Here is a 122,952-nt window from a genome sequence, read left to right as displayed (position 1 = left end):
ACAAAAGCGGAAATAAACGAAGATAATGTAAGGTTTATAATCGAATAAGCAATAAGAAAATAAAGTAAGTAAAACAAACTAAAATATCAATGTAAGAGGGCGAGAGAGATTTGAGAGAAGAGTTCGGAGGAACAAGAGTCGGGAACAACAAGTGAGAGAAGTGTCGAGGTCCGGGAATCCGATGTGGTAAACCTACAACTATGTACGGTCTAATCGAATGGATTGATACAAACCTAGTCTCGATTCCTAAGGTGGATGTTCATAAGAACTACGTATGTCCGGAGATAATACTTAGTCAAATAAACTTCCTAAACGAATAAAACCGAATCATCGATCACATTGCCTAATTGATTAACTATGCGAAGTACTTGATAAGACACATGAAAAACGATTGAAACAAGTAATCGAAATAAGAGATCATCAATTTATTATCAAACACATTAAATTATCACAAACATAATCACAAATTCATCAAGATTTCATCCCTAGACCTCAACAAGTTAATTAGCTACTCATGTTCAAGCAAATATCGAGATTCAAAGTCAAGGAATGAACCACACACATGATTTTATACTTTTAGAACACTAAAAATCTCAATTCAATTGATAAGAGTAACTTAACAACAACTAATATGCTCTTGGAGTAATTGAATAAGATGAAGAACAAGTAAAAATGGAGGAACTCAAGAGAAAGTAAGAGACAAATGGGGGTCTCCCAGCTGAAATTCCCTTTTCCTTGTGCAGCCGAACAAGAAGAAATTTCCAGCTAAGACACCAAGCCAAACACACCCTAGTCACCCCCACTAGCTCCCTGGTTTTTCCTCCTTGAAAACCGCCATTTAAATCCACCAAAACCACCTGCTCCTTTCTCACCAAATACTGCCTACAAGTCCCTTAAACCACAAACCACCGTTCCAAGTGCCTCTTTAAACTACTTATTAAAACCCATCCAAACCACCTTTCTCATTAGCACAAACCGCCTATCCCAAAACCACCAAGAACAACCCGTGAAAACCAAGAAACCACTCACCTACCACCTTCTCCCCACTAAACCCATGAAAACTCAGTGCAATCCCGCATACAACCCATCAGTTTTTCTCTCTCTCCCGGCTTACTGATGTAGAAACGCAGCGGAATTAAAAGATATGAATAACTAAATAAGAACAATGAAAATAAAGATCAAATAACTCTAAATACTCAACTTTATTAAAACTTCAATGGGGTTTTTCTATCAATCTGTGAATAATAGACAAACTAGATATCCTTTTATAGGATTCTGGACTTTCCTAGATAGACTTGAATTAGACTTCCTAAATAATTAAAATACTGCAACTGCCTAAATAACTAGGCTCAAATCTGGACCTTTCCAATTATTGGAAATATTAAAATAGCATAATTTCCTAAACCTAATTTATCTAATAATCATACTAAAATAAGGACTTCCTAGATCTACTCTCTCTGGCCGGTTGGTCCATGACCGGGTTCGGTCATGGAAATAGTCTCCACGCCGGGTGCCCCTGCATCAGCATCCCCTTCCCTCAAGAGGTTCGTCCCGAACCGTTTGTGAAGAGAATGTAGTTCCTCCGATCCATCTTCAATTGGCAATAATGTCACGATCTTCTTCTTCCATGGAAATTCATAAACATTCAAACGGCCACGGTAAGTGGCATCAACATCAGATTGCCATGGTCGTCCTAATATGATGTGGCATAAATCCATATTGGTGACATCACAATTAACTGTAGACAAATAAGAAGAACCAATAGAAAGATTAATAGTACACATGTGATCAACCCGTGTAGTAGTACCCGACTGAATCCAAACGGTTTTATACGGGTTTGATTTAATCATTGTAGGAATACCCAAGAAATTGACCAGCTTTGTAGAAATTAAATTCTCTACACAACCATTGTCAATCACAATAGTACACACTTTATTCAGTACTGTTCCCCGTGTAACGAACAAATTCTTTCGTTGAGATAAATTCCTCTTGACAGGTGTGAAAAGAACTCTCCGAGTGAGTAACATAACCCGATCACCGTTGTCTGGAATAGTGTTAATTCGTTCCAATTGATCTTCATCTGAATCTGAATCTGATTTCTTTTCAACAATATTTGCTTTACCGCGAGAGGGGCAAGCATTAGAATAATGGCCGGTTTCAAAACAACGATAACACTTAACTGGTGGAGGTTTTTTATAAGGATTATCTGGTAGTGATTTAGTACCGTCCTCCGCCTGTTTGGATTGATCTAATTCATCCGGTATAGGTCGAACTGCTTGACTTCTCGTACTGTGTCCTCGGAAAATGGAACGTGAATCTGATTCAAAAGATCGAGCTACACTAATACATTCAGAAACCGAATTAAAAGCTCTTAAATTAACCAAATCTTTAATATCATTACGAAGTCCGTCCTTGAATTTTTCTACTTTCATTGACTCTGAATCTGGGAGATTAAGTCTTGTAATTAGTCTTTGGAATTCCGAAGCATATTCCTCAACGGAACGTCTTCCTTGGCGGCAACGTAAATAATCAACACATAATTGGTTCTCATAATCCGGAGGGAGGAAACGGGAGAACATTAATGGTTTCAATTCTAACCAAGAAGAAATAGGAGGTAGGTGTAATAAACGACGATTTTCAGATTCCTGTTTCCACCAAGTAAGAGCAGTTTTAGATAAATAACCAGTTACACAACGTACCTGTTCAGGACCTTCAACTTGCATAACATCAAAAAAAATCTCGAGTCTAGAGACGTAATCCAAGAAATCTTCAATATTTATCGAACCATCATATGATGGTACTTCCATTCGAATACGGTACGAAGAACTAGGGTTTGTACATTCGGTGTCGGTTGGTGGGGTGTGGTGTTCACGTTCGGTTTGAGTGGTTTGGACAACCAAGTGGGGTCGTTGTGGTAGGTTGATTGGACGGTTGATAGGAGTGGTAGGGTCTCGGGTTTGGGAATGGGTGAAGTTGTGTTCTCGGTTTCGATTTAATGGGTGGAGTTGGTCTCGGTGACGTGGGTGTGTGGTGTTGTCGGGTTGTAGAGGGAGGGTGATGGTCGACTCGGTTTCATGTGGACGGCGGTGTTGTGGAGGTGGTGTAACTGGATTATGATCCGTGGGGGTGTATTGTGTTTCGGTTTGGAGGTTGTGGTGGGTGTGATGGTGTTGGTATGGTGAGTGGGTTTCGGTTTGGTTGGTAGGGATTGAAGGATATCGGGTATACGGGTAAAGAAGACGGGGGTCTTGGTAGGTTGTAATGGTTCCTAAAGGGGTGATTGATTGGGCTTGGTTGGTGATGTTTCGGTTGTTGGTTTGGTGGTTGGTGAGGAGGTGGTGGTCGGCCGAAAAGTGGCTTCGTGTGGTGGTCGATGTGGTGTTGTAGTTGGCTCGGGGAAGGAAAACGATGGTGGTGTTGACGTGTGGGTATAGGAGGGGTACGTAGGTGTTTGAAAAGGTGTGTTTTGTGAATAGGAAGTGATGAAGGGTGGTGTGATAACCGGAGGGGGGTTGCTAATGGTGTGACCGAATAGTGGTGTCGTGGGCTCGGGAGGAAAACCGAGAGGTGGAAATCGGGTGGTGTTGGTGGTAGTCGGTAGTTGTGAGGGTTGTTGAGGTGTGATAGTGGTGGGAGGTGGAGTTTGGTTTTTACACATACCTTCGAGTTGTTTGGAGATGATGTTGATGGAGTCGTTGAGTTGATCGAATCGTTGATCGATTTTATCGAATTTTGCTGTTGTTTCCTTCTTGTACTCATTGAAACCTTCTTCCAACTTTTTACCTGCAGATAGCCCTTCTTTAATGTTGTCCCATTCAGAGGAAAAGGTTGGTGTTTTCTCCTTAGTTGGTGTAGTAGAGATAGTAGTATTAACCATGATGATAAAAGTGATGAAGGAAAAAAAAAATTATGGCTCTAGATACCACTTGATGTAGAAACGCAGCGGAATTAAAAGATATGAATAACTAAATAAGAACAATGAAAATAAAGATCAAATAACTCTGAATACTCAACTTTATTAAAACTTCAATGGGGTTTTTCTCTCAATCTGTGAATAATAGACAAACTAGATATCCTTTTATAGGATTCTGGACTTTCCTAGATAGACTTGAATTAGACTTCCTAAATAATTAAAATACTGCAACTGCCTAAATAACTAGACTCAAATCTGGACCTTTCCAATTATTGGAAATATTAAAATAGCATAATTTCCTAAACCTAATTTATCTAATAATCATACTAAAATAAGGACTTCCTAAATCTACTCTCTCTGGCCGGTTGGTCCATAACCGGGTTCGGTCATGGAAATAGTCTCCACGCCGGGTGCCCCTGCATCACTTACTCTTAGAATCGCCTCCCTGGTTCTTCTCTCTCCCTTGATAAACCCTAACTTGCACTTGGAGAAGATAGATCAAACCCAAGTCAGATTTTTTTGCTTTCCTTTTGTTCTTTCACCAAAAACCTAGTCAAATTGACTTGGTCCTCCTTTGACTTGGGCCAAATTCTCAAAGAGTGCTCTTAAAACTTATCTTTTCTCTTCTTTCTTGGGCTCTTGGGTCTTGGATGTTAGGCTTTGCTTCTCATTAGAAACCAAAGTGGGTGATTCATCATTCTCTACATCTTCTAACTTTTAGCAAAGACCGAAATATCCATCGACTTCTTATGATCACCATTTCTTCATCCGAACTCCGATTCGATTCTCGTCTTCACCATTGGGTTCATCATTTACTCTACTTTCCATTGGTCCACTGACTTTTATGCAAAGTTACTGAATCACCCCTGGTCCAAATGACCAATTTGCCCTTCAAGCGCCTTTCTTCCATTTTTATCCGTTTTTCTTGTTCAACTCCATAGATAGCACCTAATCAAAAGAAGTTTATAACTAATCAAAATAAAAGTATAAAATGGACTAACTCATTTAAATTAAGTGACATAAATGTGGTGAATTTACACCACATCACTACTCACTACGGAAGATTCAAAGCCGCAAGCTATCTATCCCGATGCAGCGAAATTCTGCCTCTAACCTCTGTCAGTGTCAGTGTGTCAGTCTAGTAAGTCTGCATGATAAGAAATCTCGAATATTCATTCATGTGGGGGATTGTTAGAATCGGAGCCAATTTTGGATCGGTTCAAGTCGTCAAACTCAGAAACGAAACAGACCATTGCGTTCGTCTCGTCGAGCTCTTAAGTTTAGAGCCAAGAATCACCTCAAATTCGATTCCGGATGAATGAGATATTCAAGTTTGAAGTTTGATCGATTTTTGGTTAATTTAGGGACTAAATCGCAATAAGGAAAAGTTGGTTTGGGGACCATTTACGCAAAGCGAACACGCCTAGATCAGACGGCTGGCGTTCGCTACGCGTAAATGCGCAAGATCCAACGGATCTGGTTAAGCCCGTGTCGGGCACGAAGTGAGACATCTCCCGAACCTCAATCCAACGGTTGTTTTCCTTTAGATGTCGGGCTACCTTCGGTATACGTCTCAAGATCCAATGGATGGCGTTGCTTCAATTTTTGAGAGCGATCTGATGGTCCAAATCTCAACCGACACGAATTGTAGGGAATGAAGTGATGCGTCACTTTTAGTTCTCAACAGATGTGTCCCCTAACCAACAGAAATGTCCCAAAGGCATGTGTCTATTCGAAACCTATTTATAGGACCCAAATGAACTCCAAATTTCAATCCGTTTTTTCCAGAGCATCAAGCATTGTTAGAAGATCATATTAGAGAGTCTAAGATAAATATTTAGCAGAGTTTTCAAGGAGTTTCATAAGCAAGAAGTTTGGTCCATTTGCATAAGTCAGAGGTTAGTATACTTTCAAGTTCGTCTGCTTTCTGATTCGAAGTACCATTGAATCGAAAGGTAATCGTTGTATCCTGGGAGACAAACGCCGGTAACTGTTGGTACTATACAGGGCGTCAATTGTCTTAAGGAAAGAGGAATACCTCGCCTCGATTAAAAATTATTCTTCTTCTTATCCTCCGATTTTTCTTTTTCTTTTTAGTCTATCTGATTTCTTAATCAAAGACATTCTGATTTTCTAAATCAGAAGTGTGTTGATTTTTTAAAGTAATAAATCAGTAAACACAGAAGGATACAATTCCTCTTTCCGATCTTAAATCGATAGTGAGATTCGACTACGAATCATCTGTTCTGGATAACAGACATTATCGGTTAGAAATACGAAAGATATTGAGTTGTTTTATTCCTTAGTTTTTCTCCATTAATTTGGAAAGAAAGTGTTTTTGATTGATTTACAAATAAAATCAAAGTAGTAACCAGTTTCACCAGTGATCCGGTTAGAGAATCGTTGAGTCAACTCGCTGAATCGGTACACCGAAACCAACACAACTTACTTCTCACACAACTTCTAAGTTTTTCAATCTCTCAAAGTTCATATATATATATGGCTGCTTCTTCTCCTTCTCTATGTTTCTTGTTGGTCTCTTTACTAGCTACTACTTTCATAGTTGCCTCTGCTGCTAGTTTAGATCAAGAATTCGACATAACTTGGGGTGATGGTCGTGGTAAGATGCTCAACAACGGACAACTCCTTACTCTCTCCCTTGACAAAGCCTCTGGTTCTGGTTTTCAATCCAAGAAAGATTACCTATTTGGAAAGATTGATATGCAGCTCAAGCTTGTCCCTGGCAACTCCGCCGGCACTGTCACTGCCTTCTATGTAAGCAAGCAAGCCTCCATTAACAACATTTGCCTTCTTTCATCTCTCATGACCCATCACTCAACTGTATTCATAAACTTGAGTAGTTCTAACTTGTTTGTTGTGATTTATTTTTGGTGCAGTTATCATCTCAAGGACCAACCCGCGACGAAATTGACTTCGAATTCTTAGGGAATGTTAGTGGAGATCCTTACATTCTTCATACTAATGTTTTAAGCCAAGGGAAAGGTAACAGAGAGCAACAGTTCTATCTGTGGTTCGACCCAACCGCCGATTTCCACACTTACTCCATCCTCTGGAATCCTCAACACATCATGTAAGTAACCCAAAATCTCAAGTTCATTAATTCATATTGTTGTTTGAGTCTAGTTTGTCCTAAAACTGATCGGTTAATGCTATCATTTCAGCTTTTCCGTTGATGGAACTCCAATCAGAGAGTTTAAGAATTCAGAACACCTTGGAGTTTCTTACCCAAAGAACCAGCCCATGAGAATCTATTCTAGTCTCTGGAACGCCGACGACTGGGCAACAAGGGGAGGCCTAGTTAAGACAGACTGGTCCCATGCTCCATTTACCGCTTCCTACCGGAACTTCAATTCAGACGCTTCCACAAACAATCCATGGTTTTCTCAAGAGTTAGATTCAACTAATCAAGGTAAGATGCAATGGGTGCAGAAGAACTACATGATTTACAACTACTGCTCCGACACGAAACGCTTCCCACAGGGCATGCCTGTAGAATGTGCCACTACCAATTAATCTTCGATTACGACCAACCGAAACTGCCACACAACTACAGTTGATGGATCATACATTATAGATTTTCTGATATGTAATATCTAAATCGTTCATTCATTCTTATTCTTTTACCGTGTTTGGTGTAATAATAGATTTTCTGATATGTAATATCTAAATCGTTCATTCATTCTTATTCTTTTACCGTGTTTGGTGTAATAATAGATTTTCTGATATGTAATATCTAAATCGTTCATTCATTCTTATTCTTTTATCGTTCATTCATTCTAATATGATACAATATATAAAATGGTATAAATATATTTGTCAAATTTCTTCTCTTTAAGTTATTTCTTTCTACACACGAATGGGTATCCAAGTATTTGGCAACTACGAGAAAAGAATATGGCATGACTAAACTATAAAGAAAGACTATCAACCAGATTTAATCTCCTTTCAACAACTAAAAAAAAAAACATATTAAATCTCATAGGAACACCAGTTGATTCAAATCATAATTTGAAGTATATTGAGTTCAAAATGTTATGGACATATTCATCGAATTTCTTCTCTTTAATGTGTTATGCTACTTATAATTTACACATGGATCACCCAGTATATCCAAGAATCAAGTAATCAATTTGACTTAAAAACAAAACATGAATTCCAATAGGCTAGTTACATCAAATTTCCAGTAAATAATTGTAAAATCTAGACCATGACATCAGGGGTTGATTGCTTAGTGGCAGTCGTGGCGTTCTCGTTCTTCCTTTTGATGATCACGGACCAAGAGATAAGTTCTAGAGCAACGGCTATGGCACCCAGGGTAGATATAACTCCGATGTAGATATTCTTCCACTTCTTCTCGGGGTCTAATATGTCAATACCTTTGAAAACGTTCAATACACTCAACACAATCACGACATAACCCGTCAACTGATGATAGACATTCCAGTAGCATCTGTATTTGTGGTCTGGTTTTGGCCTTAGACGCATTGCAAGGACCTGTAGTGTAGCGAGAGCAAAGAGAACAATGCCGATATACCTATGAGCATCGTATTGAATGCCCGAAGATTTCTTACCCAACACTAGACCAGTTGCCCACCCACCAACACCAACTGCATAAGCAGTAGTCTGACATGCTATGTGCAAGTAAAACCATGCCGGCCCTGTGGACTCGACTCTCTTCAAGTTCCTTGCAATTATCGCACCCAACGGCATTAGTGTTCCCCAACTCACGGCATTCAACACCCCATGTACATTCTTGAGTTTAATTCTTGGACTTGCTCCTCCTTTTGTTGGTTTTGATATGTATCCTGAGAGAAGATTAAGAGAACCAAAAGATCGAACATTGGGTCCTGAAATACGGTGCATCCCAGGAGTTATTCCGTCAAGAAGAGGTCCATCTTGCCATAACTGATTTATAGTTGTAATGTTATCGTCAGGAAGTTCGAATGTTGCAAATATAGTGATCTCGTTATTGGCGTAGGTTGAAGATATATCATGAACCGGGAAACTAAGAGGTCCCTCTTGGAGTTGGGTTTTGTAACTATTCAATGGGGAAGAGTAGGCATGCATTGAACCATTGGGACCTTGAAAAGCAACAAAAGCTTGGGCTCCAACCATACCAGTTTTAGTAGGATTGATTGCCCATGCAACCCATGTTGAAGAAGTGATGTTTGCGTGTCGATAAGCGATATCAACAATTCCGGTTGACTGGTTGAAATTCCAAAGAATGAAAGAGTCGAGAACAGGAAGATCATTGCAGAAGTTATAAACACGGAGGGTTTCGTCGGCAAAAGAATAGTTGGAGCAAGTTTGTTGAAGTGGTTGGGCAGAGGATGAAGCTGAAAAGAAGAGAAGAATAATGAAAGTGAGGAGGAAAAGAGGTGATTTTAAAGGAGAAGAAGACATGTTAATATTGATGGATGGTGGTGATGAAGCAATCAAAACTTAAAAGTGGTGGAAGAGTAGAGAGGCAGTAGTCGATCAAGCAGTATTATGGATTCTCTAGTGTAGTGGAGTTGTTCTATTTATATATGTTAGAGATTTGTTCCTAAACCTAGTTGGATTTCTATTTCCCATCTCTAACCGACAAATAAACTTTCTAATTCTTGTTCAAGTAGGATATTCCTGGAAACAACAAATTCAGTTATTAGTTTCTATTTCTAGTTACTCCTAATTCCAGTAAAACACAGTGACCCAATTAAACATTGTGTTATTTTATGCGGTCAACGGAAGTTTAGGTAATGTTTCCGGCACAGTGAATAGTTATAAAGTTTCATATAGTAGGTAATTTACAAATTAAATTTAAGTCTAGTGATGGGGGCACATCAGATATCAACTGCACGTTTCATAAAAAAAAAGATATCAACTGCACCCACGGTGACCCACCACCTTATATGCCCCTTATCCAATAGAATCAGACGATCAGATAGTGCGAACGGACGGACTGACTCGAGATGCAAATCGGCACAACGTTTTGACCAAGTCCTGCCCACCTTCTCAATTGGGTTGGTTGGGCTCTGGCCGTTATTGTTCGCAGGCTCCACAGTTTTGCTCAGTATTGGGCAGATGTGCCGAGTAACGATTCATCAGATATTTTCCCGACTTATAAAATACGAGTAGCGTGTCGTGGAACTCTTTTCCCACTTATAGAATATTCAAGCACCCGTGCTTATCTTTCAACACTTGATATTCAATAATTTTACCAATAATATAGGAAATCTCAACAAAAAATTCAATGATTGCTGTAAAGTAATCCCACATTGGTGGTGAGATGGAGTGTGGTACTCCTCTTAAGAGGTTAAGCACCATTCCTCAGTGAGACATTTTAAAACCGTGAGGCCCAGGTGTGTCAAAGCGGACAGTATCACTAATATGGGCTTGGGAGGGTGTGTTGCAAAGCAATAACACATTGGTGGTGGTGAGATGGAGTGTGGTGCTCCTCTTAAGAAGTTAAGCACCATCCTATAACAATGATTTCAGCATTGGTTTAGTAATAAGAGATAGATAATTCTACCTATCGTACTTGAAAAAGAATTATTTTCACAGATTATGATGTGTTACAAGATTTATTATGTAATACTACATAACAAGTGACAATTTTGTTGAATTAATGACCTAACTAGTTATGTATGGTAATCCAAGTACCAATTAATGATACTTTTCGGATAATTTGTGGATGCTTTAAACTATTGTATACATTAAAATTGTATTTATGTGACCGTCAGGTGATAGACCCAATAAACACCACTGGTCACACAAAGAGTAAAGCCTAGGCGGTGGCTTCACTTTGATATATTTATTTATTATTTGTGAGATGAAAAGTAGGTAGCTGTGTATGGGCTGGCTTTGGGGAACGGATATGGTTTGCTATGTCCCAATGTGCACAAGTTCTAGCCTTCTTCCTTAGACCATCCAAACCGCGTCTATTGGAAAACATCACAATTGATGATGTAATCATGTTCTTTTTCCAACTGTACCCAACTCTTGAGTTTCAAGGGTTTTAGCTACTCTATATAAAACCCACCCTTCCCTTCTCAACTCATCATCTTTCACTTCACAACTTCAAATCACATTTACCAATTCATTAGCATCATCTGTCATCTTCTTTTATCAAACATGGCCACTTCTGTTTCTGTAGGATTCTTTCTAGTCTCTTTACTAGCTACCACTGTCTTAGTTGCCTCTGCTGCTAGTTTAGATCAAGAATTCGATATAACTTGGGGAGATGGTCGTGGTAAGATGCTCAACAATGGACAACTCCTTACTCTCTCCCTTGATAAAACTTCCGGCTCTGGTTTTCAATCCAAGAAAGAGTACCTATTTGGGAAGATTGATATGCAACTCAAGCTTGTCCCTGGCAACTCCGCAGGCACTGTCACTGCCTACTATGTAAGCTTCCATTAACAACTCCCATCACCCAATTATGTTCCTAGCTAGAGTTGATTAGTTTTCATTGGTTTTGACTTGTTTGTTGTGAATCTTGATGTAGTTATCATCTCAAGGACCAACCCACGACGAAATCGACTTCGAATTCTTAGGGAATGTTAGTGGGGATCCTTACATTCTTCATACTAATGTTTTCAGCCAAGGGAAAGGTAACAGAGAGCAACAGTTCTATCTGTGGTTCGACCCAACCGCCGATTTCCACACTTACTCCATCCTCTGGAATCCTCAACACATCATGTAAGTAACCCAAAATCTCAAGTTCATTAATTCATATTGTTGTTTGAGTCTAGTTTGTCCTAAAACTGATCGGTTAATGCTATCATTTCAGCTTTTCCGTTGATGGAACTCCAATCAGAGAGTTTAAGAATCCAGAACACCTTGGAGTTTCTTACCCAAAGAACCAGCCCATGAGAATCTATTCTAGTCTCTGGAACGCCGACGACTGGGCAACAAGGGGAGGCCTAGTTAAGACAGACTGGTCCCATGCTCCATTTACCGCTTCCTACCGGAACTTCAATTCAGACGCTTCCACAAACAATCCATGGTTTTCTCAAGAGTTAGATTCAACTAATCAAGGTAAGATGCAATGGGTGCAGAAGAACTACATGATTTACAACTACTGCTCCGACACGAAACGCTTCCCACAGGGCATGCCTGTAGAATGCGCCACTACCAACCTTTCTTAGAATAAGAAGCTCAAGAGTATGGCAACAACTGATATGCCATGTCAATGCATCTTTTATTTTCCGCTTCTCCGATTACATTCTTTCATTCATTTTTCTTGGTAACACACATATGTAACAATGTAATTTTTTTTTGTCGCAAATATGTAACAATGTAGTAATAAAAACAATTAAAGAATAGAACCATATAAATCTATTATCTAAATTTCTCGAATCTATTCTTCTTCCTAATCCCATAAGTATCGAGCAGTTTTTTCTACCCTTGCCCTTTTACTCTTTCGAGGCTCTTCCGACTTGTCCCAAAGAAACTATATCCCAAAGAATAAAAAGATAGAATCATTTTCTATATAAGCTAATAGGTTTCCGAACACTACTTCATTACATAACCATTTTTTACATTTACTCAGTTAAGAACTACAGTTCAAGACCCTTCAATGGGTTAAAAAGGAACATTGTACACAAAACAAGTATCTTATTGATTGATGATTTTATATTAGAGAGAGTGTGTGTGAGAGAATAAGAGGTATAGAGAGAATACAAGTGCAAGTGTTTTGAAGTTAAGATCATTAACAATGAATAAAAGAACAGACGAAAAAATTAGGAGCAAAGAAGAAAACATAAAGGGAGCAACTACACAATGAAATCTAAATCCCACTTTAATACATTATAAGATGATTAATTCTAATGAAGGGTATTTCAGAATCAACCGAAAAAAGTCGAAATTTTCGTGGGTCTATCTCTGTGACTCTTCAAGTAAGTACAGGTTATTTTATGTACTTGAATCAAATCTTTATTATGACTTCTTTCTTTCTTTGTTTTCCATTTTAGTTCTTTTCCCTTTCTTACCTTCCTTGGAATCCAGCAAGTTGAGAGAACAATGGAGATTCATCATCATGTGTTGCACTAGAGTCATCTGTAAGTACGATAGCAGGAACTTCGTTTTGGGGCGCCTTATCGTTTGCTTGATCCGTTGAGTTGAGTTTTGGAATGTTATCTTCGACTGGATCGGCCTGGGCTGAAGCTTCTTGGAGCTGTAAAGCATACTCTAAATTCCATAAAACATCTCCCATTGAAGGCCTATCCACACCATAATCGGCTAAACACTTCTCTGCTGCCTCAGCGAATTTCTTCAACGAGCCGGAGCTTATAGTTCCTGCAATTACCGGATCAATGATCTTCTCTAGTAGGCCCTTTTTGTGCCACTGCATGGCCCATTCAGCCAAGTTAACTTGCTCTCTTGGTAATGCTGGATTTAGTGCAGGTCTTGCACATAAAACCTCAAAAAGCACGACTCCGAATGAATAAACATCGGATTTCTCTGTTAGTTGTTGTCGTCTAAAGTACTCAGGATCTAGATATCCAAAGCTACCTTTTACTGCAGTACTAACAGCAGTACCCATTTGTGCAGCTTTAGATAACCCGAAATCAGAAACTTTAGCTACTAAATTCTCATCAAGAAGGATATTTGTTGTTTTAACGTCTCGATGAATGATTCCTTGTGCAGTACCCGTATGAAGATAATGTAGCCCACGTGCCGACCCGATACAGATTTCAAGTCGTTGTTTCCACGTTAAATGAGGCAGATTGGACCCGTAAAGGTGATCACGAAGTGGCCCATTAGCCATGTACTCATAAACCAATATCATTTCGGAGTTTTCATCACAGTAACCTATTAGAGAAACGAGATGACGATGTCGTAGCTTAGAGAGCATTTGAATTTCAGTTTGAAATTCATTAATTCCTTGTTCGTTACTTGCATTACCCCGTTTTATAGCAAGTTTAGTACCATCTTCTTGTTCTCCAAGATAGACTTTACCAAATCCACCAACACCCACAACTGCATTCTCGTCGAAATTTTTCGTTGCTTCCTGGAGTTCGGCGAATGTGAACATTCGCCCTAGTCCAAGTGTAGAAGAGAAAAAACTCGAGTAACCACTTTTACTCTTGTGAGAACTAAATTGGTGGGACCCACTTTTGCTCGACATGAAGCTAGAATGGCCGGCATGAAGAGGGAGAAGCCACGACGAGAAACTATTACATTTTTCCCAATCATTTGGCCTCTTATGCCACTTGACAAAGACCGAAGCGAGCAATAACATAGCTGCAATTCCCATGAAAAGACCGACAACAGCAACAATCTTCATCGTTTGCCATTGAGTACTTGGACCTTTATAAGATCCATCAACAGCATATAGCCCATCTAGGCTACCAGCTTGGTTGCTCATTTTCATAACTTCTAGCCCATTAAGAATTGCATTTGGGTTACCCGAGTCGAGATTTCCTGGAGCCACTTGTACTCGAACTGTTCCATTTACGATCGATGATGAATTAAGAAAGAAATCCTTGTAATAAGCGGTACTAAGGCCAGATGTAAGTGTCGACAAATCAAGACCAGAAACACCCGTGAATCCATTGACATAAACATTGAAGTATAAATCATTCAAATTCTTACTTATTATGTCACAAAAGTGCATTCTAATCAAGTAAGAGAAGGTTGAATCAACACCCATCTCCCAAGTAAGATTGAAATTTGCATCTATAACTCCTGAATCAGCCATCGCCTTCGCTGTTGCATAAACCGAATTTGGAGCTGTCAATGGGGTTGCACCATCTTCTGGATATTTAACAACACTTGGAGATACGGAAACGTTAACAGAAGCTTCTGGAAACTTCATAAATGCATTATCAGGTACCCATGTTCTTCTCAACGTATCGTTTGATGGAGTTATCAAAGGACCACCAACATTTAACCTATAAGAAACTTCAAGATCATAATTATTCATACCCTTAAATTCACCGACAGGTGAAACACCAGAAGCAGAATCAGAAATCAAAACGTCAGGAGCAGTAACAAGTTCGATCGCATTAATAAAAGCAAACGAATTCTTCTGAGGAGCGAATTTAAGCGAAAATCTGTCAGAAGAAATGTTAATCAAATATTCTTTTAACACCAAAGAATCACTATTTGGAATAGAGAAATCGCGGAGAAGAACAGTTTTTTCCGTGGATATGGTAAATACAGCTTGGTTTAGATTATAAGAAGGATGGGTAATTGGGTAAAAGTATAATCGAAGCCAATGTCGACCCGGATGAGAAACAAAGAAACTGTATGAAGATTCACCTGAAAAAATTCTTGCTGTAAGATACAGAGGAGAAACAGGGGAAGAAGAATCTTTTAAGGTGATTGAAGGAACAGAAGCTTGAATATCTTCATCTGTAGAGAGAAGCGAAGCGGATTGGGAATCGGATTTGAAGCTTCGCCCGTCATCGATTTTTGTAGGTTGGGAAGACCCACAATCAATGAGATAACTATCAACTGGTGTGAATGATGAAGATGGTGATGATGTAGGTGAAGGTGAAGAAGAAGAATGATGACCTTTAGCAATGGAAGGATTTGTGAAGAAAAGTAATTGAATGAGGAAGAAAATAAGGAGGAGAGAGAGGGAAGAGATGGCGGATTGAGGTGGCGCCACCCCACTTTTCTCTCTCCCCATTATTGAATTTTACTTTGATCAATCAAATTTTAAGTTGAAGCCATTAAAACTTGGTGAGAGCAAAACTTCCTCAACAGAGGAAGAGAGAGAAGAAGATGATGAAGAATGGGGGTTGTGTTGTTTTGGTTTGGGTAAGAGATCAAGGGGAGGAACAAAATGTTTGTTTTTTTAGAATGTGATTTGTGTAGAGGCAGATTTGTCGGATAAGTATAGAGAGAGAATGAAGGAGAAGAGAGAGAGAGAGAGGGGGAAAGGAAAGAAGTTAGTTATTAGTTATATTGATTTGACATAAGCTAGTTGGAAGCAAGTAAGGATAAGAAGATGCAATATTGTAATTGGTGGAGATTGGGACTTTTGCCTAGACAGCAATTTTTATGATTGAAAGTTTGATAGACCAAGTCAACCAATTGAATTCTATTTTATGAATGGCTCTCATAAGGTCAATCCTGCCCTAAATTAGGGGTTGATGATTCTTTTGCTAACTATGCACATTTTGGTTATATTCTCTACATCTTTTCTTCACAAATATATAGTACTTGTTCAAATATGAACTATTAGTGATGGATTGTGAATTTGTGATATAGTAAGACCCCACAACTAGATTCTTAATTAATACTCTAAATAACTTTTTCCTTGTCAAAAAACAAATAAATCATAATTAATAAATTCGTCGAGATGAGGAAAGACCCAATTCCATAAAAAAGAAAAACGGAAATATTTTCAGAAAGCGTATAACCAAATCACGATTGCCTGAGAGGGGTTTCTCTTGTGAGTACAAGAAAGCATTTAGCGTGCGTTCATCTCTCCAACAGGATGAGTTGCTTTGTATTAGTGTTCAACTGAAAGGTACTAATGAGTATTTCATTGATTGGACTGAGGTTGTCCGCAAACAAAAATTATGTAAACCATGCATTCTCTTGTTGTCCGAGTCACGGAAAAGACAAACCCCATGATAGAGAAAGAGTTTTTTTTTTGAATTGTCAGCGTGCCTCAAACCTCTCACTACTCCAACCAAGGGTTGTACTACTCCAACCAAGGGTTGTTGGCGAGAAACCTTCAGAGTGAGAAAGCTAGTCAAAGTTGCAGATCAACAAAGAATGAGGTAGAGTTTCACAACCCTAAACTTGAGAACTAATCTTAACTTGTTCTTCAACTTCTCTATAGAAGCAGAGAAGCATTATACAAATAGGGGAAGATGCACCGATGAATGGTTCACGTAATTGGACACAAAATAAATACAAAGATGTGTATAATATTACTGAAGTTTGGTTCTGAAGTTTGTCACAAGAACAAGAGAAAATAAGTACAAAGATGTGTACAATATTACTGAAGTTTGGTTTTGGAGTTTGTCATAATAACAAGAAGAATAGTTCAATCATATTGACTTTGTGATTGAAAGAATATAAATTGTTTTACATATAGTCTGACTTTTTTCTCATATCTATATAGCAATGAACCATTAGGACCTGGTTCTGAGATTTGTTATTGGACTCGACACCCTTGTTCTTCAGCTCTCAAATGAACTAGTCCACGTTTTATTCTCTGCAGTATATAACCAAATCACAAAATCATCAATTGTGTGTGGCAAGAACAGAAACTGGCCCCATATATAGCTAACTAGGCACATATGAAAACTAGAGAGAGAGAGTTCAAGTACCTCTCTTGTCTCTCTTAAACGTAAAAGTTCCAATCTTTCTGAAGGCCTCAGGTTCAGTAGATTAACAAGCTGCAAACAAATAAAAATGAGCAATAAATTGACTGCAATAACCGAACGACACAAGTTTCTATAGAGAGAACGTAAGTTTAAGTCTGTACCCAGAAACTGAAACGCTCCGGATCTTGAGGTCTGGGCATCAGTTCAGCTTGAAAAACGTCTCTGCTCCTTGCTCTCCTATCTGCATATCAATTAGGTGAGCCCAGGATGAATGATAGACATGTGGGACTTCAATGACAAGATATTTGAAATAACAGTCTAAGACCAGTTCATTCACGCATGAATCCAAGGAAGAAAAAATATTTATTTCCAGATCTACACCAAATCATGCAGACCCTCGTTTAGGATGTCCACGGGGACCCCGCCATGTAGTTGATAGGGACATAAACAGTCTAACAGCCTTGTGTATGAACTAACCTGAAATGACTATTATGCTCTAGAGGCCAGACTAGATCAAGTTAGATACAGAAAAGATGGACTTAGGCGAGTCAGATTCGGACGATCTAGAAAAAAGCATCAGCTTACTGTACCATCATTGTGACTATTAAAGACCACCATACCCCACTAGTCACATGCTAGGGTTCCAGAACCAGGTTCGATGTGGATTAACAATTTTAATTATGCTTTTTATCGTCCTCCTTCCTTAAAATGTTCTTTCTTGCGTACCTGTCCGTGCTGCTTCCTTGGCACACCTTATCCATGAACAAGCTAGGTCAGCTGCATCGTTTGCCATTGTCTGTAACTGCAAGGTTTAAGAATTTTTATGATGTTAGTGCAATCAAAAGGATTCAACGCTTCCATTTTACTTTTCTAATGGAAATGTGGGAGGAAGAAACCCCAAAGATCATAATGTACTTACTTCTTCCCTTTCTATTGTCCCATCTACTGGTAAGATATCCTGAATCCATTCAACCTCTGCAACACGATACCTTTCGACACGAAGAAAAAAACTTATTAGATTAATAAATATTTATAAGAGCCAAATTTTAATGAAGTAGATTATGTTTAATAGGTCAGCATAGATAAATTTACAAATGGAAGTAAAAGAACTAACCCGTCTTGATCCCAAGATCGGAGTATACGGCATCTTCGTCGTCCTTCAACCTGCATTAGGTAAATAGTCAACCTGTTAGAAAGATTATTTTTTCCATGAAAACTGGTTCAACAGGAAAAGTCTGCAAAAAAATATACTACAAGCACAACACATGTTGTCAATCAAAAGACAGAGTCAACATTTTACTAGTATCACAAAACACAAGTTGGGTCTCTGACTCACTCATTTATCCCAAAGGGAAGAAGTAAGAGCTCGATCTTAGGTTGAAATATTTCAACTCATATTCACTGAGATACATTTTACGCGAGGTTAAGTTCCAAACTTAAGCGAAGCAAGGAAATACAAAAGTGAGCAATTATCCAAGAAAATCATTACAAGGTTACCTCAATATAGAAGCGCCCATCCGGAAGTGGCTCACACCTACAGAAGTAAAATGAGACAACGAAGAATTTAAAAAGCAATGAAAGGGTTAGCTAAAAACCAATTCAAACCTATATAACATACTAATTGGACAAGGACAAAGGAGCTGGTTTCCAGCACCAGTACGAAGTACTGGCTACGTTGACCTAACAAAGTAACAAATCACATTTTGGAGATATTGCCTTATACGTATATATTTATTACTGCCTTAATTATTAGGTTATTAATCTCTAGTTGCAAAGTTTAACTTTTGGACACCCATCGTTTAATCATACACAACTAATGTCAAGCTATAAAGTGTTTGTTTCAAAGACCTAAATTTTTTTTTGCAAGTACACACATATGAACACACAACATACCACAATATATACCCATGAAGTGATTCCTATACAACAAGTATCTGAGTACGGAATATAATTATTCGTAATCAACACGGCAGAAAGTGTTTTGAAAAGAAAAAGTATAATGTTACACAGGTAGAAACTTTAAGTCTTTAACCATGAAAATTAGCAAGGGAAGAAAAAAAATCAACACTCACTCGGTTATTTCCACTTCACAAGCATAATCAGCAACTGCACCGGTTGATGAATCGATCACTACCTACAAAAATACAAGTAAAACAATTCAGAAAAGCTCGGATACAGATGGAGAAACAGACATGAAAAATCTGAAAAAGGAGTAAAAGATCAATCAAACAGTCCACCATTCCCATTCGATGATTTCCCTCCATGATCCTCCTCACCTGTTTAAAGAGGAAAATTAGAATAAAACTACTATATGATGTAAATAAATAAAGGTATATAACAAAGAAAATATCAGAATAGGAAGTCCAAATAGTTGAAATATCAATAACAATTTTCCTACAAGGAGAAGGACTATTATGAGATTTTCTCCAGAATACATCATGGAAATTGTTAAAAGGTTGACATGGAAAATGAAAGGCTCCTGGGATTCATCATTATAATCTTATGTTAAACACTCCTCAACACGAGCCCTCACATGCATATTCAATAGCAACTTTTCGCCATCAGCTTACGATTTCTTCATTTTGCTTTTCCTGATTTTATACGCTGTTCTAGATTTCTCTCGCTTAATAAATTTATTATACTATTTACTCAATTATTGTGTTTTACTTTAATCAAGAAAACACATACTAGGAGAATTACGCCACAAACTTTTAACTGATGGGTAATTTCAGCATGATCAAAACATTAACCAACTTACCATAAGTCTGTAACGGGGTTCAAATATATTGAGAGACAACTTCTGCAGTGGGAGCACAACATCCATGACAAACAAAGGAATGAGATCAACACCTAAGTTTGTCAAATTCTCGTGCTCGGACTTCCTTTCAGCGTATTCCTCTGGAAAGTTCTTCTGTATGATGTTATTCAGTGTCACACTGAAAAAAACAAGAGAAGAAAATATATTACGATTTTGATGTAGTGACTCAACATCTAGTAAGAAGTCATTGAAGAAGCTTAAAGTGAAAACAAGAGCAGGATTCGGCTACAAGATACAAAAATAAAACTAATTCTCACGTACACCTACTACAACTTACTTTACCTTACTGAACAAGTTCTTGGAGTAATGAAAAGTACGATTCGGCACATAGGACATTTGTTACCTACAAGTACCAAAAGCCAGATAAATACAAAATCAAGAAGAAATAGATCATTGGTAGTAAAAGGTGTCTAATACTGACCGTGATCCATAGACTGAAATAAACAAGCGCGGCAAAAAGAATGCCCACAAGGAGTTGTTATTGGATCATACAACAACTTCAAACAAAGTGTGCAATCAAATTCGTCGGATCTTTGAGGTTTCCCATGTTTTGTTCTTTTGGTTGAACTGGCAGATAGTGTCTCCAAATTCCGAAGTGCGGTTTGAAAAGCATTACTATGCAATCCAACAAGAAACAATAAAGAATTATCAGGTACACTTCCAAATATCGTAAACAAATAGTAATAATTAGACTGAAAGGCCCATATCTAGTTACAAGAATTTATACAGATATTAGACATTATACCTAAGAGGATCAACTTGAAGACCTGAAATTAGTGCCTCATGTGCCTCCTCATATCGCTCTAGCTGCAATGTAGTTGTACTAGTGAATAAATGGATGCTAAGTACCAAAAAATCATATCAATCATCTACGAGCATATACCAATTAAGAAATGAAATAGAACACTAAATAAATTTCTTAGACTAATATAAAAAGGAATCAAGGTGCCAAAGATAAAACTGCTACTCAAGCTAATCCTTACCAAAATAAGAGCATTGGCCTTCAGATAATATGATTTTGCTGAATCACTTTGAATACTGATTACCTTCTCGGCATCCTTCAATGCGAGCTGATATGACGGTTTAAGAAAAAGATCATTGGCTAGCGGAACAAGTAATGAAGGGGGAAAATAAAACTACAAACAAGATATTACAAGAGTAAAAAAGCGGGGAAAATGCATACTTCAGCATGAGTTGTAGGATCTAGCCCATTCATAGGTCGGTATTCAGAATCTGAAGCTGGCCTAGTTTTCAGAAAGTGGCTAATTCTGTGGGTCAAAGATAATGTTAGTACACAAATAGAGCATATTGCTCCACCTATCTCTTTAAATAATCATTAAAATGAATCCTGTGTATCATGATGTAAACAGAATCGAACTCAAAATTATTAGATACAGAAAAACAGGAGAACATAGAGAAATGCACCTGCTAAAAGCAACACTTCTGTTACGGAGAATAACTGTATCACCTGGCTTCAGATTGTGAGCTTTAGAGTAACAATTGACGGCCTGAATATAAATATTAATCATTAGTGAACAACGTTAAAGAGAAGTTGCTGCTATTGTGCTGATAAGGAGTCAGAAACTTTATTCTAATAGGGTAATGCAATTTATGAACGTTGAGGTGCTTAGATGATTGATGTTTATCATGGTAAATTAAACTCAGGGGAATTAAAGTGGTAGGTCTTCCTAGTGAAAATCCATTATTTTATCTTCCTAATTTCTTAAGGATGTTCATTCCTCGACCAGGCGAAACGTAATATGCAAACAAAAGTTCTGAGTCCCAACAAGGCAAAAACGCAAACTAAACTAAGTTTCAAGAGATACTACGTGTAAATTGATAAACCGAACTTGATCTTGACATGCCATACCAAGCATTAGAAATTTTGATCAGATAAGAACGACCAACAAACTTGAAGACTTCTAACTTCGATATCCGGAGAACGCAAACAGATCAACAGACCTACTTGCTATCCTACCAAAAACTACTATACAACCATGTTAATATTCCAATCAAGGATTCAAGAGTGAAACGATATATGCTTATTAAGTTTTCATTAGTCAACAGTGAACATTCAACAGTCTCTTTACCTATCATGTCATAACATTCTCAACTCGAAATTGAGGAATCCAAAATCTGTTGAATTCAAGCAGATCCACCATAAAAAAAAAAAAAAAAAAAAAAAAAAAAAAAAAAAAAAGGTTAATGTTAGTTCTCACATGATCCGTTATCCCATGTATTTTTTTGAAAAAGGGTTTCTGAAACTTATGATGCCCAATGAAGTAAAGACACCAAAAGCTTCAGAGTACAAGACAAAACTGTGGTCTGCTTAATTCAACTCCATTATACAATTGAAAACCCAAAACATTTTAGAAAATAGCAATCTTGAAAACAATTCAGCTCAAAGGCTTTAGGTACCTTATTCTATTATATTTTGAGTTTGCATAAAGGTATAACCTTCTACAAAAACCCTTGAATTTCAATATAAAACCTTGTCCAATAGAGAAAATCAATTGAATTCTGGGGTGAATGGAAGAGGAAGAACCAACAAAAAGCCTCAACTCTGAATTCAAATTAAAAGACCAAATAAACTAAAAATCTTACATCTTCAAGACGTTTCTCTCGAAAATATCTGGTACCCTTTTGCATGAGATCAATAATCTGACTGAATCGATCCCTTGATATACCATTAACATCTTCATCCGCCTACATTTCAAAACACAAAAATCTCCTTTTTACACAAAATTTCAGAATAACAAGATAAAAGAAATGAATTTAGGGAACAAAAACTAACCAAGACGAATTCTTCAACGTCATCGAATTCATTTGAAGTTTCTCCGGTCACGGAATAAGGTTCATCAGCCATGAGCGTACTCAAAAGAGGAGAAAGAAACAGAAGAAAGTAAGAGAAACCCTAATAAAGAAAGTTAGATTGGGAGGGAGAAGAAGGGGTGTGAGAAGGTAGAGAGAGAGAGAGTAGTAGTAGTAGTAGTGTGGTTGTAGTAACAGAGAGAAGAAATTTTGATGGTCGTGTTTTTGTGTGTATCCTGTATTATTACACGGACGAAATTCAAAGACGTGTAACTTGTCCTCTCCCCCTCTCTCTCTCTTTGTCTTCTAGAAATTGTTCATTTTACCCGTTTTGTAATAAGAGGGAAGATGGGTGGATTTGGAAGAGCTCCACCACCTCTGCATACCAAATTTAACCGGAGAGATTTTTGGGGGTAAAACGATTAAACGAGTCTCCTAGGCACCAAGTGAACCCTCACTTCAGGGTTGGATTAGGGAGGTATGTAGAAACAAGGGTTATATAGACATTGAGTCCAGTTATTTAGCGATATTAAGAGCAACTCCAACCCCAGTCTGTCTTAGGCCGAAAAAACTACTTTTTCATCCAAAATTTTTGATCTTAGTTCGGTCTCTAAAATTCAGCTCCAGTCTCATCTTCTCTTGAGGCTGAAAATGAAATTTCCCAATGTACTTAATAAAATTCAATTTAAAAAACATTGATTACAACTAATAATTGATTAAAAATTTAAAACTACTTAAATACGACTAAACAACAATAGAAAAATTAATTAAAAATAACTAGAAGGGGTTCTCGTGGTAGACCGTTGAACCAAACTTCTCGCGCTGCTATAAGCATGTTCGTCGAGAGACCTAACATCAACCTTCATTAAGTCGATCCCATATTGTCGGTTCTTGTGTTCCTTATCTGCTTGTAGAAAATCTTGTTGCATCCGTAGGGTCTCTTGTTGAACCCGTACAGCTTGCGTCAAAGTTTTTGGTCTCTGTTGGGATTCTTCATCTCTTTTTTTCCAATATCCCTCATTCTGAGTTTTTGAAGCAGTAGAATGTATGGATGGTTCGCCAACTCTTGCATTTGTTTTGGCTTGTTTACGGACAATTGGTCTTTCCTCCGATGGATTTGTATTAGAATCTCTTTTGCCGAATGTTGACTCTCCTGACATGTCTGCCATCCACTTTTTGTGTGTCATCAAAATTTTGTAAACATGTTGGAACCTAAACCCTTTTTCTTGGTGATTTTGTTTTATACATTTGAAGTGCTCTTTGTAACTGAAATAAACAAAATATATATTAAGTATATATTATGAAATGAAAAGATTAAAAAAAAAAATTAAAAAGTTTGAAATAATTACCTGGTCATAATCGTTTTTCCCGCTTTTTGGAACTTTATTTATTATCCTCAAAGTAGATATAAAACTTTGACATTCCGAGCTTATCTTACTGAAACGAGAGTTACAAGAAACTTTGCAATCGCATTATATTCATCCGATATTTTTTGCCAAAATACTTTATATTTTTTACTATTTTCGACAACCGCATCAAATGTGATTTTCAAATAACAATTAGCAAGTAAAATATCTTCATCCGACTTATACGGTTCCGGTCTAGTTATCTTTGCTGAAGTCGCCCCTTCTTGCACGGAAGAATCCTCACATACTTCACAATCATCAACTTCTAATTGAGCCGACGGGTAAGTAGAATTAGGGGACAACATTTCCATATAACTTTGGTTGTCGAATTCGTTGATGTCTAATGGATCCATGGGAGAACAAATGAAAAGATAGAAAAAATTTGAAAGAAAGAAAGAAATTAAAAGAGAGATTGAAATGAAATGGAAAGAAAAGTTTAGAGATGAAGAGAGTGGGAGATGAAAGAATGGGTTCAACCCCTATTTATAGCGGTTGAACCCATTTCCAGCCGTTGGATTTGCTCCAACGGCTAGGAGGGGTCCCCAACATAATCGTTTGGTCCTCAACGGTCATGTTGGAATGTTAGGGGCGACTGAAGCATCGGTTAGGGCCTCAGCCAGGCCCGCGTTGGAGTTGCTCTAAGACTACAATCCCAAAATAAAAATTTGTAAGGCGTTGATTTTCATTCTCGATTTTTTCGTTAAATATCAATTAAGTGGTTCACGTGTCACCATATGTGTGACTTATGACAAAAATACCCTTCATACAATATTTAGGTTATTTATACATTAACCCCCAAATATTTACTGATATTAGGACTACAACCCCAGAACAAAAATATCTTTAGGATTGACTCTCATTTTCGATTTTTTCGTCAAATACCAACTAAGTAGTTCGCATGCGGTTTTGTATTCTTCTTATTTTTATAAGTTTTCAGACATAAGTTTTATGATAGATAGTTCATCCTAATATGATCACATAAGAATCTAAGGAAAAATAGGTTACTCGAAGTCCATAAGGGTTTCGACCCGCCTCACGAGATATAATAGATAAACTACCAATGGGAAACATATAAAAAAGGTTTACCCCAACATCTGATCGTCCAATAAGTCTGGTTGATTAGAGAGGTTAGAGAAGGTCTCAGATAGGGATGGAAATTCTACCTGTGGGTGGTTGTCAAATACCAACCAAGTAGTTCACATGCAGTTTTGTATTCTTCTTATTTTTATAGGTTTTCAGACATAGATTTTATGATGGACAGTCCTAATATCGCTAAAAAGCTGGGGATCAATGTCTAGATAACCCTAGAAATAAACTTAGCACTTTTAAGTTATATTATCTCTAGGAAATAACAGTTAGGCAGAAGGCAAGATAGTGTCAGAATTTCAGATATTAGTCTTGTATATCATAAGATACGATCATGATCAGAAAGATTATGTTAACAGAAATAAAAGTTAGGTAGAAAGAAAGATAGCGTCACTTTTAAGTTCCCCACAATATAATGAAATCTTTACCATTAAGTTGAAATGATATAATTGTTATACACCTATCCAGTTTATTCTACTTATTTAAGAGTAGTGCGTAATATTTAATATATTTAGGTACATATATAATTTTTTGAGATTGAATATTTTCAGATACAAATAGCGCAATATCTATACTTTACTTAATATATGAAAATAGTCAACAAAAATGTTTGTATTTGTTACTGGAATTCTTTGATGTGCATGCAGTCAAAATGCAGATTATATACGAATACTCGAGTATTTACATACAAACCTAAAGGAGATGCATTAGCTGTCCATGAAGAAGTTAAATGGGTAACCAGAAGTGACATCGATAAAGTAGTGATAATTTTCTTACAATACACAATATAATGTAAGAAAAACTCTTACATTATATTGTAAGAAAATAACATTACAGAAAGAAAAGCTCTTACATTATTGTATATATATTGTAAGAAAATTCTTGTGAAAATAACATTAGTAGTAATAGTCTTATAATATACATTACAATCGGCCTTTTTCTTAAGAAACTCAAAATACAAATAAAAAAAATAGCTATTTGAGTTAAAAGTTGCACATAACAACAAATAAGATTTTCTCAACAAAAAAAAAACAAATAAGATTTATAGAAAAAGTTGGGGAGGAGTTAGTGCAAGTTTTGATGACCAAACGATTCAACTTTTAACTCTTAAAGTGTTTAGCTTATGATCATTTAGTACAACAAGTTTTTTGGGGTTAGGACAAATTATTGGGGTAGGTCAAGTTTTTGATGACCAACCGACTTTTAACAACAGTCGCCTGACTGAGAACTCGGAGATCCGGTGCGAAAAAAAATTGGGGTTCTTTCTCTGATAACATTAAAGCGTAATTTTTTATGTCAAAATGTAACGCATTTAGCAAACATCAAACTAAGTTAGAAATATTTTTTGTTCCTAAATCTATTGAAACAAAACAAAACTAATTCCATTAAAGCGTAAATTTCTATTTCAAATGTAACGCATTTAGCAAAAGATCAAAATAGACTAAGTTAGAAATATTGTTCTTTCCATAGATGAATCTAAGTTGTGTATTTTTTTGTTCCAAAACTTTATTTAAGCAAGAACCACACGCATAAAGTAAACAAAAAAGAATGACAGGGAGAGTATTGAACTTGTGACCTCAAGTTTATTTTATAACTTGTTTACCAACTAAGCTACACATCTTTTCTTGAATCATTTTCCATTGTCTAGTTATTAGACTTAGTTCGAAATTTAAAAACCCAAGGAATAATTTTGTAGTTTGAGGGGGACGTGCGACCGCACCGATGGCATCCCCTCAAACACGCCCCTGTTTAACAATTCTATCTAGTTTGCAGTAACCTATATTATTTTGTATTTTTTGAAATAAAAACAGTAGTCAGAATATGCATCAAAACTCAAAAGAAGCTGGATTTTTTTTCCATCGACTACGTAGTGAGCATTTCTTCAAGCCCTAAAAACTTGATATATATATATATATATATATATATATATGTATATATATTATTTTTTGTTGAATAGGCCAACTATTTTTTTTTTTGTTTTTTTTCTTTTTTTGATGAAAAACTTTTTTTTTGTTGAGATATTGAATAGGCTAACTTGATATTAGGTAAGGTATTCTTCCTCTATATAGTTGAAATTTAGCAAGATAGCCTTAGTCAATACTGGACCGAGTCTTTCATCAAAAAAAAAATACTGGACCAAGTTCTAAGGTGATGATTTGTATACCACATATTTTGTTTCCTAACTAGTATAGTTGTTATTTCATAAAAAAAAAACTAGTATAGTTGTTGTTAGATTTTTAAGTCATTTAGAAAAACAAACAAAAGGGGATAAAAATAAGACATCCATGAGGAAAACCATCCATCCCAAATGGGTAGCTGCATTAATTTCGTGTTGAAATAAATCCTCTTCCCTCTCCCTCACCACAATTGACATCTACTTACTTTTGAGGACTTGTCTTTTCATTTCTCCCAAAAGCAACAAAAGAAATAGACTATTACTCCAAATACCTAATGAATTTGTTAACTTCCATTTCCCAAAACCAATATGGAGTTAAGATTTCTTTCTAAACCAATAACCGTCTCCGCAAATAAGTTTATATGGTAACACATAATGATGTAAATTCGTGGATACAAATACTACGAAAATACAGTTTTTAACCTGTGCAGATGCTTATAAATTGTATGAAGAAATCTGATTGAAATGGATTTTCAATAAGTTTAGGGTTAAGTATATAATAGCGCAGACTTGTAGAGATAAGAACAATGGCTGTAATATTTCATTTCAATAGTGAAAACTAGGTAATGATAGAGGAAAGAACAGAGGACAAATATGGAGATGTATTATGTTATAGACATTCTTGACCCATAGAGACGAATAGTACCAAGAACAGATACGACAGGACAATCTTCAAACCTTCACGCAAATAAGCAACCAAGGAATATCAGTTTTCAAACAAAGCAATCCAGTCGATTATATCAGTTAATGGGAAAGCTTGAAGTAAAGGATGATGATGATCGCAAGGATCAAAGCTGCAACTATGGCGCCAATAACCCATTTGTTTCTGCTCATCCTTCTTGACATAGCAGTTAAGATCTTCTTGCTCTTCCCAATGTTGTCATCCACCCCATGAAGCTGCACGAGTAAGAAAAGAACCATTAGCAAGTGTGTATATATACATACATATATGGAGAGAGAGAGAGAGAGAGAGAGAGAGAGAGAGAGAGAGAGAGAGAGAGAGAGAGACGTACTGTATTATGTGCCCCGAGGAGACGCTCACGTTGATTATGCAAATCTTCAAGGATAGAGACACCAAGCTCTTCCGTTTCGAGCATGGTTCTTCTACTCTCCTTAATTCTGTCGCTGGATTGGTTTAATCTCTCCGTAGACATTAGTAACCTCCCCCTTTGATCAGCAGACACCTTGACATCATTAAATAAATTCATAAGATTGTTTTAACTACTGACCCTTTTCTAAGAAATGTTCAAGAGAAGGTACGAATCCATTTAGCACCAGAGGTTTTTTTTGTAAGGTAACAACCAAAAACTATGGTCCATTGTCCGCACTTATTCAAGTAGTGTGTACTTTTTAGTACAAGTGAAGTCGAATCTTGTCGGTTTATAACTTTAGTTCTGGCTAGATGATTTATCTGTTGATCCTAAACATCATGATGTTTGGATCCTTTGTTTCAGAATGTCGAGCGTTTCAAAGACCAACGTACTCAGTCAAATAGTAAACATTTGTTATTAGTCCTAACACTAAAATGTTGATGAATCCGGCTTCAGAAGCTTAAAACAGCATAATAAGTTGTGAAATGCGCTAGAATCAAGATATGTGATGTACGAAATAATGTCAAATTGGTTAATTTATTAAGAAAAAAAATACAAGAAATACATAAACATGATTAAATGCAAGAAATGGATCTACGAATGAAGGAACGGCAACAAATTATCTTTATGAAAGGTTATGAATATATCGTTAGTTCACAAGATAACGATGACAGTTAACTAGAATAGTAGATAGGTAGCTCGTTTCCAAAACTAAAGAACGCACCAAATCAACCAGAGAGATAACTAAGTAGATAGCAATATTGAGTGAATAGTATCCTCCATATTTAACTAGTAAGGGGTCAACTAATAAGCATGGAAAATAAAGCATACCATCTTTGTGTCTGCCATTCCTGATTCCAACAAATCATCTCTTGCAGCTGCATTAACATTAGCTGATGTAATCCTCTTGACTTCACTTTTCAAATTGTTCAGATCGGACTTGTACTCCCTTAACTTTGCGAGAAGCATAGCTTTTACACTTGGCTGCAAACTTCTTGCCTCAAGGTCCATTTTCCGTATCTGAAATATTCATGCAACAGTTATTGGAATTACACATGCAAAGAAAATTTTCAACACTCAACAATACACAAGTAGGTTAATACACTACCAAATTCTCAGCATCTTCCAATCCAGATTTTACTTCCGAAATCTTTTGTTTCTTCTGTTCTGAAAAATCAAATTCAGGTGAATATTTAGTATTCACATCCAATAGCTACATTATAAGTTGGTTAAAAGTAAAATGGTCGGTCAATAATCCTCTTGACAAACCTTATATACATAGTCAAACTTGTCACCCGAGTTACAGAGTTGCTTGTACGGTGTCCAAAATAACTTTAATTGAAAAATCATCTCTTTCGGAGTACGAATTTGAGATCCTCATATTTTTCAATTTAGATGAAGAAAAATTAGGGTACTCAATCTGCCAGATACATATGCCCAATACAACAACTCAGCCGGTTCTCATTTGTCGCTCTTATGCAAATGTGAACACAAGTAGAAATTTCACTGCTCTGACTTCCCAAGAACCAATTGCAAACCAACGATTATCTCTGATAATGGCACTCAACCCTAACAAACATACCAAACTCTTGTGCCAAAGATGTGAATGAAATCTTGAAGTGGAAAATTTAAGTCTTTGTATTGAATGTGATGGTTTAGACACTAGTCACAAAATTCGGAGCATATAACGTTAATTTTTGCAATCCCCTTTCTCTTAGAATGGTCATTCAAATCATTTACGGAAATAAGAAAATCAATCTCTACCAATCATATTCCTGACCAAACGAATAGTAAGGTATTGCAGTTACTAAGTTACTAATAATCACATTAGAGGATTGCTATACATCGTAATCCTATTCCGTTCTCGCGTGCCAAACATGGCTTAAGTAATCAAGGTGTGGGAAATTCAATAAGATAAACCCTAAAGTATATGATATCAGTATATAAAAAAATGAAACTAAGAACATAAGGATGATCAAATATCTCTTACCCCCATCTAGAAGACCAGCTGATGTACACTTTTTAGCTAAATTTGCAGAAAGCTCGCAATATTGGCGCTCGTACCCTTCATATACTTCACTCATCTTTCCAAACCCTAATCAATTCATCAAACAAGGAAGATCCTTTTAGCTTTCTCAAAGAAAAAAGATAATCAATCAAAACCCCCAAAATGGAAAGAAGAAAAGCGAAATTCCAAGTTTTTTCTTCAAATCCTACTTAATTCAATCATAAAAATGATCAAAAACACCTAAATTAGTACGATTTTACCTTCAATTCAAATCGATTAACAGAAAATTGCAAAACCTAGTTCAATTAAGTAGAAGAATTTGAAAGGGATAATTATGCTATAAATCAAATACTATAGTTAGGGTAACGAATGGAAAGCAAAGGGAGATCGAATTATACTTTAGAAAAAAGTCAGAGTTGAAAGCTTGTTGGCTTCGTCGTCGATCGAATGGGATTAAATTTAGGTATTAAAGTCTTGTTCTTGGCGAGGATCGAATTTGGAATTCTATTTAGCAGATCTGACCTGGCTGTTTTAATATGTTGGAGAAGATTTGCACAATAGCCCTAAACTTTTGAATAAATTACTCCTGCCACCACACAGTATTTATGCACGTGACTTATAAAGGCACTAAGGGCAACTCCAATGTGGGGCTCGGGCTCCCAATTTTGGGAGCCCTTGAACTTTGGGAGCCCCGGGGCTTTTCTCGATTCCAACGTCGGGCTCCCAACCGGGGCTCCCAAATCAAAATAATATACGTGTGCGAAGCACGTGTGCGAAATTTTGATTTTAAATTTCGACTATAAATTATTAGATTTCGACTATGAATTAAAATGTGATATTATTCAAGAAAGATAATTTCAAAAAGATAAACACAAAAAAACAAAAAAATAAAAAATTAGAGAAAAATACTTAAAAATGAAGTATTTAAAATAATAAGAAGATTAGAAAAAAAATTAGTTTAAAAAAAAAATTAAAAAAAATTAAAATGAAGTGGGGTGGATCCCCTTTTTAGGGGATCCACCCCAAATATGGCCGTTGGAGCTCCCAACGGCCATATTTTGGGGGCTGGGAGCCCGGGAGCATGGGGCTCCCAGCCCCACCGGGAGCCCAGCCCCGGGGCTCCCGGGTTGGAGGCAAGGGGCTGGGGCTCCCAAATTCAAATTGGGAGCCCCAGCCCCCTATACATTGGAGTTGCTCTAAGGGAGGGAAGTTCTCTATAGGGCCCCTATTATTGTTAGGCCGCGGCTTTGCGGAATAAAAGAAAATCTCGGGGGAATAAACATATTTTCGTTTTAGACCAAAATTTGACATTGTTGTTATTAACCTAACCCCTAATCTTCATCTCCTCACATCTTCATATCAAGTCACAAGAAAAACAAAGTAAATCAACTCACCAAATGCTCAGATTCTGACTAACAAAAGATAAATAATATATTCACACCATTGAAGAAAGAATTCTTTTTTTCACAAATCTCTTTTAAAAGATTCAACCAATCCACCTGTTCCTCTAAAATCTAAAATTCTTCTAAACTTTCATATGACTATCACCATCTTTACTTGATCCAAAAAAATCCAGGATTTTGAATTGTTAACCCTCTACCCTTCATTGAGAGTTAATCACCATTCTCCATGTTTTCTTTTACAGAATAAACATCAGAAGAATTTTCTTTTTGTGCCTAAATCTCAATAAGAAACTCAAGTTATTGTTTCTATAGGAAACCCTACATCAGGGAGATAGAGATAGATAATTTAGAAACCCCAGATTAGGGAGAGAGATAGAGAGAAAGAAAACGATAGAGAGAGGGGGGAGAGAGAGAGAACGGCAGAGAGAGAGGGGGGAGAGAGAGGGGGAGAACGACAGAGAGAGAATGGGGGGGAGAGAGAGAGAAAGGGGAAGAGAGAGAGAGTTTGTTAGAGATAGAGTTTGTGAGATTTAGGGGGTTAACAACAATCATGTCAATTTTTGGTCTAAAAAAAAATATGTTTATTCCCCAGAGATTTTTTTTTTATTCCCCAAAGCCGTGGCCTTCTTGTTAAAAGGGTCCTTCATGTAATTCGCTAGGAGTTGATTGAATTCACAATTCGGTACAAGCCCATCGAATTCACTTCTGGAGTGAATTTCGATGGGACTCGTACCGAATTCTCTCTTGTGAATTCGGTAGACTCGTACCCAATTCACCAGGAGGGACCCTTTTAACAAGAATGAGGGTCCCTAAACATCAATCGCTCGATAGAACATGACCTTCATACTTGCAGGTAGCCGACAACTAACGGTTTGACCCATAACCACAATTCAATACCAAAATCAATTCCAACCACACAAGAATAACAAGAAGAAAAAAGAAATTCTAAACTTCAAAAAATCCTTGTGATTTCTTAAAAGCGGAATCAAAAAATTCTAGGATTACCCCTCACTATTCTTCCGATAGAGAAATTATGTCCCACCACAATCTTAGGAGATCGCGATCAAACACGGCGAAGAGGGTTGTTGACTAAGTCTGAATTGAAAGACTCGACAAACCAGTTAGAAAATGTAGAAAAATGTGTGAGGTGAGAGGTGAGGCTGAAAACCAAAGCTATATGGTGGTGAGGACATAGTTGAAACCAAAGTGGCAACGTTATCTGAAGTAGAACGCGTCCAGAGCTTTCTCGTGAAAGTGAAACTTGATTTTCTTTGATCAAGAGGTCTGCTCAAACGAAATAAGAACCAGTCTAGATCACACCAACAATTGAAACCACCGGGATCAAACGACAAGCCAAATGAGATTAAAGTTGGTGTTCGAGACCCTTGTTCAGTTGGCTTAGAGCATCTCTAATGCAACACTCAACAAAAATTCAATTAACCCAATGTGTCAACTGTCAAGTATGAATTTGGTTTCTCTTTCCTAGCTAGCATTATTGAGATACTTAATTCAAAATACTTCTCAAATGCAATACTAAAAAAAACTCAACATTTACTTTAGATTTACTCTTGGTTTTTATTTTAATATATAAAATGATGATGTGGACCCATAAAGATTCTCAAAAGAAAACTTAATTGTTGAGTTTTCTTTTAGGTATCTCAACATTTATTGTTGCCACATCATATTGAGTTTCAAGTTGAGTGTCACATTGGATAGTGTGTTTTGCTAAAAACTCAAATAATTCTAGATATCAATTTGACTTTTTCAAGTTGAGTGTTGCATTGGAGATGCTCTTACACTTGGACTTCATGCAATTCACAACACACAGTCCTAGGGAAGTTTTATACGCATCTCTTCGTGACACTAAATAATTTGGAATAGACTCTTTCTTCAATTAACGAATTACAGATGCTACCTTTCAAAACCACTAAGAAATGTAAGACTTTTAACGAAGATTTGAAAGAAAAATCCAAATGAAAATAGAGGAAGAAAAAAAATTCAAAGAGTGTTGGAGCCTACTACAAACAAACAAAATAGGTGAAAATGTGGTGCGCCTAGAGAATGTCGAGCATAAAGCAAAAAAGAGTGGGGCGCCAGTCACACAGAGATAAACTCCCCCAGTCGAGGAAGGCTCCATCGAGAAGCGGACAGATAGGGTACAATCAATAACCTTCATCACCTGAAAGTCTGAACTAGAGGAATAGACAGCCCAATTGAAAAGGTAAATGCAGATCACCTGTTTGACAAAACTCCTCACTGAATATGTTTTCCATATTGAGAGAGAAACCATTAATCCAGTTGATTAGTCTCAGTAGGTTAGTACATCTTTCTTTCTCTCTTTATTCAACTGTTCTACCTGGAAAATCTGAATCACCTGATTTCAGGAAGCTCTGTCACATTGTTTCAAGTGGTGTTGGTGGTTTAGATGAACTAGAAGCTAGTCTTGATAATTCAAAACCTTTCATAACTTCAAAACTAGTTACCCAGATCTTAGATTCTTGCAGAACTGAAGCACCCACAAGAAGACTTCTCAGATTCTTTTCTTGGTCTAAAAAGAATTCAAATAATGGTTTGGATGATGAAGTTTTTAATTATGCAATTAGAGTTTTTGCTCAAAAGAAAGATGTTACAGCATTAAATATTCTATTATCTGATCTTCGAAAAGAGGAGCGAACAATGGAGATTGAAACATTTAGTCTTGTTACCGAGACTTTAATAAAAATGGGTCGAGAAGATGAAGCAATGGGGATTTTCAAGAACTTGGAGAAATTCAATTGCTCGAAAGATAAGATTATTGTAAGTGCAATTGTCCATAATCTTTGTTCCAAAGGGCATGCTAAGAAAGCAGAAGGAGTCGTTTTCCACCATAAAAATGTAATTTTTGGCGAAGAAACTTACATTTACAAAAATCTTCTTCATGGGTGGTGTGTAAATGGGAATGTGAAGGAAGCTCGAAGGATCCTCGATGAGATGAAATCCGTAAAAGTTCGATTAGACCTATTTTGTTATAACTCATTTCTTAAGTGCTTATGCGAAAGCAACCTTAAATCGAACCCGTCTGCATTGGTTCCTGAAGCTTTTGATTTGATGATAGAGATGAGGTCTTATAAGATCATACCAAATACTGTTAGCTTCAATGTTTTGCTCTCTTGTTTGGGTAAGGCAAGAAGAGTGAGTGAATCTTATCGAATTCTCCATTCTTCTATGAAGAGTTCAGGTTGTTCTCCCGATTGGGTTAGCTATTATCTTGTTGTGAGAGTTTCGTATTTGACAGGGAGATTCGGTAAAGGGAATGGACTCGTCGATGAAATGATTGAAGTTGGGCTAATACCGAAACCAAAATTTTTCCATGACCTGATTGGTGTTCTTTGTGGAGTCGAGAGAGTAGGTCATGCTTTATGGCTATTCGAGAGGATGAAGGGAATATGTGTAGGGGATTATGCGCCGGTTTATGATCTGTTAATACCCAAGCTTTCTAAAGGAGGAAAGTTTGAAAAGGCCAAACAACTTTGGGATGAGGCAATGGAAAAAGGTATTGCACTTAGTTGCTCAAGCGATGTATTAAATCCATCGATTGCAAAGGTCTTCAAGCCAGTAAAGAAGTTGAACGAGTGAGTAAAGACGTGTTAAGTTTGTGGACGTCCAACTCGAAACCAATTGACAATGAGTAGAGAATCCCTCAATGTCATGATACTTCCTATTGCTCATGTGGGACTATTCTCAATAGCCTCTCACGTGTGGTGTTCTCTGTGCCCAATGCGTGTCTTTTTGTTGGATGACGTGGAGCATGTGTTTCCATCAAAACCAATTAGCAATGAGAGACGCAGGCAACATACTTTGTGATACACATTGCAAGTCTTTTTTCCAGTAGTTGAGCTTTATAAGGTGGTGGTTAACGGTTTCCATCATTTCGACAATAAAACCAAGAAAAGAGTGGATCTTCATATCCTGCTGTCCTTTCAAAATAGTCTGCAGATCAAATATCAGGCAACTAGTTATCCCCCTCCAATTCTTACATGCGAAAGAAAAGGAATCCGAATTTTTCTAGCTTTCCTTGCCATTTCAATGTATGAATTATTCATCTGGTAGAAAACCGAAACTACTCTACTGCTGTTATAAATTGTTATATTATTTCTTTCCGCGACTTGATAATTAGTAATCTTCAGAATAAGAACCGTTTCACCTATTCATTTATCGTTTTACTGATTTCATTCTCATATAGCGAGAAACAGTTTTCTCACTCTCTGAGAGATATAACATGAAGAAACCAGCGAGAAGCTAGATTATGCAAGCTTAACTGCAGGAGAGTTTTATCGCTCAGAAAATGAGAAAGCTGTTTGCAGCATAATGACAACCCTCAAAGTAGAACGGCTTTTTTACTGCTTGATGAAATTCATTCTTCTTCTTGTATTGCTCCGTGACGTGAATAACTGAGCCTCTCCACAAGGAGGTCTATCGAGAGAATTTTGTCCATCATGAAACGAAGTAGAGTTAAATTGCCCTCCACCCAGTAAGAAGCTTGGCACGTTTGTTCTTTTATATACAAACTTTATATATTTCACGGTTTTCTTTCTGCAGCTAAGGAAATTTAGAAGATTTATGACAGGTCACAAGTTCATTTTCTTGTTTTCACTTATGGGTGAACTATAATCAGGCCAAGCAACTCCATTCAGTTACAAAATCAATATTTGGTTCTTAAGATGAGCAGACACTTGTGTAATCTATCATTTGTAAATTGTATTAAACGTCGAAGATCAAAAAAGAGAGTAAACAGAACAAAAAGGAATATAAGAATAAAAGGATAGATCTATGAAGTGTTGTGGAAAGTTTACGCGTAATCTCTAAAGAGATTGGTCTGACGACTAACCCGAAGTGGCAAACCAAGATTTTGGTATGTCCTTATTTCACCTCCCAGGCTTGCAGTCACAATCACCATCCCCCAAGCTGTTGCATGAGTACTAGTTCGACTACTACCACCCAGACCGTCAAGCCATCTGAGAGAAAAAGATGACGAAGAGCCGCCTGAGACTGATACTGAAGGTGAATCTCCATACTTTGACATATTATAATTGCTTGACATCGAAGCAAATGAGCCTCTTCTACGGCCACTGACATCAATCCCCGAGTCGGAACGATATGCATTAGCAAGATCTTCCTCTGCTTCTCTCTCTGGTAAGCCATTCCTCCTAGGTAAAGGTGGGAGATTTCTACTACTATTACTACTACTTACAATGGCATCTTCGTAGGTAGAACTCATCCCTGGATATGGCGGTACTTGAGAAACTGAACGTTTTGAATGTCTTTTTGATTGAACCAAAAGGGGTGGTTCATACTTCGTACTACCAGGCCATGGAATTGCAACTGACACATCCCTACATGGGAAATGCTCATGAGATCTTGTCGCATGATACACCTTCCCTTTTCCACCACCTATATTTTGGATTTCATCGCTTTTCCATACATATACTTGAGAATCTTCACTTGCACATATAACATATTTTCTATCTGGTGTAAATGATGCTGATATCTGACTGCTTGTGTTTCTGAACCCTGTAAACCAATTACTCAGAATTAAACTTGTTAGTAGGCTGGAAACTGAATTTAGATTATATATGTCATCTTTTTAAGAGCATTTGAATTAGTTCAGTTAAGATTTGCTTTAAGTAATACCTCTGAATTTGTGAATGACTTCTGTACCACTGAAAATTCGTATGCGAGAATCGGCAGAAGTAATCAGCACCTCAGATGGATTCCCTGGAGAGAACTGTCCAGTACAAATTTATCAGTTTGTGTTCTTCAATGTCAAGTGGAAACTCAAAGCTTTTCTTAGGTTAAAGTAGATGAATTGATGATTATGAACCAAATAGAAATTATTACCTGGAAGCCAGTAATCTTTTTATGGGTTTTTCTTTTGTTCTGAACATCTATTCGAGCTTTTTGCCGTAGCTTACAACCTGAACAGAAATGAAAATGGATGATCAAAATCGTACTAGGGTTGCTTATAATGGTGGATGAATTGTTAGGATTGTCAGAAACACATATAAACACTATCAATTAGAGATTTGGATATCAGAGATGACGTGAGACTGATTTGACAGACTTTTGTTGGATCAGCAGGATGATATTTTGAAATAAATAAATTTTGACATTCATAATCTATTAGTCTCATGGAATAATTCTTACTAATTTTTCAGGAGGGTGGGAAATCTTTCAAGAACTACTGGGAATGGAGATGATGCTACTTTAATGATGAATAAAATCCGAAGATGTAAAAGATAATATTGGAAATAATTGGCAAGATTCAAATGGTTAATGGAAATTTTCATACCAGATGTATTGTATAGACGACAAGTCCCTTTATGTGTCCCGATTAAAGCACCCTTCAATAACCAAAAGAAGAAAAACATCAGGAACAGAAAATCTACATGTTCCTACTTATCGGACTACAGTCATACTAGAAGGAGAGAGAGACTGCACAAAAATGAATAAATGAGCAAAGCGAGACCTGGCCGTCAGGAGTATAGCAAGCAGCTGTAACCATTTCAGGAAGATCAGTCCAGTCCACAACTTGCCTATCTGGTATACTCCAAATTCGAACTTTAGCATCAAGTGAACCACTGATGAAATATCTATCATCATTTGGGTTGAATTGTATACAAGTGACTGCTCAACCAAACCCATCCCAAAACAAAAATGAGAACAACGGAGAAGAAACTAGAAAGTGTATTAAGATCGACAAGATGCAAGAAGAAACACACCATAATCGTTGTGCGCAAATAACTTTAGGCATGTCTTGCTTTCCATATCCCACAATCTAACAGTTTTGTCCATTGAAGAAGAAAGAAGTTGCTGCAAATTTACAGAAACTGTTTCCAGATTGGCCTGCAAATTCTACATATATAGAGAGAATGCAAAAGAAAGAGACTAACCTGAGATTTAGACCAAGAGAGATCCAAGACATCATCCAAATGACCTTGGAAGGAGCAAACTGGTCTCTCAGAAAGGGAAAAAACTGTTTCGGGCATGACGATATGATCGGAAAAAGAACTGCTTTTTCTACTGCTCGACGAAATCTTTCCTCTTCTTTTCCTCTCTGATGGAAATAACTGAGCTTCTCCAAGAGAAGGAGGTCTATCTAGAGAATTACTCATCATGGGATGAACTGGGGTGAAATTAGCTTCTTCGAGGGGATTCAACGACATTGAATCACATTCAACTACCTCCCAAACATGAATTATTCGATCTTCTCCTGCACTTGCTAAAAATCGACCATCGAAATTGAATTTAATAGTCCAAATGGAGCCCTGGTGAGCTTGAATTTCCTGACACATATAAAGACCACTAAGTTCCTTATACGATTTCCCCTGTTGACGAACTTTTGTCCATCCTGTTTGGGAAGAACCTTTCCGAGATCCTTGGTGATACATGAAAGATGGGTTTTCTCTCTCCTTATTGGTAAATCCGTTAAAGGAATTAGCTACACCTTTTATGTTCTTTAAAATTGCAGCTCCCCTTTTCTTGCTTGATCTGAAACTTTTACTAAGAGAATAATTTAAACTTAGTTTTCTATCAATAGTTCGAACTGTCTCATCCGAAACCCTAGCTACATTTTCCCTACGCATTAGCTCCTTAACAATAGGTGAATGCCCAACAGTTTTCTCAAATTCCTCCATTGTTAGTTGCTTCCCTGTTTGAAGATCTTTAAGTTTATTCCACATTCCTTCTTCATTATAATCATTAACGATAAATTCCTTACCCGTATCCAAATTTTTTATCAAGAAAAAGGAACCACCTTTTCTATTCTTAACGAACGATAAAACCCGATTCCCAATTCTACTCATAGACCCAATTCCACTTATTCTACGATTCCCCTTTATACATTTATTATGAACTCTTAAATTTCGATCTCCTAACGAAGACGGAGCAGAAAAAGATCTTAATAGAATATGAGTTGAAATTTGACCTATAAATTTATCTTTTCTTTGCTTAGCAACATTTAAAGAAGATTCAATAAACCCATCCGATCTAGATCTAACAATCAAATTAGGGGAAAAATCATGTCTTTTAGGGTTTTCAATAGGTGCTGCTGCTGCTGCTGATGATGATGGTGATGATGAAGATGAAATTACAACAAGTCTTTTTTTCGAGGTAGTTTTTTTTAATTCAGAAGTAGCAAGTCTGAGAAAATTTTTATCACTTGAAAGACCCATACCTTGAAGAAGACGTTTTCTTCTTTCTTTAATAGATCCAGGTTCAGACATCCAAATACCATAATCATCAGGCATTGAAGTTGATGTTGTTGACATATTATTAGCCCAAGCAGCAGCAACATAACTCCGATGATCATCATGAGGACCAGAAATGGCGGATGCGAAAGAAATTCGACTATCGTCGAAGTTTTCATCGTCATTAGATCCAGATGAATTAGGAGCGAGATTGATTGAAACAGAAGAAGAGATACGATCAAATGATTCAAAGAATTCGTCTTCTTCATTACCTAATCCATCCCACTGCATCATCATCAGTTTTCTGTCTTCCATCATCCATTACCGATCAGATCAATAATTCTAGAGAGAGAGAGAGAGAGAAAGAAAGAAAGAGTTTGAAGTTGTGATTGTTTCGTTTACAATCCAGGAGGGGGGGAAAAAAAGCGGGAAAAGGGGGACGCGTGAAGGAAAATTTTAACGGTTAGTTTATGTGGTGGTTGGGTTTAACGGTAAGGTCAATGACGTATTTGGAGCCGAACACGTGTACAAATAGATTTCACCCTTTTTTTTTGATGAAGAAATAGATTTCACCCTATTAGCTAGATTTTGGCCATTTGGAAATAAAAATGGGATATTGCCTAATTTTCGGCCTAATTCTGTATCTCTATTTCGTGCAGTTTCATCACGTTCAGTTCAAGTAACAGAAAACAATTTGGTCCCAAAGGCCGACCAAATGTTGACCACCAATGTGGCTGGTAGGTATTGATTTTCTCTTACATGAATTGCCCATAAGAGTTGTCTTTTGCAATTCTTAAAGGTGTAAATTTGAATTTGGTGCGTAAAGATGACGAACCCCTAAATGATCGAAAATATTGGTGGCGAGAGTTGATGATCAAAGATGAAAAGATATCATATGCAAGATAAAGTTTTGTTGTCAGGAGAGATTTGATAAAATCCACTATTCTAATTGAGAAAGAATCTCTTCAAGACGAGCAGTTTAAGTCATTTGTCAAATATAACCCCACCATCCCTTCTCGAAGAGAAGAATGTAAAATTTTTTTTTACTTTTGCAAGGACGAGGAGATTAGATATAGCCATATGAAGAATTTATTTTTATTATTTTGTATTCAGAAACTTTTTTTTCTCTCTGTAGCACCAGCCTTATAGAGGTAGTAACTCCAGGAACCCCAAGCATGTCAATGGAAAACAGAAGGTCATAACTGAAAGAGATGCACAAGCTGCTAGCCCGCTACTAATAATTTTTTTTTAAAGAAGGTGCTATTAATATGATAAGTTATAATTTCTTTTTTTTTTTTGTTGAAACATATGATAAGGTTCTAATTAGATGTTCAAAGTCGGAACTCGGAAGCATTTTTGTTACTATATATGCTAAATGTTCTTTTGACGATTTTGAGCTCACTGGATTTGATTTTTTTTTTTTTATCATATAATCGTATGGACATGCTGATGTTATCCCATGTAACAATTAACATGAAATCCTCAAAAACAATAAATATCATTACTTACAAGGAATAAAACCATTTAAATTTGTTTAGTGTTTGAGTTGATTCCTTATAATCCATATATAATCGTTAATATCATATTGACTTATCAAAGAAGCGAGACAAACATTCTTATAAATGGTGGGTGGCCTGAGTGGTCGGCCTTGTAATAGCACGACTAATAGAAAAAAGAAAAGAAAAAGAAAACATAAATAATGATAAAATCAAACCTAGTTATATAATCATGCATCCCACTCCTACAAACAGGCTCAGGGTATTTTCGATATCTTGTTTGACAAGTCTATGGAATATTTTGAAAAACAAACTTTAAAATCTGAATCAATTGAGAACTAGAATTAGATGTCGAATCTAATTTCGATAAATGGTCCAGAAAGGGAAGGGACGGTACCTGTCCAAAACTACCTAGGTCCCAAATTTCGAAAGGAGACAGGCTGAAAGTCCGAAACACCTCTAGGCCTCTAATTTGTTGGAAGGATTCAATGCTCAGAAAAGACTTCTTTGGGAAAATAATATATTCATATGAGTAACTGTTACAATCCCTTAATATTAAAAACATATAACATGTTAGATCTGTTAACTGTTTACATATTTACAATCAAAGATCCAACTTTTCCTAAGAATCATATCCTATTACTTAGAAGAATTTTTTGATGAAAGGCCCAAATTTTGGGCCCAAATACAAAAAAAAACCCAACAAGGATTAATATCCCACCCAAAACCCAATAATCAACTAATAACTCATATCAAACCCAAATACACATCCCTATGCTCCATCCCTTCCCAACTTGTATCTCTAAGACCTAAAGACTTCTTCTAATCCCTCTTTTGCCCTCCCATATATATCCAACTACTCCCTCCCTTTACAAATCAAAATTTCTCTCTCCAAAATATCTCTCTTCCTCTCATAATCTGGGTTTACTTTCTCTCTCTACCTCCCAACACCAAACCCTCTTTTCTCTCTTCTCACCCGAACCTCACCGGCCATCTCTTCATTCTATTCCACCTTCATTCATCATCTTCTTCTCTGTAGACTATAGAAGCCGACATAAACTTCATCTATTCCACCTTCATTCATCATCTTCAATCTATTCCACCTTCATTCATTCATCATCTTCTTCTCTAAAAAAACCGAGACCGAGAGAGATAACCCTTTTCACGTTTTCGTGGTTCAGTCATCACCTTCATTCATCATCTTCTTTAATGGAGGTTAAAAAAAACTTCAAATCTTGTTTTAGGGTGTTTTCATGGTGTTTTCATAGTTTGTAGAGAGTTAAATATATTTAGATTTGTAGATCTACTTATTTGAAGCTCCATTGGTGAGGTTGTTCTTGGTTTTAGGGTATTTTCATGGTGTTTTCATTGTTCTTCCGTACAGATTTGTTAATATTAGCAACCACTTCTCGTTTTATAAGCAACACTTTACAGTTTGTCTAAACATTTTACGGGATGTGTTAACACTATTCCGTACAGTTATGTTAACAGTAGCAATTGGTTCTCATTTTGTTCAAAACACTTTACAATTTGTATTAACATTTTAAAGGATGTGTGAACATTTTGAAAAATGTTCACCACAATTTTGTATTAAAGATGTTCAGATCAGTCTAACGTTTTCTAAGCATTTTAAGCAGTGTCCAAACATTTGTTAAATTGCAAAGCAGAGTTCAATTTAAAATACCTACTCTTCTTCACTGATGAGAGAACTTTTGATTTTGAAACGGGCATACTCCGTCGTTGTGTAACATTTCCGAATATATTCTGAAATGGATGAAGATTAGGTAACTTGCATGCTACATTATACATAATGCTCGAGGAACAATTTATGCAATTCTTAAACATTCTTGAAAATGTTCCAACATTATCGATCATGCTCCAACATTATTCGAATTGTTTGAGAAACAACTGTTGTTATTTCCTTGCACCCCTAAACATTATTTACAATGCTAGAACACTGTCAATAATGCGAGATTATTTTACAAATTGTCGGGACACTACCAATAATGCGAACACATTATACTTAATGTTAGACCACAGTCAATAATGAGAGGACATTTCAAAAATCTGATGCCACTGTTTTCCCCAAATTTTATCTTTTTTCACAGAACCTTATGTCATTTCGTATGCATTCTTAAACATTATGCAAAATGTTTAGGAATGCATCTTGCCTTGGTCTGTGATTCAGTCACCTTTAATATTTTTTTGCCTTTTTTACTAGGCCCTGCAGTTGTTGTCTCTTCACTAACCCTCTTTCTAGAGCTAGCTCTTTGTACAACCTATTGTCTTGCTGCTGCTGCTTCTCTTTTTTAAATGTTTTGCACAAAATATTTCTACACAACCCAAAATATCAAAAACATATCATTTTTTACTCATTAATAACCACAAAATCCATCAACACCCCACTAAATGTTAAAACATAAACCAAATTGTCTACCACATTGACCAATAACATTACTGTAATAATCAAGTAAAACTCCCAAAAATCATAAACAAAGTACTAAATGTCTCAACATAACCCCAATTTCTCGAACACAACTCAAATTATTAAAACAACTCATTCATTTCATCAACATTCCAGAGAACAAAAATTGGACTACAAATGCTTCCAAATTGTCCCTTGCTACCTTGTGAACTGCAATTTTTCTTCTTTTGCTCACTTGACTCTGTACGTTGAGCCTCCACCATCTGCTATTTCGATTTGGATGTCGCAGATCGATGCTTCAAACACAAAGTAATAGATATGTTAGATCATTCAGCAAAATGTTCCAACACGACTACAAATGCTACAACACTGTAAGCTGATGCCAATGATTTTCAGAACTTTTCACAAAACCCTAAGAATAAGAGTACGAATAAGTGAAGCAACATTTTACAGAATGACAACACACACGCAGTTATGCCAAAACAGTATACGAAATGCGAGACCACAAACAATACTGAGAGGACAAACTCCAAAATGTCTCGAAATTATGTAAAATGCTTAAAAATGGTTTGAAATATTTATAAAATATTTAAAGTAGTTTTCTTCTTAAAACAAAGAAGAAATTGAAAATCAAAAATAGTTTTCTTCTTCTGCTCCCTAGCCTCTGTTGGTTGAGCCTCCACCATTGGCTCTCTCGTTTTCGATGTATACGATCGATGCTTCACACAAACAGTAACAGATATGTCAGGGCATTCACCAAATTGTCCAACACTACACTGAATGCTACATCACTATAAATAATGACAGATCATTTTGCAATGTGTCTACACAATAAGCCTAGACCAATGGTCTACACAATAATGACAGATCATTAAGTGAAGTAACATTTTACAGAATGACAACACACTAACAAATATGTCAAACCATTATATGAAATGTGAGAGCACAAACATTAATTAGAGGACATTCTCACAGATGTGTATAGACTAACAGACCTTAGCTTGTTTAGGACTCGCTACTTTCTTGCCTTTTTTGCTAGGCCCAGCGGATGATGGCTCTTCACTAGCCCTCTTTCTAGGGCTAGCCCTTACTGGAGTCTGTTGTCTGCTTGCTGGACCATCTCCTTTTTTGGTTGCAGCTTTAACCATCTTGGTAAATTTATCTGCAAAATTTGTTATGTTTGTATTAGACACCCACATGTTTGAAACAAGCCCAAAATGTATGTACACAACCAAAATGGCTAAACATAATACTAATTTCTTTTACACAACCCTGAATCTTAAAAAAAACCATTCATTTCATCAACAAAGCCAAACCCCCATAAATCCAAATCAAAGTACTAAATTTCTCCACAGACACCTAACTTTCGTATCAAACCCCTACATGTTAAAACAAACCTAACCTAGAAACTTGATGAAGATTCATAAACACCCAAATTACCTTCTGTGAAGATGCATGCTTCTGAAATCACAAACAACTATCAAAATGGCTAAACATAATCCTAAATTTCTTTAACACAACCCAGAATGTTAAAACAAATTATTCATTTCATCACCAAAGACAGACCCCCAAAAATCAAAAACAAAGTACTAAATGTCTCCACAGAAACCTAACTTTCGGATCACACCCCTAAATGTTAAAACAAACCTAACCTAGAAGCTTGATGAAGAACCATAAACACCCAAATTACCTATAGTGAAGATGCATGCTTCCGAAATAACAAAACAACAACCAAAATGTTTTATTACAAACTGGAGAGCAACTTAACCCTAAAACTTTTTTGAAAAACAACCCAAAATATTTTATCACAAACTCAAGATCAGAGTACTGAACTTGAAATAATAAACCCTAATTGTTTGAAAACACACCCAAATTTTCGAACACCCCTAAAACTGTACCAACAACCCTAAAATATTACCAACAAACAAGATCTGAAAGAAGAAACCCCAAAAATGTTCTAACAATCCAAATAATTTACCAACAACAGAGAGAGGATCAAGATTTAGAGGAAGATTAGAGGCGTACCTGTGTTTGAAAGAGAGAATTAGAGAGAGAAGCACCAGATTTGTTGAAAGAGAGCGAAATAGAGAGAGAAATAAGTAGATCAAGTTGCTTAAACTGCTTTTCACGAGAGAGAGAGAGAATCGCCGGTAACGTTTCGATTCTCAGTGGTTAATGGCTGCAATGGTTTCGGTTGAAAAAAAGATAGAGAGAGAGATAGAGAGAGATGGAGAGGAAGCGTTTGAATGAAGAGTGATAGAGAGAAATGGTTTGTGTGTAATCAAGAGAGAGGGTTTGAATGAAGAGAGAGAGCGCGGAGACCGAGAGAGAAAGAGAGAGGCTGGCATGTGAGAGGGGTTGTGTCAATCAAGTCAGGGATAGAAAGAGAGAGGCTGGTTGTTTGGGCGGGAAATGAGTGTGGGACAAGAGAGGTAACGTTTTCTTTAGGAGGGATAGGAAGGTAATCTAACATTTTGGGTTTTTTTTGGGATATAATTCCCTATTGGGTTGGATTTCCTATTTAGGCTCCTTTTTTGGGCCTTAGATTTATCCTCTCTACTTAGAATGGATTATGAACTTTTTCGCAACTAATCGGATACCAGCTAATTGTTGAAAATCATATACATCTAAACAGAAAAACGCATCGACGAAGGTTCCTGGAGTAAACAGTGAGTCAAGTTCAGTAGCATCAAATTTGCTAAATATAATCCTCCGAGGGTTCCCTGAAGCTTCTTTTTGGTATATCTCGGTAGCGTAAACGGCTGTATCCCCACTTGTTAACGTGGGTATGCTGTAAATGCACAGACAAATAGTCACGTTAGGTTATTTCAGATTTCGATATGACCAAAAATCAGCCTGAGTCGGCCATTTGAACAAGTCAAATGCCCGCGCTGCAAATTCCACAATAAAAAACAAACATTTTGAAATTTTAACTCGAACCACTTCAGATCTCGAGTCAGATTTCATGTTTGAATACAACAAAAGACAGAAACACCAAAATGTAAAACTCACTGTAGTCGAATGGTGGGGGAATTCAAGAAGCCGTTCTTTCTGGTAACAACAGATCTCCACTCTGAGCTGCTACCTAACTTCGTAAACAACTTTTGTGCATGATAGTTACAATCATCGAGAACTTTGCATAAACTCGGGGATGGATCAACAACAATGCTTAATCGTGGCCGACCAGCTTGGTCAAGAAACTTTGTACTTACACCAAAACGAACTCTAAGTTCAGATGAAGAAAGCTGCAAAATAACATCTTTGTGCAGTAGTTGTATCCGCTGAGTCCCCTGACGAGAGCGGAAAAAAGACGCCCGGACAAAATCCAGTGCCACCTCATCGGGTTCTAAGAATCCAGCATGACCACTCGAACTCTCAGATGAAATAGTATTTACAACAATCTCAGGAGATTCAGCATCAGCTATTTCTTCGTCCATGTTTGTATCATGTTGTGTGGGTGGTGCTATAACTTGGTCAATGAGTAGGCTAATATTGAAGGGATCTTGTTTTGCTACATTGTTATCAACATCCAAAGGGGGGATTGCCTGATGGTCTGTGAACATGAGAACAGATGAAGGGATGTTTGTGTTTGTGAGTACGTCTGGTAAGCTTGATTCCTGCAAGTTAATCGAATGAGATTAGTAGTTCGTACGCAACTACTGATATACATTCACTTCGTGCTAGTGAACACATCCCTGAATAACAAGAAAGTGAGAACTACAAACTGTTACGATAATCGCAGCGAGTTTATTTAACACAGGTGAAAATAGAACTAATCAAGAGAGAGGAACACTTATTTTCACTTGCCAAAGAAAAAAATATCTACCAGACAGATCCATTAGAATGTACAAGAAGTTGATATGCAACTCTGGGACATACAACAATATTTTTTTTTAACGATGACATATAACCATGTTCACATTTCAGAAACATGGCAGGATGTCAACTTTTTTTAGAGGTGAGCATACTTTAAGGGGTATAACTCCATGTCTCAAACCCTCGACCTAGAGGTTGGAAAGCAAGTTGGTAACTACTCTAACCCTTGGTCCGCGAGTTAGTTATGCTAATTCTTCATCTTGATGTAAAATGAGTGGGAGCAATTTCGGCTTACTGTTTTGAGTGGCCAATAACAATAATATCCAAACTCTAACAAAATTAGATTTCTCCAAAATAGAAAGACTTCTACCAGAATCAAGTCACCGCGATATTCAAAGTAACATATAAAGTAAAGTTGGGGCAACAAGTAGTAAACACCTGCAACTGAATTAGACGTCAATGTGAAGCAATAACTAGCTAGTAACAACAAAACAGAAAAACACCTATTATATCACACGGAAATGTATGTGCACGAGAAGCTGCTTTAGAATGCCTATGCATCTATACCTACATTTCCAGCAAAATACTCACTAAACATCATGGACTAATGTTCATCTTGGGTTGCAAAGGAAGTACAGATAAAATTGCTACACTAACATGCAAGAAATTGGACAGAGAAGATGTCTTACAGGGACTAATGATGGTTTGCTCAAGTTCAACACTTCTGTTTTACTTCAAGTGTAATATGTAAAGTAGCACAAAGGAGTTAGCATATACAGGTATGCTTACCAAGAATAACACCGTAGCACAATATTTTATCACTTCGAGATTCATCCGAACATCGTCCAAGCTCCTGAGGCATCAATGAGATAAGCATGAATCTAGGGAAGAAATTGGGGTTTTGGGCTTGTTATCCAAGATTGAGTATATTTCACTCCTTTCAGTTATTCTATTGAACTGTTCAATGTGTATTTCCATCCCTTTTATTTTTTTTTAGTGGTCTGAACTAGGGTTCAAAACGTAACATGTCTTTGCGGCACAGCATTGACACGAAAGATAAGCTGGCTAGCGGCTAGCCTGTGGACTATGGTTTTGCCGTTCAAATCAGTTGGTGGGCACAGCATGGCCCCACTGAATCACACATGACCTTTCTTAATTCTGTTCTTTTTCGTACCTCAATTTTATTTTCAAACAGCGAATTAATACTTTATTGAAAAATATATGAACCATTTATTAAGCTACTAACTCAAAAATAATGTACTTGAACATTGAAAGATTTAAAACAAAATCATTATATACAAGTAAAATGAGCTGCATCGGTGTATGCATCAACTTGGCAATCATCTACGAGAGTTTGAGTGAAAACCTCATGAATCATGAAGTCAGTAACCAATGAAAAGATAATATACATTAAACCCTCATGAACTATGGCAGCATATCACATTCTCCAGTCATGGAAAACCATTGATTTTTTACTTCACCAAATACTTCAAAAAAATAACTCTTTGAAATCCTTATTTCTTACTCTACAATTAAACCTCCAAGAATACCTCTAATGTACTCCTCACTTGTACATTTCCTAATTTATCGCAATCTATTGTATCAGGCTCATTAAAGTGTTTTCCTTATTATTCTAAATAAATTCCTTCAACAATAATGCGGACTCTTTGTTTCTGTGAGTGCTAATAAGTATGTTAGATGTGAATGATGTGAGAACTAAACCACATGGCCAAAATGTACTCTAACCATAAATAAAAATAATATATAGATCATATCCACGTATTTCAATTGGTCTTTGAGTTGGATATATACAAATTTAACAAGGTATGAAAAGCTAGCACCACATGTGATAGGCTCAACAGCGACACATGCTAGAACAAAAAGACACATATTAGGCTAGAAGAACACATGGGGAGGCGTCTAAGAATAGAATAGTCCGAGATAGACGAAGGGTACTCTTGTAACCAAGATATTCACATCTAGGCCCTCTTAACTCATTGCCAATTGATTTGGTTTTGAGTTGGATGTCAGACAAAATTAACAAATGTTAATTACCTGTGTGTTTGGTTTCCAAGCCCAAAGTGGGTAGCCAAAGTAGCCATCTATGTAAAATCAAGAAATACATCAACATCCCCAAACATTTAAAATTGAATCTTAATTTTTTTTTGACAAAAGGGGCAATCTTTTTACCTTCATATCTCCAGCTCTTCTCCCGAATCTCTGAGTTAATAAGTCTAATGAATCAATTGCTCCCTTTGGTTCTGGCGGCGACCTACCAATTCCCACAAAAGCCTCTCTTATTCGAGGACAATCAAACCTCAAGATATTATGACCAGCCCAAACTCTACCTGAAAACAACATTTCAATCAAAACCAACTCAAACTATATATATATATATATAGAGAGAGAGAGAGAGAGAAAGTTAGAGAGATTAGTTACCATGGAGGATATCATAGATGATATCAGCAACTTCAGTAAAAGTAGGAGCAACTGAAACAGCTTCTCTGGTGATTCCATTACATCGAACGAAAGCGGTAGAAACGGCGGAAAGGTTAGAAGGCTTGATGAGAGTTGAATAACTATGAAGCTCAACTAGTTTACGAGGGCAAATAAGAATAGCTCCGAATTCAAGAATGGAGAAGCCTTGACCAGTTCTAGATGGAATTGTAGTTTCAAGATCAAAAAACACTATCTCTGATCGATCTGCCATTTTAGGTTTTTTTTTCTATCTTCGATGAACAAAACGAGGAGAAGATTATAGAGAGAGAGAAAAAGAGGTGAGAGGATTTAGATGGAGATAGATCCCGCCAAGAACTCGTCCTTTATATCTTCGATAAACCTCAGGCGAGGTTGCTTCGTTGCGAGGTTGCTTCGTTGCCAAGTTTGCCTGGCGTGCTTGTTCTTCTCTTTGATGCTTTTGGACGGTGGAGCCCATTTAAAAGTGTAGTCTAGGTCTAGGCCTATTAAGCCTGTGAAATCTTTGGTGTGTTGTGTTTTTCACATATATTGCCCTTGACAAGGCCAATTTACTTTGGCCAGGCGCCCAGGCCAAGTGTTATTCCGGTTTGGATGGAACATTGTACCTCGTCCCAAAATCGCTCACCCTGATTACTATATCTCTCTCTCTCTTAACTCAAATTCACTACTTGAGTATTCATCATTTGTATTCTTCTTCTTCTTCTGGTAAGACACTACCAATGAATACAACGCCCTGGAAAGTCACCGTTGATCATGTTTAACTATCGATACATTTCTATTGAATGGATAAGTCAGGTAGATGTAACAATACATTGTTTTATCAGTTCGAGAGATATAGAAATTCTAGTCAAAACTAGAAAAAAAAAATAGTGGTGAAAATAATAAAATGTATTTGGGTAGCGGGTGAAGATAAACATGTGTGTAGTAAGTGTATAAAAACATTCATTTTGCATATAAAGTTAGGTTTCCGAAATGAGAAATGTTAAATGACTTGAAATTGAGACCGAATACAACTAAAACGATGATGAGGCCGACTACACTTGGTCAGACTATTTCTATCCCCATGGCCTGACCAATTGAAGTAGGCCATTTCTCTCCCTATGCCTGACCAATTAAAGTTGCCCACTTCCGGGTTCGCCTATTGTCGGAACAAATTTTAGGGCATTTAGCAAATCTTTTTCCAAAATAACTTCTTTATTTTTAGCAAAAGCACATAGAGATATAATATCCTACAAGCCACACAAATTTTAGGCAGTTCTGTGAATAACCTAGATTATGAAGAATTTTGTAATAGGAGTAGAGTACTCTGACAAGAGTAAAAAGAAGTAAAAAGAATTGGTGGGGCATTTTGTTGTTTGGGCCATGCTCCACTCCAATAGTAATGTTGGGTGATTTCTGAAAGAGCTCTTGATTCATACTAATTTTTTTTTGATGAACAATGATTCATACTAATTTAGTAATTTTTATCTACCTCAAGGTGCAACCAAAATCAACCAAGGCACCATCTTGACGAGTCAGGCATCACAAGTAGAAGAAAATAAACAATTTGGGCAACTCAAGTCGATTCAGATCTTAAGTCAAGTTTCAAACCTAAGTTAGAGATAAGAAAATAAACACCACAATAAAATACACCGACTTGACAGGGAAAATATACTTCTAAAACAAAAAAGAGTTAAAGGTTCAATCTTTTGACTATTTGCGTGAAAAAGTATCGACAAGTACACAATAAATTAGTACGAAAAAAATGTTACATGTGCCAAATATAGAATGAGGGAAGGCAAAATCACAGGAGCTTCTTCCTCTCAAAGAAGCTCTTCAAATGCCACAATTGAAGACCTGCCACTGATAAACAGACAAATAGAGCAAGGAAACCCAACCAAGCCATTCTGCTAGTTGTTTTTCTGTTTAGCTCCTGCATTTCTTCTTCCCTGAAATACAAATACCACAAGACATTAGGCTGAAGACCTTCGTAAGAAAAACATGCAAATAGTTTCTTTTACTCTGAGCCTTTTTTTTTTGTTGAAGATTTTACTCTTGAGCCTTGGGCTCCACTATCAATATTCTTGTAGGCTTCGATTCCCTGTGCAAACCTATGTAAACCCGTGCAAACTAAGTGCAAAATATGTGTGAGCTCGCGCAAACTTTACTCGTGCAAACCTGTGCAATTTTACTAGGGAGCTGAAGCCTAAATAAAAGTTAGATCCTATTCAACAAAGAAAACTTGGGTTGGAGTCGAGACCATTAATCCCAAAAAATGTATAGGGATTAAACTTGCACTAAAATTCTCAATATCCCATAATGGAACTAGCTTCAAGTATTTAAAATTCTCATGATGGAAATCAACCGCCTATGGTCTTAATAATTCTCGGGATTGTTATGTAGTTAGGCACAACTAAATAGTAATTTTCCTTCTTGTTTGCTTAAGTTTTTGTTATTTCAAAAGACAAAACTTCATAGTGGAGTTCTTACTTCAAACAAACATCGATGTTTTTCTTCATTACATAATAGTATAATACATACCTCTCACGGAGATAAAACATCTCCTCGTGAATAGCTTGGACAGTATCCTCCAACTTCTTCAACTCTTGTTCCATAAGCTGGTCAACAAAATAATAGATGGAAAATATTAGGATTGAAAACTCTGTAAGAACTAAAAGTCGCGGAAGCTATCGAACCTACCTAGAAATTGATCCGACTATGAAGATTAATCGAAAAGCTAAGCCAAAATCTAAATATGCGAACAGAAATTAACGAGGTTCGGCCTAAAGCCTACGTCCTCGGGCGAACAAGAAATCTTTATTGAAGGATAGATGAAGACGACTAACACAACCCGCAAGTTCGTCCCAAGATGGTACCGTATAGTAATAACCTTCTATACTAAATCTTCGACGACCGAGAAATTTAACACCGCTCAAAAACTATGAAAAATTTCTCTCACTCTTGCTCTCTCTTTAGCTCTCTAAAGAAGAGTTGTTGTTGCTTGTGTTGGTGTGTGTTACAAAGACTCAAGACCCCTATTTATATAGATATCAAGCCCCATAAAAAAGGAACTTTGGTTTCTAAATTACTTTGGTGCCAAAATTTAGAAACCACCTATATGGTGCCAATAAACCGCCTATGGTGCCAATTCAAAACCGCCTCTTCAAGAGTTTTAGAAACTGCCTCTTACAATTCTCCACCTCGTACACAATTTGATATACTTCAAATTTTGGACGAATACCAGGATACTCCTTGTAAGATATATCTTCTTCTTGTAACTTCATCCGACTGCGCCATATGACCATGGCTGCCTACGTACCCTTTTACAGGATCAAGCCTACAGTAGTTCTACCAACCCTTCACATAAAGAAAACCTTGTCGATGTTACGCCCTTTCGAGCAACTTAACACGAGCCGATTTGTAGCAATTCCAGACAATGCTGAAACTTGCTACATGTCACCACTTTAGTCAACATGTCTGCGGGATTCTCATCCGTGTGTACCTTCATGAGAGAAACATCACCTTCCTCTATGACATCTCGTACAAAGTGATACCTGACATCGATATGCTTAGTACGAGCATGATGTACCTGATTCTTCGCCAAATGGATTGCACTTTGACTATCACACCATACATCTACGCACTCCTGCTTAATCCCTAGATCATCCAGAAGACCCCACAACCACAATGCTTCCTTCACACCCTCGGCCATAGCCATATACTCGGCCTCCGTAGTAGATAACGCAACTGTAGATTGTAACATCGATCGCCAACTAACTGGAGCACCATGTACCCTAAATACATAACCAGTAGTAGATCGTCTTCTATCTAGATCGCCAGCATAATCCGAGTCAACATAACCGCTTACCTGACATGTGTCTCCACTAAAGCACAAACCCGTATCAACAGTACCCTTCAAGTACCTCAAGACCCACTTCACAGCTTCCCAATGTGTCTTCCCCGGGTTTGCCATAAACCTACTAACCACACTGACCGCCTGTGAAATATCCGGACGAGTACACACCATAGCGTACATCAAACTGCCAACTGCACTAGCATACGGTATACGATCCATATGATCCTTCTCCACCGTAGTAGTGGGAGATTGTTTTCCCGAGAGCCTGAAGTGTGGTGCCAAAGGTGTTGATACCGCCTTCGCATTCTGCATCCCGAATCGAGAAACTACTCGTTCGATGTAACCTTTCTGATTCAAGTACAGTTTCTTACTTGACCGCTCTCTCTTAATCTCCATTCCCAGTATCTTCTTTGCAGCGCCCATGTCTTTCATCTCAAACTCTTGACTGAGTTGAGATTTCAACTTATCTATCTCCACCATGCTTCGAGAAGCAATAAGCATGTCATCCACATACAAAAGGAGATAAATAAAGTCACCTTCGCGAAGCTTCTTGATGTATACACAACAATCATAGTCACTTCTGCGAAAACCATGCTTTAGCATGAAAAAATCAAATCGTTTGTACCATTGGCGAGGGGATTGTTTCAATCCGTAAAGAGACTTCCTCAAACGACATACTTGATTTTCTTTACCCTCAACCTTGTATCCCTCAGGTTGAGCCATATAAATTTCTTCTTCCAAATCTCCGTGCAAGAAGGCGGTTTTAACATCGAGTTGTTCCAGCTCAAGATCACTATGAGCAGCAATACTCAATAGCACCCGAATAGAAGTATGTTTCACGACCGGTGAGAAAATCTCATTGTAGTCGACCCCTTCTTTCTGTGCATAACCTTTGGCCACTAGTCTTGCCTTATACCTTGTACCCTTGATCTGGGAAGAATCCTCTTTCTTCTTGTACACCCATTTACAACCAATAACAGACTTACCTTCGGGCAATGGGACAACCTCCCATGTCTTGTTCTTGTGAAGAGACTCCATCTCTTCTTGCATAGCAACCAACCAACTCTCTCTTTCCTCCGCGGTAATAGCTTGTTTGAAGGTGACCGGCTCGTCGTCTTCCACCGAGAGTGCATATTCAACCACATTTGCCTGCCCGTAATGCCTAAGAGGTTTGTCTGACCCTAACCTCTGTACCGGCTTATATAACCGTTTCGGCCTAGTGTGTACCGAAACATCCTGCTGTTGTTGTTGTAAAACTTGTGTACCTTCCCCTTGAACCTCCTCATGATCGAGTTCATCAATTTCCTCATCCTGAGTATTATCCTGATGCTCCACCTGATCATGATTCCTAGAAACCCGTTGGTCTTCGGCTTCTACTTCCACTACTTGAGCTTTAGTAGACCCAACATCACCACAACTAGGCACCGTAGCTTTCGCCATAGCTACAATAGATGACTCATCAAACACCACATCTCTGCTGATTACAAACTTCTTGTCTTCCGTACACCATAGCCGATAACCCTTGACATAGTATTAGCCCAAGCAGAAGCAACATAACTCCGATGATCATCATGAGGACCAGAAATGGCGGATGCGAAAGAAATTCGACTATCGTCGAAGTTTTCATCGTCATTAGATCCAGATGAATTAGGAGCTAGATTGATTGAAACAGCAGAAGAGATACGATCAAAAGATTCAAAGAATTCGTCTTCTTCATTTCCTAATCCATCCCACTGCATCATCATCAGCTTTCTGTCTTCCATCATCCATTACCGATCAGATCAATAATTCTAGAGAGAGAGAGAGAGAAAGAAAGAGTTTGAAGTTGTGATTGTTTCGTTTACAATCCAGGAGGGGGAAAAAAAAGCGGGAAAAGGGGGACGCGTGAAGGAAAATTTTAACGGTTAGTTTATGTGGTGGTTGGGTTTAACGGTAAGGTCAATGACGTATTTGGAGCCGAACTCGTGTACAAATAGATTCCATCCTATTAGCTAGATTTTGGCCATTTGGAAATAAAAATGGGATATCGCCTATTTTTCGGCCTAATTATGTATCTCTATTTCGTGCAGTTTCATTACGTTCAGTTCAAGTACCAGAAAACAATTTGGCCGACCAAATGTTGACCACCAATGAGGCTGGTAGGTATAAGGTATTGATTTTCTCTTACATGAATTGCCCATAAGAGTTGTCTTTTTCAATTCTTAAAGGTGTTAATTTGAATTTGGTGAGTAAAGATGACGAACCCCTAAATGACCGAAAATATTGGTGGCTAGAGTTGATGATCAAAGATGAAATCATATGCAAGATAAAGTTTTGTTGTCCGGGAAGATTTGATAAAATCCACTATTCTAGTTGAGAAAGAGTCTCTTCAAGACGAGCAGTTTAGGTCATGTGTCAAATATAACCCCACTATCCCTTCTCGAAGGGAAGAATGTAAAATTCTTTTTACTTCTGCAAAGACCAGGAGATTAGATCTTGCCATAAGAAGAATTTATTTTTATTATTTTGTATTTAGAAACTTATTTTTCTCTCTATAGCACCGACCTTATTGAAGTAGTAATTCCAGAAACCCCAAACATGTCAGTGGAAAACAAGTGGAAGGTCATAACTGGAAGAGATGCACAAGCTGCTATTAATATGATAAGTTATAATTTCTTTTTTTTTTTGTTACTATATATGTTAAATGTTCTTTTGACGATTTTGAGCTCACAGGATTTGATTTTTTTTTTTTATCATATAATCGTATGGACATGCTGATGTTATCCCATGTAACAATTCACATGAAATCCTCAAAAACAATAAATATCATTACTTACAAGGAATAGAACCATTTAAATTTGTTTATTGTTTGAGTTGATGATTTCTAGTTGATTCCTTATAATCCATATATAATCATTAATATCATATTGACTTATCGAAGAAGCGACACAAACATTCTTACAAATGGTGGGTGGCCTGAGTGGTCGGCCTTGTAATAGCGACTAATAGAAAAAAGAAAAGAAAAAGAAAACATAAATAATGATAAAATCAAACCTAGTTATATAATCATGCATCCCACTCCTACAAACAGGCTCAGGGTATTTTCGATATCTTGTTTGACAAGTCTATGGAATATTTTGAAAAACAAATTTTAATATCTGAATCTAATTTCGATAAATGGTCCAGAAAGGGAAGGGACGGTACCTGTCCAAAACCACCTAGGTCCCAAATTTTGAAAGGAGACGGCTGAAAGTCTGAAACACCTCTAGGCCTCTAATTTGTTGGAAGGATTCAATGCTCAGAAAAGACTTCTTTGGGAAAATAATATATTCATATGAGTAACTGTTACAATCCCTTCATATTAAAACATATAACATGTTAGATCTGTTAACTGTTTACATATTTACAATCAAAGATCCAACTTTTCCTAAGAATCATATCCTATTACTTAGAATGGATTATGAACTTTTTCGCAACTAATCGGATACCAGCTAATTGTTGAAAATCATATACATCTAAACAGAAAAACGCATCGACGAAGGTTCCTGGAGTAAACAGTGAGTCAAGTTCAGTAGCATCAAATTTGCTAAATATAATCCTCCGAGGGTTCCCTGAAGCTTCTTTTTGGTATATCTCGGTAGCGTAAACGGCTGTATCCCCACTTGTTAACGTGGGTATGCTGTAAATGCACAGACAAATAGTCACGTTAGGTTATTTCAGATTTCGATATGACCAAAAATCAGCCTGAGTCGGCCATTTGAACAAGTCAAATGCCCGCGCTGCAAATTCCACAATAAAAAACAAACATTTTGAAATTTTAACTCGAACCACTTCAGATCTCGAGTCAGATTTCATGTTTGAATACAACAAAAACAAAAACCACCAAAATGTAAAACTCACTGTAGTCGAATGGTGGGGGAATTCAAGAAGCCGTTCTTTCTGGTAACAACAGGTCTCCATTCTGAGCTGCTACCTAACTTCGTAAACAACTTTTGCGCATGATGGTTACAATCATCAAGAACTTTGCATAAGCTCGGGGACGGATCAACAACAATGCTTAATCGTGGCCGACCAGCTTGGTCAAGAAACTTTGTACTTACACCAAAACGAACTTTAAGTTCAGATGAAGAAAGCTGCAAAATGACATCTTTGTGCAGTAGTTGTATCCGCTGAGTCCCCTGACGAGAGCGGAAAAAAGACGCCCGGACAAAAGCCAGTGCCACCTCATCGGGTTCTAAGAATCCAGCATAACCACTCGAACTCTCAGATGAAATAGTATTAACAACAATCTCAGGAGATTCAGCGTCAGCTACTTCTTCGTCCATGTTTGTATCATGTTGTGTGGGTGGTGCTATAACATGGTCAATGAGCAGGCTCATATTGAAGGGATCTTGTTTTGCTACATTGTTATCAACATCCAAAGGGGGGATTACCTGATGGTCTGTGAACATGAGAACAGATGAAGGGCTGTTTGTGTTTAAGTTCTTTTGCACAGTAGAAGCTTTCCCATTACGAGTACTCCTTGTAGTAGGAGAAACTGAAATGTTTGTGAGTACGTCTGGTAAGCTTGATTCCTGCAAGTTAATCGAATGAGATTAGTAGTTCGTCCGCAACTACTGATATACATTCACTTCATGCTAGTGAACACATCCCTGAATAACAAGAAAGTGAGAACTACAAACTGTTACGATAATCGCAGCGAGTTTATTTAACACAGGTGAAAATAGAACTAATCAAGAGAGAGGAACACTTATTTTCACTTGCCAAAGAAAAAAATATCTACCAGACAGATCCATTAGAATGTACAAGAAGTTGATACGCAAATCTGGGACATACAACAATTTTTTTTTTTTTTAACGATGACATATAACCATGTTCACATTTCAGAAACATGGCGCGATGTCAACTTTTTTTTAGAGGTGAGCATACTTTAAGGGGTATAACTCCATGTCTCAAACCCACGACCTAGAGGTTGGAAAGCAAGTTGGTAACTACTCTAACCCTTGGTCAGCGAGTTAGTTATGCTAATTCTTCATCTTGATGTAAAATGAGTGGGAGCAATTTCGGCTTACTGTTTTGAGTGGCCAATAACAATAATATCCAGACTCTAACAAAATTAGATTTCTCCAAAATGGAAAGACTTCTACCAGAATCAAGTCACCGTTAGGTAAATGAGATATGCAAAGTGAACACCTGCAACTGAATTAGACCTCAACATGAAGCAATAACTAACTAGTAACAACAAAACAGAAAAACACCTATTACATCACATGGAAAAGAATGTGAACAAAATAATTGGATAGCCAAAATAAGGTATGTATACGAGAAGCTGCTTTAGAATGCCTATGCATCTATACCTCCATTTCCAGCAAAAAACTCACTAAACATCATGGACTAATGTTCATCTTGGGTTGCAAAGAAAGTACAGATAAAACTGCTACACTAACATGCAAGAAATTGGACAGAGAAGATGTCTTACAGGGACAAATGATAGTTTGCTCAAGTTCAACACTTCTGTTTTACTTCAAGTGTAATATGTAAAGTAGCACAAAGGAGTTAGCATATACAGGTATGCTTACCAAGAATAACACCGTAGCACAATATTTTAGAACTTCGAGATTCATCCGAACATCGTCCAAGCTCCTGAGGCATCAATGAGATAAGCATGAATCTAGGGAAGAAATTAGGGTTTTGGGCTTGTTATCCAAGATTGAGTATATTTCACTCCTTTCAGTTATTCTATTGAACTGTTCAATGTCTATTTCCATCCCTTTGATTTTTTTCTAGTGGTCTGAACTAGGGTTCAAAACATAACATGTCTTTGCGGCACAGCATTGACACGAAAGATAAGCTGGCTAGCGCTAGCCTGTGGACTATGGTTTTGCCATTCAAATGGATGAGTTGGTGGGCATAGCATGGCCCCACTGAATCACACATGACCTTTCTTAATTCTGTTCTTTTTCGTACCTCAATTTTATTTTCAAACAGCGAATTAGTACTTTATTGAAAAATATATGAACCATTTATTAAGCTACTAACTCAAAAATAATGTACTTGAACATTGAAAGATTTAAAACAAAATCATTATATACAAGTAAAATGAGCTGCATCGGTGTATGCATCAACTTGGCAATCATCTACGAGAGTTTGAGTGAAAACCTCATGATATCAAATCATATATTCATGAATCATGAACTCAGTAAATAATGAAAAGCTAGCACCACATGTGATAGGCTCAACAGTGACACAAGCTACATGTCCCCGAACAAAATGACACATATTAGGCTAGAAGAACACATGGGGAGGCATCTAAGAATAGAATGGTACGAGATAGACGAAGGGTACTCTTATAACCATGATATTAACATCTAGGCCCTCTTAACTCATTGCCAATTGATTTGGTTTTGAGTTGGATGTCAGACAAAATTAACAAATGTTAATTACCTGTGTGTTTGGTTTCCAAGCCCAAAGTAGGTCGCCAAAGTAGCCATCTATGTAAAATCAAGAAATACATCAACATTCCCAAACATTTAAAATTGAATCTTACTTTTTTTTATTTTTTGACAAAAGGGGCAATCTTTTTACCTTCATATCTCCAGCTCTTCTCCCGAATTTCTGAGTTAATAAGGCTAATGAATCAATCGCTCCCTTTGGTTCTGGCGGCGACCTACCAATTCCCACAAAAGCCTCTCTTATTCGAGGACAATCAAACCTCAAGATATTATGACCAGCCCAAACTCTACCTGAAAACAACATTTCAATCAAAACCAACTCAAACTATATATATATATATATATAGAGAGAGAGAGAGAAAGTTAGAGAGATTAGTTACCATGGAGGATATCATAGATGATATCAGCAACTTCAGTAAAAGTAGGAGCAACTGAAACAGCTTCTCTGGTGATTCCGTTACATCTAACGGAAGCGGTAGAGACGGCGGAAAGGTTAGAAGGTTTGATAAGAGTTGAATAACTATGAAGCTCAACTAGTTTACGAGGGCAAACAAGAATAGCTCCGAATTCAAGAATGGAAAAGCCTTGACCAGTTCTAGATGGAATTGTAGTTTCAAGATCAAAAAACACTATCTCTGATCGATCTGCCATTTTAGGTTTTTTCTATCTTCGATGAACAAAAAGAGGATAAGTTTAGAGAGAGAGAGAAAGAGAGGTAAGAGGATTTTAGATGGAGATAGATCCCGCCAAGAACTCCTCCTTTATAATCATAATATAAACCCCAGAAGGACCAGGCGAGGTTGCTTCGTGGCGAGGGCGCTTCGTTGCGAGGGCTTACTTGCGCCTAGTTTGCCTGGCGTGTTTGTTCTTCTCTTTGATGCTTTTGGACGGTGGTAGGCTTTTAAGCCCAACCGAATTTGGAAGTTTAGTCTAGGCCCATTAAGGTGAGCCCCTCGACAGAAAATCGCATTTCTCTCTCTTGGGTCCTACCTCTTCCTCTCTCTCTTAACTCAAAGGGTAGGGCTTGTTTGTTGTCTACATTTGATCGTCCAAGGGGGGGGGGGGGGGGGGGGGGTGGGGGGGGGGGTAGTGGAGCGAGGGACTTTCACAGACTTTCATAGACAAAATGTCCCGTAGACATTTCAAGACATTTTAGATGAGTTATTATAGACAACATGTGTTCATAGACATTTTCAAGACATTGAGAGTTTGTAGACAAAATGTCTTTATAGACATTTCAAGACATTTGATCCATAGACAAAATGTCCTGGGGACATTTTAAGATCTTGAGTCCATTGACAAAATGTGTAATGCATATTATATTTGTGCTAATCAAAAATATATTTTTCGACTTTTGTAGACATCTGTGAATATTTGTAGACATTGATGGACATTTGGTAGACATTTATTATTTTAATATTATTATTATTATTTAATCACATGAAATAATATATTAATACTAACATTTCAAAAATATATTTTTCGACTTTCGTAAACATCTGTGAATATTTGTGGACATTGATGGACATTTGGTAGATATTTATTATTTTAATATTATTATTATTTTTTAATTACATGAAATAATATATTTATACTAACATTTCAAAAATATATTTTTCGACTTTCGTAGACATCTGTAAATATTGTGGACATTGATGGACATTTGGTAGACATTTACTATTTTAATATTATTATTATTGTTTAATCACATGAAATAATATGTTTATACTAACATTTCAAAAATATATTTTTCGACTTTCGTAGACATCTGTGAATATTTGTGGACATTGATGGACATTTGGTAGACATTTATTATTTTAATATTATTATTATTGTTTAATCACATGAAATAATATATTTATACTAACATTTCAAAAATATATTTTTCGACTTTCGTAAACATCTGTGAATATTTGTGGACATTGATGGACATTTGGTAGACATTTATTATTTTCTAGGGGGGGGGGGGGGGTAGTGGAGCAAGACTTTCGCGGACTCTTGAGAGTCCGCGAAAGTCTGAGGCATTCAAATCCAGACATTTGAGAGTCCACGAAAGTCTGAGGCATTCAAATCCAGACATTTGAGAGTCCACGAAAGTCTGAGGCATTCAAATCCAGACATTTGAGAGTCTATGAAAGTCCGAGGCATTCGATTGTAGACAAAATATGTCCCAGACTTTGGTGGACTTCATAGTTTGATGAATTTGTGAAGGATTTGGGACAAATTTGGAAGCCAAAATGTCTTTCAAAAAACAAGAGACATTTGAAGTCCATCATGTGATCAAACAACAATAATAATATTAAAATAATAAATGTCTACCAAATGTCCATCAATGTCCACAAATATTCACAGATGTTTACGAAAGTCGAAAAATATATTTTTGAAATGTTAGTATAAATATATTATTTCATGTGATTAAACAATAATAATAATATTAAAATAATAAATGTCTACCAAATGTCCATCAATGTCCACAAATATTCACAGATGTCTACGAAAGTCGAAAAATATATTTTTGAAATGTTAGTATAAACATATTATTTCATGTGATTAAACAATAATAATAATATTAAAATAGTAAATGTCTACCAAATGTCCATCAATGTCCACAATATTTACAGATGTCTACGAAAGTCGAAAAATATATTTTTGAAATGTTAGTATAAATATATTATTTCATGTAATTAAAAAATAATAATAATATTAAAATAATAAATATCTACCAAATGTCCATCAATGTCCACAAATATTCACAGATGTTTACGAAAGTCGAAAAATATATTTTTGAAATGTTAGTATTAATATATTATTTCATGTGATTAAATAATAATAATAATATTAAAATAATAAATGTCTACCAAATGTCCATCAATGTCTACAAATATTCACAGATGTCTACAAAAGTCGAAAAATATATTTTTGATTAGCACAAATATAATATGCATTACACATTTTGTCAATGGACTCAAGATCTTAAAATGTCCCCAGGACATTTTGTCTATGGATCAAATGTCTTGAAATGTCTATAAAGACATTTTGTCTACAAACTCTCAATGTCTTGAAAATGTCTATGAACACATGTTGTCTATAATAACTCATCCAAAATGTCTTGAAATGTCTACGGGACATTTTGTCTATGAAAGTCTGTGAAAGTCCCGCTCCACTACCCCCCCCCCCCCCCCCCCCCCCTTAATATTATTATTGTTGTTTGATCACATGATGGACTTCAAATGTCTCTTGTTTTTTGAAAGACATTTTGGCTTCCAAATTTGTCCCAAATCCTTCACAAATTCATCAAACTATGAAGTCCACCAAAGTCTGGGACATATTTTGTCTACAATCGAATGCCTCGGACTTTCATAGAATCTCAAATGTCTGGATTTGAATGCCTCAGACTTTCGTGGACTCTCAAATGTCTGGATTTGAATGCCTCAGACTTTCGCGGACTCTCAAGAGTCCGCGAAAGTCTTGCTCCACTACCCCCCCAAGTCAAAAGGGGCAAACAGAAGAAGTCTTTTCGTTCTAACTTCCATAAACCGTTTTCAAGAGAGAGAAAGTCCAAGTGTTACATTGTCTTTCCCGCGAAGGAAATGACCATTCCCCTTTGAAGGGATTGGGGAAGGAAGTTTGTGGATGCAACGATCTAGATAACTCCCTCATTGTTCAGGATTAAGATGCAATCTGATGTTGGTGAAAACCTTCAAAAGAATATAAAGTTTTGTGTTATACAGATGTCGGGCATGTGATTTGGTGGAACAATGAGAAGATTTTCGAACTTTCCTCATCATTAATAATATTGTGTTCTTATATCCTCTCTAATTTAAAAGGTTCTTATATGATTTGGACTGGTTTGAAGAGGAATGTGCCTCACTATCTGCTTCTTCGTTATGATTCTTTGCTTTAAAAATGATATTTATTGGCCGACAACGGACACATTTCTACTCTGTTCATTATTCCTACTCATGTATACATTATAATAAAGTTTATGACTTTTAGGACCTTTTCATTTTGTGACTTTAGGGTCTTTTCATTTAGTTTTTGTAATGTTATACTCCTTTCCCTTCATGTTATACTTTACGTCTGTAAGTTCCGTGTTGTAATTTACTTCTGTAAATCCCATGTTGTAATTAAAGGAGTCAAAATCACATAACCAATGTAATGTTTCGAATTGATTTCCTACGTATGAATGATAATTATGGTTTAACTGAAAAAAAAAAAAGTCAAGGGGGCAATAGTCATGTTAGGATACTTCTAAGATGACCTCTTAATGCATACTAATTTATATCTGCCTCAAGGTGCAACCAAAAATCAACAAGAGACAATCTTGGCGAGTCACACATCACAAGTAGACTAACACACTTCGTGAACAACTCGAGTCCGTTCAGATCTTAAGGCAGGTTTAAGACCTAAGTTAGAGAAAATAAAATAAACACCACAATAAAATACACCAACTTGACAGGGAAAATATACTTCTAAAACAACGAAGAGTTAAAGGTTCAATCTTTTGACTATTTGCGTGAAAAAGTATCGATAAGTACACAATAAATTACTAGAAAAAAAATGTTACATGTGCCAAGGAGAGAATGAGGGAAGGCAAAATCACAGGAGCTTCTTCCTCTCAAAGAAGCTCTTCAAATGCCACAATTGAAGTCCTGCCACTGATAAACAGACAAAGAGAGAAAGGAAACCCAACCAAGCCATTCTGCTAGTTGTTTTTCTGTTTAGCTCCTGCATTTCTTCTTCCCTGAAATACAAATACCACTAAACATCAGGCTGAAGACCTTAGTAAGAAAAACATGCAAATAGTTTCTTTTACTCTCGAGCCTTGGGCTCCATTATCAATATTCTTTTAGGCTTCCATTCCCTGTGCAAATCTATGTAAACCCGTGCAACTAAGTGCAAAATATGTGTGAACTTGAGCAAACTTTACTCGTGCAAATCTGTGCAATTTTACCAGGGAGCTGAAGCCTAAAAAAATGTTGGATCCTATTTGACAAAGAAAACTTGGGTTGGAGTTTAGACCATTAATCCCAAAAAATGTATAGGGATTAAACTTGCACTAAAATTCTCAATATCCCATAATGGAACTACCTTCAAGTCTTTAAAATTCTCATGATGGAAATCAACCAACTGTGGTCCCAATAATTCCTGGGATTGTTATGTAGTTAGGCCCAACTAAATAGTAATTTTCCTTCTTGTTTTCTTAAGTGTTTGTTATTTCAAAATTCAAAACTTTATAATAAAGTTTTTACTTCAACCAAACATCGATCTTTTTCTACCTTTCATAATAGTATAATACATACCTCTCACGGAGATAAAACATTTCCTCATGAATAGCTTGGACAGTATCCTCCAACTTCTTCAACTCTTGTTCCATTAGCTGGTCAACAAAATAATAGATGGAAAATATTAGGATTCAAAACTCCGATACAACTTAACAAAGTAACATCATATTCTGATTTTGGCATAAAATCTTGTACAGATAATGACAAGTAAGATTTCTCGATTAAAATAAAAGTGCAAACTAATCAAGCCAAATCCAGCCAAATCACAAAACTTGGGTTTGCTCCCCTTCTCATCTTCACCTTCTAATACATTACGATAGGTGGATATTTAAAGAATTATGTGCAGTTAAGGAAAATTTTAAGTACTTCAAAACTATTTTTTCATCAAATATGAAATGAAGCAGAACAAGAAGCTCTAACTGATCTTTTTAAATTACATTCTAAAAACTATTTTATGACAACTTTTTTCTTTGCTTTCTTCCTCTTTTCTTTACTAAATTACGCACATCTTAGATGTTTGCAAATAACATTATCTAACTTTTAACCACTAAGGGATTATTCTACGGTCCTTCTTTACTTTCCTCTGAGTCAAGACACCAGTGGACCATAGTTAGAGATCAAGGGCTTGAGCATGTTCTTGGAAAATAAAAACTACTCATTGCAAACCATGAGTATCATGATCGGTATAAATGACGGAGATCAACTTACATCTTGCAACCATGCATAATAATGCTACAGAAAAACTAATGATGAAAATCCATTTACCTTTTTGTTTTTGTAAACTTCAAAAGGACCCATCTACCCTTGAAACTTGACCAAGACCCTACCTTCACATGTATGTATGTATGTATATATATATATATATATATATATATATATATATATATATATATATACATTTATTTCTTCTCTTTTCATATCTAGATTCCTTCGTTTGAAAAAAAAATCCCACTTTGAATTGCATCCAATTCTTAACCCACTTAACATAAGCGAGAACGAAATAATGTCTAGCTATTCAGTTAAACAATTCTTTGTTACGAGTCATTCACTTGTTTCCTTAACGACGGCAAGATGGACTTCTCTAACACAATTCAATAATTCTAATCACTGGAGAGCTAAGAAACGAAGACCCTAGTTCAAAGTTCAAACATTTAAGCAATGGAATACCAATCATATGGAAAGAACAATGCTAGCTCAAATTTATCAATGGCGATGAGATGCAGATCAATCCAGTGGGTAAACAGTCCCACATGGGAAAAGGCCAAAAGGGTGCTCAAGTAGTAGTAAATCAAGATATAATTCCCCACTTACATGGTTAACCAACTTCTTAAGATAACTACCCATTATTCCCATCTTAAATTTGTGTTCGTCATGTTAATATTGGGGCAATAATTTTTGAACGTTGATTCTCTAGAGACAAATTTAGGAGAATTTGATTACGGCTTTTTTTTGTTGCATGATTGTAGTTTGTTTTGATCTACTAACATGGTCAACAAATTACGCTATAGTCCATATCCTACTATATGTATAAGAGTTCTTCACTCATTGCCAATTGATTTTGAACTAATGGTCGGAAACTATAACACCCTGGAGAAACTGCTCTATTATATGCTATCCGAGCAAATAGTTGCAACTCTCTTTCTCTCTCCTACTACACAAAAAACAATCAAAACCCAGAAAGCAAATAAATTTTCAGAAGTAAATTTGATCGATTACTTACATCAACCTGCCCTTTCTTAGCGACATTAGGCCAATCCTTAGCAGCATAACCCATTCTCCAATCAAAGTCAACCGTCACTATTACTGGTTGCTTTTGTTCAGGCGACCAAAAACAAGCCATATAGTCACCGGTTTCAGCAGCAGTAAAAGCAAAATGTCCAGATTCTACATGATCTCCGGTGTGAAAGTTGTTACCGTGAGCAGAAGTGACCTGATATTACAACAAAATTATAGAATTGTTAATTAGAGAAGGAAATTCGTTAACAAGAATATTAGGGTTAGGGTTTTTTTCTTGAAGTAATTTTAGTTACCCTGAGAGTGATTTTGTGTGAATCAGGAAGTGGATGACCCTCGTTTGGATTAATGACTTTATAATCCCCAACTGTCATAGCGTTGCTTTTGATTTCTTCTGAGATACATTTTGTATGACCGGATTGAAGCTCGAATCGAATAGATTGAGTAATAGTAAAGAGAAGACCAAGAATTAGAAGAACAAACCTAGATCTGAACATTTTGAACAGCTTAAATAGGGTAAGATTTTGTTTTCTTTGAGAGAGAAACTTTGCTTAGAGAAGTGAGATTGAGATATAGAACAGTTGAAGAAGATTTTAGGAGTTTCTCTGTTTGAGATCTCGATACGATTTTGATTGTATTCAAAGCGAAGGCGAAGACAAGAAAATTTGGAAAGAAAATTTCAAAGAGAAAAAAATTGTGAGCTCACCCGCAATTTCACGCGCCTATTAGTTAAAGCCCCCCGGAATTGGGGCATCTAAAAAAAAATTAGTGGGGAACAAAATTTTTGGTCCATTATGTTGGACTTTGGGGCAACTTTGTTTTAAGTCCAAAAATCTTCTTATTTGTTTTTTGTCACTTAATCTTCACCTTCTACTTTAACTCATCCTACCAACACCACTAGCACCACCACTTCTAACCACTTCTGACCATCCACCAACATCTCTCTTTCCGGTCACGTTATTAGAAAGGCTCTCCTTCACCGAAATAGAGTGAGGAAGCAGGAGGGAGAGAGATGAAAAGGAAAAAGAGAGGAGAGTGAGGTAGAAAGAGGAGACAAAAATAGGAGAGAAGGAAAGAGAAATGGTGGTTGGTGGTAGTGGTTGAAAGTGGAAGATGAATATTAGAGGGCAAAAATCAAATAAGTCGATTTTTAGGCTCAAAACAAAGTTAGTCCTAGATTAAATCAAATCTAATTGACCAAAGTCTTTATTTTCGGAATTATTTTTTAGATGCCCTAAAGTCGCGGCTAATAAAAATTGTTATCAAAGATGGGCATGAAAAATAAGAGATTGAGATAGATAGAGGATAGAAAAATAGGAGAGATATGGTGGTTGGTGGTGGTCGAAGGTAATGGTCGAAAGTGGAAGATAAAGATTTGAGAGTAAAAATCAAATAAGTCGAATTTTAGACTCAAAACAAGGTTACTCCCTAAGTTAAATCTAATTGACCAAGATCTTTATTCTCCGAAGATTTTTTTGGATGCTCTAATTCCACGGCCTAATAAAAGTTGTTATCAAAGATAGGGTTGAATTTAAGTAAAAGTTGAAAAGTAAAGGGAGAATGTTGTCCAATAACACTCTTTTTTCACGTCCTCGACATTTTGCTAGTTTATCGCTACTCGGTTGTTTTGTCGTTAAACGTAGGTGAAAGCAATAGCTTCGACCTAGCTGTTATCTCCTAGATGGTTATTTTAGTCTGCTAGTGACAAGTTGATGATGTATGGTTTAGTTTGTTAACAATCGTCTGACTATCAAATTCAAAAATGAGAAGTCTCGCGTTTTTGGGCTGCCCAACTATGGGCATTTAACATGACAAAGGTTCCACCTTCTTCATTGGATCTTTCCTTCCTGTGCTGAATATATAGTCATTGGATCTTTCCTTCCTGTGCTGAATAGTTGCTGCCACAAAGAAAGCATTGTTGGAACGTATCATTAATCTTATACATATATCCTCATGTAGTTGAGTATAAGAGGCATCAACGTTGCCAACAACCCTTGATTGGAGTGGTAAGAGGTAAGTCTTCCACCTTAGAGGTCAAGGGTTCGAGGCACGCTGAACAATTCAAAAAAAAAAAGGCGTCAACACTAAGTTTAAAATAGTCTTTTGGTGGTGGAATCCGTCTTGGTCAAGTTTTTGTGGTTTATTATTAGGATGTGTCATAGTCAGAGAACTAGTTCGGTGGATGGAAGTGTAGTGTACACTCAGCAGTGATCTGATGGTGAAGGTTTAGTAGAATGAAAGCAATGCTAACATCTAACTTTCCATATATGCCATATAATTGAGGAGAAGAGACGTTTAGGCCAAATGTGAAAATATGAAGTTCAATCATACTTAGGACAAACATGATATGCTTATATAGGTTTAGAGAGTTGTGACGATGCACGACCGAGATGATGCGGTGGTAAGACACCGCCTATGATGCTGACCACGAGCGTATGCCGTTTGAAAGTAATATCCGTTGAGTGTGTACATTCTCACGCTGACATATCTTCTGACACCTAACAACTCGTGTATGAGCAGCGATCGTTGACTCTATTTGGACTTCAACGTCATTGTCGTTCTCTTTAATCAGATCTGAGCTTAACGTGTCAGGTTTACTTTAGCTGACCTCTCTAGTTTATGTTTTTTATCAGAGCAGGGCTCATGTTGCAAAGCTGACTCTGATCTAGCTTCCCTTTTGCCTCGAGCCAAAGCAGGGGTCAAAGTGCTTAGCTAACTACTGCAGACCTACCTCCACTGTTGTGAAACTAAAACTGACTCGGATCTATCTTCATAGCAAAAGAAGATCAACTAGTTAAAGTAAGTCTGACAATCACATTGAAGCCCAAACACAATGCATAGTAATTGAAGCCATAGTTGTAGCAAAACAATAAGTTTATTTTTTGATGAGAAAAGCAAAACAATAAGTTGATAATTGTAGCTGTAACCTAAGATCATCTCAAATGCAAGACTCAATCTTAAAATCTTAAGTGCCACCTAGGACTTTAGAGTTTTTTTTGAGAAAAAACATCTCCAATGCAAAACTCAATTGAGATCTTAAGATGATGTGGAAGCATTAAGTTTTAAGATGTCTCAACTAGAAACTCTATTTTTGAGATCTCTTTTGAGATCTCTTTTGAGAGTCTTAAGTGTCCTAGTCATCAAATTTAATTTTTGGACCAATAGAAATCTTTTCTTTCTCAATCACTTTTTCCTATTAAATGTATGTGTGACATGTGTATGAGTGTATCTATTAAAGTTTTTTAGAGTGTTGCATTGGAGAAGGACTTGAATTAGAGACACTCAAGTTAGTCACATAGGAAAGAGAATCTCAATTGAGACTCAACACATAAACTAAGTTTTTCTCTAAATCTAAAGTAGGTTTTGCTCTTGTGAGAGGGCTTTTTATAATTAATAAAAAAAAAGGGACATATTTCAAATATTGAAACTAAAGACTCGAGTTCCATGATGTTATCGGCTTTGACCGATCAAAACTTGATAGAGTAGAGAGAGAAAATAACGAGAATTTCAGTTTTTAGGGTTTGAGACTATTTAGTTCACTTTGATTTCAATGCCATGGAATCTGAATTACCTCAAATTCCATTCATTTTTTCATACTTGAACTATAATGAATACAGTAAAACCACCATTAACTTCATCTTCATCAGTACTGTACTTATCAGTGTCATCTTACCTTCAATCTTCATCCACAAAAGGAATCAGAAGAATAGAAAAAACCCTAAAAAATGGCCGCTCATAGGGGCAACAATCGAAGTTCTAATGAATTACCATCGACTACACGATTGGTTACTCGATTACTTATCTGAATCGAAAACTATCGAGGTTCCGTTACCGGGTATCAATATCACTTACACTGCTGATCCAGAAAATGTTGAATATATCCTCAAAACTAACTTTGTTAATTACCCAAAGGTTTGATTTTTGAGTTTTTGATTTAGTTTTTGTGATTAATTCTGCTTTGATTCTGATATATTGTTTTGATGAGGTTTGTGAAGGGTGAACTTTTCCGTTCATATATGGAAATATTACTTGGAGATGGAATTTTTAATTCAGATGGGGAAAATTGGAAGATTCAAAGGAAAACTGTTAGTTTTGAATTCGCATCTAAGAACTTGAGAGATTTCAGTACCATTGTATTTAGAGATTATGCATTGAAATTATCCAGAATCTTATCCCAATCATCTCTCTGTAACGACGAAATCGATATGCAGGTTGGTCGAAAATTAGTCTAAAGTTACTTTCTCTAGTAGTACAATTTGAAACCCTAATTAATTTTTTTGATTATCATTCCGTGGAGTTGTTGTAATTCTCTTGAGAAGATTATAAATTTTGTTATTTATATGAATTTGTATAGGAACTCACGATGAAGATGACTTTGAACACTATATGTAAGGTGGGATTTGGTATCGAAATTGGGGGACTGACTTCTGATCATCCTCATTCGGATGATAAACTACCACTATGTAATCACTTTGCTCAAGCATTTGACACTGCAACTACCAATATTCATTTTCGATTTGTCGACCCTTTTTGGAGAATAAAGAGATTTCTTAATGTAGGGTCGGAATTTTTACTTTCTCAAAGTATTCATGTCATAAATGAATTTACATACAGTTTGATCCAGAAAAGGAAAGCGGAGATACTAAAAGAAGAAGCTAAGTTAACTAATAAGAATGGTTCTTATCAGAGAAAGCAAGATATATTATCGAGATTCATCGAGTTGAGTAACAACAGCGAAAACAACGTAACGGACAAAAATCTTAGAGATGTGATCATAAATTTTGTATTGGCCGGACGTGATACAACTGCATCAACATTATCGTGGTTTATATACATGATGATTATGAATCCTAATGTAGCAGATAAGCTATACTCTGACCTTAAAGTATTCGAAGAAGATCGAGCCAAGGAAGAAAAAGTCTCGTTACTTCCTTATGATCCTCAAGATGAGCACCTTGAATCATTCACTGAGAGATTAACACAGTTTGCGAGTCTGCTGACTTATGATTCTCTACAAAAGTTATCTTATTTGCATGCGGCGATCACTGAGACACTTCGTTTGTACCCTGCAGTTCCTCAGGTATGTCTGTGACCCTCTGTCCATAGTTAGCATTTGACTGGTAACAACTACTTACTACTGGCTCTAAAAACTCGAACTGTTATCTATATAGTTCCCCCTCGAGCTAATAAATGACGTAAAATGTGCTATATACATGTTGGGTAAATGGCCAAAATTCCTTACCCCAAATTTCTTTTGTCAAAAAAGATCCATCAGTTTTTATAAGCTTCAGTTCTCCATGTTAGGTTTGCACAAGTTTGCAGTTTGCACAGAGAAAGGTTGCACAATTTTTATCATAATGTTAAGGTATTGCACAACACCTCAGGTTTGCATAGGGAGTCGAAGCCTAAAAAGTAACAACGTGTCTTTTAACCAAGGCCAACTTTCCTGTATATATATAGGATCCAAAGGAAGTGCTGAAGGATGATGTATTGCCTGATGGAACTAAGGTGAGAGCAGGAGCTGCAGTTGTTTATGTCCCATATGCAATGGGTAGAACAGAGTACAATTGGGGACCTGATGTATCTTCCTTCAACCCAGATAGATGGCTTAAAGATGGGTTCTTCCAAAACCAATCTCCGTTCAAGTTCTCTGCATTTCAGGTAGGTAGTTTTTTTTTTTCTTTTGGTACCTTAGATTTCAATTGAAGTCCGTTTAATTTTTTTGAAACCCTAAACTTGAGTTATTCGTGACGTTAATACGTTGCAGGCTGGACCAAGGATATGCCTCGGAAAGGACTCATCATATCTCCAAATGAAGATGACACTAGCTATCTTATGTAGATTCTTCGATTTTCATTTGGTTTCTGGTCATACTGTCATGTACGGGATGATGCCAACTTTATCCATGAAACATGGTTTGAAGGTTACTGTAATTAGAAGAGCTTGAAATGGTTGCATTAGGTAAGATCCAAACTCGACAAGTTTTTATTTTGTTAGACTTCAGCTTCTTCCTTCACAATCGTCCTGCTATAATTAGAACATTTTTGGAATTACTTGTTCTCACCATGTTTATACTGTACAATAATACAATTTACATTAGTCCCAGCAAAATATAATTTTCCGAGTTCTTGTCTTCCTTTTCTTCAATGAGTTCATCTATATTCGGAAAGCACACTTGCATGGAAACCAAGATACGGCTCGTAGTGGAATATAATCATAAAATGTAAGAACTTGAAACACTGATTCGCACTTCGTAAACTTAACTAAAAAAATCATACTAAACTTAAATGGTCACTCCTTTGATTAATTTACCTTGAGCAAAACAAAGAAAGGAGGGGCAAGTCTGTTCATTTTTAAGTCGTTATATTATCCTCCTCGTACCGCATTTGCATCAACTTGCTTTGACTTTCTGAGCACATTCTAAAAAGATAAGGGTTTAATGGACATCCTTGTCTAAGTTTTTTCTTCGCTTCTTGAACTTCATGTTCCCCCATAATTTTTGCTTTCAACTGTTTATAGAGTATGGTAGTTTTGTCATTATTAGAAAATGTAAATGTTACCCTTTTTTTTGTTAAGAAATGTAAATGTTACCTGCGTGGGTGAACAAAAATTATGGCGGAAACTGCCACTTAGTGGCCTAAAACTGCCATTAGGCTATATTATTTTGGCTTTTTTCACCATATTGATATTTCAGCTACTTTTTTTGCCACTAGACAATTATATTGGCCCTAACGGCTATTTTTCTTTCAAATAATGTCTCTTATCTTGGTCAACATTTTCTATTACATGTTTTATTATATTGATACTATTAGACATATTCCTTTTGTGCGTGTCAAACACAATTTTTAGCGTTTTTGACAAAAAATAGTAAGTCCAAAGAGGTAAAACTCAATTACCAATTATAGAGAGGGTAAACTTGATTACAAATTAGTTTTGAGGCACTAAAGTCAAAAAATCCATATCACAAAAGACATCTTCCTCGAAGAAGATTGCATAGAGATCTTTAAGATATTTCTTTTTCTCATTATTTATGTTAATTACTAGAAATCCCAAAGATTAGGTTGTATTAGTAGAAGATCTAATTAGATACTCTTTCAAAATCATAAATGCTCATAAATGCTCTTAAATACTTTCACATCCATAATCCCTAACTAATAGATGTGAAAACCCCCTATATAATGAGCTTTTAGTGCATTTACAATTTACTACAACATCATCATCATACAGTAAATACATTCCATTAAAAAACCATGGCTACCTTTAACCTTGCAAGCCTACCTCTTATCTTCTTACTTATCACAGATCTCTTTGCCCTTCATCAAGGTTATTATTGTTGTTTCCTTTTCCTTTATTGGTATATTATTGTTGTTTTCTTTCTCTTTTGTAATACTCAATTGGTTTTAAAAATTCATGACTATTTTTGTGACAGGAACCAACTTACCAGTGGAAGTGAAGGATGTGGAGAGGGTGAATGATATAGGTAGTAAACTAAACATTCCACTATGCCAAAGAAGACAATGTGGAAAATATTTTTGTTGGTGTTGCACGTGGAACAGAAGAGAATGTTTCTGGGGTCCTACAGAATGTAAAGCTGGCTGCACTAGACTTGCTATGGCAGCCGACACTACTGCTCCTGCTACCGGCGGCATTGTTGCTGCAACTCGCGGCCCAACCAACCTTCACAAAATGTTTCCGGAATCTCGTTAAAGAAGAAGAAGAATTAAAGTGGCAATAGTACACACTTAATAGTTTGAATACATGTGGAGTTGTATCTTGCTTTTCATTTAGTCAATAAAAATGACTTAAGTATTGTGCAATATCTTTCCAGTACTACAGGACCTAAAATCAAGTGAAATTTCATGGTAAGTTTTAGATTACTTTTTTTTACCACTACAAACATAGGCATTACAGCATTAGTAGCCACCACGGTATAAAAGTGTAGCCGATAAGCAAGAGCTGTGGCTAAGTAAACAAATTCGTTCTTTGTTAAAAATAATAAACCGGCTCTAGTCCAGTATTCCCAACTCAAAAAGTATACTCAGCCCGCCCAGGGATTGCCAGTTGAACTGCATGTGAGAGAAACCCTTGTTTCTCTCACCACGTGACTAAACATGTGAGATGAGAGAGAAACTCTTGTTTCTCTCACATGCGGTTCAAGTGGGAGTCCCTAGAGGTGGGTTGTGTAGCCTTGTTGTTCCCAACTGGATACATGTCTATTCGTTCACCGCTATCAATGTTCAGTTTTTTTTGTTTTGTTGAAGGTTATCAATTTTGAGTTGGACAACAAACTGAATATTTTCAAATATCTTTTTTTCCAAAAACTCGCATCCTAAATTTAAAAGGATGATCATCCGCAATCTCAAAGTGCATCCATCTTCGACCGGAGACAAATACCTTGGTACTAATTTGTTCATTGAAAGGAACAAAAAACAGGCTTTTAACGCTCTTCTCACCCAAATTCAAAACAAACTCTCCAAGTGGCAAACCAATCTTCTCTCGCAAGCTGGCCACTCGATAGTGATCTCCACTATTGCAGCAGTCGTTCCCCAATACCAAATGCAGTGATTTGTCATTCTTGAAGGCATTTGTACTAGCATCGAGTCCCTACAAAGGACTTTCTGGTGGGAAAAATCCAAAACCTTCCATACCATCAACTGATCCTCCATTTGTCGTCCACGCAAATTAGGTGGACTAGGTCTTCGTTTCCCTCATCTTGACAATCAAACTTTCCTCAATAAACTGAATTGGCGTCTTATCAATAATCCTCAGCCGATATGGGTTCAAGTATTCAAAGCCAAATATTTTCCAAAAACAGAGAAGCCAGCTGATGAGTCATGAAAATGCCTCATTTGAATCTCTTAATTTGGGTTAGTTAGTCTATTTCGAGCAGTTACTCTGATGAGTTGCTTGTTTCTCTTACTCAGGTGTTTTCTAAGAAGTCAAGCGCAAAAACGGATAAAATCGAGAGAAATAGACTCTTAAGGGCATTTAGGTCATTTGGAGATTATGGTAGTCGGTTGAGTTGGCCAATGTTGAATTAGACTTCAACACGATCCCGTAGGCGAAAACAGAAATGAAATCGGAGTTCGGATGAGAGAAATATAGCTAGTCAAAGATTGGGGTCAATGAGGGATGACCAAATCAGCCAGAGACACATGGCGCGAATCGGACAGCTCAAAGAAGATTTTCGGTACACTCTCGGGATGACTAAGAGGCGGAGGTCCAGTATATCTGGACGCAAGTTGCTAAGATGGTCCCAGAAAATCTATCCCTTCATCTCCGTGCTTACCTCGATCCGACGGCTCCTGTAAAACTCATGGAATCCCGCGGCTTTAACGTGCATAATGCATCTTATTAGCATGTACTGTGAAGTAGCCAATCATTTTCTATATAATATCTAGAGATAGAGATTATATCTCTTTTTTCTCGAAAGGAGAATAAAAGAAAACATCTTCTCTCTGGATCTTAAACGAAACCAGAGAGGGATAAGCAACTTCACGGGAATTTGGTTGGGGTATCACCCAAATCAATCCAGATTATTTCTCTTCCTCTAGTGATCTCCTCTCTATTCTCTATGTTATTTCTTATAAAAATACAGTAGAGAGAGAAAGTATTTTTTTTCTTTCTTTCTTTGAGGCAGAGAATATAGAGAGAGATGGAAAGAGGACATTACAGATTGAATGAGGTTTGAGATAAGAGATATTGATCATGGGTATTACAAAGATGGAAAGCTACAACAGATTGAGAAGATTTTAATCTCTATTTTTTAGAGAGAGAGAGAGTGAGTTGTAATAGAGATAGAGATATTTCGAAAATGGAAGGGGAGAGAGCTGTGATTGATTGAAGATGATATCTTTTGTCTTCTGGGTTCGTATTATAAAAGTGGGAGGAAGAGACAGTGAAAAGGATCTCATCTTTGGGCTTTAACAAAAACAGGGAGGTTTAGAGAGAAAATAATCTCTTTGTTCTTCTTCCTCTCTGTGCTTCAAGTATAGATTTAGAGAGAGAGAGGGAGAGAGAGAGAGAGAGCAATTTGTAGAGTGGAAATAGAGAAAACAGAGGAGAGAAAGAGGGATTTCAAATTCATTCTAGTTCTTCATTATCTTTGTATCTTTGTGAGAGAGAGAAGAAGGTAATTGTAAAGAGAAATAGAGAGAGAAAAGAAATAAACAGAGTATTATTCAACATTGAATCATCTTCTCTTTATCTTTGTTTCATAAATCAGAACAGTAGAGAGAGAAAGAGAAAATTTAGTGAAGAAGAAGACCCTGTTTGGATCGAAACTTCTGCTGGAAAATTATATTCCAACGTTGCTTGAAAATAATTTTCTCCAGGGGAGCGTTTGGCTTCCAGTGGAAAATTCAGCAACAAAAGTTTAGTTCTTCTCCTTTTTCTTTCCAATTCATCATACTTACTACTTTTAATCCTGATCATGATTAGCTAACACTCTTTGTCTAAGGTTTTCGATGAAGTTTTGACATGTTATTTTCGATGATATATATTTTTATGTTTAATATCTTAATGATTCCAATGTTGTAAAAATTTCATAGAGTCGAATATTCGAATATTTCTTCATTACCTATGCTTTTGATTTGATGGCTCATGTTTAGGTTAAGTTCTTTAATGAGTCATGCTTAATGATTGATAGATAATAGTTATGAGTTCGACATTTCGATACTTGGAGTTTAAACTTTAGGGTAGTCGGCTTTAACTCGAATATTTTCCGGGGTTTGGTACATTACCAAAACTTGAGTGATAAAAAAAAAAGATATGCATGATTAGGTCATCATTAATACATGTTAAGATGGATTCTAAAATCCTAGACATCTCCCCCATTTAAGTTCGTTGTATCATAATTTGTTTTATTATTTTGTTCGTTATTATTTTATCACCAAAACCAAAACCATTTTCAAAACCCGTACTAATTCTAAGTTTTAGAATAGTTTAACTAGTCTCTGAGGAACAAACCGGTCTTACCGGAAATATTACAACTTGACACCCGTGTATGCGGGTGTAGACCTATTTAGGGTAACCTTTCTAGGCCCTTCACCAGCTCCCCCTAAAGCTAATCATTCCTGGCCGTGGAAAGCAATCCGCAAACAGTTAGTCAAGTGGCCAGTTTAATCTTCTGGGACATCAACAAAGGCTCTCACATCAGCATCTGGCACGACTTTTGGATCCCGAACCATCCCCCCTTTAACGAATCAGAGAAACTCTAATCTTACCTGGGTGGCCCAGCTCATTACTAATAACACTTAGAATATTGATCTAATTAATAATTGTTTTGATAGTGATGTTTGTAGTGCGATTTTAAGCATTAACTTGCAGAATGACAAAGAGGACACAGCAAAATGGACCTTGACAAAATCAGGTAATCTTTCAATCAAATCTATGTATAATTATCTGAGAACAGGTAGTAATGGGCCTATGAACGACTCCACCGATTGGTTTTTCATATGGAATTTAAATACCATACCTCGCATAAAACTATTCCTATAGAAATGTTGTACGAACAATCTACCAGTTAGGGACAAAATTGGTAGCTATATTGGTAATATCTATACATGCATCAATTGTGATACTACTGAAACTGTAGACCATGTTATGTTACACTGCAATTACGCCAGAGCTATTTGGTTTCACTTTTAGGTTAGAACCGAACAATTAACCACGGTAAGGCAATGGATAAATCAATGGAAAGAACTGGATGACGTTCTAACTACTTTATATGCTAAAATTTTATGGTTTATATGGAAAGCTAGGTGCGAAAATTGCTTCACAACTCAGAAACAAACTCCCATGCAGATGATCAACCGAATCAATACAACGACAACCACACCACTTAAAATTGAATCCATACTAACCAATAAAAGTAAGGTAAAACCACGACAACAAAAATGGAGACCTCCATCGACACCATTTCTTAAGATCAATGTAGACGCTTCTTTCACGAAACTTTCGGAACCGGCAGGAAGAGGTTGCATTATTCACGATGACGAAGCACAATTCATTATAGCGGCAACAGACACAGTTAGAGGACAAAATGCAGAAGAATGCGAATGTCTAGTAATATACTATGGTATATTATGGGCAATTCAACTTCAAATTCAACATGTTCACATCGAAAGCGACAATGAAAATATCATCAAACACATTGAAGGTCAATAAGAAGGAATTCATTGGCAATCTAAACATATCTCAGAGATTCGAATACTCAAGTGGCATTTCACGGATATCAAATTCTCTTTTGCTCATAGGGAATGCAACTCTAAGGCGGATGCACTAGCAAAATGGGGTAGGAAATATCTTCAGAAAAAAATATGGAATGTAATCCCTCCTTTTATTACTGCTTTAAATTAGGGTTCTCTTTGTAAGAACTTGGTTTTGGTTTTCAATATATCTCATAAAAAATGAGTTATTTTCTTTTTGGCCCCATATTTTTCATAAATTCAAATTTGACCCTCTATTTTCAAGTAAATACCGTAACTACCCTTCCTAGTTTTAAAATAAGAATATCAAAAAAAATATTAAAAAAAGAGAAAAAATTTCGGGTAGTTATGGCATTTACTTGAAAATAAGTGAGGTGGAAATATCTTCTTTTTTTTTTAATATTTTTATTTTGAAATTAAGAAGGGTAGTTATGCCATTTACTTGAAAATAGGAGATCAAATTTAAATTTATGAAAAATAGGGGGCCAAAATGGAAGTTGGTCACAAAGTAGGGGCCAAAAAGGAAAAAACTCTAAACAAAAAACTAAAAACACAACAAACTTGGTATGGTATAGGAGTAAGCCCGCATGCAGTAGGTCTTAGTGTTAGTACTTCTTACCTCAAACAGAAAATAACTAAATAACCAAGTAGATGTATAGGGTCTTATCTTCACCCACGTAAGTAGAGTGTTTGAAGGTAGGGTTCAACTGTTCAAGCCTTCCAAGATGCTCTATGTCATTACTCTATATGTACGAGAAAAACTACAGATTCATGAAGAATACCAGGCCCATATAGGGTGACGGTTGGCTGTCATAGAGACGGGTATAGAAAAAGCGAGTGTTTATGATAGGTGCAAAAAACGGTCTCATCCCAATAGTATCTCATGCACAAAAGCCCTATAGTAAAAGAATGAATTTTGTTTATACAACAGTTACATTTTGTTAGTAGAAATAGAATATACTATTAGAGTGTTCAATTTGCTTACAAAATTTGACAAATGTTATCAAATTATGTATTTAAATTTTAATTTTTTGCTAGACGATGTTAAATTTGAATTTAGACATTTTTGTTATATTTTAACACCTTAATTTCGAATTTTTAGGTTCCACCTCTTTCGCATGTGTCAGGGTTTCTGTCAAAACACTCATGTTAAGCTCTTTGGGCGAGTCTATTTGCTACAAACATAGAATATATCAAGTAGAAATAATTGTATATATATAATATACTTATATATATATAGTTCGCCTCGATCTAATGGATGGCATAAAGGTGTGGTATATATGTTTGGTAAATGGCCAAAACTCCTTATCCCAAGTTTCTTTTTTGGACGTTTCAGCAAAAAGAAAGAAGTTTCTTTTGCCTTTTTCTTCGCTTCTTGAACTTCATTCTTGTTCCACCACTTCCAACTATTTTTACACAAGGAGAGTTTGTCATTATTTGAAAAGGTATAAGCTAGAATTACATAAAAGATGACATAATGATTAATTTTTTACTAAAGGATAATGTTTTTCCAAAGTGTGACTATATGTCATCCTCTAACTAAGAAATTCTAAGTAACTTTAGCATTTCCCATGATAAAATGTAAATGTCACCCGCGTGGATGAACGAAAATTATGGCGGAAACTGCCATTTAGTAGCCTAAAACTCCGGTAGACAAAATTATTTTTGCCAAAACCGCTATGTTTCTTTAAATAATGATTTTTTTGTTTTTTTTTTGATGAAAATGTTTTTTTTTTGTTAAAAGATATATATTGGTCAACATTTTCTATTACATATTTTATAATGTTAGTGTTTTGAGGTAGTAAAGTAAAAAAAACCCTAATTGCAAAGACATCTTCCTTGAAGAAGATATCGTAGAGATCTTTAAGATTTTTCTTTTGCTCATTACTGATGTTAATTAACAAATCCCTGAAATATAAAAAGCCTAAAGATTAGGTTTTATTAGTAGAAGATCTAACTAGATACTGTTTCAAAATCATAACTATCTTCACATTCATAATCCCTATATAATAGATGTGAAAACCCATTCTGTTAAAAGACCATGGCTACTACCTTCAACCTTACATGCCTAACTCTTATCTTATTCTTTGTCACAACTCTTTTTGCCCTTCATGGAGGTTACTATTGTTGTTTCCTTTTTCTTTATTGGTTTTCTCTTTTGTCATACTGAATTGGTTTTTAAATGTTCAATATTTTTCTAACAGGAGCCAACTTACCTGTGAAAGTGGATGTGGAGAAGGTTAATAACATTGGTAGTAAACTATACATTCCATTATGCAAACAAAGACGATGTGGTAATTATAAATATGATTGTTGGTGTTGCTCGTACAGCTTAGGACAATGTTTCTGGGGTCCTACAGAATGTATATCTGGCTGCCGCAAACTTGCTATGGCCACCGTTACTACTCCTGCTACTGGGGGAATTGTTGCTGCAACTCGAGGCCCGACCAACCTTCAAAACATGTTTTCAGAAACTCATTAAAGAAGAAGAAGAAGAAGAAGAATTAAAGTGGCAATAATACTTAATAGTTTGAATACATATGGAGTTGTATTTTGCATTTTATTTGGTCGATAAAAAATGACTTAAATATTGTGGATATCTTTCTAGTACTGCAGGACCTAAAATCAAGTGAAAATTCATGGTAAGTTTTAGATTACCTTTTTTTGCCATTACAAACATGGCATTAGTAGCCACCATATAAAAGTAAAAAGTGTGGCCAATAAGCAAGAGTTGTGACTAAGTAAACACATTTCATTTTGGCATGTGTGTTGGGGAAATAAGCAAAGTTTTCGGGGCAATAAGGTTTGGGTGGAAACAAATTTTTTTTGTTTCCTCCAAACATTACCTTTTTAATTTTTTATTCTTTGTTTTTTTCCTCTACCTCAACTAGAACTCCAGCGGCTTCCACTATTAACGTCGACGACTCTAATTCCGGCCGACTCTCACCCTCGCTCTCTCTTCATCCCTTTCTCGCTCTCTCTCTTCTCCCTCTTCTGCCTCTTTCTCTCTCTTCTGTTTGTCTCTCTTCTGCCTCTCCCTCTCTCTTCTGTTTCTCTCTCCCTCCTCTCCTTTCTCTCTCTAAATTCCGGCGAAGGGAATGGTCTCTTCGCCGGAATTTAGAGAGAGAAAGGAGAAGAGGGAGAGAGAGACAGAAGAGAGAGAGAGAGACAGAAGAGAGAGAGAGAGAGAGAGAGAGAGAGAGAGAGACAGAAGAGAGAAAGGAGGGAGATAGAAGATGTCGGCCGTCGCCGACGACTTCTAAGGTGCGTTTGGTTTGCGTTTTTTGGGTTTTGCACCGTCTTTCCCGGAAACTTCTCTGCTTTTTCCAAAACGGTGGCCTTCATTTTTCATTAAGAATAATAAACCGGCTTTAGTCCAGTATTTCCGAGAAGATACATTTCTATCCTTTCACGGCTATCAATTTTGAGTTTTTTTTTTTGTTTTGTTGAAAGCTATCAATTTTGAGTTGGGACAACAAACTGAATATCTTCAACTTAAAAAAACAACAAACTTAGTATGGCATAGGGGCGGTCCGCATGCAGTAGCTCTTATTGTTAAACTCATTTCATGTTGGGAAACAAAAAAATATGTTTTAGACTCAAATAAAGATTTATGTGAGGCGACAATGTAAACATCTTCATGATCGGCCTTTTCAGACTAATGCTCCTAAAAAGTCTATGTCTTATAGCGAGTTATTTCGACTTTAAAACAAAACGACTCTGACGTCTCTATCTACTCCACCCAACTCAAATCACTTCAAGATGAGTTGCAATCTCTCAGGATAATTATACCATGTATTTGTGGAGATGGCAAATACATTATTGAACAATCTAATAAAAATGAGCTATGGAGCTTCTTCATGGTCTTTACCACCGCTTCCAAAGTCTTATCCTTCTTACACATCTATTTACTTCTCTTATTAGCATTCATAGCCTTGTAAAACAAGAGAAATCTCAGCAAAATATTGTCAACATAATTCACTTGAAAACCCTCCAGTTAAAGAACATTTCACTATCAAATGGACTTTTTGAGCACAAACTAAAAAGATAAGGGCTTAATGGACATCCTTGTCTGAGCCTGTTTCACTTCTTGAACTTCTTTTTTGCTGTGCGGCTTTGCCATACTGAAAAGGCAGGAATTAAGAAAAAGTTCATGTCGAAAGGAATTAAGAAAAAGTTCATGCCATACTGAAAAGGCCGGTACACTTGTTCTTATCAGAAAAATGTAACGCGTGGGTGAACAAAAATTATGGCAAAAACTGCCATTTAGTAACTTAAAACTGTCATTTCGTAGCTTAAAACTGCCATCAAACTATATTATTTTGGTTTTTTCGCCCTATTGATATTTCGGTGAGACCAAATTATTTTCACCCAAACCGCTATTTTTATTTAAATAGTGGTTCTTATCTTACTTGCAAGTCTTCTTTTTTAACCAGAGGACGTTTTCCGCCAAACAGAATGGGAAGATACTTTCAATTTATTATGGTGAACAGGTTGAGATCTTTAGTGAATTAGATCACCGTGATAAAGTAATCATGGAAAACGAAAACGATATTATATCTTATTGTAAATCAATTCACCGACAACTTGTGAATATTTTTCTTGTTGGGGTAGATGGTGAATTTATACAAATTCCTGGTGAAATTTTGAGAAAGAATCCCACTCCTGATTTAGAAGAGTGTTATGCTTTGGTTCGTCGTGAGCTTGTTCGACTCACAACGATGAAAGGAGAATCTGAAATAACTAATGTTTCCGCAATGATGACTCGAATAAGACACAAAATAATCTTGTTTAAGCTATTTGTCAGTCCGACAAATATTCTTATAAGTGTACTCACTACAACAAAACTGGTCATACCAAAAGTCATTGTTGTGAACTAGTAAGTCATCCAGAATGGTGGGATCATAATCGAAAGAAACCTCTAAGAAAACCCTTGTAGTTGCACTTGTAAGACAGAGGAAGAAAATCCAACTATAGGTAACGTAGAAGCGGAGAGGAAGAACTTTAGAGATAAAAACTCTGCTACGTGGACCAGCTAGGAAATCTCAAAAATCAACTAAAAGAGTGTCTACACCAAAAGTATGAAGTGGAGTTTAAACTATCGTCTTAGCTCTCTATCTCATGAAGGTACTTCTGCAGATACAAGTATTTTGGTGAAGTAGTTGCAAGAAAAGCTAAGAAACTATGAGTCTAAAGTCCAAAAAGCAAGGAAGTTGAAATCCTCTCATCAAAAAATGAGTTATTAAATGAGAAATTATTGGAAGAAAAAGGCAGAAGAGTGCGTGCGAAATTCGAGTTAATTAAACTATAAGAGACTCAATTTGATGTGAGAAAGTTGGAAGATGAACTAATGGAATGGAAGTCATTGACCAATGATAATCTTGGTGTTTCATGTCCTAGGGACATAAATATTAGGTTCACAGGCTTGCAGAAAGAGGTGACTGAAAATATGACGATAGTTGGTCAAGGAAGAACATGTTTGAAGCAAATGGAGGTAATTCTAGAAGCAGCTGAACCTGGTGAACACCATGCAAAATTTGTGGCCTCATTAGCCAACTAGAAGGTAGAAGAGTCAGTATTAGAAGTTAAACGATGTGAATTGAAGATCAGTTGTCTTATTGAAGAAAGGAAAAAAAATAAAAAAGGAGGCTACTGAATTGAAGATGCACAAAATTGTGGAAACAGAGTGTGCAACGAAGCAAAAAACTCTTCTCAGGCATTGGAGGCATCACTTGCTAGAAAAGAATCCTCCATCAAGAACTGGAATGTAAATTATCAAAACAAAAGGAGGTCATGGCCCACCAGCATAACGAGATAAACCTGCTCAATGAGCGCAACGAACGGCTAAACAACGAAGTGTAGAGGCAAAAATCATTGGAGCAAGAGAATGACAAGCGCAATGAAGAAATATATGTTTTGGAGTTTGAGTTGGGTCATGGTGATTATTCTGCTGCAAGTACGAAGGTTTTGCACATAGTTAGCACATTGGTTGATATTTTTACCAAAGCAATTTCAAGCCAAATATTTTTTGAATTGGTGGACTAGTTTGACATGTGTCATATCTGTTGATGTCAAAAAATGGTCTTCCATTATATCAGCATGAAAAGGGAGTTGATGCCTGACAGCTTCCGTTATGATCGAATATTCCGTCTAGATGATCGATATTCCTTCAATTCCCGCTCCTTCTCTTAGAAACCTGGGGGAAAACCTGCAAAAAGAAAGAAAACGGCTCCGACGCTTAAGACAGTCAAATTGCTCTTTGCAGTAAAAGAATGAGTATTGATCGATCATTTTGGGTGTGGAGTCTGTTAGACTTGTTTCGCTTACCTTGAAGAAGGTGATAAGAGGCCCTTTGCCCTTTTGTAGGCCGAATTAGGGTTTCCCTTCGTAGTTATCTTGGCTTCTATGATAAATAGAAATATCCTAAGTTGAAGGATATTTCGTAGATATCCTACCAAGGTGATAGATCTTTAAGGAGATATTTCCTCCCTTAAGACTCTCGAAGCCCAAGCTTGCTTAAACACTTCTAGATCTGTAACCGACTAAGATCTTTTAGAGAGATTTGGGGATTGAGTCGGTAAGCCTGCTGCGCTTTCTTGCCTCCCCAGTTTAGGGCGTGAGACAAAGGCTTAGCTTTTGTGGACCCCCCTCATTCCTTTAGAGATTCCAAGGCTGATTTGTCTGTGTTGGGGGCGAAACAGGGTTGGTTCCTCTAGCTGACCTCCCAGTTTGGGGAGGATTCAATGGATCGTAAAGGGTTCAACGGTCCTGTTGCCTTCAGCCGGGTTGACCCGTTGGACTTTAGGTATGATCTTGACTCTTCAGACGTTAGCCAACGTCTGGACATTTTATGCATCATCATGAGTCCCGCCACTCCTTAGTCGAAAGTAAAGAGACTGAGGAGTAGAAGTAACTCTCGGATCTGACCACTAAGTATTTTAAATGACCTTGAAGACAAGGGGTTTACCTGGACTAGAGTCATTTTGTGAACCTCGGTCATTCTCTTGATTTTCCTGAGCTCCGTGTCCCGGTGCTGATTTTAGTCGAGCTGGTTGAGAAGTCTTCTTTCCCACCTGTGTTGGTGAGGTTTTCTTTACTGTAGCTTTTTTGCCAAGGGTAATCGAGCGGTGATTCCTGGATTGGTGTGCACGTATTTCCTTTTGCGTGACGAATACCAAACTCCGTGTCTGGGCAGAGAAAACATCTCAGCTCTTGCATTTTCATGACGACTTCGTCAAGCTGACGCATTTTCCATTGTGATTGACGTTGAGAATTTCCTGTTAACATGTGATACTCAGAATTACTAAATAAACTAATATTAAAATCTTTCAAGATGGCAAATCACAAAGATGCTAATAAATTAGCGAAGAAGACATATGACAGTGATTAAAAACTGTTAAGAAACAATGTTAGAGCTAAGGGGTAAGATTCAAATGTAATTCGGCCTGCAAGAGAAGAGACGATGCCCAGTATGACTAACTATGAGACTAAGAGTTATGTCAAGGAGAATTGTTTACGGGGTAGGTCCTTAAGCTATCGCATCCGGAAAATAAACAATCATCAAAAAGTTAGATAATAATCTAAACGAGTAAGAAACACTTCCTGATTGGTGTGCTTTTGTGATGATTCGGACGTCGTCTCTCAAACTTCCTTTCCTGAACAGTAATTCTTAATCCGAACAAGGGTGTTAGTGGGTTAGTATAATCCTAAGCTCACTAATGCAAGTTCCCTAGCTTACTCATGCTCCGAATGATCGCTCCTGCATAACAAGAAAAAGTTAGACCTGTTCTATCATGCCCTTGTCTTACTAACTCCCCCTGCAGAATAGTACCCAAATTAGCCCTGTATAAGAAGTTTCGAATAGTTTCTGAGTTTGAGCTCCGCCCCTGGTCATTGCTTGCGCTACCAGGGTCGTAGGTTAACTAGGACTTCTCCTCTAACCCCTGGTCGTCGCTACCAGGGTTGTTTCGTCGGCTTGAGCACGACTAGTTTAACTAGGACTTCTCCTTGGGCCCCTGGTCGTTGCTTTCACTACCAGGGATGTTTTCGTTAGTTTGAGCGCAACTAGTTTGACTAGGACTTCTCCTTGGGCCCCTGGTCGTTGCTTTCACTATCAGGGTTGTTTTAATCGGCTTGAGCTCGACTAGTTTCGCCAGGACTTCTCCTTGTACCTCTGGTCGTTACTTTCGCTACCAGGGCTGTTTTGTCGGCTTAAGTATGACTAGTTTCGCCAGGACTTCTCCTTGACCCCCCGGTCACCTCTACCGAGTTTGCAGGTTAACTAGGACTTATTCTTGGGGATCCTGAGTAAGGATCATGTTTTACTTGAGTAAAGTGAGTTTGACTAGGACTCCTCCTTGAGGTCTCTGGTCGTGGCTACCAGAGCTGCCTATCGTGCCGGCTTGGGCGCGACAGTTTAACTAGGACTTCTCCTTAGGACCCCGGTGAAGGATCAAAGTTTCAGTTTAACTAGGACAGCTCCTTGGGACCCCTGGTCGTCGCCTTAGCTACCAGGGTTATCCGTTTTGCGGAAGCAAAGTAAGTTTAACTAGGACTCTTCCTTAGGCCTGCGTAAGCAAGGCTATAGTTTGGGCGCTTGAGAACCGTCAGGGCTTTTGCATTGCGGGTCTGTTTCCGCAGGACTTACATTGCTATAACTTCATGAGGAGCCTTCAAAGCAGGGGTCATGCTGAGGGTTGTGCCTGACTAGCAGGACTTAGTCTGCGACCTTGTCGAAGCAAAGTCGGCTCTGTTTGTGACACCCCGTGTTCCGAATCACGGTTTGCCAGGCAGTTTATAAAAGAAACTCGGTCTAATACTGACTCAAACCAGTTTCAAATATAAACCCAAGCCAAAACTCTCATCACGGGTTACAAATCAAGAACAAACGCAGCGAAAAATCAAATATATTTTAATCCTTTTGAAAATATGCTCGGAAAATATATGTAACCCAAAAATAGTTTTCATAAAGATAAAAACAATTTGAATTCATTTATATGAACAATTCACAGAAGGGACTGGATTTGGACAGAGTCTCCTCTATAAATTGAACATATCAAACCTGAAAAACCTGTCAAACATTCATACATATTTCATAAAGTTTATAAAACGAAATCCAAACTCAAGATATTACATCAAAGTGAAAGTGACAAGTGCATACTATTTACACGTGTAAAATCACAAACAAGTGAGAGAACGATCCTAACTATTCTAGATGATACATATATAATATTAACGTCGTGATAAAATCGTAAGTTGAAAATATAATAGAAATTATATTCTTACATAATGTGAGTCGTCGAAGTAAACTATGTCACTCTGGGCACCAATACCTGCAACTGAACAACAACAAATAGGAATGAGATAACCCGAAGGTCAGCTCAGTAGGATACCTAGACATCCTACCCGTACCACACACATCAACAGTTTAATATATCAATAGTTATAAGTGTTACATATATACAAAGATATCAATATGCACACCAAGCAAGGCAATATAGTGATGCATCCGAAAAGGTTGCACACCCAAGCGGAGGTATCAAATAGTAATCCGGCAAAGCCGGGATCGATCCAAGGATAGGAATGTAGTTTGGATATCGAATGGTCTTATTCGTCGGTTCAGATATCAAAGGCTTACTTAGACAAAAGCGAAAGTAAATGAAGATAATGAAAGGTTTTTTTAACGAATAAGCACTAAGGGAATAAAGGAAGTAAAACAAACTAAAATATCAATGTGAGAGGGCGAGAGAGATTCGAGAGAGGAGTTGAAGGAACAAGAGTAGGGAGGCAACAAATAAGTGAGAGAAGTGTCGAGGCCCGGGAATCCGTTGTGGTGAACCTACAACTATTTACGGTCCAATCAAATATATTGATACAAATCTAGTCTCGATTCGTACGGTGGATGTTCATAAGCACTACGTATGTCCGGAGATAATACTTAGTCAAATAAACTTCCCAAATAATTAACACCGAATCATCGAAAATGTCGTCTAGCCGCCTAACTATGTGAAGTGCATGACAAGACGCATGAAATTTGGATCTAGACTACGATCGATATCGATCACCTTGCCTAATCGATTAACTATGCGAAGTACTTGATAAGACACATGAAAAACAATTGAAACAAGTAATCAAAATAAGAGAACATCAATTTATTATCAAAACATTAAATCATCACATAGATAATCACAAATTCATCACATTTCATCTCATATAATCGACACACTAAAGTTAGCTAACATGGTGATAAGTAATAAATGAAAAGAAGATGATGAGAAATCCCCCTTTTCCAATGTGGTTCAAGGCTAGGTTCTTCGGAAAATTTGAGTAGTTAAGGTGCAGCCGATCTCCCCTTAGCAAAAATCAGGATTCCCTATATCAATGTCCATCATCTTCCCCATTTATCACAAACCACCATTAAACCCTAACTCAAGCTTTCTCTCTCTAAAAATCTTCAACCAAAATCGAATCAAACAACATGGGTAGCTAGCCAAGATGATGGGGAGTAAAAGCCCTATGTTTTCCGACCAAGAAAATGACCGGAAAACCATGAAAACTCCGGCCAAAGAAGGTGAAAATCCGGCCAAGACAAGATCCGTCCAAGATACACTGTCCGAGCCAAACGCAGCTGTCCCTTGCTATAAGCTTGTGTCCCGTGCGCGTCCTTGGGTCATCCCGAGCCTTGGAGCTTAGCACGAGCTGCTCCAAGGAAAATCCCGAGCTATTGTTCTTGTGCGCGTCCTTCCCGTGCCGGAACAGCTGCTGTTCGTGCTTAGCTGCTGTGCGCGTCCCCAGCCGAAGCTCTCTTGCTGCTACCCGAGCTGGTGATGAAGCTTTCCCGAGCTGGAGCAGCAGCTACCCGTGCTCATGTTGCTGGTCTGTTGCTCCGGCCTCTTGTATGGTTCCGGCCAACTTGGCCGGCACCCCTCCTCTCTTCCTCTCTCACTCAAACTCCCAAACCTTTGAAACCCTAGTTGATTCTCTAGGTTTTTGATGATGAACACTCAAACCCTAGCCACCTCTCTCCTCTTCCTCTTTCCAAGCTAGAAGAAGATGAATAGTAAACTCCCAACTTGTGTTTACTACTCAAACCCTAGGGTCCCTTGACTTAGTCAAACCCATCAGGCTATTTTGACTTGGACCATAAAGAAGGGTGCCCATAAAATCTCTACATCTTTCTTTCTTATTCTTTTTCTTTGTGGGCTTTTGGCTTGTCTTTGGGCTTGACTTGACTTCAAATTAGAAACAAAGGAGAGTGCCTTCAAATAAAGACCTTGGCTTCTTTCTTTCATATCTTTTCCGTCCGAACTCGGAATTGACTTCCGTTTTCACCGTCGGACTCATCATTGCCTCCATTTGTAATTTGATTTGCTTGAAGTCATTTTCTTTCATTTTCGGCACATGAAATGATAGTGACAATTCGTTCCCTTTATTCCGATTTTCATGTCTATCTCCAAAATAGGTACCTAACATGAAAAACACATAAAATATTATTGATAACACTCGAAAAGGAATAATTAGTCTAAGTTAGGCTCTCCAAATGTGACATTTTAGTGTCACATCAAGATCCCCAAACTTAAACTTTGCTAGTCCTCGAGCAAATAAAACAAAATAAAAGCCTAACTCACTTTCGGAGGCATCCCGGTTGCATTTAGCGTATGCAACAAGCCTTTAAACCCTTAGGTTACCCCTAAGGGACGAGTTTTGTCTCGTGAGGGTTTCCAGTGAATACACCCACAAAGTTCTAGATTCCAAGGGACAAAAGAGTTCAACTATCGATGCAAATAAGGTGATGATCAACAAGTGAGAGACTAAAGTATGTCAAACATATGAATCAAACCAATAAATACAAACGCATGCTAAGAATCTCCTCACTAATAGTTTTATACTCAAATGTAAGTATCCCATCGTCATGAGTATCATCCAAGGTTAAAGTAACAAAACCTTGTTTCCTATCATAGCACATTTCGCCTCGACTTTGGCCTCACGGTCATACGCTCTTAAACATGAAATCACTCAAAAACGAATCATGATGGTTTACTCTCATGTGTGAGTATGGAATGAAGTAAACTCAACACATACAAAATTAAATGAGGATAACAAGTTATAAAACGAAATGATCTCTTAGGAATGGAAATAACCACTAACAAAATGGGGAAGCTCACTCACTCTTCTCACCCACACTACCCTCTAATAATGTCTCCTAAAGGTCAACGGATACAAGTGATGGAATGGAAGATGATGAAATTCCGAGAATGTCGACGCCTTCAATGATAAAAGAACACTCAAACAACCTTTAAACTTGACTTCTTGCATTGAATACTTTATTTTCATAACACTTACACAAACACAAAATAACACATAAACAAACTTTCTTTCTTTCTTTCTTTCTTTTTTCTTCTCTTTCTTTTCACTTTTCTCTTTTTTTTTCGTTTTTTTTTCCTTTTTTCACTTTTTCACTTTCTTTCCCTTTCTTTTCTTTTTTACACACATACCTAAACACCAAAACAAAAATACAAACTAGTATTCTCAACAAATCACTTTTAGTTTCACACTTTGCTTTCACATTCTTTCTTCTTTACTTTTCATGCCTTCATTCTCGGGAGTAGTATGATGAATGGATGGTGGAGTATCCGTTTCCCTAAAGTTGACACTATTATCGGGTTTCATGGACTACAAGAGTAAAGTTTATTCGCTATCCTGATGTCACTCCTAGTGGCTAAGGAAGTTGAGCTCATGAGATCGTCTAAGCTCTATTGAAAGTTGCGAAGTTGAGTAGCTCTTCATTCTACTCGGAGTTAGCGCGGAAGAGTACACTCAAAGGCAATAAAAAGGCTCAGATATCTCACATGGGTTTAAGTCTCCACTAATGACTATTTTAGGTCACTTAGAAGTGTTCCTTCTTCCTTAAGATGATACTCATATGATAAAACACCAACACCAAAGGACTCAACATTCATGAAAAGACTAAGAGCATGCATAAGATTTATCGAGAAAGACACTCATGCATCAACATACTTAAGAATACCACTAGAATCATACCAAATCTACCCAATTTTTTTTAAATTTGGTCAATTTGTTGAACCCTCTTGCCTTTTGAAATCTAAGGTCATGATGTCATGCGACCAAAAAGTCGTATCCCCATCCCCAAACTTAAAACAACATTGTCCTCAATGTTCTAAGCATATACTCACTAAAAGATAAGAGGTACAATAAGTTAAAGAGAAGAGTGGAAGGATATTACCATAGCCGGCGGAGATAGAAATTTATACTACCAAGACTTGTGTATTCGAGTTCCAAGTTGATGATAAGCCCATCGCCATCCCCAAACTTGGAACGAACCACGTCCCAAAAGTATACAAAGTGAGAAACACTCCTAACACATCAATATAAAACATAAGAATGAAGCATAAGCATGGCAACATAAAATTGACCACTCACGCAGGATCACTCGATTGCATCGAACCATGCAATTAGTCATTGATTCTCTTGCTTTCACAAGAGCACGAGTTAGGTCTCGTGGAGGGTTTTCAGAGATGATACCCACAAACATCAAACCCATCTCAATAGACCAACCAATCATATAACAAAAGACGAAATATTTGGAGGTCTACCCATACGAAAGTTTTAACTGGTAAGAACCGTCTCACAACAATGTAATGGTATGGGTTTATACGTGAGACGGCAAAAAATAAGAGGTAATCCCCAAACTTGGATGATGACAAGGCAACAAAGTTTGATAAAATAACAGAGGGGGCATGTATTTCACCAAAATGATCTACAAAGGTCTCAGGAATCAAACTAGTCATGTTGTTATGGTCCTCCTGAGCATTAATAGTATTGTCCCTTTGAACTACCGGTGCAAGCATATATATATCACAGGTAGGCAATATTTGTTGAGAGAATGAGGGTTTAGGTCTATCAACTGGTTTAGACTCAGATTTCGACTGAAAAACCTCGTTATGCCCACCACCATTCTCAAAAATCGTACGATCCTCGGGTATGTCCACCGTCATGGGAGTCTCTAAGTTAATCATTTCATCACTTTCGAGAATGGAGTTGGACTTAACATTAGCACCAGGTGTATTACCCTCACCTGTACCCTTAGGATTTGTTGGAGTTTGGGGTTGTGAAACCCCTTTCTCGATGTCTTTCAATTTTGCTTCCATCTCTTTAAGGGCGTGCAAGGTGTTTTGGCTAATCTGAGTTTCTACCTCATAAAATGATTTTGAAACATCTTCAAGAGTCCTCTCATGATGAGATGCATTAGTGAAACCAACTAAGGGCTCTTGAAGATTCTCATAATCATTTGTAAAGGCATCACTCCTTGAACCTACGGGCTTCATATACGTGTCTATGACATTTGTGCATCCTAATGAGACATCTCGACAAAGAGAAATAGGAGGGCATTCACCCGTTAGGTGTTCTCGACTTGCACAAATGCTACAAACACTATCAATCACTAAATCACCATCATGCATATCTGTAAATTCTTTTCGAGGCACGTTGAAAATTTTATCATGTACTTCCCCATTTTCCTTGAAAAAGCATATGCCTCCTTTTGAGTAATGGTCTCCTTCGGCTATATCTTCGTCACTCTTAACGGGTGTGTCCCAATCTTGGGCCTTGTCCGCTAAGAGGTCGAAATACTCCCAAGCCTCATTAGGACTTTTACTCATAAACTCTCCGTTGCACATAACTTCCACGAAGTGTTTCATTTTGGAAGTCAAGCCATCGTAAAAGAATCCGATGACCCTCCATGTTTCGTAGTTATGATGTGGACATGCGAGGAGGAGGTCTTTAAATCTCTCCCAACACCTAAAGAAGGTCTCCTCTTTGTTTTGCTCAAAGTTCATAATTTCTCTTCTTAAGGTGGTGGTTCGATGAGCGGGAAAGAACTTTTTCAAAAACACCCTAGTCATCTCATCCCAACTTCTTATAGTCCTAGGCCTTAAAGAATGAAACCATATCTTCGACTTTTCTTTTAATGAAAACGGAAATAATTTGAGCTTAGCGATTCCCTCAAGTTCTCCATTGATTGGGAGTATCGAGCAAATCTCATCGAACTCTCTCAAATGAAAATATGGATCTTCATTCTCTAAGCCTCGAAATATAGGAAGTAATGGAATAATCTCAGGGTCTATGTCTAAATTACACACATTACTCGGAAATATGATGCATGAAGGTATGCTAGCCATATTAGGTTCAAGGTAGTCCCTAAGACTTCTAAGCGGTCGATGAACCTCATACCCATCATTCCAACTATCATTCCCATTAACATCCATTGGAGCACAATTAAAAAATGCAAGCAATCACAAGTGTTCAATTCGACTACAACTATCAATAATAGACAAGATGCAAATGCACTTAAGCTGCTCAAATAGGTAAAGGTTAGGGAACGATACTAGAGGTGGCGTTTGTTACCACAATTGGATCCTCTTCCCTTTTCTTGTCTCTACCTTTTTATCCCCAAACTTGTTTGCTTTCGTCCTTTAAAGCTCCTTGGATGAGTACCTCAAAGAAAACAAGAATTAAAAAGAAACTAAAAAAACAAAGAAAATAAACGTCCAAGTAAGCAAATAACACTAAACTAATGAACAAAACACGTAAACGATATCTAAACTACTAAACCTATCCCCGGCAGCGGCGCCAAAAACTTGATGCACCCGAAAAGGTTGCACACCCAAGCGGAGGTATCAAATAGTAATCCGGCAAAGCCGGGATCGATCCAAGGATAGGAATGTAGTTTGGATATCGAATGGTCTTATTCGTCGGTTCAGATATCAAAGGCTTACTTAGACAAAAGCGAAAGTAAATGAAGATAATGAAAGGTTTTTTTAACGAATAAGCACTAAGGGAATAAAGGAAGTAAAACAAACTAAAATATCAATGTGAGAGGGCGAGAGAGATTCGAGAGAGGAGTTGAAGGAACAAGAGTAGGGAGGCAACAAATAAGTGAGAGAAGTGTCGAGGTCCGGGAATCCGTTGTGGTGAACCTACAACTATTTAAGGTCCAATCAAATATATTGATACAAATCTAGTCTCGATTCGTACGGTGGATGTTCATAAGCACTACGTATGTCCGGAGATGATACTTAGTCAAATAAACTTCCCAAACAATTAACACCGAATCATCGAAAATGTCGTCTAGCCGCCTAACTATGTGAAGTGCATGACAAGACGTATGAAATTTGGATCTAGACTACGATCGATATCGATCACCTTGCCTAATCGATTAACTATGCGAAGTACTTGATAAGACACATGAAAAACAATTGAAACAAGTAATCAAAATAAGAGAACATCAATTTATTATCAAAACATTAAATCATCACATAGATAATCACAAATTCATCACATTTCATCTCATATAATCGACACACTAAAGTTAGCTAACATGGTGATAAGTAATAAATGAAAAGAAGATGATGAGAAATCTTCCTTTTCCAATGTGGTTCAAGGCTAGGTTCTTCGGAAAATTTGAGTAGTTAAGGTGCATCCGATCTCCCCTTAGCAAAAATCTGGATTCCCTATATCAATGTCCATCATCTTCCCCATTTATCACAAACCACCATTAAACCCTAACTCAAGCTTTCTCTCTCTAAAAATCTTCAACCAAAATCGAATCAAACAACATGGGTAGCTAGCCAAGATGATGGGGAGTAAAAGCCCTATGTTTTCCGACCAAGAAAATGACCGGAAAACCATGAAAACTCCGGCCAAAGAAGGTGAAAATCCGGCCAAGACAAGATCCGTCCAAGATACACTGTCCGAGCCAAACGCAGCTGTCCCTTGCTATAAGCTTGTGTCCCGTGCGCGTCCTTGGGTCATCCCGAGCCTTGGAGCTTAGCACGAGCTGCTCCAAGGAAAATCCCGAGCTATTGTTCTTGTGCGCGTCCTTCCCGTGCCGGAACAGCTGCTGTTCGTGCTTAGCTGCTGTGCGCGTCCCCAGCCGAAGCTCTCTTGCTGCTACCCGAGCTGGTGATGAAGCTTTCCCGAGCTGGAGCAGCAGCTACCCGTGCTCATGCTGCTGGTCTGTTGCTCCGGCCTCTTGTATGGTGTCGGCCAACTTGGATCCACGTAATACCCCGGTAAGAGCTTCCGTAACTCTCCCTTCGTCATCATCACCCATCGGGCTGGCTTGTGATCTCAATACGCATCGAATAGTAAATCTCACCCAAACAATGATACGCTTAGAATATATCATGACTACCCAGACGACTATAAGAGTATCATCGCTTAATCGAGCCATATACCCACGGCGATTCAATTATCTCGTCTTAAGGCGTGCCCTATTTCCGGACAGATCTGACGCTTCCTCGCAAGGTAACTCAATGACCATTCGAAGAGTACCCAAACATATGCATGAACCTATAATAATATTAAATGATCTGATAGGCTCCCAAAGCTACAAGAACAGAGCCATCCTAAAGATCCCATCCACCCAAAGGAGAAGAACGTTCTTGTCTCTCAAGGTAGGGTAAACCATGTTTAAAGCCAAGCTTTTATAAGTGTCCACTTTCAGGGATTAAGTATTTTCTTATTAAGAAAACTCAGGTAAACACCCACTTTCAGTTCGGTGAAAATATTATAAGTATCAACCACAAGTCATTACAGAATTCAAACCACACTCACTAGTGGCTTAACAGAATAAATAAAGAAACATGGCACTGGTCAGTCCCCTAATCACTCCAAGGGTCGGAATACCCCAACTCCCAATCTCTCTCAGACCCCATTCCGGGTAAACAAGAATGGTCGTTACCAAACGGCTGGCCACACGCACTGAGTGTAACCCTTACATGAATTCATGGCTAATCCATAACAGAAATTTAAACAAGGGGACCAACCAATGCCCGTCGTCAAACAATCAATACACGTAACACAAATCAAGCGATTCCGCCTTCATGTTATACACGCAGCTTAAGCGATTCCGCCACCACGTGTTTACAATTCACACAAAACGATCACACAGATCAAGCGATTCCGCCTCCATGTGATTATTTTTCAGAAAAACCAATTTGTTTTGAAAAGAGAAACATCCATAACATAGAGCACACCACTTACATACGTATCATACCATATCATATCATAAATTGAACTAGAGAACTATCAAAAGAAGAAAAATGACTATATATATAATGGTGAAACGAGGAATACCCGTGCTCCAAGTAAGATTCGTAGGATCCTACCTCTTCTTGTACTTCCAACGGTGCTCCTGACTAAGCTCCACTTCTCTCGAGCTCCCTATTGCAGTTCATTAGTCCTACTGAAATATGAAAGGGCAAAACGGTCATTTGACAGTTACATAACTGTCAAGAGTCCTCTTGCCGAGCACGAATGCATAAAATGAATGAAACTATACTAGAAATGTCCTATCGGCTCTAAAGAGATCACTGAGACGTCCTATCGAATAACTGAAATACAAACAAATCAACCAACCAACTTCCCACAAACTTTATTTTATATTTTCGATATCTCATAAGCTGAAAAATTATATAACGAACCAAATACTATGAATCTTAAACTATCAAATCATAAAATTAACCTAATGTTACGAATCCATAACTCAACCTATCCATTTATGTTAAAGACGACAAAATTCGGGTAACCATCTATATTCCAATTCATTTTCAAAATTATTCCAAATATGAAATTCGAGCACTAAAATAATTCGGCACCACCCCGTCTATATTTGGACACCCCGAAATAGCCTACAAACTCCTAAACATGTTTCTGAACACAAAGCATTCGAACAAATTGAATAATAATCGTCTAAATAGCTCCAAATTTTGATCCCAAATGAAATTAGTATAACCATACAGTTATCGATATAACCATCAATAAAACCATCAAATTTGGACGAAACTAAAAATTTTTAACCGCTAAATATGTAGACCAAGTCGAACAGAGTTACCTGGAAGAAATTTCATTAAATTCCGACAAAAACTCGCGAAGAAATCGACGACTGAAATTTCGGAATCCTTAGCAGCCAAAAACTCATTCGGTTTCTCCACTTTCCTGTTTTGCAAATAAGGCTAACAAGGAATGAAAATGGTTTGATATGAGATGGGTTTGATGGAAGCTACGTGGGGAGGTGAGGTGGGGTTTGGTATATTTAAAAAGAACAAATACTGCCATATGTCTAGCTATGAAGTGGCCATGATATAGAATTAATTCTAAGTCCCTCTATTCATATACAACCAATAAGTAAGTCCTTTCATATTCATATCCTGATAATTCAACCCTAATTAATCACTTTATAACCCTCACTTTAAGTCTTTCTTTTCTTTTCCTCCTACAACAAATCATGAACAAATTCTTAACCCTTAAAATTTGATTACGAATAAAATTGCCGAATACGGAATAATAGCTAAGCAATATACGTTCTTCACCCGTCACCAGTCAAAATGCGTGTTTTCTCGAGATCTAACCGATGAGCTATCTGAATCAACTAAAATAAGCATCTAAAGTCAAATCCAAAATAAACCACTAGTTCTGCTCGACGCTCTAACTCATTCGATTTTCCGACTTGAAGGTCGGGGCGCTACACTGTTCCTGATGGGGCAGAACGTAATCTGTGACCTTGTCCAAGCAAGGTCGGGTTGGTTCCTAACAAAGTAGGATTTGATCTGTGACCTTGTCAAAGAAAGGTCGGGTTTGTGCCTAACGAAGTAGGGCTTAATCTACAATGAGAATATGTTATCAAATTCACAAAGTAGTTGATAGGTATGTGTACCTTAGCGGCCCTCTTTGGGTCCTTTCGCCGAGACTTTCTGCAAGTATTCTACATTCTTTGATTGAGGTAAGACGTGTCCTCCAACTGAGACTTTCAGTTTCTTCTTCGAGTTCGTCGGGTTGAACTATTTCATCCTTTGAATCTACCATAGACAGTTTCAAAGCAGTCATCTAGACTTTCAAGAGTTGTTAATTCACTATTAGCTAACAATAGGAAGACCATTGTATTTACTCGGTTCATATTATGCAAAGTTAGCATGGCAAATATTCAGATATACTTTTCAGTTCACGTGATAGCAGTATGGATTGTATGATATATAAATACTCAATCATTTAAAGTAAATCTGATTTATTCCAAGTATCTTCCAAACTCGGGCAGTGTATGTTCATGCAGTATAACCAAATTTGTGTATGACTCGTTTTGAGTACAAGTACTCTTTTGATTTTTTGGCAGACGTTATACTAACAATATAATATGCAACCTGTTTTAGCTTATAGTAGCAGGCAGTTGTCCATTCATGCTTGTGGTTTACACCGTTCAAGTTTCCTTTCAAGCATTTTATCGATGTATTCATATGCCTAGGTTCGTTCATACTTGTCAATGTTTTCAATGCAGCAGCATATATATGCATATACACCCTCCTTAGTTTAATTTTTAGTGAAAGTAATGAACTAATTATCAAACTAGAGAAGTATAACCAATATGAGTAAGAGTTACTCCCTGTTTTTCATGTCCTTGCTCCGTCACTTTTGACATGAGACCTTTGTCTGAAGAGTTTTGCAATGACTGAGGAGTTCAGTCTTGCCTTTCGTCGAAGTTATTCGTCTTTTTTTGTTTAGAGTGTCCTGCATAACACCATTCTAAAAGGAAATAAGTTAAAGAACTTTATATTCTATCTTAAGAGAATCTTGATCCTGGGCGATTTCCGTTAAAGGAAATCATAGAGGTCCTCTTGTTTATATTCAATACCGTTATTCGGTAATGAAAATTGTTTCTCTAATCCAAGCCTATGAGTTTCGAGTCGAGCCAGGCATTGAATTGGCTTTCGCCAATTGGTAACATTATAGTATAAAATAATTCAAATATTTATACTTGATTGAGCAAGAAAAGTGTGCATCATCTCAATTTTTAGGGCCTCTAAGTGGTTTTACCCAAATTGGGTTAATTCATGCGTTGGTGATATTAAAGCTAGCCGTCTCTGCTTGTGTTCTGCTCCTTTGTCGTTTAAACCGACCACGTGGTAGCGTTTTGCCGTTTCGACAATAATTTAGTTTAAAGATATTGATCTCTTCTAGGCGTTATGTCGGACATGTGTCGATCAGATCCAAGACCTGAGTGTTTGAAAAAATATCACGAACCAAGTAATGTGTTTAACTATTATGAGGAATAAGAAGCTTCCCTGGTTGTTGTTGTTGTTTTAATCATCTTTCAGTTTGAGGTGATAGATTAGTTATTCTTCTAATTCTGTAACACCTGTCCGTTCTAAATACCGAACTTGAAAATTAATAGGTTAGTCTCCCAAAATAATAGCCGCAGTGATATAATCGTTTTCATATTTTGGCATAACTCCATTGATGGTACTATTCGGATCTGAATGTCGTTTAATAGGTCACTAAAACTGTAAGGTGCTGTTTGTTTTTTTTATTGAGTCTGAATCTGAATTGGCTGAATCTGAAAAATCTGAATCTGAAAATATTGAATCTAAAAAATTAAAATAAATTTTTTTTTCCATCTGAATTGATAAGTCTGGAATTCGAAAGTGACTTTTATACCCTTATCTATAATATAAAACTCATTTATCCTCTCCCAAACTCAAAACCCTAGCAGCCTCTCTCCCAAACTCAAAACCCTAGCAACTTATATCTCTCTCAAACTCAAAACCCTAACATCATATCATCTTCTCTCAAACCCTAGCAACCATTATTTCTCAATCACTATACAGACTATAATTCTCCATCACATTACAACCATTATTTGAAGGTCCAGTAATGGTGTTTGTTGTTGTTTGTGGAATCATCCAGAATGTTCCACTCGGAAAACTTAATGGGAGAATTGTTGCTCCGCCACTAAAAGCCCACATGGAACCACCACTCTTTCCACCGCCACCGCCGTCGTCGTCGCTAGCAACCATAGTAGCAGGAGTAGTCTCAATTGGGGCTAAACTGGAAGAAAGTGAAACCCCACTACCAGATTCATTGATCTCACCAGAAGTAGGTCGTTTCCTCTTGTTCTTCTTGGTATTTTCACCATTTCCGCTACCACCTATGCCGGTACCACCACTGACTTTGTTAGTTGTCGGGTATTCTTTGGAGTTTTCAAGGTGCCATCGACGGACATAGCAATAGCAGGAACCGTATCAGGTCGTTTCCGTGCGATTTAGTGGTGGTGCGATTTAGTGGTGGTGGTTTTGGTGGCGGCGGTGGTGGTGGTGGCAGAGAAGGGAAAAAGATGGATATAGTTATGAATTCTAAAATTTAATAGGGGTATATTTGTCTTTTGCAATTTTTCAGATCTTGGGTTCAATTTCAGACTTCTTTTGAAGTCTGAAATGTCTGGTCATTAATTCAGCTAATTCAGACTTTTATTCAATTCAAACGAAAATTCGGATTTTGCTAAATACAAAAACAAACATCCAAAATCTGAATTGGATTACAATTCAGATTTCAGATCTGAAAATTATAAAAAACAAACAACACCTAAGTGAATTTTAACTAATAGCTGAAACAATATTTCCTATGTCGCCAAACTCCATTTGGGTTTCGCGAATTGATAACCTAGGCATTGGTTAACTTGTGAAGGTTTCATAGTGACCAAGAATCAATTTTTAATTTCTCTATCCCGCTTAGGACTTTTGGTCATCTTTAAGAAGATGGTCGAGAGGTTAACATGCCTCTAGGGGTGTTCATTTAGTATCCAAACTGACCGATCCAAACAGATTTCAACGGTTTGGATACCGATCCAATAGTATTCCGGATTGGTTCGGATGTTAAAATGGCAAAACCGAGTGGTTTGGATCGGTTTATGGATTTGGTTGACGGATAACCGAACAAACCAAACCAAACCATGTATTGTTATTATATATATAAATATAAATGATAGGAATGATGAACGGTTGAGATTTAATAGTTAAGTTAGTTCCATGTTTGTTAATATCGTAACTTAATGCATGTGTAACAGAAGTAAATGGCGTGGAGAGTTGTAGCTTAATTCAATAGTTAAGTTAGTTCCGCGTTTTTAAGTCGAAAGTGCGAAATTTTATATATGGTAAAATATCACAGGTGGTTCGGTTATCCAACCGATCCAAACCGTTCATGCATAGTTCGGATCGGTAACCGAACCAAACCATGAACGGATTGGTTCGGATTTAGATTTGAAAAAACCGAACCCTTCGGTTTGGACTTTGGATTGGCCGAAAAAGTCGGTTATCCAACCGATGTTCACCCCTACATGTCTCCACGGATCAACTAAAGAGTTGGAACAAGCAATTCATAAAAGGAAATATCAATGATTGGTTTATGGCATGTGGGTGAGCACATTTGTAGCATGAATTGATATGCATCACTTGCCAACACTCATCACCACCATCCATATATAAAACAGTCAGCATGAATTGATATGCATCACTTGCCAACACTCATCACCACCATCCATATATAAAACAGTCAGTAGGGTGCCTATGTTACCGATGCCTTACCCCTCAGTTTTCAACCCAAGCCGAGTTGTTAGCTCGGTCACCATAACCTCGTCATCATAACCTTTATCAATGACAAATTTTACAGTACCTCGAGTAATCTTTTTTAGCGACTCTAGGTACGATTCTTTGATCCTAATGAGGATTATAAGATTTGTTCGTAAAAGTTACGAGTTTTGGTCGAGATTGACCCATGTTTAGTTCGTCGTCACAGAATTCTAAGAAATAATAAAATAAATCGTAATGATAGTAAGATAACTTCCCTTTCCGTCAGATCGAGAGACCTTTGCGATTGTCGAAGAAACGGTGGCGGTATAGTTGTTCCCCCTTCGTCAGAGTTGCCTTTTAGCAAAAATTAGTTCCCCAATAGTTGTTGTTGACGTTTTCCCTTTCATAGAATACCAGGTGCCTTTAACGACTCCCATCATCTTCTTCAAACTACTCAAGAAACCTTGAGAGCTCCTGAAATTTTCGATTTCTTTGACGTAGTTGATTTCGTGAACGAAATTGATGAACTTGATTCAAGAAGTTGAATCGAATGTGATTCAAGAAGCTGAATCGATAAAGATTTTGCTGGAGATATGCCCTTCTTCTAGCGCCAAATGCTTATGTCAAAAAATGGTTTTCCGTTATATCAGCATGAAAAGGGAGTTGATGCATGACAACCTTCGTTATGATCGAATACTCCGTCTAGATGGTCGATATTCCTTTGATTCCCGCTCCTTCTCTTAGAAACCTGGGGAGAAAACATGCAAAAAGAAAGAAAAAGACTCCGACGCTCAAGACAGTCAGATTGCTCTTTGCAGTAAAAGAATGAGTATTGATCGGTCCTTTTGGGTGTGGAGTCTGCTAGACTTGTTTCGCTTACCTTGAAGAAGGTGATAAGAGGCCATTTTGTATGCCAAATTAGGGTTTCCCTTTGTAGTAATCTTGGCTTCTAGGATAAATAGAAATATCCTAAGTTCAAGGATATTTCGTAGATATCCTACCAAGGTGAAAGATCTTTAAGGAGATATTTCCTCCCTTACGACTTTTGAAGCACAAGCTTGCTTAAACACTTCCAGATCTGTAACCGACTAAGATCTTATAGGGAGATTTCGGGATTGAGTCGGTAAGCCTGCAACACTTTCCTGCCTCCCCAGTTTAGGGCGTGGGACAGAGGCTTAGCTTACAAAGACCCCCCCCCCCTCATTCCTTTAGAGATTCCAGGGCTGATCTGTCTGTGCTGGGGGCAAAACAAGGCTGGTTCCTCTAGCCGATCTCTCAGTTAGGGGAGGATTCAATGGATCTTAAAGGATTCAGCGGTCCTGCTGCCTTAAGCCGGGTTGACCCGGTGGACTTCAGGTCTGATCTTGACTCTGAACATTTTATGCATCATCAATATCCATGCACCAACTTGAGGGTGAGTGTTGAGATTCTTTCCTATTTTGAAATATTCCATGTAACATATTTCCTATATTGAGATATTAGAAAATATTAGATGTTAGAAACTATGAGATATTAGAAACTATTAGATATTAACAACTAGTAAATTAGAATCTAGTAGTATTCAAAATCTATAAATAGAGTCTTGTATTTCTTTTAAAAAACTATTAGATATTAACAACTAGTAAATTAGAATCTAGTAGTATTCAAAATCTATAAATAGAGTCTTGTATTTCTTTTAAAAACCATCAAGGAAGAAACTGAGTTCTTTGATCACTCTGAACTTTTTTGTACCTCCAAACAAAAAGATTATTAGCTCACCCTATAAAAGTGTCACTTATAAGCAAAAGTTGTCGCTAATTAAACACATTGTTTTCTTAATTAAGAATAGTTACTCTAGATTCAAAGCCTTATCATATGTAAACTAATTACTTCTGATAATTAGTTGATTTTGACCCCTATATTGCAGATATTATTTTTACCCTATGTTTGATAGGCTTTTATCTTACTAGAAGAGAAATATTTTGAGTTATTTCATTTGGGTTAATTCTGTGAAATTATCCTCGGGGGTCAAAATGAAATTATTTCTTAAAAAGGGTTAAAGGCATAAAAGCCACATCACCTCTTTCTTTCTCCTCCACTTCACCTTATCTCTCCTCCATCACACCACCTCCTCTCCACCTCACCAATCTTCTCCGGTGAATGGTCGCCGACCAGAATAAAAAATTTAGGTCGGTCACCTTTAACCTAAAAAAAAAAAAAAAAATTCTTTTCTCTCTCTTCTTCTTCATTTCTATCTCTTCCTCTTTTTCTTCTTCCACTCACTTCTCTTTCTTTACTCTCTCTCTTTACCACACTCTCTCTCTACCTACTATCCGGCGAAGGGGATCCTCCTCTTTGCCGGGTCTGATTTTCAGACCTTCGTCTGGATCTGGAACTCTAGGCGAAGGTATACAGACCTATACTTTTGTCTGGAGTTTAGATTCGTCTAGATCTGGAACTCCAGATCCAAAAGAAGGCCTGGAAACCAGAAGTCCGGCGGAGGGGATCCTTTCCTTCATCGGACAATAAGTAGAGAGAGGGAGAGTGGTAAACAGATAGAGTAAAGAAAGAGAAGTGAGAGGAAGAATAAGAGGAAGAGAGAGAAAAGAAATAGAAGTGGGAGGAAGAAGAAGATGAAGAGGAAGAGAGAGAAAGGAGAAGAAGAAGAAGAAGAAGAAGAAGAAGAAGAAGAGAAAGAAGTTTTTTTTTTTTTATGTTTGAAGATCGTCGAAAAATTCGTCGGTCGACGACTTTCATTGGAGAAGATGATGAGATGGACATATGACATGAATGTGAGATGTTATGAATTGATGAAGTGGGGGAAATAAGAGGAGGTGAGGTGGCCTTGTGTTTTTACAAAAAAATTTATAATTAATTTCATTTTGGCCCCCAAGGGTGTTTCCCGAAGAAGTTGAAATCTTTTTTACTTTTGGGGGCCAAATCGAACTGTCAGACACTTATGGGGGCTAAAATAGTGAGTTGGTCACAAATTGGAGGCTAAAACGGAATTAACCCTTTTTTGTTTAGTTTAGGTCATTGACTAGCTATATGATCCATAACACTGATTTTGTCGAATCAATAAGTGGCGGTTTGACTAAATCGTCGACCAAAGCCAAAATCGAACATTCGGCCAGCCGACGTGGTTCGCCCCGGTTTGGTTCGGCTCGACTCGGTTGCATTCAGTTGATCGGTTTAAAATTTGGAGAAAATGCTAAAGTAATGTTATTAAATTCATTGCATAAGGATTAACTTACTTATTCTTGATTAATTATTATTAATTTAGGATAACAAAGATAACCCAGAACTTAATACCAAAGTTTAGTGTCTCTCACTCTATACCCTCTATATATAATATTTTATTATGATAAAACCCTCAGGATTTGGTTGGTTCGGCTAGGGTGGTCTCTATAAACCAAAGCCAAAGCCAAACCAAACCGGTTTGGGTTGCTCGGTTTTCCAGTCGAACTGAGTCGAACATTGACCGGTTTGTTCGACTCGGTTAGCCCAAAAACTAATCAGTTCGGTTCGACTTGGTTTGATACGGTCGATTTGATTTTTGCTCAACCCTAGTTCTAAAGACTAACTACGAAGACCCACCACGAAAATATCTCCAATATTTAGATCAAGGGAAGTTCTATAGGCTCCCGTTCTTGTTAAAAGGGGACCTCCTTGTGAATTCTGTACGAGTCCACCAAAATCCACTCTAGCAGCCTGTCTTTGTGATTTCGATAGATTTGTACCGTATTCAAATGGAGCCTTTTAACAAGAATGGAAGGCCCCTATAAAACTTAGTTACATCAATAAAACCGATTTTGGTTGGCAAATCTCTCTCATTATATGGTGAGAGAGAGAGTCCATAATCTATACCCAGAAAACCTGACCAGTTTAAATGATTCTTCTTAATTCAATTTCAGTTCACCAGAACGCTGTTTTAACATCAAAATCCCTATCTTCTCCAAAACACATTATCTCGAAACAATTGAAGAAGAAGAACAACTCCAATGAATTCAACAATTTCTGCTCATGTGGAAGAAGACATTTCATCGGATTATCAGCAACATCTCTCCTTCCAATTCTCCCCTCAAATTCACTGGATTTTCTCTCGGATTCAAAGGTACCCTCAACTCAAAAAACACCCTACTTAACTTGAAACAAATTCTTGGAAATGGGTATTTAATCTCTGTTCTAGAATTCCAGGTAATGAAGTTAATTTGCAGTAAACCAGCTCCGAGAACCCATCAGTAGAAAACCCTAAATTTGTTTTGGAAGATATTATATTCATATGGTTATAGTAAACAGGAGATGCTGAATAGGGTTCACCCACCAAGGCCAGATTGGTATGAAGAATTTTTCGCATTTGCCATGGAGAATAGCATGTTATCCTATGAAAAAGAGGTTAGAAAAGTTCAATTTTATTACCTGAATTTGATCTGAATTGAACAATACAAACATGATCACTATGTTTTTCTAGGGTTTATGGTTATAAGAAAACAGAATATGGATTGCAGATTGCAGGTTATAAAGATAAACTCTTTAGTAATTTGAGAGGAAATTGTAAAGAAGTACTAGAGCTTGGAATTGGGACTGGACCTAATCTCAAATATTATGGTGGTGATGCTGGTATACGTGTTATTGGTGTCGATCCTAATAGAAAGATGGAGAAATACGCTAAAGCAGCAGCTGTTGAAGCTGGCTTACCATTAACTCATTTTTATTTTAAACAAGCGGTATGTTTGCAGCTCAAATGCGTTTTCTTGTGGATAATCCCCAATTCTATGTTAAGAAATTGAGAAAAATTTGAATGGCATGTCAATTTCGATTTAGTATTTTGAGTTCCTAAGGTATGTTTCTTAGGAACCTGTCATATTGTGGGGTCTTATAATCAAGCTGGAAGTGGAGTGATGGACTCCGATGTCACTGATTTTCATTCCGACTCTTAGGCGTGTGTAACTTACTTGGTAGGGTTGTCTTCCTAACTTCATGCAAGGCAAAAGATTACTGGGCATTTTTTGGAATAGGAGTACATTACTAACACGAATGAGTTAGACCATGGCATTCAACTCCCGTGTATCTAAAGTGATTAGGCAGGGAAAGGATTCAAAGTTTCAAACCTAAAATCTTCAGATCGTGGCCGTGCTGAGTCTGAGAATTCCTTTACCTACTTGTTTCCCCAAGTCCTGGGCTTTGGTTGCTTGTTAGCTTTGAGCTCTGCTCTTCTTCTTGCTAGAGTTTCGTGCATGACCGAAGCAGCCCTCCCCCCGTGTTCTTCGGTGGAACTTGAAGTAAAGTTGTGGGCTTTATGTGGAGTTTACTGGCTCATGCACTTCAATTCTTGTCTTGATCTAAGGAGTTAAGTAGCGTTGGGGTTTTAGGATACATATCTTCCACCAAGAGATAAACGATGTATCAAAGATATATTGCATATCATCAATAGGCAATATATATCCAAGATATATTGCGTATTATCAGCAGGCAATGCACAATATATCGCCAGTTTATTGCCCTCGATATCGGATACTCTGGCGTAAGATTATGTAAATGTTAAGTATAATACCTTATGCAGGTTGGGGAAGCTTTGCCAATTAGTGATGCGTCCATGGATGCAGTAGTTGGAACACTGGTGTTATGTTCTGTCAAAGATGCTAAAAGAACCCTAAAAGGTTTTGTTCTTAAAACATTTATCTCCGTTGTTTTTAATTAGAAGGATATATGTCGTATCTTTGCCTACGACGCCTTGTATCCCAACTTCAAGCTGTTAAATGACCATTTTACCGTTGTTAATTGTTATCACTTATCAGAGGTGAAGAGAGTGCTGAAACCTGGAGGTTTATACGTATTCATAGAACATGTAGCAGCACAAGGTAATTCTTATCGATATTAACTCATTGATGAAGCAATTTAAACTTGTAACATGTAAATATGTAATTTTAGTTGAATTCAAGTGGAATTCATTTTTTCTGTTTTCTGCAGATGGAACAACCCTCAGGTTTATACAAAATGTTGCTGATCCATTACAACAGATAGTTGCTGATGGATGTCATCTAACCAAAGATACTGGTACGTATATTTCTGAAGCTGGGTTCTCAGGTGTCAACCTTAAAGTTGTTTCTCTCTCGACTTCCTCTCTCATAAACCCCCATGTATACGGTACCGCTTTCAAGTGACTATAATATAATGTTAGTCATTGTCTTAAGTATCTCTACGAATACTGTAACTTTAACGCATTTGAATGTATTCAAACTCATCAAAAATCTGACGCGAGTTCTGAATTGACTTGAACTAGATTTCAGAATGTTCTTTTTTCTGATTCATAATGTTTGACTCGTCTGAATGACTGTTTTGGGTTGATTTTGGGTTCATATGAGTCCGACTATTCAGATCTTGACGAGTCAGATTCAACCAACGAGAAGAAAAACACCACCCTAGAAACCTATGTTTTATGCCATTGTTGAGGAAACTAATCGAAGAAACCTTGCCCTTCAAGGATTTTTGAAGGTGGTGGCCATTTATCTGCATTCTTTCTTCATTCACTTCTAACTGCTTGATCTACAAACCAATGGTCTGCAAATACAGATTCCAGTTTCAGATGGAAGACTTACTCGTCAATGCTGCACCTATTAACAATTCTTTCTAGAGGCATATCATCTCGACTTTTAAATCATAATGAGATTGAGGTAAATGTTGTGTCAATTGTGAAGCCTCCTGTAGTTCCTTGCGTTGAAACCGGAGCCAATTTTAGATCCACTTCTATGTTTGCCTCTAGGCCGGAACAGAGTTCAATGTGCCTAGGAGACTCATGCCGATCTCATAACAATCTCTCCGGTTAGAGTTGAGCTCAAGTGGCAGAGCTTGTCTAGGTCTAACTCTCTGATACCTCTAACGAGGGCTTGCTCGAGTGTGTCTGAGGCTTTGCACGTGTCATCTAGGTCACGCTGTTGACTTTTTGACTAGTAAAAGCTGACAAATATTTGGCTTAGCAGTTACATCATTTTGTTAGCATACTTTGATGTTGTGTTAGTGGTTGGACCATCTCTAAAAGAAATCAAGAACTTGAAGGCTCAATTGACAGGTGAATTTTCCATGAAATATCTCAGTGAAGTTCGACAAAATCTTGACATGAGAATGAGCAAGGATAAGTCTAGGGGTACAGTTATGCTCAGTCAAGTTGAATAGATTAAAGGGTTTTGAAGAGGTTTAATATGGAAGCTGCCAAACACGTCGCATGCCACATGGGCGTTCCTTCAAGCTTTCAAAGTTGTCTTATGTCAGATGTGGAGAAAAGAATTTATGGCAGGTGTGTCGCATGCATCAACCATTGTGAGTGTTATGTCCGCTATGGTGTGCTCAAGATCTGATATTGCCCATGCAGTGGGAGTAGTGAGCAGGTTTTCTAGCAATCCTAGTAATCAACACTGGTAGGCGGTGAAGTTGATTCTCAGGTACTTGAAAGGCTCCAGTGATGTACTTTTTTGTTATGGACAGGGAAATTGTGTTTTAAGCTGATATCTAGATGCAAACTTCGCAGATGACCTTGATAAAAGGCGAAGTACGACTAGGTATGTTTGTACCTTGGGATCGATTGCAGTGAGTTGGAAATCACGGTTACAGAAATTAGTGACATCGTCAACAACTGAAGCAGAGTATGTCATAGTGACAAAAAAGTAAGGAACTGATATGGTTGAAAGGTTTATTCGCAGAGTTGAGGTGTCAGAGAGAGAAAAGTATTTGGTACAGTGATAGTCAGAATTTTATCATGCCTAGAACTTAGCCTATCATGCAAACACAACACATATAGATATTCGTTACCATTTTATTCGGTCACCTCGATACTTTTTATTTTTGTTCTCTTTGAGGAATAGTAAAAACCTATTATCTATTACCCAAAGTAAGTAAGAACACAATTTAGATATGAATTCTTATTGTCACAGAAGTCTCTCTCACTCTCTCAATTGATACTGATTATGTTATTTCTGTTAAGGTATTTACTATACAGTAGAATTAAATCATCAAAACCATTTCTCCATAAATTTTACAAACTCACTAAAACCTATCCTTCCATCTCCATTCTGAGAAAAAACCTTTATCATCTTTTCACAATCCATAACACCATATCTCTCCCTGAACCCTAAATTACATAAGACACTCTGCAACTCTCTTGCACATATAAACCCATCTCTATTTTGATCAAACACATCAAAAGCTTCCTTCACCTCCATTAAACTTGGTTCATCTTCTTCGAACAAGTTCGTAAAATCCTCTGAACCCAGTCTTTCATTAAGCTCATTCCCATCAACTACAGAGTACTGACTGCTAAACATTCCTAAATTTTTCACTACTATCTCGAAATCTCTGTTCAATAATTTTACATCACTCTCTATCTCATTATATAACTCTGAATTCTGGATTTCTTTACTAGGATGAGCTCTTGGCTTGTTCAGATTGAAGTTTAGTTGATATTGCAGAAACCTTTGTGCATTTATGCGAAGTTTTTCAAACTTTGTATAGGAAATTTGGATAAACCAGTAGATAATTCCATGAAACAAAAAGAACCCAAGAAGTGAAATTAGTGAGAGTGAATGTGATGAAGATTTCTCCATTGTTACTGAAGAATAATAAGGATTAGAGGAATAGTGAAGGCCAGGAGTTTTTGGGTGCCATTTGAGAGAGCATAGATGGTGTTATATATATATATGTATTAGAGGATTTGGTAGTGTTGGTTAGGAGACAATCATGAAATTCCTGCAACAATTTAATATGGAAAGGAAGGTGGTGGAAGACAATATCACAGCAAGAAATGTTCATACCTCTTTAGTTGTCCTGAGGAAAGTTCTCTTGAAGTGCTTGACATATAGGTAGAGAGAAAAAAGAGGTGGATAGAGAGAGAAAGAGAGAGAGAGAGATAGAGACAGAGCTGGTTGGCTTGCTATATTTTAGAGATAGAAAATAGATTTGGAAGTTTCTTTGAAACTAGTAACAAGGAAGACTTGAGAATGGGTAAAGCTTGTCTTGCTTGTCTTTGGTTGCTTCAACTCTCAAAGGTCTTTTCTCTCTTTTGGGTATTTAACCCTTATTTACACCATATTTTCTTTGTCCCTTCCATCAATCCATGGTTCATGAAAATGACTGTATGTTATTAGTTCTTGTCAAATGACATTTACTTTGAATAGATTTTTTGGTGAAAATTTACTTTGAATAGATAGTTGTTGAATTGTTTATTCTTTTTTAATTTTGGACCGGTAGGAAAGTTTACGCGAAAAATAAACAATAGGTAAACTAGTTTCAGACTAGTTGAAGAAAAATGTAATATAAGGAATGGATCTACAAAATGAACTAGTTCAAAGGCACATTAGACATAAAAAAAAAAGTAATATATTAGTCTATTTTGTTTGTAACACTAGTATTATAATAAGACGGATTTTTCCCCCAAATGGTCTCTTAGTTTACGACTAGCTCTCCTCTTGGCCCCTAATTTATTGAAAACACCTGTATGGTCCCATTTATTTTATTCCGTCACAAGTCCGTTCTTCCCAGCAGCCAAACATGTAATGCTAATGCGGAAGAGTAATTTTAGATTACAAAATCTAACAATAACGAGCGTGGGATGGAAAAGAACAAAAAAGTGACGTATGGGTATTTCTAATAAATTAGGGGCTAGACGGATAGCTGGTCATAAACTAGAGGGGCATTCGAAAAATAACTCTTAAGTAACTGCTTATTTTTTTATTTTTTTCTGCGAACAAACACAAAATCAAGGAAAAAGTATTCCAACCATTGCATCTCTTAGAGGAGTAGGAAGGTAAAAATAAAGGTTTGGACCACAGCTAGTCAGACAGATACCAAAGGAAACAAAATAACAAAAAAGCCACTGTTTTGGGGAAAGAAGCAAAGTTTCCGGAGCAACAAGTTTTGGGTGGAAACAATTTTTTTCTGTTTCCTCCAAACACTACCCACTTCTTATGTCTTCTTCCACCATCTTCCTTCTTACCAACATCAACTCCGACGACCATTATTTCCGGCGACAACAACTCCGACCATCCATCTCCCTCTCTTTTATCTTCTCTCTCTTTTCTCTCTCTTTCCTCTCTTTTTTTTCTCAAATATCCGACGAAGGGGAGTCCCTTTCGTCGAAACCCTCGTCTGGAAAACCAGACGAAGGAGTTCTTCCTTCGTCTCGTTTTCTAGACGAAGGGTTCCGGCGAAGGGACCATTCCCTTCGCCGGAACTTAGAGAGAGAGGGAGAAGAGAGATGCAGAGAAGGGAGAGAGAAGAAAGAGAGGAGAGAGAGAGAGGAGAGAGACCGTCGGCCGAAAGTTGGCCGGAGAAGAGAGAGTTGAGAGATAAGGTGCGTTTGGATCGTATTTTTTTGTTTCCCACCGCGTTCCTCGGAAATTTTTTTTGCTTTCCCCAAAGCGGTGGCCTAAGAAAAAGTTAAAACGTGAGAATAGAAGTTTGAGACCATGCTACTAATCAAACTTATCAGGTAGGTGCACATAGGTATCAAATTAGCAGGAAATTTTATAGGCACTCGCTATTTGACTATAGGCACCTCAGACCGTCTTTTGAGCCCATTAGGTCTGCCTACAGAATGCCCAAGTAGGAATGTTATGGAGCTAACTTAGCTTGAGGCATTTGCTATCTTAAGACTTAAAGGAGGTCAGCAGTTCAAACCCTTGCAAACACACTTCCACTATGGTGTAGAAGAAGCACTTACTGCTAGTTTCACCCCAAGTGCCTGTTTCTGGCTTAGATGTCTAACCTAGATTCTGTCACCCATAAAAAAATGCACCCTTTCGTATAGGAAAATCAACCTAATACAGACTAGATGTCATACAATCGGGTTTCATGTACCTTCATATTATTACGTGTATGTGTGGCTCTTCTTGAATTCTCATCCTCGACGACAATATTCACTATGAACAGAAACTCTGTTGTTGTCTTATTCAATGATCAAGAAGGGAGATTTTCAGGCAGTCCACTTCAGCAATTTTGGATTAGATTTTTCATATATTTATGAACCGAATTGGGTTTATTTACCTATGAAGCGAATATCTTGAATTGATAGCAAATGCAGCGAGGCGAACCACTGTATGAATGAATGATGGATTTCAGACGCTTTATGGGTCTATGATTGATCCATTTTTTTCTTCTTTGTGGAGCTTAGTGTTGCGCCTATGCCGTTTCTTTTCCTTTTTCCTTCCTGTCTGCAGCTATCTCCTTCTATGGGGTCCGGAGGCCCATTTTATTTCTTTCCCATTCTTTAACATATTCATTGACTTTTCCAATATATATATATAGAGAAGGCTCTCTTCCAAACGTAATGTCATGAAGTTATTTTTTTCGCCCGAAATTTAGATTTTCTTAACTTCCAAATAGAAAAATCTTGATTATCTTAAGCTACAAACCTTTTAAGATAATAGTTTTTTCTTGTGCCCTTCAATTTAACATCTCTAGCTCCAAAACATAGAAAATGGAGAAAAAGGGGTCCCTCTCTAACTTTTAATCCACAAAAGTGCTAATAAATTTTGAACTTTCTTTTTTGAACTTTTTTATGTGGCTTACTATACTTAAACCACTAACAAAAAAGTTAGGAATGTTGTTGACTTGTTCCCATTATCTTTAAATTTTTTCTTTTTCTTTATTACTTTTTGAAAAAAAGTACATTATCTTTTAATTGTTCTTCAATTGAAATGTTCTCAAAGTGGGTAGGTAAAAGTCTTCTTCATTAACATTATATCTCACAAGACATTTACTTATAACAAATTATTTTTGTCCATAAGTTTGTGAAGGACATTGAGTTGGGCTGTGAGAATTCATTATTTTCTTTTCGTATCCAGAAAACAAATTTCCACCTTATTTTATATATATATATAACTCCACTTCAGTCGGATAAATGTCCGTCTAGCAACCACACAGCAGAGTTCGAGTCTTGGGTTTTTAGAGCGAGTCCAACTTGGGGCTGGAGCCCCTCCCCCCAGGTCCAACACCAGCCGTCCCTTAATTAAGGTTCGGCTGAAAGCCCCAACAGACCGTTTCGTCATGTTGGGGCTTTCCCTAGCAGTTGGATAAAATCCAATTGATAGGATCTTCTTAAATTTTTATTTTTAAGAAATTAATTTAATTCTTTTTCTTTTAAAACTTCGATTAGTTTTTTTTTTATATCTAACAAAAACTAACACATTAATAATTAAAATACATCCAACCAACGTGTCGCTTCCCGAATAAGTTTCAAACTTTAGAAAAAAATATTATTTTGAAAATAGTTCAAATAAGTGTTTCGTACATACACAAAATCACACACATTTTCGCACACCTACGAAAAGTCCACACACGCGTTTCCCACAAACACATATTTAAGGCCCAAAGAGAGGCTGAGGTTGGAGTTGAATTTTTGGGACAGAGCTGAGGCTGAAAATTTTGATGGAAAAAATATTTTTTAGAGCCTAAGACAGGTTGAGGTTGGACTTGCTCTTAGATTAGAATGTTCATATGGAAGACTCTTGTACCAATTAGGCTTCTTTCTATTGCATAGGTTTCAATACTTTGGTATCTGTTGGTTAGGGTTCTTTTCACATATGATTTATTACTGATTTGCAGGTAAGTTGAGACCTCTGCCCAAAGGAGAGTACCTCTAATCAAAATGGAAACAAAAAAAAGTCAAACTTGAGATAAGATAATTTTCAGTGGAGGTTAACTTCAGCTAGGGAGATCTCAATGAACACTGAACACAAATAATAAAGAACAAGAGAAAAGAAATTAAAAGAAAAGACTAAATAGATCAAATAAAACAAAAAAAAAAAAAATTGTTCTAATATCCATTTTATGTTAAGAAATGGACAATAAATTTTGGCTTGACCAAGAATAGGCAATTGATCCAAATTTGTTTTTTGGCTAATTTTTATTGTAAGTAAAATCATTGGAGGTAAAATAGTAATTGACTGAACGACCAAAACCTAACTTCTATTTTGTGAAACATCGCAAAAATTTCATAATGTAATGTTAAGTTTGTGGTCATCTGGCTCAAAATCAATTGGCAATGAGTGGAGAGGACTTAGACATTATATTATTGGTTGTTAGATAATCCTTCTATTAAGTGGGACTATTCTCACACGCCCCTCACGTGTGGCGTGGTTAGCTTAACACGTGTTTTTTTTTTCGCGTGACCTGAAGCATGTGTGATTTTTAAGCTTATCACGCGTGTCTCTAGCTCTGATACCATGTTAAGTTTGTGGTCATCCAACTCAAAATCAATTGGCAATGAGTGGAGAGGACCTAGACATTATATTCTTTGTTGCTACTTGCTAGATAGCCCTTCTCCCATGTGAGACTACTCTCGCAATATGTATGAGTTGTCTTATTTCAGTCCTTTTTTGTTACGAGCACTCATGATGTATTATGAAGTTCATAATGTTGTATGAGAAAATCGCATGTTGTTCTTTAACTCGAATACAAAATCATTTTTCTTACGAAACTATTTCTTGTTGCAATGCTTCAACTACCCGTTAGAAGTAAATTTTATCATTAGTTCATCGCTAACATCATTTATAGTAAGAGAGAGGTTGAATCAAGAAAAAATCGAGCATATCATCATCTGATTAAACTTCATTAGTGGTTTCTCTCTCTAAAACAATAATAGTTGCATGCAACAAATTCTGTTTTTCGTTTGACGATTTCGTTTCTAAATTTATAATATTACATAGCCCATCTTTTAAAGGCTCTTTTCATATATAATTACAATAAAATTTGTGTATCTCTCGATAGAAACGATCATATTCGTTTTTAAAATTGTATATCTCTCTAAAAAATTCTCGTATTTTTCATACATTATGAACTATAATACTAAAATATTTTGTTTGCAATACGTTATTTCTCAGTACAACATTTTTATCGTGCTTCATGTAGAAAAAGTGGAAGGTCAAAAACGTCATGTTCAGTTTGTGCACATATCGTCTATTTTCATAGAAAGAGAATCTCATCCCCATTTATGGGTTTAAGAAAGAGTTTGGGCCTCAGACCTATACAAAAATAGTTAAACCTCTCGTCTATGTGTCGACTTTACCCCCTCAACACTAATTAGTAATTGAATTTACTTTCCTCAATTATTAGTAATTGAGCTTACCTCCTTAGACTTGTTATTTTTTAGAACATACTAGGGCCATGGTAGGTGTAAAAGAACTGAAATTATAAATTAAATAATATACGAAAAAGTAAGTCTGTTACAAACCACATTTTTTACTAAACCCAATATTGAACTAAGATATTACAATTACTAAACTCACATTATCCAATCGCTTTTCTTTTGGTGTTCATATTATTTTTCCACATGTCAAATATTATCTTAGTTTTCCTAACAAAAGTAGTACGTCGAGGAAGGATAAGTTCGATTACCAATTATTTAAGGGGCTAAACTCAATTACCAATCAGCACTGAGGGAATAAAATAAATAAAAAATAGTTTTTCTGTCATAACGAGTACATATACTATTAATAAACCTGTGACCCGGTTTAAATGTTCATAACTTGGTAAAGGGTGGTCCAAAATTTGCCCAACCCGGTCCGAATGTGTCAACTGGCCCAACTGGTTTATAAAGGGGCAAATTACAACCTTTTCTTCTTTTGTGTGGACAAAATCCATTTTCAGTTGCCCCTTTTCCGTGGACCAACTGATCATTACAGCTTATAGGCCTTATACTTTTTTTCCTTACAAGTTAAAATGACTTTGAACTACTATCATTTACTTAATAAGGAAGTATCTAAGGACATCTAAGTACAAAGACACAATAAAGAGATATTGCTAATGAGGACAGTCTAGTTTTAATTACTTAACAATTACCACCACATATTCAAAATCTTTGTACTTATGAGTGTCTAAATCATGCAAAAATATTCAAGTTTTATCATCAAGAGTATTCTTTGCAACCATTGATGTTTAGTCCAAATCCAACGGTTTACATTTATACAGTTATCTCTTAATATATCTGACGATCTAAATTCTACCAGTCATCTATTATTATCCAAACTCTTGCTGCCCAAACACAACATTAATGGTTTCCTGATTCAAGTGATGTGACCGAAGTTTATCAAACCTAAAAATTAGGGATATCAAATGTATTAATTTCAATTTAGACATGTACTTGTGATCAACTCAACAGTTTGGCTCCGTTATTTTTCCAGTGGCAACGACCATTGCTGACAACCCTCAACAGTCTCTCCCTAAATAGTTACCCTAAATAGTTAGACAAATATGAAGGTATACTTTCCCGTTGGTCACAAATTAGGATCTTAATTGGCATTAACCCATAACAGAAAGTAGAAGAAATGAAAGAAAGAAGGAAATAAAAGGAAAGAACAAGTAAACCAAAACAAGACATGAAAAAGGTTTCACAAAATCACATGCATTGGGTCCCAATAACACAACTGGTTACAAAATTTGTGGATATCCATTGTCCATAATGGCATAAAATATCTGAATGTTTTATTCAGATTCGACCAATCAAATGATCCACTTCACAAAATTGTTGTAATTTCATAATTTTTATTAAGTGTTAGATAAACCATATGTCACTTTCAAGAAAAAGAAAGAAATGTGAGTGCTTTGATTACTAATGTTATCCCTTTGGGTTGTCAATTTGAGATTAAAATTGAACCGGATATTGTTAACTCTGTTTCTATATATATTGTTGAATCGAGTTGAGTTTCTCCTAACTTTACTTTTTTACTTTCATAGGTCAATATTGTGAGAGTAGTCGCATATAGACAAAGAAAAATTTCACAACATAAAACATATAATATTTAAGACCTTTTGACTTATAGATTACTGATTTTGAGCTGAATGTCCACAATTTAATATGGTATTATAGTCTAAGCTTATCAAAGTCTTTCAATTTAGTTGAGCAAAGAAAAAAATTATATCTTGTTGATTTTGTGGCAAGTGGTTAGTGTACATGCGTAAGAGAAACCACAGGATTTGAACTAACTTCCGATGAGAGAGGCCTAAAACTCCTAAGAAAGGAAAAGTACAAAACCAATCAATAATGGTATCAAAACTAGGCCGACACTAATAAGCCTAACAGTGGCATGTGGTCCACTTCGCCCATAAAAGAACACAATTTTAGTTTCAAGAACACTACAAGTGAAGGGGCGTGTATGAATAGTCTTGTCCCGATAAAAAGATTGTGAACAAGAATATAGTAGCATGGCCACAGACTAATCAAATACATGTAGCAAGTATTAAATGATCAAAAAAGTAAAGGACTAAAGAGAGAACAAAAAAAGGAACCCAAGAAAAGAAGAAGAAGAGAACTTTATTCACAGCTTTTCAACATTTGATAACAGCTTTTTGAGTTTGGGACCATGGAGACAAGAAAATTTAAAATTCTTTGGCTTTTTATGGTAGAATTGAAGTTTATCTGCAAGATTTTTTTTTTCTGTTTTATGATTGAAATATTTCATGTTTATATCCACATTTATGTCTTTTTAGGTTGTTTCAATCAAAGCTGTAAATATTGATTTTTAGTACCTTGTCCCCATTAAAAGTTTAAAACCAAAGAAAAGCATTCTTGGATCTTCCCAAACTCTCAGACAAGATTGGGGGCAAAATCTAATTTCTGATATGTATTTTCTTTAGTTATTTTTCTCTCTTTTCCGTTTTATCGTCTCTATGCAGACAGAATTATCGCCCTTTGGCTAGTATAACGACTCCGAATCGAAATTCTCCAAGTAGATGAAGAAAGAACTTATTGATTTGATTGACAAATTTATTTTTAGTACATCTACAAATCTTTCATTCTTCCTAGCTGAAGCCTCACTTGATTCATATATTGATATGTACAAGAATTTAACTTGAGCAAACCATCTAATCTTTAAGGAGAATAACAAGAAAGAAACATCTAATTTGAGCTAATCTAAATAGAGTACTTGAAGCTCATTCTACTCTGATATCTTTTTCTTGACTGGGTTACTTGATTTGATTCCAATATTGTAGGCGATCCACCGAGACGGGAAGCTTCCCACTGCCCTATAAAACGATATCAACGAGATTCTTCAACAACTCAATTGTGAGCTCTCTTGGAAGTTGAGTGACCGAGACAAAGCTGCAGGGTTCGCTTGGAACGCGGGTGAAGCTTCAATTTTGTGTTTCTTTTCATCAACTTTCGATTGGAAAGCCTTAAAGAGACGTCCCCCACTGAGTGATTCATCAGGGTTGTTCTTAATCCCGAGTGTTTCCCATATTGAGCTTCTGGCAGCTTCACCCGGATCATCAATCCTCAGTGTCTTTGGAATCCAAAGGCAATGCTCCGAATTTTCCTCTGAAATTTTATGATCTTCTTTTGCTGGAGGATTTGGTCGAAGCATGTCACCTTCTCTCGAGTGTTTCCCGAGTGTTGGTGAAAAGGGACTAGGTGTTGGAGGACAAGAATTTGGTGAAGAGGATAATGGAGGTAGCCATGGAACGGTCCAACTTCCTGGAACAGGACAAGCCCAATAAGGATTGCTCGGATAAATCGGTATAGGAAAGGTAGAAGCACAAAAACCAGGTGGAGAAACTGTCGAGTTCCATGGATGATAAGCCCACGGAGGCCCGGGAAAACATTGCATTTGTGGAGTAAACCCATGACACGGAATCGCCGAATCTTGTATCCCAACTCTACTTCCTTCGGTAGTAGAACATCTACTTGAGTTCTCGTCTTCGTTTAACAACAAACCTCCATTAGAATCTATAACTTTATGTTCTTCTGTTCTATGAAGTCCATTTCTTGTGCAGTTTCTCATTGTTTGATCAGTAAGGCTTAAAACTGAAGCCATTGAATCACATAATGGACTATCTGATCCAAAAGTAAGAACAGTGCCATTTCGTTTGAACGATGGATGTTGGATACCATCAACAATATGGGCTTTAGTTGTTTGAAGAGCTTCAGAAACGGATAATTGTCGATAAAGTGAAGTCGAATTTTTGTTTTTCCTTCGCCCAGCTCCAACCGGAACATTTCTCATTGTTCCACCGGCTGTCCAATATCTTTGACAGTTCTTGCAGAAATGTCTAGGCTGGTTAACATTGTAATTGTTGTAGTAACAAAATTTTGTGTCCATGCTGTTACAACGAGGGCACGGAAGTATTTTGTCGGGTTTTTTCAGAGTCTTCTCTTGCGAGAGATCTGTTTCACTCCCTTCTTCTTTTCTCGAAGACCTTTTATCGACAGCTTCTTTCTCAATGGATGATGATTTAGGATTGTCAGTAACCCCCGAGGATATTGTAGTCGTAATTGTTAGTTCTTCAAGAATCGGAGGTGATTCTAATCCTCCATTGTTCTCTTTGGTTTCATACGAATCCTGAAATTATGTTAAGAAAAACTTAGATTAAAACATGAAAAATGAAACTAAACCCATGCAGATATCTAAGTTAAAAACTTAATTCTTCCTTAAAGTACTAAAAATCAATCGGACTTGAAATCGTCGAAAATTACTATCATTTTGTTGATAATACAAGTGAAAATCTTCATAGTAAAAGTCACTGTCAGATTGTAAATTCTATGACAGTGAATTAAAAGGTTCAAAACTGGAAATGAAACTTTTTTAGGCAAAAAAGGAAGTGGAGTTGTTTAGATCTCACACAGCTTTTAAAGGAGTATAAGAAAAAGAAATCAAACCCAAGTGAGTACAACTTTGCTTGAAGTACTAAAATTAAAGAAAAAGACTGCAACTTCTGTCATAAAAAGTTACTAAAAAACTTCCATGAAAACTTCTTGACCTAAACCTGTAACAGAGACTAAAAAAAAGAACAAAAAGGAAAAACAGAGAGCTAGTTAAGAACAGGACGAAAAGAATAGTTCATCAGAAAACAAATCAAGGAAAGATTTTTCATTTCTAAGATCGACCCACAACTTTTTTAAGTTAATCAAAATATGGGTTGTTCTTAAAATTTATAATCGTGGCTCTAATAGATAGATATATGCCAGACACAAAGAAACTCTGTTTTTTTTTTTTCACACACACACACACACACACTCTCTCCTCTCTATATACCTTATCATATGTTTGTTCTTCGCCATGGTTACTATTTAATTTCTTATCTTTCAAATTTGCTGAAGAAAGATCTGAATGTTGATTAATAGTAAGAATTCCAGTTTCGCCTTCGTTATTGGATAGAAGTACTGGATTCTTCTCGCACAAAGGAAGTTGAATCGTTTTCCCAAATAACTTAATCGCCGGATCTTTTGTTTCCGACATTATTGGCTCTCTCTCTCTCTCTTTACTTTCTCTCTCTAAAATTGGAGTTGGATTGGATGCAGTCTAGATTTTCTGTGGGGATTGAGTTGAGTGTTGAGATTGAAGAAGTTTTGTGTGTTGTGGTTTGGAGGTTGGTTTTGATTTTCTTTTTGGGGTTCAATGTTTTGATGAGGGGGGTGGTGGACGCCACGTCATCAATACGAGAATTCTTAGCCACAAATTTTTGTGGCTTTGCTATCTTTTACTCACTCCCATTGCCAAGAAAGTAGACGCACTTAATGTCCTACTCAGCTCCTTTCCCCTTTCAATTCCTCGCCGATTAATTTTAGTTTATACTCCACTTGTCAACACTTTTAGTCCAACTGGCGGCAGATAGATAGTGTTGACATAAACTC

The 122,952-nt window shown here is 37.0% G+C and overlaps 14 protein-coding genes, 2 long non-coding RNA genes and 1 pseudogene across 21 annotated transcripts; 5 read left to right on the top strand and 12 right to left on the bottom strand.

Annotated features, from left to right (window-relative positions):
* Window positions 1–6,410: 6,410 nt before the first annotated feature.
* LOC147566158 (xyloglucan endotransglucosylase/hydrolase protein 24-like) lies at window positions 6,411–7,521 on the top strand. The gene is made up of 3 exons (XM_086652644.1): window positions 6,411–6,688; window positions 6,811–7,004; window positions 7,096–7,521. The coding sequence occupies exons 1-3, from the start codon at window positions 6,413–6,415 to the stop codon at window positions 7,445–7,447; spliced, it is 822 nt and encodes a 273-aa protein (XP_086508770.1). The 5' UTR covers window positions 6,411–6,412; the 3' UTR covers window positions 7,448–7,521.
* Window positions 7,522–8,134: 613 nt separating this feature from the next.
* LOC147566157 (cytochrome b561 and DOMON domain-containing protein At5g47530 pseudogene) lies at window positions 8,135–9,337 on the bottom strand (annotated as a pseudogene).
* A 1,425-nt stretch (window positions 9,338–10,762) lies between these two features.
* On the top strand, window positions 10,763–12,274 carry LOC147566156 (xyloglucan endotransglucosylase/hydrolase protein 24-like). Of its 2 annotated transcripts, XR_015230370.1 has the most exons (4): window positions 10,963–11,320; window positions 11,421–11,614; window positions 11,706–12,182; window positions 12,219–12,274. XR_015230370.1 is itself a non-coding variant. In XM_086652643.1 (3 exons), exons 1-3 carry the CDS (start codon window positions 11,048–11,050, stop codon window positions 12,061–12,063), a joined length of 825 nt encoding a protein of 274 aa, XP_086508769.1. In that variant the 5' UTR covers window positions 10,763–11,047; the 3' UTR covers window positions 12,064–12,274. The 2 variants fall into 2 exon arrangements, 1 of the variants encoding a protein (XP_086508769.1); XM_086652643.1 differs by having other exon boundaries at window positions 10,763–11,320; window positions 11,706–12,274.
* A 333-nt stretch (window positions 12,275–12,607) lies between these two features.
* LOC147566155 (putative receptor-like protein kinase At5g61350) lies at window positions 12,608–15,918 on the bottom strand. The gene has a single exon (XM_086652640.1). The coding sequence runs from the start codon at window positions 15,552–15,554 to the stop codon at window positions 12,903–12,905; it is 2,652 nt and encodes an 883-aa protein (XP_086508766.1). The 5' UTR covers window positions 15,555–15,918; the 3' UTR covers window positions 12,608–12,902.
* Window positions 15,919–16,788: 870 nt separating this feature from the next.
* On the bottom strand, window positions 16,789–23,386 carry LOC147566154 (zinc finger (C3HC4-type RING finger) family protein). The gene is made up of 18 exons (XM_086652642.1): window positions 22,821–23,386; window positions 22,631–22,732; window positions 21,452–21,534; window positions 21,210–21,294; window positions 21,010–21,096; window positions 20,772–20,833; window positions 20,448–20,641; window positions 20,309–20,369; window positions 19,967–20,144; window positions 19,446–19,484; window positions 19,281–19,342; window positions 18,706–18,742; window positions 18,323–18,372; window positions 18,128–18,197; window positions 17,935–18,010; window positions 17,370–17,449; window positions 17,212–17,280; window positions 16,789–17,096 (listed from the first exon to the last, which is right to left on the bottom strand). The coding sequence occupies exons 1-18, from the start codon at window positions 22,890–22,892 to the stop codon at window positions 17,037–17,039; spliced, it is 1,467 nt and encodes a 488-aa protein (XP_086508768.1). The 5' UTR covers window positions 22,893–23,386; the 3' UTR covers window positions 16,789–17,036.
* A 4,638-nt stretch (window positions 23,387–28,024) lies between these two features.
* Window positions 28,025–31,231, bottom strand: LOC147566153 (vesicle transport v-SNARE 11-like). Its single transcript, XM_086652639.1, has 6 exons — window positions 31,003–31,231; window positions 30,587–30,691; window positions 29,705–29,763; window positions 29,428–29,616; window positions 28,519–28,689; window positions 28,025–28,402 (listed from the first exon to the last, which is right to left on the bottom strand). The coding sequence occupies exons 2-6, from the start codon at window positions 30,678–30,680 to the stop codon at window positions 28,250–28,252; spliced, it is 666 nt and encodes a 221-aa protein (XP_086508765.1). The 5' UTR covers window positions 30,681–30,691; window positions 31,003–31,231; the 3' UTR covers window positions 28,025–28,249.
* A 2,686-nt stretch (window positions 31,232–33,917) lies between these two features.
* LOC147566152 (Pentatricopeptide repeat (PPR) superfamily protein) lies at window positions 33,918–36,197 on the top strand. The gene has a single exon (XM_086652638.1). The coding sequence runs from the start codon at window positions 34,270–34,272 to the stop codon at window positions 35,620–35,622; it is 1,353 nt and encodes a 450-aa protein (XP_086508764.1). The 5' UTR covers window positions 33,918–34,269; the 3' UTR covers window positions 35,623–36,197.
* Window positions 36,198–36,719: 522 nt separating this feature from the next.
* On the bottom strand, window positions 36,720–40,909 carry LOC147566151 (uncharacterized). Its single transcript, XM_086652634.1, has 7 exons — window positions 38,937–40,909; window positions 38,766–38,856; window positions 38,513–38,670; window positions 38,336–38,387; window positions 37,885–37,961; window positions 37,678–37,771; window positions 36,720–37,557 (listed from the first exon to the last, which is right to left on the bottom strand). The coding sequence occupies exons 1-7, from the start codon at window positions 40,548–40,550 to the stop codon at window positions 36,836–36,838; spliced, it is 2,808 nt and encodes a 935-aa protein (XP_086508760.1). The 5' UTR covers window positions 40,551–40,909; the 3' UTR covers window positions 36,720–36,835.
* A 1,325-nt stretch (window positions 40,910–42,234) lies between these two features.
* LOC147566150 (protein NEN1-like) lies at window positions 42,235–51,202 on the bottom strand. Of its 3 annotated transcripts, none has more exons than XM_086652637.1 (8): window positions 50,409–51,202; window positions 50,160–50,317; window positions 50,025–50,071; window positions 48,759–48,822; window positions 47,166–47,770; window positions 46,179–46,944; window positions 45,149–45,315; window positions 44,079–44,872 (listed from the first exon to the last, which is right to left on the bottom strand). In XM_086652637.1, the coding sequence occupies exons 1-6, from the start codon at window positions 50,677–50,679 to the stop codon at window positions 46,710–46,712; spliced, it is 1,380 nt and encodes a 459-aa protein (XP_086508763.1). In that variant the 5' UTR covers window positions 50,680–51,202; the 3' UTR covers window positions 44,079–44,872; window positions 45,149–45,315; window positions 46,179–46,709. The 3 variants fall into 3 exon arrangements, with proteins under 3 accessions (XP_086508761.1, XP_086508763.1, XP_086508762.1); XM_086652636.1 differs by having other exon boundaries at window positions 44,079–44,449; XM_086652635.1 differs by lacking the exons at window positions 44,079–44,872; window positions 45,149–45,315 and adding an exon at window positions 42,235–42,370 and having other exon boundaries at window positions 46,714–46,944.
* Window positions 51,203–52,122: 920 nt separating this feature from the next.
* Window positions 52,123–53,044, bottom strand: LOC147566149 (uncharacterized). Its single transcript, XR_015230369.1, has 2 exons — window positions 52,968–53,044; window positions 52,123–52,375 (listed from the first exon to the last, which is right to left on the bottom strand). It is a non-coding gene; the product is annotated as an uncharacterized LOC147566149 (long non-coding RNA).
* Window positions 53,045–57,573: 4,529 nt separating this feature from the next.
* LOC147566148 (protein NEN1-like) lies at window positions 57,574–61,622 on the bottom strand. Its single transcript, XM_086652632.1, has 6 exons — window positions 61,094–61,622; window positions 60,847–61,004; window positions 60,706–60,752; window positions 59,841–59,904; window positions 58,162–58,835; window positions 57,574–57,940 (listed from the first exon to the last, which is right to left on the bottom strand). The coding sequence occupies exons 1-6, from the start codon at window positions 61,362–61,364 to the stop codon at window positions 57,706–57,708; spliced, it is 1,449 nt and encodes a 482-aa protein (XP_086508758.1). The 5' UTR covers window positions 61,365–61,622; the 3' UTR covers window positions 57,574–57,705.
* Window positions 61,623–65,165: 3,543 nt separating this feature from the next.
* On the bottom strand, window positions 65,166–68,543 carry LOC147566147 (transmembrane emp24 domain-containing protein p24delta9-like). The gene is made up of 4 exons (XM_086652633.1): window positions 68,029–68,543; window positions 67,719–67,928; window positions 66,017–66,093; window positions 65,166–65,457 (listed from the first exon to the last, which is right to left on the bottom strand). Exons 1-4 carry the CDS (start codon window positions 68,227–68,229, stop codon window positions 65,313–65,315), a joined length of 633 nt encoding a protein of 210 aa, XP_086508759.1. The 5' UTR covers window positions 68,230–68,543; the 3' UTR covers window positions 65,166–65,312.
* A 2,564-nt stretch (window positions 68,544–71,107) lies between these two features.
* On the top strand, window positions 71,108–75,549 carry LOC147566146 (cytochrome P450 704B1-like). 2 transcript variants are annotated; one of them, XM_086652629.1, is made up of 6 exons: window positions 71,108–71,644; window positions 71,728–71,943; window positions 72,087–72,812; window positions 73,193–73,393; window positions 73,500–73,693; window positions 75,162–75,549. In XM_086652629.1, the coding sequence occupies exons 1-5, from the start codon at window positions 71,288–71,290 to the stop codon at window positions 73,677–73,679; spliced, it is 1,680 nt and encodes a 559-aa protein (XP_086508755.1). In that variant the 5' UTR covers window positions 71,108–71,287; the 3' UTR covers window positions 73,680–73,693; window positions 75,162–75,549. The 2 variants fall into 2 exon arrangements, with proteins under 2 accessions (XP_086508755.1, XP_086508756.1); XM_086652630.1 differs by lacking the exons at window positions 73,193–73,393; window positions 73,500–73,693; window positions 75,162–75,549 and adding an exon at window positions 73,037–73,123 and having other exon boundaries at window positions 71,121–71,644.
* A 31,431-nt stretch (window positions 75,550–106,980) lies between these two features.
* LOC147566145 (uncharacterized) lies at window positions 106,981–111,264 on the top strand. 2 transcript variants are annotated; one of them, XM_086652626.1, is made up of 6 exons: window positions 106,981–107,448; window positions 107,634–107,729; window positions 107,843–108,061; window positions 108,898–108,994; window positions 109,133–109,195; window positions 109,305–111,264. In XM_086652626.1, the coding sequence occupies exons 1-6, from the start codon at window positions 107,224–107,226 to the stop codon at window positions 109,496–109,498; spliced, it is 894 nt and encodes a 297-aa protein (XP_086508752.1). In that variant the 5' UTR covers window positions 106,981–107,223; the 3' UTR covers window positions 109,499–111,264. The 2 variants fall into 2 exon arrangements, with proteins under 2 accessions (XP_086508752.1, XP_086508753.1); XM_086652627.1 differs by having other exon boundaries at window positions 107,118–107,448; window positions 107,627–107,729.
* On the bottom strand, window positions 111,221–112,457 carry LOC147566144 (putative calcium-binding protein CML46). The gene has a single exon (XM_086652628.1). It carries the CDS (start codon window positions 111,929–111,931, stop codon window positions 111,341–111,343), a length of 591 nt encoding a protein of 196 aa, XP_086508754.1. The 5' UTR covers window positions 111,932–112,457; the 3' UTR covers window positions 111,221–111,340.
* Window positions 112,458–113,046: 589 nt separating this feature from the next.
* On the bottom strand, window positions 113,047–114,849 carry LOC147566143 (uncharacterized). The gene is made up of 2 exons (XR_015230368.1): window positions 114,369–114,849; window positions 113,047–113,751 (listed from the first exon to the last, which is right to left on the bottom strand). It is a non-coding gene; the product is annotated as an uncharacterized LOC147566143 (long non-coding RNA).
* Window positions 114,850–120,054: 5,205 nt separating this feature from the next.
* LOC147566142 (cyclic dof factor 1-like) lies at window positions 120,055–122,804 on the bottom strand. Its single transcript, XM_086652625.1, has 2 exons — window positions 122,354–122,804; window positions 120,055–121,660 (listed from the first exon to the last, which is right to left on the bottom strand). The coding sequence occupies exons 1-2, from the start codon at window positions 122,555–122,557 to the stop codon at window positions 120,374–120,376; spliced, it is 1,491 nt and encodes a 496-aa protein (XP_086508751.1). The 5' UTR covers window positions 122,558–122,804; the 3' UTR covers window positions 120,055–120,373.
* Window positions 122,805–122,952: the final 148 nt, after the last annotated feature.

This window comes from Eschscholzia californica, unplaced genomic scaffold (genome assembly GCF_041429995.1).
Source record: "Eschscholzia californica isolate CP2 unplaced genomic scaffold, dmEscCali1.0.p SCAF_1, whole genome shotgun sequence".
In the NCBI taxonomy this organism is placed as follows: Eukaryota; Viridiplantae; Streptophyta; class Magnoliopsida; order Ranunculales; family Papaveraceae; genus Eschscholzia; species Eschscholzia californica.
The sequence above is the reverse complement of the archived record's forward strand: the minus strand, read 5'-3'. Positions and strand labels throughout refer to the sequence as shown.

Bases quoted from the DNA above. Each gene is read 5' to 3' on its own strand.
- LOC147566153 (XM_086652639.1), bottom strand. From the start codon at position 30,680: ATGAGTGAAGTATATGAAGGGTACGAGCGCCAATATTGCGAGCTTTCT. The intron at 29,617-29,704 runs GTAGTGTATTAA...TGAATATTTCAG, and splicing joins TGGAAGATGCTGAGAATTTG to ATACGGAAAATGGACCTTGA. The intron at 28,403-28,518 runs GTACGTCTCTCT...TTACTCGTGCAG, and splicing joins TCCTCGGGGCACATAATACA to CTTCATGGGGTGGATGACAA.
- LOC147566146 (XM_086652629.1), top strand. From the start codon at position 71,288: ATGGAATCTGAATTACCTCAAATTCCATTCATTTTTTCATACTTGAAC. The intron at 72,813-73,192 runs GTATGTCTGTGA...GTATATATATAG, and splicing joins TGTACCCTGCAGTTCCTCAG to GATCCAAAGGAAGTGCTGAA. The intron at 73,394-73,499 runs GTAGGTAGTTTT...AATACGTTGCAG, and splicing joins TCAAGTTCTCTGCATTTCAG to GCTGGACCAAGGATATGCCT.
- LOC147566152 (XM_086652638.1), top strand. From the start codon at position 34,270: ATGTTTTCCATATTGAGAGAGAAACCATTAATCCAGTTGATTAGTCTC.
- LOC147566156 (XM_086652643.1), top strand. From the start codon at position 11,048: ATGGCCACTTCTGTTTCTGTAGGATTCTTTCTAGTCTCTTTACTAGCT. The intron at 11,321-11,420 runs GTAAGCTTCCAT...ATCTTGATGTAG, and splicing joins GCACTGTCACTGCCTACTAT to TTATCATCTCAAGGACCAAC. The intron at 11,615-11,705 runs GTAAGTAACCCA...CTATCATTTCAG, and splicing joins TGGAATCCTCAACACATCAT to CTTTTCCGTTGATGGAACTC.
- LOC147566147 (XM_086652633.1), bottom strand. From the start codon at position 68,229: ATGTTCAGATCTAGGTTTGTTCTTCTAATTCTTGGTCTTCTCTTTACT. The intron at 66,094-67,718 runs GTAAGTAATCGA...TTTGTTGACCAG, and splicing joins CTAAGAAAGGGCAGGTTGAT to CTAATGGAACAAGAGTTGAA. The intron at 65,458-66,016 runs GTATGTATTATA...TTTGTATTTCAG, and splicing joins ATGTTTTATCTCCGTGAGAG to GGAAGAAGAAATGCAGGAGC.
- LOC147566154 (XM_086652642.1), bottom strand. From the start codon at position 22,892: ATGGCTGATGAACCTTATTCCGTGACCGGAGAAACTTCAAATGAATTC. The intron at 20,834-21,009 runs GTAAGGATTAGC...ACTACATTGCAG, and splicing joins AGGCCAATGCTCTTATTTTG to CTAGAGCGATATGAGGAGGC. The intron at 20,145-20,308 runs GTAAAGTAAGTT...TGTTTTTTTCAG, and splicing joins CCAAGAACTTGTTCAGTAAG to TGTGACACTGAATAACATCA.
- LOC147566158 (XM_086652644.1), top strand. From the start codon at position 6,413: ATGGCTGCTTCTTCTCCTTCTCTATGTTTCTTGTTGGTCTCTTTACTA. The intron at 6,689-6,810 runs GTAAGCAAGCAA...TTTTTGGTGCAG, and splicing joins GCACTGTCACTGCCTTCTAT to TTATCATCTCAAGGACCAAC. The intron at 7,005-7,095 runs GTAAGTAACCCA...CTATCATTTCAG, and splicing joins TGGAATCCTCAACACATCAT to CTTTTCCGTTGATGGAACTC.
- LOC147566144 (XM_086652628.1), bottom strand. From the start codon at position 111,931: ATGGAGAAATCTTCATCACATTCACTCTCACTAATTTCACTTCTTGGG.
- LOC147566145 (XM_086652626.1), top strand. From the start codon at position 107,224: ATGATTCTTCTTAATTCAATTTCAGTTCACCAGAACGCTGTTTTAACA. The intron at 107,730-107,842 runs GTTAGAAAAGTT...TATGGATTGCAG, and splicing joins TGTTATCCTATGAAAAAGAG to ATTGCAGGTTATAAAGATAA. The intron at 108,995-109,132 runs GTTTTGTTCTTA...ATCACTTATCAG, and splicing joins TGCTAAAAGAACCCTAAAAG to AGGTGAAGAGAGTGCTGAAA.
- LOC147566150 (XM_086652635.1), bottom strand. From the start codon at position 50,679: ATGGCAGATCGATCAGAGATAGTGTTTTTTGATCTTGAAACTACAATT. The intron at 50,318-50,408 runs GTAACTAATCTC...TGTTGTTTTCAG, and splicing joins CATCTATGATATCCTCCATG to GTAGAGTTTGGGCTGGTCAT. The intron at 46,945-47,165 runs GTGAGTTTTACA...GTGCATTTACAG, and splicing joins TCCCCCACCATTCGACTACA to CATACCCACGTTAACAAGTG.
- LOC147566155 (XM_086652640.1), bottom strand. From the start codon at position 15,554: ATGGGGAGAGAGAAAAGTGGGGTGGCGCCACCTCAATCCGCCATCTCT.
- LOC147566151 (XM_086652634.1), bottom strand. From the start codon at position 40,550: ATGATGGAAGACAGAAAACTGATGATGATGCAGTGGGATGGATTAGGT. The intron at 38,671-38,765 runs GTGTGTTTCTTC...TTGGTTGAGCAG, and splicing joins ATTTGCGCACAACGATTATG to TCACTTGTATACAATTCAAC. The intron at 37,962-38,335 runs GTATGAAAATTT...ATTTCTGTTCAG, and splicing joins TCGTCTATACAATACATCTG to GTTGTAAGCTACGGCAAAAA.
- LOC147566142 (XM_086652625.1), bottom strand. From the start codon at position 122,557: ATGTCGGAAACAAAAGATCCGGCGATTAAGTTATTTGGGAAAACGATT. The intron at 121,661-122,353 runs GTATATAGAGAG...ACATAATTTCAG, and splicing joins AAGAACAAACATATGATAAG to GATTCGTATGAAACCAAAGA.
- LOC147566148 (XM_086652632.1), bottom strand. From the start codon at position 61,364: ATGGCAGATCGATCAGAGATAGTGTTTTTTGATCTTGAAACTACAATT. The intron at 61,005-61,093 runs GTAACTAATCTC...TGTTGTTTTCAG, and splicing joins CATCTATGATATCCTCCATG to GTAGAGTTTGGGCTGGTCAT. The intron at 58,836-59,840 runs GTAAGCATACCT...ATTAACTTGCAG, and splicing joins GTGCTACGGTGTTATTCTTG to GAATCAAGCTTACCAGACGT.